General features: G+C 34.4%; 15 protein-coding genes across 22 annotated transcripts in view; 7 read left to right on the forward strand and 8 right to left on the reverse strand.

The window, feature by feature from the left end:
• LOC111706967 (titin) overlaps nucleotides 1–4,507 on the reverse strand; it is a 17,034-nt gene extending 12,527 nt beyond the window's left edge. The window contains exon 1 of the mRNA XM_023479925.1: nucleotides 4,184–4,507. The gene's annotated coding sequence lies outside the window, so the exon portion shown is untranslated. The remainder of the gene's footprint in view (nucleotides 1–4,183) is intronic.
• Nucleotides 4,508–8,760: 4,253 nt separating this feature from the next.
• LOC111706968 (calmodulin) lies at nucleotides 8,761–12,724 on the reverse strand. Its single transcript, XM_023479926.1, has 4 exons — nucleotides 12,550–12,724; nucleotides 10,720–10,854; nucleotides 9,291–9,341; nucleotides 8,761–8,950 (listed from the first exon to the last, which is right to left on the reverse strand). Exons 1-4 carry the CDS (start codon nucleotides 12,613–12,615, stop codon nucleotides 8,801–8,803), a joined length of 402 nt encoding a protein of 133 aa, XP_023335694.1. The 5' UTR covers nucleotides 12,616–12,724; the 3' UTR covers nucleotides 8,761–8,800.
• Nucleotides 12,725–15,677: 2,953 nt separating this feature from the next.
• On the forward strand, nucleotides 15,678–30,518 carry LOC111706970 (integrin beta-PS). 4 transcript variants are annotated; one of them, XM_023479930.1, is made up of 16 exons: nucleotides 15,678–15,756; nucleotides 15,961–16,543; nucleotides 17,155–17,210; nucleotides 17,951–18,100; nucleotides 19,061–19,236; nucleotides 20,283–20,434; nucleotides 20,794–20,862; nucleotides 21,279–21,384; nucleotides 22,615–22,659; nucleotides 23,216–23,253; nucleotides 23,968–24,063; nucleotides 25,858–26,802; nucleotides 26,967–27,008; nucleotides 28,288–28,381; nucleotides 28,741–28,883; nucleotides 29,285–30,518. In XM_023479930.1, exons 2-16 carry the CDS (start codon nucleotides 16,466–16,468, stop codon nucleotides 29,411–29,413), a joined length of 2,319 nt encoding a protein of 772 aa, XP_023335698.1. In that variant the 5' UTR covers nucleotides 15,678–15,756; nucleotides 15,961–16,465; the 3' UTR covers nucleotides 29,414–30,518. The 4 variants fall into 4 exon arrangements, with proteins under 4 accessions (XP_023335698.1, XP_023335699.1, XP_023335701.1 ...); XM_023479931.1 differs by having other exon boundaries at nucleotides 15,718–15,756; nucleotides 15,944–16,543; XM_023479933.1 differs by lacking the exon at nucleotides 15,678–15,756 and having other exon boundaries at nucleotides 15,770–16,543; nucleotides 29,285–29,445; nucleotides 29,673–30,518.
• A 2,682-nt stretch (nucleotides 30,519–33,200) lies between these two features.
• On the reverse strand, nucleotides 33,201–66,135 carry LOC111706969 (vesicular glutamate transporter 1). Of its 4 annotated transcripts, XR_002766349.1 has the most exons (9): nucleotides 41,588–41,655; nucleotides 39,633–40,023; nucleotides 39,077–39,412; nucleotides 38,755–38,894; nucleotides 38,232–38,439; nucleotides 36,809–37,262; nucleotides 35,497–35,645; nucleotides 34,981–35,393; nucleotides 33,201–34,843 (listed from the first exon to the last, which is right to left on the reverse strand). XR_002766349.1 is itself a non-coding variant. In XM_023479929.1 (8 exons), the coding sequence occupies exons 2-8, from the start codon at nucleotides 40,002–40,004 to the stop codon at nucleotides 35,184–35,186; spliced, it is 1,869 nt and encodes a 622-aa protein (XP_023335697.1). In that variant the 5' UTR covers nucleotides 40,005–40,023; nucleotides 66,093–66,135; the 3' UTR covers nucleotides 33,201–35,183. The 4 variants fall into 4 exon arrangements, 3 of the variants coding, with proteins under 3 accessions (XP_023335697.1, XP_023335696.1, XP_023335695.1); XM_023479929.1 differs by lacking the exon at nucleotides 41,588–41,655 and adding an exon at nucleotides 66,093–66,135 and having other exon boundaries at nucleotides 33,201–35,393; XM_023479928.1 differs by lacking the exon at nucleotides 41,588–41,655 and adding an exon at nucleotides 50,736–50,889 and having other exon boundaries at nucleotides 33,201–35,393.
• Nucleotides 45,428–50,501, reverse strand: LOC111706964 (uncharacterized). Its single transcript, XM_023479920.1, has 2 exons — nucleotides 50,365–50,501; nucleotides 45,428–46,289 (listed from the first exon to the last, which is right to left on the reverse strand). The coding sequence occupies exons 1-2, from the start codon at nucleotides 50,499–50,501 to the stop codon at nucleotides 45,428–45,430; spliced, it is 999 nt and encodes a 332-aa protein (XP_023335688.1).
• A 1,596-nt stretch (nucleotides 66,136–67,731) lies between the features above and the next one.
• LOC111706972 (platelet binding protein GspB) lies at nucleotides 67,732–73,503 on the reverse strand. Its single transcript, XM_023479936.1, has 4 exons — nucleotides 73,302–73,503; nucleotides 71,035–71,460; nucleotides 70,376–70,472; nucleotides 67,732–68,237 (listed from the first exon to the last, which is right to left on the reverse strand). The coding sequence occupies exons 1-4, from the start codon at nucleotides 73,442–73,444 to the stop codon at nucleotides 67,971–67,973; spliced, it is 933 nt and encodes a 310-aa protein (XP_023335704.1). The 5' UTR covers nucleotides 73,445–73,503; the 3' UTR covers nucleotides 67,732–67,970.
• A 2,074-nt stretch (nucleotides 73,504–75,577) lies between these two features.
• Nucleotides 75,578–85,431, reverse strand: LOC111706973 (uncharacterized). Its single transcript, XM_023479937.1, has 9 exons — nucleotides 85,138–85,431; nucleotides 82,787–82,947; nucleotides 80,094–80,192; nucleotides 79,844–79,897; nucleotides 78,024–78,140; nucleotides 77,400–77,488; nucleotides 76,515–76,781; nucleotides 76,220–76,285; nucleotides 75,578–76,016 (listed from the first exon to the last, which is right to left on the reverse strand). The coding sequence occupies exons 2-9, from the start codon at nucleotides 82,871–82,873 to the stop codon at nucleotides 75,695–75,697; spliced, it is 1,101 nt and encodes a 366-aa protein (XP_023335705.1). The 5' UTR covers nucleotides 82,874–82,947; nucleotides 85,138–85,431; the 3' UTR covers nucleotides 75,578–75,694.
• An 8,250-nt stretch (nucleotides 85,432–93,681) lies between these two features.
• On the forward strand, nucleotides 93,682–102,792 carry LOC111706955 (NADH-ubiquinone oxidoreductase 75 kDa subunit, mitochondrial). 2 transcript variants are annotated; one of them, XM_023479910.1, is made up of 13 exons: nucleotides 93,682–93,879; nucleotides 94,815–94,955; nucleotides 95,114–95,239; nucleotides 95,718–95,851; nucleotides 96,063–96,444; nucleotides 96,871–97,068; nucleotides 97,779–97,879; nucleotides 98,629–98,734; nucleotides 98,971–99,144; nucleotides 99,405–99,608; nucleotides 100,396–100,467; nucleotides 101,896–102,060; nucleotides 102,440–102,792. In XM_023479910.1, the coding sequence occupies exons 1-13, from the start codon at nucleotides 93,712–93,714 to the stop codon at nucleotides 102,671–102,673; spliced, it is 2,205 nt and encodes a 734-aa protein (XP_023335678.1). In that variant the 5' UTR covers nucleotides 93,682–93,711; the 3' UTR covers nucleotides 102,674–102,792. The 2 variants fall into 2 exon arrangements, with proteins under 2 accessions (XP_023335678.1, XP_023335679.1); XM_023479911.1 differs by lacking the exons at nucleotides 93,682–93,879; nucleotides 94,815–94,955; nucleotides 95,114–95,239 and adding an exon at nucleotides 95,324–95,329.
• Nucleotides 102,793–105,251: 2,459 nt separating this feature from the next.
• On the forward strand, nucleotides 105,252–107,850 carry LOC111706956 (separin-like). The gene is made up of 5 exons (XM_023479913.1): nucleotides 105,252–105,424; nucleotides 105,559–105,966; nucleotides 106,212–106,302; nucleotides 106,594–107,135; nucleotides 107,297–107,850. Exons 1-5 carry the CDS (start codon nucleotides 105,419–105,421, stop codon nucleotides 107,777–107,779), a joined length of 1,530 nt encoding a protein of 509 aa, XP_023335681.1. The 5' UTR covers nucleotides 105,252–105,418; the 3' UTR covers nucleotides 107,780–107,850.
• LOC111706957 (dolichol-phosphate mannosyltransferase subunit 1) lies at nucleotides 107,833–111,462 on the forward strand. Its single transcript, XM_023479914.1, has 5 exons — nucleotides 107,833–108,088; nucleotides 108,729–108,860; nucleotides 110,157–110,292; nucleotides 110,868–110,977; nucleotides 111,167–111,462. Exons 1-5 carry the CDS (start codon nucleotides 107,857–107,859, stop codon nucleotides 111,274–111,276), a joined length of 720 nt encoding a protein of 239 aa, XP_023335682.1. The 5' UTR covers nucleotides 107,833–107,856; the 3' UTR covers nucleotides 111,277–111,462.
• Nucleotides 111,463–112,394: 932 nt separating this feature from the next.
• LOC111706959 (ubiquitin carboxyl-terminal hydrolase 5) lies at nucleotides 112,395–120,181 on the forward strand. Its single transcript, XM_023479916.1, has 6 exons — nucleotides 112,395–112,518; nucleotides 113,652–113,762; nucleotides 113,818–115,332; nucleotides 115,516–115,792; nucleotides 117,876–118,104; nucleotides 119,955–120,181. The coding sequence occupies exons 1-6, from the start codon at nucleotides 112,423–112,425 to the stop codon at nucleotides 120,133–120,135; spliced, it is 2,409 nt and encodes an 802-aa protein (XP_023335684.1). The 5' UTR covers nucleotides 112,395–112,422; the 3' UTR covers nucleotides 120,136–120,181.
• On the reverse strand, nucleotides 120,168–124,433 carry LOC111706962 (sepiapterin reductase-like). The gene is made up of 4 exons (XM_023479919.1): nucleotides 124,069–124,433; nucleotides 123,817–124,001; nucleotides 120,955–121,076; nucleotides 120,168–120,464 (listed from the first exon to the last, which is right to left on the reverse strand). Exons 1-4 carry the CDS (start codon nucleotides 124,411–124,413, stop codon nucleotides 120,298–120,300), a joined length of 819 nt encoding a protein of 272 aa, XP_023335687.1. The 5' UTR covers nucleotides 124,414–124,433; the 3' UTR covers nucleotides 120,168–120,297.
• A 33-nt stretch (nucleotides 124,434–124,466) lies between these two features.
• Nucleotides 124,467–124,907, reverse strand: LOC111706965 (uncharacterized). Its single transcript, XM_023479921.1, has one exon. It carries the CDS (start codon nucleotides 124,905–124,907, stop codon nucleotides 124,467–124,469), a length of 441 nt encoding a protein of 146 aa, XP_023335689.1.
• A 502-nt stretch (nucleotides 124,908–125,409) lies between these two features.
• LOC111706960 (signal recognition particle subunit SRP68) lies at nucleotides 125,410–129,801 on the forward strand. Its single transcript, XM_023479917.1, has 5 exons — nucleotides 125,410–125,610; nucleotides 126,941–128,141; nucleotides 128,404–128,532; nucleotides 129,237–129,299; nucleotides 129,541–129,801. Exons 1-5 carry the CDS (start codon nucleotides 125,441–125,443, stop codon nucleotides 129,736–129,738), a joined length of 1,761 nt encoding a protein of 586 aa, XP_023335685.1. The 5' UTR covers nucleotides 125,410–125,440; the 3' UTR covers nucleotides 129,739–129,801.
• LOC111706958 (ATP-dependent RNA helicase DHX36) overlaps nucleotides 129,793–142,295 on the forward strand; it is a 17,046-nt gene continuing 4,543 nt past the window's right edge. The window contains exons 1-16 of the mRNA XM_023479915.1: nucleotides 129,793–129,842; nucleotides 131,683–132,013; nucleotides 132,479–132,533; nucleotides 132,944–133,029; nucleotides 133,776–133,905; nucleotides 134,120–134,184; nucleotides 135,138–135,206; nucleotides 135,698–135,839; nucleotides 136,351–136,418; nucleotides 136,760–136,977; nucleotides 137,405–137,449; nucleotides 138,868–138,920; nucleotides 140,036–140,139; nucleotides 140,322–141,120; nucleotides 141,823–141,937; nucleotides 142,031–142,190. Of these exons, the coding sequence (XP_023335683.1) occupies nucleotides 129,808–129,842; nucleotides 131,683–132,013; nucleotides 132,479–132,533; nucleotides 132,944–133,029; nucleotides 133,776–133,905; nucleotides 134,120–134,184; nucleotides 135,138–135,206; nucleotides 135,698–135,839; nucleotides 136,351–136,418; nucleotides 136,760–136,977; nucleotides 137,405–137,449; nucleotides 138,868–138,920; nucleotides 140,036–140,139; nucleotides 140,322–141,120; nucleotides 141,823–141,937; nucleotides 142,031–142,190 (2,475 nt within the window). The 5' untranslated portion in view covers nucleotides 129,793–129,807. The remainder of the gene's footprint in view (nucleotides 129,843–131,682; nucleotides 132,014–132,478; nucleotides 132,534–132,943; nucleotides 133,030–133,775; nucleotides 133,906–134,119; nucleotides 134,185–135,137; nucleotides 135,207–135,697; nucleotides 135,840–136,350; nucleotides 136,419–136,759; nucleotides 136,978–137,404; nucleotides 137,450–138,867; nucleotides 138,921–140,035; nucleotides 140,140–140,321; nucleotides 141,121–141,822; nucleotides 141,938–142,030; nucleotides 142,191–142,295) is intronic.

The following is a 142,295-nucleotide window of genomic DNA, read 5'->3' on the forward strand; positions in this document are numbered from 1 at the left end:
GACAACACATAATACAGTTTGGTGGTAATTATAAACCATAAACTAATACACTAAATACCATTTGTATATGTTCCCCGCCATTTCTTGGTTAAAAACTTATAAATTAATAATAACTAGTTTCACATGTTTAAAATGGACTTTTCTTGTAATTTTAATTGAACTCCCATTTAAAAATTTATAACGTTACCCTGTATTTTTCTTTTAATCAGTAATTTGAAAGATATCGTTATTTTTCTAAAGCCAGGCTGGGCAGAATTTAACCAAATACGGGGGATAAAGCCAGGCCGGGTAGAATTTAACCAAATACGGAGGATAAAGCCAGGCCGGGCAGAAATTAACCAAATACGGGGGATACAGCCAGGCCAGGTAGAATTTAACCAAATACGGGGGATACAGCCAGGCCGGGTAGAATTTAACCAAATACGGGGGATACAGCCAGGCCAGGCAGAATTTAACCAAATATGGGGGATACAGCCAGGCCGGGTAGAATTTAACCAAATACAGGGGATACAGCCAGGCCGGGTAGAATTTAACCAAATACGGGGGATACAGCCAGGCTGGGCAGAATTTAACCAAATACGGGGGATACAGCCAGGCCGGGCAGAATTTAACCAAATACAGGGGATACAGCCAGGCCGGGTAGAATTTAACCAAATACAGGGGATACAGCCAGGCCGGGTAGAATTTAACCAAATACGGCCGGGATACAACCAGGCCGGGTAGAATTTAACCAAATACAGGGGATACAGCCAGGCCGGGTAGATTTGGGATAATACCATAAATCTATAATTAGCTATGGTCGTCAGTAGTTTTGCAAACCAACTGTGAAATTAATTTTATAAACATGCCATGCGAAGTAAATTAAACTTCTTGTATAACATATATCATAAATAAATACTTACATACCATACATACACATTCATAATTCATATGTAAATACTCATACCGGTGTGAAATATTTCAGAAACCTTATCTTTTGCTTTGGTAAATTCACACCTTTCATACAACTGTATGTATATTGTATAAACCTACACTTCACAAAACTGAGATTCAATTTACAAAATATAAACTTTTTGCCTAATTGCTTTCAATTTAATAAGATGGTAATTTATATATAGAGAGAATTGGTTGAACTGTGCACAGCAGTTAAACTTCTTCTGCTGGCCTCTCTGTGAAACCTCATTTAACACCCCGCCCCCCCCAAAAAAAAAGAAAAAATGAACAAAAAAAGGGACTGTTTTTGGTCCAAATTTTTTCACAAAACATCTTTCTACATGAGTAACACGATCTTAACAGAACTAGAGATCGTTTTTAAACAAATCCAAGAACAGAACTATAGTTCAGTCTCTAAGTTTAGGGTCTTTCTTTTACTATCTTCAGATCACTGAATCCAAACACGAGCAGTATTTTGGCAATTACCCCTTTTAAACTTAGCTGGAAACAAGTGCGTTGCAATTTGTAAATGAATGTATATGTCTAGAGCTACAATAAAGTATGTGAGTTGGTGAGGTAAAACCAAAGGCCAGGCAATGCGACACTTTAAAACCGACGCTGTCTGAAAATGTGATGACTTACTGTCAGAGCTGTCTACTGTCTAGATCTCAGTCAGATGGGGAAATTATTGGAACTGAGTTCTCGTCACAAACTTTGATTTCTTAATCCATATTTATTTCTATTCCGATATCTCAAACTATTTTTATATTTCGAACCATGAATAATGTAAATAAGTTTAAAATATCAAAGGTTTACACCCTCAGGATGTAAAAATATAAGGATTGTAAAATTTGAGTTTCTGGCATGTTCCTGAAATGTCGGTTTCTCTGTTTAGCCTTTCAAAATTAAAGTTATCAAATAAAACATGAGATTTAATACTGACGCGCTTGTAAAATAACAAAAGGAAATGAGACTTCAGAAAGAAAAGGAAATGACAAACAGAATCTTGGTTCGCTTTTCCGACAAAATCTCGAAGCAAGATTTTACAACAATTTTTTTCTTCCAAATTTTCTAATTCCTATTTTTTCGCAACCTGATATCGTGGACCTTTTATATTTTTAACTATGAATTCTGCCAGATCAAACAGTCTACGTTTAAAATGTCAAAGGTGTACACCTCCAGGTTGTAAAGATATAGGGATTACAAAATTAGAGTGAAGCTCTTTGATAATTACAATTATTTTACATAATTCCGTTAACTTACTGTAAGAAGAGTCCGGAAACCACAGAGTGCTAAAAGAGCGCAAAAACAAACTGTATATTTTCCTGAAGAAATAGCAGAACTAAACTGATGAAGATCTATATATGCAGGGATTCATCGAAAGAAACACCAGAGGTTCCTAGTCTGTCTGATCTGTCCTGAAGAAGGATCAGAAAAAAATTTTTTTTAAAGATTCTATGGAGATGAATAATTAGTGTTGTCTGACGAATTCTCATGAGTTTATCCCAAGTTTCCGGGTACTAACAACCAACCTCTAACCCGGACTCTCTCCCTGCTTCTCTCTACACGTAGAGAAACCATCTCTCAAGAGTTAAAAAGTAGGACGGAGAAACTGAAAATATCTCATAAACTCTGACACAACCTTCTTACTAAGCCAAGGATCGGATTTACAATGTAGAGAGCTGTGATATACTGATAGATAGATAGTTGAACTAAATATGATATATGATGGTAGATGAATAGATAATTGATCGATAGGTATGTTAATACATATGATTGAATCATGAAAACATAGATAGATAAATAGATATATTGATCTATACCAAAGATAGATAGAAATGCATCTATAATTCTATAAAAAATAATACATATTATGTGTAAGTGCGTTTTCATACAGATACAGATACAGATACAGATACAGATACAGATACAGATACAGATACAGATACAAATAATACATATTATGTGTAAGTGCGTTTTCATACAGATAAAGATACAGACACAGATACAGATACAGATACAGATACAGATACAGATACAGATACAGATACAGATACAGATACAGATACAGATACAGAAACATATACAGATACAGACACAGACACAGATACAGATACAGATACAGATACAGATAAAGATACAGACACAGATACAGATACAGATACAGATACAGATACAGATACAGATACAGATACAGATACAGATACAGATACAGATACAGATATAGATACAGATACAGATACAGAACAGATACTGAATTCTTGTATTTCTTGTATTGGTATTCAATAGATTTAGAATTGTCATTTTCTATTTTGATCTTAAAATAAAACAAATGTGATTGATTTATAAAACAGTATTTGAAATGTGATTAAATAAACTTGTGTTCCTTGACTTTGCTTTAGCATAATCTATTAGCTATAAAGATAGCTTAAATTAACACTATAAAATATATATTATATTATATTATTATATACTTTTGTTTGTACGTTACGAACAAAGGACATTAGGATTTAAGTCTTTGCTACAAACACAAACTTTTAAATCCCTATATCTCTCCAACCTGATTTGTTTAAACCTTTGATATTTCAAAATTAGACTATTTGATCTAGATTTCATAGTTTAAAATATCTAAGGCCTGTATTGGGTTGCAAAGCTATAGGGATTAGATCAATTTAGAGTTTAAATCAATTTATTGTTATGGTTTGTTTATTAGAAATTCAACAGATCTTCAGAAAGAGACGTTCTGAATAAAAACATTTTAAGCTAAATTACAATTCATTTTTATTTGAAGTGATTCTTTAACTAAACTTTACTTTGATTTCTACTACGGTTGAAAAAGTGGATAAAGAGTAACAAACCTATAAATATATTCACAAACACAAAATTTTATGTAAATTACCCTTTTCCACAATTTATGCACCCTCACGTTTATTTACATTATTCACTTTTATTGTTTATTCTGAAATACATACTTAATTTAAAGTTTGATTTAGTTCTGTATCTAGTGAGAAATCATAATTCTGAACAAAAGAATTGAGATTTTGCCAGAAACTCTAATTTTCTCATCGCTGGATCTTTGCAACCTGATGGTATAAACTGTTGATATTTCAAACTTAGATTATTCAATCTGACAGAATACATATTTTGAGATTTATGAACTTACTTTCTAATTTTTCTAATCATGAAATTGAGACACGCTACTAAACATTTTATCAATATTTATAATTCTAATAATTAGCGAAATATTCACCTGGAGGGTTGAGGGGGAGGATTATATTCTTAACTCTTGGTTTCTCCGGGTCCTTGTGAACCTGGAGAGACGTTTGACACAACTAAGGTTTCCTTGTCACGAGGAGTCATTAGTTTCCTAGGACGGATAGACTCAAGTAAACTTAGTTCATGGATCCAGGAGTTCTAGGTTGACAGGGTTGGACAATCTGATATTTCTCCGGATGAGATTATGTCGGTGTTAAATTGTGGAGCGCTGGATGGAAGAATTTGAACTGTTGAATACTCAGGATCGATGGAACCCTGTCCGGCAGGTGTTGACTGTAGAGGTTTAGGATTATACTGCAGTTCATGGATCACACAGGTAGATACAGACACAGATATATTATACAATCCGTCCCGTATACAGGATATTTTATACAATCCGTCCCGTTTACAGGATACATTTTACAATCCGTCCCGTATACAAGATACATTATACAATCCGTCCCGTATACAGGATATTTTATACAATCCGTCCCGTTTACAGGATACATTTTACAATCCGTCCCGTACACAGGATACATTATACAATCCGTCCCGTATACAGGATACATTATACAATCCGTCCCGTATACAGGATACATTATACAATCCGTCCCGTATACAGGATACATTTTACAATCCGTCCCGTATACATGATACATTTTACAATCCGTCCCGTATACAGGATACATTATACAATCCGTCCCGTATACATGATACATTTTACAACCCGTATACATGATACATTTTACAATCCGTCCCGTATACAGGATACATTATACAATCCGTCCCGTATACATGATACATTTTACAATCCGTCCCGTATACAGGATACATTATAAAATCCGTCCCGTACACAGGATACATTATACAATCCGTCCCGCATACAGGCTACATTTTGTAATCCGTCCTGTATACATGATACATTTTGTAATCCGTCCCGTATACAGGATACATTATACAATCCGTCCCGTACACAGGATACATTATAAAATCCGTCCCGTATACAGGATACATTATACAATCCGTCCTGTATACATGATACATTTTGCAATCCGTCCCGTATACAAGATACATTATACAATCCGTCCCGTATACAGGATACATTATACAATCCGTCCCGTACACAGGATACATTATACAATCCGTCCTGTATAAAGGATACATTATACAATCCGTCCCGTATACAGGGTACGTTATACAATCCGTCCTGTATACATGATGTATTTTACAAACCGTATTAATCATGTTATGATATGAAGCATCCATTTCCTTTAAATTATATAATGTACAAAATATGAATAAAATGTTAATTTATACATATTTACATTACATATAAATGAACCGTTAACTGAATAAGTTAATTTTTAATCTTTTTTTCTAAAATTTTATTGAGCTTGGTGTATAATCCAAGTTTTGTAAGATGATCCAACACTTGTTTTGAACATTATCTTAACAGTTCTTCAAATAGCAGTACTCCCTCCCAACCTTCAAGCTTTAATCACCACCTAGAGAATAATATTTGATCTTAAATCTCGGATAGTTTACTCTCTAGGTCAAGAATTGTTTAAACAATTAAAATCCTCATCTCTGAAAATAGTTTGTGTGTTTATGTCTGGAACCGGAGCAGGATGGAAGGAAGAACCTAGATTTCTAAACTCAGCGAACCAAACAATTAAAACTCGGTCATCAGAAAATAATGTCGATCAACTTTTTGCGACAGATTTAAACATAAAAACGGATTTAAAAAAGTTTATCTTGATAATTTTAAAAAATACAAAGAGTTATTTTCATTTAAATAAAGGGATCAAATAAAAAACCGGTTCACGACGTGGACAGCTTCTATCGTATTCGCTTTTCAGAAACATCTGATAGAAATAAATAAAAGTAATATGAAAATGACAGCAAAACTATTATTGATATTTTTTCGCGAACACTTCCTTTAATGTCTGAAGAATTGTCAACAATAAAGATACTTACCAAGCGTAAAATCTTATTAAATGTGAACATTAACCAGAGATATCCCCCCCCCCTTCCTCAGAACCTCACCGTGAAAATAAAACAATTAATTCAATTACAATTAATAGTTTGTGTGACATTCTATTCAATTTACAAGGCAACAAAGCTCATAAACACCTACCCTATAACTTTGCAACCTGATGGTGTTAACCTTTAATATTTCAAACTTTGATTTTTTTGTCTAGCAGTATTTACACAGTTTAGTGTTTTGGAGTTAAACTCCTTATTATACTCATCTTTACTTTCTCTTTTGAGTAAACAGACGTGCCATGTAAATCACGATGGGTCTTCCGCAGTTTTCAGATACAATGCTGATGTTTTTTAGACATAACATAACAAAAATCTTATAAAAGTTTGTTCTTAACCATCTTTTGATATTCATTTTCACAAGATTATTTTAAAACCTTTTATAGAGCACTAATCTGTATGTTTTGTAGTCTAACGGATTTAGTTAATTCAGGAATAAATGAAGTTAAGCGCTTTAAATTAGAAATATCTACTGAGTTCAGACCTTCTAGTTTAACGCCAAAATCTGTGAATCTAAAATTTTTACAATAAACGCAATAATTACGCATTGACGACACGATCTTCACTAAATCATGAACATTTCAATTTAATACTCTCTAATCAACATTTTTTATTTGGGCCTAGATTTAATGAACTGCGAGAGTTAGTTGAACTTGACATTTCATGTTTATTCAGAAAACTAATATTCGGGACTTTGACAAGCGTCAAACCATTGACGTCTCACTTACAAATATTGTTAATATTTCTCAAGGAACAAAAAGAAAATATATACAATATAAAACAATAAACAGAACCATTGTCTTGGAAAGAACGGAGAAGGTTAACCTAATCATATTTCGCAGTTTCAAAAAACTAACTTTTTCGGGTGCTGGATTAAGTTTAAAGGGAGTGACCAACTTTGTAAGGTAGTTGTATTTAATAATTTCAAAAAACTAATTCTGAAAACGTATCCACCCCCAAAGTAGAAGTTTTGAACGTCGAACTTGCGCTCAAACTCATGATTTACAGATCTTTAAAAATTTTAATATGTCTCAAATGAATCCGAAAGAAGTTTTCCACAACACTGCATACTCAGTTTAACTACCTTACATAGCCGGTCACTCCCTTTAAGGATATACGTATTTTAAAATATACAAGGACAATTTAGAAGATAACTTTTTAAAATTAAAACTTCGGGACTATTTCAGTTTTTTTGCAAGGGTTGAATTTCATATAAAATATACTGGAGAGTAGAAATAAAGTGTGATTCTTATTCCGCTTGTTGCAATTATACATTTTTTGTAACTCCTTTTATTTCTACTGTAAAAACGAGCAAAATAATATTTTTTTTTAACTTTCGACTAACTGATAAAAATGATTTAGATAATCTTGTTCCTTGTTCCTCCAAAAAAACGTTGTTAATCGTTTATGGCACAACTGAAAGGTATCCTTTATGCCAGAGAGATAGAAAGTATATAATTTATAACTTAAAAGAGTTAAGCAGTAAGCACAAATAAACTACAGTTGTTTTACCTAAGCCTGGAACACTTGCTATAGTTCCTAGTTGCTCCTTCCTGATCCTCCTTGTGTTGTGTATAACCTTGCTTACAAAACACTAATGCGTAACATTAATCCTGCTTTAGTACATTGTCTAGCCTGGCCATTTTCTAAATTCATTAAATTCTCTAAAATCAATTCACTCAAAACAAGGAAAACATCACAGTTAAGCTTTATTTATAATTTGAACATGGAAAATTTAGTTTTTTTTCAGACAAGAAAAGGCTTAATATCCTGGCTGGAGAAGGATTAATATTCTGGCTGGAGAAGGATTAATATTCTGGCTGGAGAAGGATTAATATTCTGGCTGGAGAAGGATTAATATCCTGGTTAGAGAAGGTTTAATATTTACATAATTTTTACATTTCAGTGGGAGAGAATAATCTTTACAGTTCAGTAGGAGAACATAATCTTTACAGTTCAGTAGGAGAACATAATCTTTACAGTTCAGTAGGAGAACATAATCTTTACAGTTCAGTAGGAGAGCATAATCTTTACAGTTCAGTAGGAGAACATAATCTTTACAGTTCAGTAGGNTTTGTGACAAAAACTCAATTTCTTTAGAAGGAAACCATGATTGTAAGAAAAAATGATGAAATTTCGTAATATCGTCTCTGAAGTCTCATCTGTTGTGGGTAACCCTGTAGATACAGAAGTAACCAATATAAAGATTAATGTTGTCGTCATTTTTTTCAAAAAAGAAATGCCATCAGGGATTTTGTAAAAGTTACAGCTGATAAATCTCTTTGAAAATTTCCATGATATATCCATGAAAGAATACATAATTGAGTTCTAAAGGAGTTGAGTCTTTGCCACAAAGGCTGATTTTCTAATCCCTATATATTTGAAACCCAATGTCGTAGACCTTAGATATTACAAACTATAAATTCTGTTAGATCAAGTAATCTAAGTTTGAAATGTCAAAGGTTTATATCATGTGGTTTTAGGAAACTTGACTCAATTCCTTTGGAAAGCCGTCTTATAAACCAGATTCAGCGGAGTTACACTTGATGAAATACACGCTTCTCTGTTCTTACAAAAGATCTGGATAAAACCTGTTTTCCTCTACTTCCAAATTGTCCAGCTGTACCTGTCCTAGGGTTGTTGTGATCCTTCGGAGTTCAACCAATGAAATGAATCCGTCCTTGTCTCTGTCGAAGATCTGGAATGCATGTCGGAGATCCTAAAAATAAAATATAGTGGCATTATATCAATACAATTTTCGAATTCAAATTTTACAAATAATCAAAGAAAAGTTTTTTTTAATTAACAGCCTTACTTGACTATAATGATGTGTATGCAGTTAAACAGCTTGATATAAATCAAAATTGAAATCGAAAGTCGTCTAAATCGTATTGTTATAATCGCCTACCACTGTAAACAATCATTTTGATGATACTTATAATATATCTTCAATATTCTAAATGAGAATGTCAAAAAAAAATGATTTTCTCCTAAACAAAATACAAAACCCAACTTTTCATAAAATGGTAAAAAAAAGTTAGAATTGTTATATTTGATACCTCTAGCTGATCAGTTTCTGAACTCTGTTTTTTCATCATTTCAAGGAATTCCTGAATTCAAATATTTAGTTTTTAATTCTTCACTTTGTTCTCATCTTCTCCTCACCTTGTCGTCTTTTTTCCCGAGATTGTTTATTAAGGTTACTTACGCTCGATGTGATCCAATATACGGAAAATGTCGTCTCATTATGTAATGGACATTGAAATCCATAAATGACGTTATAATCCCTAGACTCGCCTCTGTAATCAGTGACGTAATTTACGGAGTTCACTGTCCATTACTGAGGAGACGACATTTTCCGATTACGCTTACAGTCCCGTTAAACCCACCCTGAATGTCTTTGTGCATTTTGTTGTTGACTTTTGCGTTCTTTCACATTATACCGAAGTTATTAAAAATTTCGTTTAGATTTGAATGGATTAAATAAAACCAAAATTGTCTGAATCTGAAAAACATGAACAACATGAACAGCATGAACAGCATGAACAACATGAACAAAATGAACAGCATGAACAACATAAACAGCATGAACAACATAAACAGCATGAACAATATGAAGAGCATGAACAACATGAACAACATGAACAACATGAACAACATAAACAGCATGAACAACATGAACAACATGAACAGTATGAACAACATGAACAACATGAATAGCATAAACAACATGAACAACATGAACAACATGAACAACATGAACAACATGAACAACATGAACAACATGAACAACATAAACAGCATGAACAACATGAACAACATGAACAGCATGAACAACATGAACAACATGAACAACATGAACAACATGAACAACATGAACAACATGAACAACATGAACAACATGAACAACATGAACAAAATTATCAATATCTCAGGTAATTTTGAAAGCACAAGAAAGCAGACCAAATTTTTGAAATGTTAGAACTATGGTGATGTTTCATTTTTAATTTAAGAATTTTATTTCTAAAATTTGGTTGTGAAGAACGAATTATTAGATCAAAGACTTTCTTTAAATCGTCTTTCCATTGTAATGTCATTGGACACCCAGTATAACATTAATAAAGACTATTTCATTTCTTTTTTTTTTCTTCTTTTATAATTAGACCCTTTCATATATTTTTTCATCTTGATACAAACGAGTTTTTCTATACCAATTTATAGTGTCCTGCATATTTCAGAGCTATTAATATACTTTGAATTAAAAATAAAAAGCAGTTTCTTTAGAATTATTAAAAAACTTATGACTCTACAATGATATTTGGATATATTTTTATAAATCGTATTTAACCCTTTCAAGCTGCGAACATCTCAGCAGCTTTCTTTCTGTGTAGACCAATGATGAAACATAACCGCTGTCATACATTTTTATATAAATTTCAGACGACATTTCATGCGCTCTTGCTATGTATTCTTATATGTGAGATATACCTCGAAATCTATAGTTCCGTCTCCGTTCGTATCTGCCTCTAAAACCAAAGCAAGAATTTCATCCTCTGTAGGATTCTGTCCTATACTTCTCATTACTCCAACCAATTCTTTAGTAGATATACTTCCACTTCCATCCTCAACAAACATCATTTTATCATTTTAATAGTATTTTTGTTGTTTTTCTTTTTATCACTAATCACATTTCTGGAAAATTTCCCATGTAAGACGACATTTTAAATCTTTATCTAATAAAAAACGAAAAAGATGCGACATTATGCGGCAAACCTCGATGTTTACGATACACCATAAAATAAGTGGATCTTGATATATGATTTCTTTGATATTTTTTATATCTATATATAAATTTGGCTTGTCTGTCTGTTTGTCTGTTTGGGTGTTTTGATGTTTGTTTGTTTGATTGTATCCAATAAACGTCAAAACGGCTGAACCGAGCAGGCCCAAATTTTTTGTGGGACCTCACGGAGCCCCAGGGAAGGTTTATGAATGATCAAAATTTCATATATTTGTCTCCATCCAAATTCGATCTTCATTAAATTTTTTAAAATTTTGAAAATCCACGAATTTTTTTGTGAAAATCCGCGAATTATTTTTGTTTTGTTTTACGATGTACACAAAGAAAACATGTTCACAATTAATTTAGAAGATAGGCGCGAAGCGCCCTCTAAGGCTAGTAGACATAAAAAGCATTGTTTTGATTCTTATAAGGCTATAATAATTAGATGACTTATCTATCAAATTACCATATTCTGTCTACGATTACCCTGTTTATGTTTGCCCTGTCTATGATTACTAAGTGTGTGATTATCCTGTCTATGTTTACCCTGTCTATGTTTACCCTGTCTATGATTACGCTGTATATGTTTCTGTTTATGTTTACCCTGTCAATGTTTACCCTGTTAATGTTTACCCTGTCAATGTTTACCCTGTCAATGTTTACCCTGTCTATGTTTACACTGTCAATGTTTACCCTGTCAATGTTTACCCTGTCAATGCTTACCCTGTCAATGTTTATCATGTCAATGTTTACCCTGTCAATGTTTACCCTGTCTATTTTTACCCTGTCTATTTTTACCCTGCCAATGTTTATCCTGTCAATGTTTACCCTGTCAATGCTTATCCTGTCTATGTTTACCCTGTCTATGTTTACCCTGTATATATTCATACTGTCTACGTTTCTCCTGTCAAATTTCCCCTGTCTATGTTTACCATGTCTATGTTTACCCTGTCTATGTTTAGCTTGTCTATGATTACCCTGTATATGTTTATCCTGTCTATTTTTACTCTTTCAAATTTACCCTGTCTATGTTTACCCCTTTCAAATTTACCGTGTCTATGTTTATTCTGTCTATGTTTACCCTGTCATTGTTTACCCTGTCAAAATTACCCTGTCTCTGTTTATCCTGTCTATGTTTACCCTGTCTATGTTTACCCTGTTAATGTTTACCCTGTTAATGTTTACCCTGTCTATGTTTACCCTGTCTATGTTTACCCTGCCAATGTTTACCCTGCCAATGTTTGCCCTGTCTGTGTTTACCCTGTCTATTTTTACCCTGTCTATGTTTACCCTGTCTATGTTTACCCTGCCAATGTTTACCCTGTCAATGTTTATACTGTCTAAGTTTACCCTGTCAATGTTTAACCTGTCAATGTTTACCCTGTCAATGTCAATGCTTACCCTGTTAATGTTTATCCTGTCAATGTTTATCCTGTCTAAGTTTACCCTGTCAATGTTTACTGTATCTCTCTTTACCCTGTCTATGTTTACCCTGTCAATGTCAATGCTTACCCTTCCTAACTCCTCTCTATTACCTTATCGAATTCATTGAATGCTTCTCTGAATTCCGCAGTTTGGATTTCGTTCAATATATCTGTCATCTCTCTTTTTAAATATATATATATATATATATTTATCACTGTATCACACTGTAATATCCTTTATATAGAGTTTTTTTATAAAGTAAAATGAACTCTTTTCATTTTTTAATCTGAAAGTTAATACAAGTTTAGCAATTTCCGTTTCAAAAAAAGTCTCTTTTTTATTTAAAACAGTAACAAACTGAAATTTCATAATATATATTTAGTAAAGTTTTATCTAATGTCTGAATATTAGTCAGTAAATGTCAGCATAATGTTAAGTTCACTTTGACTTTGTTTTCTGATCGCGACAGAACAAAGCCCGCGAAAGGAATTGAGTCTTTGTAACAAATCAAATATTTAAACCCCAATATCTTTAGAACCCGATGTTGTAAACCTTTGATATTTCAAACTCTGATTATTTGATTTAACAGAATTCATAGTTTGAAATATCTAAGGTCTGTAACATTTGGTTCCAAAGATATAGTGATTATAAAATCAGAGTTTGTGGCAAAGACTCAATTTCTTTAAGGCAGATCGTCAAAAACCCGGCATCAGAACCAAGGTTTCGTAAATGCATTAAGACAATTCTGAAGATATAAGTTTTATGTTTCGAAATGTCACTTCTTGTGATTGGTCGACTATCTTTTTAATTATTCCATTGATGACACAATTGGCAAGACCTAAAAAATGAAACTCGGGAGTTTCATTCAACAATACTCTCGTAAATATCTGCTTCAGAGATATATTGAAAAACTGGTAGATTTAACGAGTGGGCATTACTTTTGTAGAAGATAGCGCTCAAATCGGTATATAATCGGTATATACTTCACGGTGCATACACTAATCAAGGGTTTACATCTTTACTCCATAATTCAGAGCCCTAGATTATAAATATTCGATTATATTAGGCTCAAGAGTAAACCAACAATGAGACTTATGCTTTAGGATGTGTAGGACAAAATTTCCACATTACAGACTTGGTTTTAATATTGTACATGATGGGGTTTCACTGGTTTGATTGGCAGATTTTGGGATTTGAACTGCAATAAAACTCAACATTGAGACTAATTCTCCACTAAAACCAACCAAGGTCGGTTTTATTTTCATCGGGCCGAACTGTTGAGTCGAGTTTAAGGAATGGCAGCTGTCGAGTTTAAGGAATGGTAGCTGTCGGTCTAAGGAATTGGCAGCTGTCGAGTCTAAGGAATGGCAGCTGTCGAGTCTAAGGAATGGCAGCTGTCGAGTCTAAGGAATGGCAGCTGTCGAGTCTAAGGAATGGCAGCTGTCGAGTCTAAGGAATGGTAGCTGTCGAGTCTAAGATGAAGCCTTATTGAACCCAGGTTTTGGAATTAAACTCCGGGTCGAACCTTTTAAATGGTGGGTTCAGGGAAAGTTGTACATCACTGGCACCAATGAGGAATCAACTATCCAACGTCTAGGTTGAACCGACGAGGAGGAAAGTGCTAAAGTTACAGGTTTAAATGAAAGGATAGATGAGCTATATATGCAGAATAATAGAATCAAATTTTAGGATTCATTTTTTAAAAGTAATATTTTTCTACTTTTTATAATTGCTGATTTAGAGCGCAAAAACGTTTAATAATATTGGTGAAAAGTTTCGAAACGTAGTTGCTCCCAAATACAAAATATAGTGGCATAAGATTAATCAAAATATTTTACTCCATGATACAATGCTCTCAGCTCGCCTACCCTTCTTGCCAATCATGCAGTCACTCCGGTCCCCGCAAAATACATAAATTGTGCCCGATTTTTCAGATAAAAAACCACTGACGCAGATTTTTAATTTTCAGAAAGAAAAACGAAGATATCACCATCATTGTCTCGTCGAGAAAGGATTTCAGTGAGTTTTTCACAGTCTTTTAACATTTTTTTCTCAATTTTTTTTTTAATTTTAAAAGTGTCAGACTTGAAACTGCATGAGTTGCGGGATTAAATATATCTATGAATATAATTGAAGTCAAGAATGCTGATTACTCACAAACTAACCTCAATCTCACAGAAACTATTGTTAAATGCTAGAATTTCTCCGTCCTTCGAGACGGAGTTCCCATCCCAACCCAACTCCTGATATACGATACAATCAAATAAACATTCAAGGATCAATTTTTCTCTAATTCTAAGATTTAAAATTATAATAAATAAAAAGTAAGTAAACCTAAATTTTAAATTTTTTGGTCAATCTTCCAAAGTTAAAATTTGTTCTTCCTGATAAATATAATGATTATGATGAAGTATTAGAGGAAAAAGTTTCAGGAGGTATATTCACCCCTGGTTAAGCCCTCTCCCCCCCCCCGGGATTCATTGCAATCCAGAGATACTTGAACCTAACTCAGTTCAGCGCAATTCCCTAGGGTTCAACCGAAACAAACAATTACAGTAGATATTATCTTAGTTTCGAAATAAAATACATTCATCTTTCCTTTAAATTTTCAGTTAAATTTAATTTCTACAATAGGATAATTTGATACAAGGATAATTTGATTTAAGGATAATATAATACAAGGATGATACAAGGATAATATGATACAAGGATAATATGATACATAGATAAATAGATCGATGATAGATCGATAGATAGATCGATAGATAGCTCGATAGATAGATCGATAGATAGATCGATAGATAGATCGATAGATANTAGTGTAGTGTAGTGTAGTGTAGTGTAGTGTAGTGTAGTGTAGTGTAGTGTAGTGTAGTGTAGTGTAGTGTAGTGTAGTGTAGTGTAGTGTAGTGTAGTGTAGTGTAGTGTAGTGTAGTGTAGTGTAGTGTAGTGTAGTGTAGTGTAGTGTAGTGTAGTGTAGTGTAGTGTAGTGTAGTGTAGTGTAGTGTAGTGTAGTGTAGTGTAGTGTAGTGTAGTTTAGTGTAGTGGGTAGTGTATATGATTAGACATAAAGTAAAAATGAAGCTTGATAACAATGTTTGTCTTCACTATCTTTATATATTCACCTATCTATGTATCTATCTATCTATCTATCTATCTATCTATCTATCTACCTATCTATCTATCTATCTATCTATCTATCTATCTATCATCCAAACTTTATTTCTAAACATACAAGTTCCTATCAGTGTTTTAGTTCAGTACCTAGTTTTCTTCAATACCTGTTCCTGCCTTTTATAATATTCTATTCCGAAAGTGTAAAGGAACTGAGTTTATGTCATAAACTCAAATTTTCTATTCCCTATATCTCTGCAACCCGTTGTTGAAAACCTTTCAAAATTAGACTATTTGATTTGACAGAATTCATAGCTTAAGATATCAAAATTCTACGATATGGGGTTTTAAAGATATAGAGATAAATCTGATTTAATGGCAAAAACTCAGTTACAATCCTTTCTAAGAGGAAAGATTTGGTGATCCATCTTTTACTATACGTGTATAGTGAACACTCACTCTGGTCTGTTCGAACCAAGTCGTTAAGAACTGAATTGTTAGATTAAATTCAGATATTTGTGTATCTGCAAAAAGTTAATAACTTGAGTTTCTACGAAAAGTTTGAACTGAGAGTCTGAAGATGGAAACATTGATAATCCTGGGTTAGACGGAAGGGAAAACACAGCAAAACCCCCGAAACTGTGCAAAGCTAGATAGAATCCTGGAGTTAGGACACTGAACCCTACTCTAGTTACTCAACCCTACTCCTGATACTCAACCCTACTCAAAATACTGAACCCTACTCAAGATACTCAACCCTACTCCTGATAATGAACCCTACTCTTGAGAGTCAACCCAACTCTAAATACTCAACCTTTCTCTAGATACTCAATCCTATCTATGTAAACTATATTCTTAATGCAGAATTATACTGAGAATATTTAATAAAAACTAGCGAATGTTTTGAAGACAATGCTTCTCCTACTCCTAATCCTACCCGGAGTACTAGGGTTGTGCTCCGACAGAAGAACCTGTGGAGATTGTATGGAGGAAGGATGTTCAAATGATTTTTTTAATTAAAAAAATAACTTACCAGAGAAATTCCAAACCACAAATTAAGTATATTCAATGGCAAACAACTTTTTTGCGAGATGATAATTCACTTTTATAATTACATAATTAATCATTTCATAGTCAAGGGTTGAGTTATGATATTTTTAGGTTTAGGCAGGATTTTTAATTATCGATGTCTAGATCTTATTCAGGTTTATTTTGTTCCAAGGGACCAAGACTTCGACATAGAAGGAGTCAAAAAATTCCAACTTAAATTTTCATAACTTAATCCTTGACCATGTACTATGTATAGGCAGTTTTATATCACACGTGGTCACATCATTTTGTTTTTTGATCTAACAGAAATTCAGAGTTTGTGGCAAAGAATCAATTCCTTTTCTAATCCCAATATCTTTTCAACCTAATGGTTTAAACTTTTGATATTTCAAACTTAACTAATTTCATTAAACTTATTTCATAGTTTGAAATATCTTAGGTCTGCAACAATGGGTGGTATAGATATAAGGATTAAAAAAGTTTGTGGAAAATTCAATTTCTTTGTTTATCTTTATAACCCTGATGGATAAAGCATATCCTATGAAAAGTAGGACCCTGAGTGTGTCTGGTGTTCCGATCCTTCTCTATTCGCCTCAACAATACCAAGGAATCATCATTATATAATCATCTATATATATCAAATATGTATAATTTCCTTGTGTTTTTTTTTGTCTGTATAAATGGCTGAAACGATCGGGCCAAATTTTTGTATGGCTCATGACCCAAGGGAAGGTTTATGTTTCAGAATAAAAATTTTTTATTAAGAGAAAATGCTTACTGAAAGAGCAAAAAATAAAAGTTAATATAAAAGATTGCCACGAAGCTCCCTGAAAGCTTAGTAGTTAAATTAATGTTAACTTTTTATGTGTTTACAATGCACTGATCCATCTGTGGCATGAGGGGGAAGGCTCTCTTCATCATTTACCGATCCAAGTCTAATAATAAACAAACAAGCTTAAAAATTTATATATGAAAATAGTTTGCGGAATTTGAAATCTTAGAATGGGAGTTTAATAAGCTAAAAGAAATAAAAAGATTTAGAGGTGGTTGGGATGAAAACACGAGAAGATTAAAGCTTTTTATGCCGAAATGACGTGTTAGCCTTCCCGTCCGTTGTAATTATCTAGCTCTATTGGAGAGCTGATGCTACAAGAGATGAATTCTGAATCAGGAACGTATTTATGTGAGATATTGTGTAATTTCTTGAACTCTTGTTCATGTTTTATAATACAAATTTTACAGTTGATAACAATCATGAAGCTTTGGAGAACTAGGGCAGTTTTGTAACGGAAAAAATCTTATCAACAGTCTCGTTTATTTGTAAAATATACTGATTATGGTTTAAAGATGCTCCGAGAGGAGCGCTGGGTTGAGTTGTGATTCTCTGGTAGATGTTGAGAGCAGTATAGAGATAACTGAGGATCTTTCTCTATCCATGGATTCGGATGAAGCCCAGTTTGTCAAGATCCAACCTCAGGCAGTATCAGCTTCCCTTAGGTGTGAATTAATAATAAAAACTACTATATTGACCTTCAAAGTAACTAAAATCAGACCTCCCAAACTATTTCATTTTTTAAACTGTTATATTGACCTTCATGATTAAAAATATATGATTAAAATTATGCGTATAAAAATACTACTTATTTTCTCTAAAACTAATGAATTGACAACAAAATACTATATAAAACTCCTAAACTACTATATTGACCTCTAGAACTATACTATATTGACATTAACCTCAACTTCTATATATACACTGTTAGAAAAACTTCTTCTGTCCCGTGCAATATATACAATTTGTCACGTTACACTGCAATATATTGCATGGTTCAACAATTATATTAGTTGCGACGTTTATCTCGGAAATATATTCTATATATATTGACCTCCTCAACTGCTATATATTGACCTCTTCAACTGCTATATATTGACCTCCTCAACTGCTATAATTTGACCTACTTTACTGTTATATATTGATCTCCTCAACTGCTATAAATTGACCCCCTCAACTGCTCTATATTGATTTCCTCAATCGCTATATTGAACTTCTCAACTTTTATATATTGACCTTCTCAACTTTTATATATTGACCTTCTAAACTGCTTAATATTGATCTCCTAAACTGCTATTTATTGACCTCCTAAACTGTCATACATTGACCTACTTGACTGCTATACATTGACCTACTTGACTTCTATAAATTGACCTCTTAAACTGGTATATATATATATTGACCTCCTAAAGTCTTTTATATTGATCTCCTAAACTACTATTTATTGTCTCCTAATCTGCTATATATTGACCTCCTCAACTGTTATATATTGAACTCCTAAACTACTATATATTGGCCTCCTAATCTGCTATATATTGACCTCCTCAACTGCTATATATTGAACTCCTAAACTACTATATATTGACCTACTCAACTGCTATATATTGACCTCCTTCCCTGATTAGACCTGGTAAACCTGTGAATATCTCCTTCTCTATTGGCAACGCTAAGAACTATCCTGTAGATCTCTACTTCTTGATGGATCTCTCCTGGTCCATGAGAAGCTCCCGGGATAAACTAATCTCTGCTGGTGGAGATATCATCGCTACAATCAAGAACAAGACCAGTGATGTCAATATAGGTGAGGAATTATTTTGGTAACTTAAAGGGACTGTAGACTTAATTGCAAGTGACCCTACATTTAAACCTTCATCTGAATTACAACAAGGAAGCTATCGGTTTCATTCGCTTAAAGTGTTAAATTATGATGATTCCCTTCTTCTTCTCTGATGCAGAAACAACAATTAACAAATAAACAATTTTTAGTTAGAAATTTTAAGATATCTTATCATCCTTGATCAAACACAGATTTAAAGGGTATTTTTGTGAATCGAACCCGCCGCTCTAAAAACAGTCCCTTTAACGAAACTTTATAACTTAATTTCGAGGGTATTTTCATTTAAAATACGATGCACAATAGTTCTCTACAGCTTGACAATATTCAAGGAGAAAACATTGTTTTGTTTTTTAAAAGGGTTATTGACAATTTGACAATATTGACAATATAAACAATGTAGATCGTTAATGGCATATCATGAAAAAAAACTGTAGTTAAATGTTGGGTCACAAATAAAATGTATTAGTTTGAATAAAATAAGATTTTTCTTGTTTTATCAATTGTAGTTGAGTGAGTTGTCTTAAAATTTGTCAAATTTTTTATCAAAATAAAGATTTTTATCTGTGACATTATACAGCTATTTGACATAAACTTTAAAGGCTGGCTTGAATTTGAAGTGTCGTATAAAACCTTTTAGGTTTACCTTATTAACTCACTTGTACATTTCTGTAGCCCTGGACATGTTTATTTTAGAACTTTAATGAGCTTTTTTATATGCTTCAGTTGAAATTAAATGATTGACATAATGATGATAGATTTTTGCGCGAATGCGTACATTTAGGAGTTTTGTTTCATTGGAAAACATTAACATGAGTTTAAATTCAAAACATGAATCATTGAAATACCCAGGAAAAGGTTGATATTTACAATCATGACTAATAGAATATTATGAATAGCAAGAGATACTTAATCTATGAACGGCTAGTTAAACTACTCTTGACATCACTAGAGAAATAGTTTAACTTTCATGTCAAGTTCAACTACTTTTTGTTATTAATTTTTTATTGAAGGATTTGGAAGTTTTGTTGAGAAGAATCTACCCCCGTTTACAAGCTCTATCCCGGAGTTTAACTGCGAAGTAGGAAGCCCTGATTGTGCTCCGCCCTACAGTTTCTACCATCGGCAAAACCTAGCAAATATAACGGCCCAACAGTTTAGTAAGGTACAAGATGGTTCCAAAAAACATGAGGACATTAAAAAAGTTGCCAACCTTTGATAATTATTTTAACAATTACAGAGTGAAAAGAAAGGAATTGAGTCTTTGCCCCAAACTATGATTTACTAATACCTATATCTTTGCAACCCAATTGGATAGACCTTAGATATTTGAAACTAAAAAACCAAATCATTGAAGTTTGAAATGCAGAAATTTAGATTTTGGAAAATTTGAATTTGAAGCAAAGATTCCATTCCTTTTTAGATATTTTTAAGTAAAATTGTGATAAAATTAAAATAGCTAAATGTATTTTGAAAAAAAAACATAAGAGAGGCAGTAGAGGTGGGGGGAGGGGTGGGGGGNAGGCTGTAATGGAAGCTCCACTAGCTGGAAATGTTGATGAACCCGAGGGTTCCCTGGACGCTCTCATGCAGGTCAATGTTAGATAATCCCAAACTTTTGGTATCCGGTAATTCGAGAATCCGGGTATCCCAGTACACCAGAATCCGGATACAATTCTTTTAAAATTCAGACCGTTACTTTTTTAGAAATATTGCACGATAGAAAATAGAAATTACTTAATTAACGTTTGTGCAGAAACTAAGATGCCGTTCATGGCATTTTCTAAAGAATTGAGTCTTTGCCACAAACTCGAATTTTCTCATCCTTATTGAGTGAAATTCTTTGTATTTAAAACTTAGATTATTTGATCTAATAAAATTCATAGTTAGAAATATCTAAGGTCTGCGACATTGGGTTGCAAAGATATAGGGATTAGAAAATCAGAGTTTGTGGCAAAGACTCAACTTTTTTACAATAATAATCCCTTTTAATCTAAATGTAACTCCAGGTGATGGCATGTACTGATAGGATAGGATGGAGAAATACATCAAGAAAACTCATTATTCTGTTCACGGATAGAGATTTCCATTTTGCTTTGGATGGAAAACTGGCAGGTTTGCATTAATAAAGCTAGCTTTAATTATATTAATTTATAATTTATTAATTATAAACTTACGGAGTTGTTTATTATAAAATATTAAATATAAACTTAAATATTATAATCCCTATATCTTTGCAACCTGCGTGGTGGTGTAAACCTTGGATATTTCAAACTTAGAATATTTGATCTAAATTCATAGTTTTAAATATCTAAGGTCTACGGCATTGGGTTGCAAAGGTATAGGGATTAAAAGATCAGAGTTTGTGGCAAAGACTCAAATCCTTTCTTTAATTTAATTCCTCAACTCGATATCCCATCCAGAGATAACTTTGATTGAGAGATCAATCATTTATCCTCAAATTTAAAAGTGCACACATTGGATATCGAGATTCGACCTGAAGTTACAAATATGTTGAAGGGACTAATTTCAAGGGACTCGCAGTTTTTAGAGTGGTGGTATGTTCGATTCACAACGGTACCCGTAAAAGCTTTGTCTGATCTATAATGAATGAGATATCCATGATTTATCTTTAAAAAATGGGTATTTTTATTTTTAAAATATGAAACCCGACAATATCTTCCACATTGTTGATCAGATCACATAAAGGTTTAAAGGGTATCGTGTAAATCGGGCATATTCCTCTTTAAATTGAGACTCACTTGAAATTTTAACCACAGTCTCTTGAAGTTAAAAAAAAACAACAACAAAATATATATTCGTTTTTATAAAGAAACAGAAAACCTTCTGAAAACATTCAGGAAAAATCACTTGCTTTGCCATTTATGAAACCATGAGCTGAAAACTTTAGAATGGTGGATATTGAGATTAATGCTTGATCCTCTCTTTTTATTGAAATCGAGACAAACCTAATTTTGTACTTGTATCCTGAAAAGTGCATAAAATCCAACCAATCAGAGTCGCGTATATGAAGCCGATAAATTTGAAATTTTGCGCGCCATTTAAGATTAATATACAGAAACGGGAGGGAATCTCTTATTTAAGAAAAACGGTTTTTAATTTTTCAATACTATATGATATCCAAGAAAGAACGGTTTAAGATGAAAATCAAAAGTGTGTACATTGGAAACTCAGATTAAGTAATCGGGATCAAATAGGTTGACAATCTATTTAATCGGGATTAAGGATATTTTATTCTAAAGTTTTCAGCTCTGAAAAGGGTAAAATATGAATCCTCTGGTCTAAAATTGACACCTCTCACACTATACAATAACTTTACTCCAGGAGTTCTGGAACCTAATGATGGAAAGTGTCATCTCAACAACACAGGTTGATGTTTAATTAGTCATTAGTTGCGTCAAGGATAGGATAGGATATAGAATATAGTTCATTTTGAGACCTCAGCCGGAAAGGAATTGAGTCTTAAAAAATCCCAAATTCAAATCTCTTTGAAAATAAAGGAATTAAGTCTTTGCCGCAAACTTTCTATTCCTATCCTGCAATTTAAGGTTTGTAAAACTTTGATATTTCAAACTTAGAATATTTTATCTAACAGAATTCTTAGTAAGAAATATTTCAGGTTTATGATATTGAGTTCCATATATATAGGGATTTGAAAATTTGAGCTTGTGGCAAAGACTCAATTCCTTTAAAAGAGTATCGTAGAACGACAGCGCAGAGTTTTCTTTTTGGTGTCTAGAATTCTGTAGATTTTAATCTAAAGAATAGAAAGAGAAAAGAGAATATGAAATTTAAAATGTTTAAGTCTACAAGATTGCCTGAAAAATTTGTTGAAATAAACTTCTTTTTTTTGAAAGAATCATTTGTTTAAGTAACCCCGAGGAAACTTTAGAATTCTTTGTGTTTTTAAATTGAATACTTGTAGAGAATGGATCTGGCTACTACACAATGGGAGAATTTCAGGAATATTTTCTTAGAATTGACAACCAGAAGTAATAAATACAAAATCAACAAAGACATTAATAACAACAATATATTTTTAGGAAATTGTTAATTTTAATGAATTTTCAATGTTTTGTTATTAAACGCAATCCATACTTTGCTTGTCTGTTGTTTGTTTGTATCCAATAAACGTAAAAACGGCTGAACCGATCGAGGCACCTCACATGACCAAGAGAAGGTTTATGGCAGTTGCCCGGAAAATTCACCAATTTAAACAATGAAATTCATGATTATGTTCCACAGATGGAGAAGGTCAAATTTTTGTGACAATACCAGGGGCGTAGTCAGGAATTTGTCCAGGGGGGCTTACATTTAGTTTTCTTTCCAGGGGGGGGGGGGCTCAGCCCCCGTTGTGGTCCGAAAACTCCATGAATTCTATAGATTTCACTGATCCAGGGGGGCTTAGCACCCATAGCTCCCCTGACTACGCCTCTGGACAATAATGGTACGACTTTGTGAACTCGTAGCTCCTCTATATTAAATCTTACGCAATGTATCCACATGGTTATATTAGAAATTCAAAACAGTTTTCTTATTTTCCATAGCTGGTCAATCAAAGGAGTTATGAATGAAAACCTGAAAACATCTGACGTGAAATTCACTTCAATTTGACGTGGTTTTAAAAACTTAGTTTTTTTTTGGAGTGTTATAAAATGAAAAAGAAAATTTGATTAGGACTATCCTAGTATATCTCATATCAACAGTGTAGCATACGCAAACTCTTTCATCCTACTTTTCGCGGTGGATGAAAGATACAAGGGTATTTACCAGGTAAACATCTAGATATTAAAGGGAAGATACAAGGGTATTTACCAGGTAAACATCTAGATATTAAAGGGAAGATACAAGGGTATTTACCAGGTAAACATCTAGATATTAAAGGGACTGTAACCGTAATTTCAACTGACTCTTCAAGAAAAGATTGCAACGCCCGATTCACAACATCAAGCCTTTAAATGCGTTGTCTGATAAAGTATGAATTTGATATCAATGTTTTTAATTTTCAAAAACTAATTGTTTTTCAATTTTTCTACAAATGTGACTTGCGCATTTCTACTGCATGACAATATTTAAAAATAAGAATTAAAGCTAAATAATTTTGATTTTAAGAAAAATAACAATATCTTCCATATTATTAACCAGATAGAGGTTTCCAGGGTACCGTTGTGAATCGAACATTACCATCTTTGCATGCAGATTCACTTGAAATTCCGCTTACAGTCCCTTTAATCATTAATTTATCAACTAGAGCGAGACATATAAAGCTGTGGAATAAGAAGACGATATTTAAGCAATCTTATGTGTATTAGAAGTTAATGAAAAGCAAATAGTTTCACCAGTAGTTGAAAATCAACTAATTAAGTGAAATGGATCTGTGTACACTGCACAATTGCGATGTTTAATGTTTATTTAAAATCACAATTTGAATCTGAAATTCGTCCGTCTATTCTAGAGTTTTATGGGGTTCACAACTATAATCATCGATCATTTTTCGACGCATTTGATTATAGTTGATATTTCATAATATTTATATTTTTTATGATCTAATAGCTACTTTTATAAACATTTATTCCTGTTTCGAGGATTTTTGGTAATAAAGACGACATTTTCATATTTTCCAGGATTGTTCGAAAATCCAGAGCCAGTGAAATATTAACTATATACGAATGCATCGAAAAATTATCGATGACTATTGTTTGTAATATCTGAATGATTTGTTTGGAATTAAATTGATTGTTTTACGATCCGAGTTGAATGTTGTAACTTTCTGAATTTGTATGGACGCTACGTTCTTCAACATGAGTCGTTTTTAACAATTTTCTCCTTATAGACGGAACAGATAGAAGTAAGATTAGTAGCGATCAAAGGCGCTTATTTTTCGCTGTAAACCTATCACCCCGGACTAACCAGAGCTAGATTCATTTTGGTTTCTTCTATTTTAAATCAAACGCGTTTTGGTCTATAATTAAAAAATCTTTAAACTTCCGGATTTGTTTGTTTAATATTTTTCATTCAAAACGTATATGCCGGCAAAAAGTATTTGAGAAAAAAGTTTAAAATATTATGTTTAATAGAACAAATTGCAATCAAAAGTCATAGCTCTCTGGAATATTGACAGAACCGTTAAATCCAAGTGCCCCCCTTTCATTTTTCGCGAATACACTCTCTTTCAGTACCTGGTCAAGGGTTGAGGCGGAATATTTTGAAGTAGAATTTGAGAGACGCAGAAATCTTTTTAAAAACTTTATAAAAATGAACTTATCTCTACAGTCTACATATATAAAACTTTAATTGGTGGATATAAATGCATTCTAATAAAAATATATATATCTTAAAATTGGAAAGAACAAACTTATCAGCTTGTATTTCAAGTATTCATTAATTTGGCTCTAGATCATAATGTTTTTTGAAAATTGTATATTTCTACGCTAAACTCGTCTCAAATTTGCAATCATCATGTATTTGTAACCTTATATTTTACACCTCTTAAATAACAAAGGTCACAAAAAAAGTATTAAAAAATTAGAGTTTGAGGCGAGTTATCAGTTCATTTATTGGTTTCAGGCTCTAGTGGATCGTATACCAGGGTCCTCTGTGGATGTCCTGAGTAAGGACGGATCCAATATAGTTCATATTGTTGAAACCAAGTATGAAGAGATCTCTACCTCTATCAGATTGAGAGCTGAAACCTCAGGATCAGGTTCAACCTTCAAGTTCTTCTCCTCATGTGGTTCCACAGGAGATGTTTATCAAACTAATGTCTGTACTAATGTACAACTCGGAGACATTGTACACTTTACAGTAGAGGTTAATATAGAGGACTGTGATGTAGAACCTCAATCCGTCCCGATACATTCCATAGGGCTGAATGAACACCGTTTGGTTATTTCTTTATATCCCATCTGTACTTGTCCTTGTATGACAAATTCAACCCTTGAACCTTCCGCTCAGTGCTCTGGAGAGGGAGCGTTGGTTTGCGGAGAATGCTTTTGTAACCCTGGTCACTACGGACGGATATGTGAGTGCGATGGTAAGAGTGAGAATGAAGGAGAAGGTCAATGTAAAGCCGAACCTTCAGCTCCAGTCTGTAGTGGGAGAGGAGATTGTAACTGTGGAGTGTGTAGTTGCTCACCCAGCAGGTTCGGACTTGTCTCCGGGATCCACTGTGAGTGTGACAACTGGACCTGTCCTAAGGATAAGGATGGAAACCTATGCAGTGGAAACGGAAACTGTATTTGCGGATCCTGTTCATGTAACTCCGGTTGGAGCGGAGAAGCCTGTGGTTGCAACGAAATGAAAGAATCCTGTATATCTCCGTATGACGGAGAAGTATGCTCCGGGAACGGAGAATGCCTGTGTGGAAAATGTAATTGTAAACCTATAGAGTCTGGTGCTCTGTATACTGGAAAATATTGCGAGAAGAACCCAACTGCTTCAGCAGGAGTAGAAGTATGTGGAGAAGTGAGGAACTGTGTAGAATGTCAACATTTTCCAGATTCAAACAACCAGGGACCGAATCTAATGAATTTGAACTGCCTACCGCCGCCGGCTCACATTTGAACCACCGATTCAAATTCATCCTTCATCTTTTACTTTGAATCAGTGGTTTAAATGTGAACCGGAAGTAAGTATACGTTCAGCGACGTAGCTCAAACTCATTAAATTCGGTCCAGGAGAACTGTTCTAACTGTTTTTTCCAGTCAACCACAGTTGAGGTAAACTTCAACTCACATCCACCTCTCACCTTCATAGTCTGATTTTAATAAATCCACCTCTCACCTTCATAGTCTGATTTTAATAAATCCACCTCTCACCTTCATAGTCTGATTTTAATAAATCCACTTCTCCCCTTGATTTTTCGCGGATAAGATTTCTTAATGAAATGTCAACAAAACAAGACGTCTAAACCAATTTATTCTGATATCAAACTGCGCCCAGATATCTGGCCTGAGTTGATTTTGTACTTTTCTAGATATCTGGTCTGATTAGATCTGATACTATACTAGATGTCTGGTCTGGATTGATCTGATATTATACTAGATATCTGGTCTGATTAAATTTGATACTATACTAGATATCTGGTCTGATTAGATCTGATACTATACTAGATATCTGGTCTTGGTGGATCTGATATTATACTAGATATCTGGTCTGATTAGATCTGATACTATACTAGATATCTGGTCTGGTTTGATCTGATACTATACTAGATGTCTGGTCTGGTTGGATCTGATACTATACTAGATATCTGGTCTTGTTTGATCTGATACTATACTAGATATCTGTTCTGGGTGGATCTGATATTATACTAGATATCTGGTCTGGTTTTATCTGATACTATTCTAGATGTCTGGTCTGATTAGATCTGATACTATACTAGATATCTGGTCTAGGTGGATCAGATATTATACTAGATATCTGGTCTCTTAGATCTGATACTATACTAAATATCTGGTCTGGGTGGATCTGATATTATACTAGATATCTGGTCTGATTAGATCTGATACTATACTAGATATCCGGTCTGATTAGATCTGATATTATACTAGATATCTGGTCCGATTAGATCTGATACTATACTAGATATCTGGTCTGGGTTGATCTGATATTATACTAGATATCTGGTCTGATTTGATCTGATATTATACTAGATATCTGGTCTGGTTTGATCTGATATTACACTAGATATCTGGTCTGATTAGATCTGATATTATACTAGATATCTGGTCTGGTTGGATGTGATATTATACTAGATATCTGGTCTAGGTGGATCTGATATTATACTAGATATCTGGTCTCTTAGATCTGATACTATACTAAATATCTGGTCTGGGTGGATCTGATATTATACTAGATATCTGGTCTGATTAGATCTGATACTATACGAGATATCTGGTCTGGTTGGATTTGATATTATACTAGATATCTGGTCTGGTTGGATTTGATACTATACTAGATATCTGGTCTGGTTTGATCTGATATTATGCTGTTTAGATATCTGGTCTGGTTGGATCCTATGAGAAGGTATGCTCCTATGAAAACCAGAACGGTTGTTCCTACTCTTTCATCATAGACCTGGATGATAGAGGAAAAAACTAATATTTGAGATATCACGAAACCTCGACAGTTCTGCTTTTTCCAATCTTGTTTATAATTGAACATTTTATTTCTAAATCTCTTATTAAATATTTACTACGGCAATGCAGAGCAAAATTAATCAATTTAAAAAGAATAGAAAGTTTTTTCAACTTTATTTTGGTCCAAAAGCTTAATTTCAAAAACAAAATTTTAAAGAAAATAATTTTTTGTTATAACACGTTTTAGATGTCAAAGTAAAAATAGTGTAGTCTAGTCTGATCTACTATCTAGTATTTCTATTAGATATTTTTTTTTGTTTTTTTTAACAAGTTCTAAAAAATTGATGAAAAATATAGTTTCTGGTTAAAGGAGAAGCAATAGTGAACCTTGTAACCAAGGACGGAAAGAAGGAGGAATGTGCACCCTTAGGTTTACACCTCGGGATCGGAGCTGGAGTCTTAGTTTTTATCCTTGGTATTCTCACATTAATCCTTTATAAATGTTGTATTGAGGTAAAACAGGTTTTTTTATTATCATACTATCATCATCATTTCAGAAATCATTAAAACCAATATCATGATCATCATCATTATCATCATCATTATCAATATTGTTATCAGTGTTATTGTAAGCATCATTATCAATATTAATATCATCACTATCGTCATCATCATCGTTTTCATTATTATTATCATTTTCATTATCATTATCATTATCATTATCATTATCGTTATTACTATCATTATCATTATGATTATCATTATCATTATCATTATGATTATCATTATCATTATCATTATCATTATCATTATCATTATCATTATCATTATCATTATCATTATCATTATCATTATCATTATCATTATCATTATCACTATCATTATCATTTTTATATTTTCGTATATTTTATTAGATAAATGACCGGCGTGAGTATGCCAGGTTTGAATCCAACCGAGCTAAGAATGCTGGGAATTTGATGCCGAATGAAATCTATAAAAGTCCAATCACAACCTTCTCCAACCCGACCTTCGGTAGAGGTTAGATAAACCTTCTCCAACCCGACCTTCGGTAGAGGTTAGATAAACTTTCTCCAACCCAACCTTCGGTTATAGAAGTTAGATAAACCTTCTCCAACCCAACCTTCGGTAGAGGTTAGATAAACCTTCTTCAACCCGACCTTCGGTAGAGGTTAGATAAACCTTCTTCAACCCGACCTTCGGTAGGGGTTAGATATAAACCTTCTCCAACCCAAATTTCGGTCGGGGTTAGATAAACCTTCTCCAACCCGACCTTCGATAGAGGTTAGATAAACCTTCTCCAAACCAACCTTCGGTAGGGGTTAGATATAAACCTTCTCCAACCCGACCTTCGGTAGGGGTTAGATATAAACCTTCTCCAACCGGACCTTTAGAAAGGGTTAGATAAACCTTCTCCAACCCAACCTTCGGTAGAGGTTAGATAAACCTTCTCCAACCCAAATTTCGGTCGGGGTTAGATATTCAACTATGAATTTAGGGAGTGGTTAGATTAACCTTCTCCAACCTGGACTTCTATAGGGGTTAAACAAATATTCTCCATATGACCTTTGGATAGAAATAATTCAATCTTCTCCAACCCAACCTTCAGTAAGTAATCAGCCAACCTTCTCCTACCCCACATACGGGAAGGGTTTATCTAACCCTCTACGCGCGGGAATAATCCAACCTTCTATTACCTGCAACCTTCGGGAGAAGAGCCAAGCAAATCCTCTCCTGCTTCTATTGAACTGAAACGTGAGCTTGTTCCTTTAAACTTTAAGAAAATATCGTTGTAATGTCTGATGAGTTTCTTTCCAGACAAGGGAGCAAAAAATACTAATTATACAGTTATGTATTTGAACATATTTGCACAATTAGAAATTCAGGTATATTAAAAATTAATGGTTATAGAACACAATACTGGTATTAAAACTAAAATGCATTTAACTTTGTATAAAGTATGCAGGGTTATCCACATAACATGAGACTTTTCAAAAGACAGATTGCATAGTTATGCATTTTTTTTGCGACATAGTTTATTTAGGTTGAGATATTGAATTATAATATTTTGCGGGTAACCCTGTTTTATCTATTGTGATTATTTAATGATTTTTTAATGTCAAATTTAGATTAAATATTAAATTTAACTGTGTTTGAATATTATATTTTATACAGTGAAACCCTTAATAACGAATACATCGAAAGAATTCATCAAATGCCGTATTCTTCACTTTCTGACAATAGAATCTTGCAGATATTTAGTTTTTTAATTAAATGATTACATGGCACTCTTTAAAACTGTTCCCGCATATTCATGGCTATTTATTTATTTTCGCAAATACTGAAATTTACGAAATATAGTATAAAACTCATTGAAAAATTGTCAAGACGACATTTGATAAATTCTTCTGATGTATTCGTTATTAAGGGTTTCACTGTTCTTATCTGTCATGTATCTTATCTTGTAGATACATCATAATTTCCTGTTTTACAATAGTGCACTTTCACTTTACCATTAAACAGTGAACCCACTTTCTTAGCTTGCACTCTACCATTGCACAGTAAACACCCCTTTCTTAGCTTTCACTTTACCATTGAACAGTAAACACCCCTTTCTTAGCTTTCACTTTACCATTGATTAGTAAACACCCCTTTCTTGGCTTTCAATTTACCATTGAACAGTGAACACCCCTTTCTTGGCTTTTACTTTACCATTGAACAGTGAACACTCCTTTCTTAGCTTTTACGTTACAATTGAACAGTGAACACCCCTTTCTTGGCTTTCACTTTACCATTGAACAGTGAACACCCCATTCTTAGCTTTCACTTTACCATTGCACAGTAAACACCCCTTTCTTAGCTTTTACTTTACCATAGAACAGTGAACACCCCTTTCTTGGCTTTCACTCTACCATCGAACAGTGAATACCCCTTTCTTAGCTTTCACTTTGCCATTGAACAGTGAACACCCCTTTCTAAGCTTTCACTTTACCATTGAACAATGAACACCTCTTTCTTGGCTTTCACTTTACCATTGAATAGTGAACACCCCTTTCTTAGCTTTCACTTTACCATTGAGTAGTGAACACACCTTTCTTAGCTTTCGCTTGTTGATGACCGAGCGGGTAAAGTTTTTTAAAATCGTAAATGTAAGAGAGACCTCACATTTTTAAATTATATTTAGATCTTGTGAGGGCATATGATTGAGATCTAGTGAGGGTATATGATTGAGATATAGTGAGGGTATATGATTGAGATCTTGTGAGGGTATATGGTTGAAATCTTGTGAGGATATATGGTTGAGATCTTGTGAGGATATATGGTAAGAACTTGTGAGGGTATATGGTTAAGATTTAGTGAGGATATATGGTTAAGATCTTGTGAGGATGAATGATTGAGATCTTGTGAGGGTATATGGTAAGATCTAGTGAGGATATATGGTTGAGATCTTGTGAGGATATATGGTTAAGATCTTGTGAGGATATATGGTTAAGATCTTGTGAGGATGAATGATTGAGATCTAGTGAGGGTGTATGGTTGAGATCTTGTGAGGATAAATGATTGAGATCTAGTGAGGATATATGGTTGAGATCTAGTGAGGATATATGATTGAGATCTAGTGAGGATATATGGTTGAGATCTAGTGAGGATATATGATTGAGATCTAGTGAGGATATATGGTTAAGATCTAGTGAGGATATATAGTTGAGATCTAGTGAGGATATATGATTGAGATCTTGTGAGGATATATGATTGTCTCCCTGGAGCCAAATAAAAAAATATTCCCACGGGGTGGGGGAAACAGAAGTAGATAAGGGGGGGTACAGAAGAAGATAAGGGGGGGGGTTACCAGAAGTAGATAAGGGGGGGGATATAGGAATTTCTTTATTAATTTTCTGAGTCCTCTTGATCCTATCCTGCAGGGGTTGTTTAATAATGAATCGTCCTTTATTATTCATTAAATTTGTCCAACCGTTAAATCCGAGAAAATTATTAAAAATGTTCTCCCCTCTACTCTACTCTATCCTCCCCCCCCCCTCCCCACATTTACTGAGAAATATCTTTTATTAAAGTGTGGAAGGGGGGGTGGTGGATACGTGAAAAGTGAGAAGAGGAAAATAACTGGTAAAGTAATTTTAAATGGGCTCGCAAGACATAGATAGATAACATCAGTATTCTTTTTAAAAGATCCGAGAAACGACTGCGTAATAAACCTTGGCGAAATGGCGTCAGAATCATTAATATTAATATATCAATAATTATAGAATAAACCATGTTGCTTACACATAAAACTTTCTCTAGGTTAAATGAACGTTATTCTGATAGAAAACTAGCCGTTGTCTTCGCAAAAATGGTGAAAATATCCATATTTTTTGATAAGAAATTGAAAGCTTTCAATGGAATTGTTTCTATAAAACTAAAAGCAATTTGTATGTAACTCTTTAGAAAGAATGGTTCCATTAAAAGCTGGTTTATCCTATGTTTATTTTTTTATGATAATACAAATATTAATCAAGGTTCGGTAAAGATATTTCTCCGGGTTTAGGAGATGATTGTATCTCCAGGGAGAAATGACAGGTTTAGTGTTTGATGAGATCTCTTGGGAATAAAGATAGAGGAGGGATACACAGAGAAAAGGGGGATAATAGAGATAACATGGAGTAAAGGAAGAATAAGGAGAATAGAGAGAACACGGAGTAAAGGAAGAATAAGGAGAATAGAGAGAACAGGGAGTAAAGGAAGAATAAGATTCTCTGATGAGTAAACTTTATATCGGATTCTAAACTTTCAAAAATTTAATTTTAGAAAAACACAACTTTAAAATTTATTTTAATCATCGAGATTTGGAAAAAAAACAAGATTTCTTATAATAATTCCATTGATGTTGGGGCAAGTACATAATAAAGGAAACCTCAAGACTAATCCAGGGTTCCTCTGTACATGTACTATCTATGAAAGCCTTGACAAGGTTCGTTTTCGAACTAACATTTAAATACAACGGGTTTTACAATCGCTCAACAAGTTAATAAATTGCCTCGGACATGTTTAAGAAAACAGGGTCTCCGATACCTGATATGATATATAATTAAACTATAAACAATTAAATAATAAAGTATAGAAGACCCTGGACCAGTACTAGGCAAGCAGTTCAATATAAATGACAGGAATTGAACAGAATGCTAAATACTGGTTACAAGGAGATCAGTTCTCCTTTCTAAACCTCGGAGAAGGTTCGGTTCAGATCCTTCTTCTCAGTTCAACCCTTAAGCCTATGAAAACCTTGAGGACATCTATATAGTTTATCCATCACAACAAATATACTCAGCTCCTAGTGTTAACTTAACCCAGAGGAATGTGGTCCCGCCAACCCATAAAAAAATGGATCCGGAAACTAGGTCCGGGTTCCGTTAACTCGGGAAGAAATATTTATCCATTGATGTCAATTCTATGCGCTGCTAACATATTTACAAATTCAAATGTGAACAAAGATAAAACTTGAAGATGAAGAAAATTATTCCAATCACAACCATCTTACATATAATTTTAACACTGCTATTACCGGGTAAATAAAGAGAAGCCAATGAACCTAGAACTTTACAACCTGACCAATTTCAAGATATTCTTTTAAGAAGATATTGATGTTCGGCTCAATTGAAGTCCTGACTCACTTTCAACCATATTACCATTGAGGTTGTCATTTTTTTTGTATTAGTTTTTATTTAATTTGTTCCATTGGCATTGGTTTTATTTACAGAATCATTTTATCATTTCCATTGATTATTATTTTCAGAATTATTCCTGTTTCCATTGATGATTATTTTCAGAATTATTCCTGTTTCCATTGATGATTATTTTCAGAATTATTCCTGTTTCCATTGATGATTATTTCAGAATTATTCCTGTTTCCATTGATGATTATTTTCAGAATTATTCCTGTTTTCATTGATAATTATTTTCAGAATTATTCCTGTTTCAATTGATGGTTATTTCAAATAAGAATCGAATATTTTTCTGATGTACAAAGAACTATAAATTTTTAAGCAAAATTTTCGATATTTTGGGTCAGGTTATAAATTTTGTAAATTTTGTTTAAGATTTTCTTTAAGTTTTTAACAAGATGTAGATTTTGTATCTTTAGATACGTAATATCTAAAGAGTAAAAGTACATATAACGGTTTGGGAACTAAATTCCATTGATAGGTTTCTTTTAGAAGAGATCCATTGAGTTTCTAATTTGAGATCAGAGCTTGTAATAAGATCAATTAGGTCCCGGAGTGGGATCCTAATAGGATTAAGACGACGGGGAGTATTTTCAAATTCCTCTGTCGCGGGACTAGGTCTAGGTTCTCCGGGTTTCTCATTGGTTTGATAGCTCCGGGAACCGGGTTGGTTTGATTCGCTCCGGATTCTTTTGTTAGTTAGCTCCGATTTTTGGTCTGGTAAGCTCCGGATACCTGGTTGGTTTGATTAGCTCCGTATACCTGGTTGGTTTGATTAGCTCCGGCTACCTTTGATTGGTTTGATTAGCTCCGGATACCTGGTTGGTTTGATTAGCTCCGGATACCTGGTTGGTTTGATTAGCTCCGGATACCTGGTTGGTTTGATTAGCTCCGTATACCTGGTTGGTTTGATTAGCTCCGGCTACCTTTGATTGGTTTGATTAGCTCCGGATACCTGGTTGGTTTGATTAGCTCCGGATACCTGGTTGGTTTGATTAGCTCCGGATACCTGGTTGGTTTGATTAGCTTCGGATACCTGGTTGGTCTGATTAGCTCCGGTTTAAACAGATCCAATTCACTGTCTGAATGGATTACTAGTCTGGGGTTGAGTGAAAGGATTAGCAGATGAAGCAGCAGGTGTTGGTTCGTGAAGCTCACTCTCCATCTCCCCCTGCTGCTGGAAGCTGGTATCCACGTTGATATTGGCTCCGTGTCCAGTATTAGGCTTCTCCAAATCCATCTCAAAGTTTTCATCCATAGGTTTCGCTTTTGCCCAATCCTGAACCTAAAATCAAAATAATATATCAGATTTCCAAACCAACTAACTTGTTAATATGGAAAAGAAACAAAGAAAAACTTTTTATTAAAAAAATGCTAATTTTCGTTACCTCTCCGCTCGCGAATATAGCGTAGAAAATGACGCCAAAGATATGAATGGCGCTAGCAATGAGGAAAACTGTTTGCCATTCTGCTTCGATTTCTTCCAGGGTTCCTCCTTTCTTTGTCAATTGCTCAACTGTGATGGGGCAAATCATACCTAGACAGTAATAATGTTTAAAAGATGAAATATTTTGATTTAGCTAAATTTTGAATCCTTGTCTTTACGTTTTTAATCGTTTGTTAATATTTAGATTTAGAAAAGAAAGAAATTTTTTTTTTCTATTCAATTGATCATTAGAGAAATATTACTCTTCTCATGTTCAATGAAAAACATCACTTATAAAACGCTGTGAAAAAAGGTATTTAAATTTTTTAAACAAAAACTGTTAAACTTTGCAGCATTCATCTCATAATTCTTTCATCTTTTCTTTCATCCTTTCATCCTATTCTTCCCCTAGTATTCTCTGATAAAGTTTTTGACCAAGTTTTCGAATAAAAAGTAAATTCTGAGTATTTCCTGAGATATATGGAACACACCATAGTTCTTTATTAAATAAATCCTAGAACTATTTTCAGACTCGCAAAGAATTCACCAAATATATGTATTCCCAACCCCCAACCCCTTCATATCAGTTGTATATAAAATGAAAGTATAATGCTGCACTGTAGTTTGATTGTCAAAAAATAATGACAAATTATAATTTATTACACGCATCAAACCTTTATTGTCTAATTCCTATATCTTCAAAACCTGATGGTGTAAACCTCTTACATTTCAAACTTTGACTATCTAAATATCAAAGGTCCATGCTTCATCAGTTTGCAAAGATATAATGATAACAAAAATGAGGAAAGTAAATAAATTCCATTTACAATTTACAATCATGTGAAAACAATCTCTGAATAGTTATTTTAAAAATCATTGCAAAGTTAATTAAAATCTTTAGAAGAACACAGAGATTAATTTCAAACTCCATTATGTTTCTTAGAACTATTAAGACTAATAAAGGACCCTAAGCCCTATTTGAATAAACTGTATAAACTAGAATATATAAGATTAGTTTCTAATTACTGTAATCAGCTGAACCTCGCTAACTCAGCATAAGTTTCACTATTGTCTTAATGAGAAAATGAGTGGCTGAAAGTAACTGAGAAACCAAGTTAATCCCACCCTAATCTCCCCTCCTTCCTCTAAAACCCCCCGTATCCCCCCCCTTTTATCTCTAGAACCCTTCAGTACCCCCCCCTCCCCCCCCTCCTCCTTCCTACTCTCCCCTTCAAACTTGATTCAATATAAACCCTCTGAGAAAAGTTAATTACCTGAAAATGTCCCGACTCCGTTGCTGATACCCATGAGGATTGAAGCGTATCTGGGAGCTATATCCAGATGGTTCACGTTGAACCCGGAGATAGCGAACCCGCTGCAGCCTACAGCTATAATCAGAGCAATAACTGCAACCAGTTTATCCCTGGTACAGGCGACCACGATGAGAAACAGAGCCTCTCCTCCGAACCCTCCGCAGTTGAAGAGCTTTCTAACGTTGGTGGTGCTCAGGATCTCACTTCGCCTCAGGTAGTCCGCCAGTTGACCCCCCAGGGGAACTATGATCGTCATGATCAGATGGGGTAGAGCGGCCAGGGTTGCTCCTTCAGCAACCTCCATCCCAAATACTTCTTTAAAATACTTGGGTTGGGTGATTAGAAGAAGATAGAAGGTCCAGGATCGAGCGAAGTTAGCGACAATGATCGCCCATACCGGCATACACGTGAAAACCTAGAGAGATATAATTAGAACAATGGAATGGATTACTCGCCTGATGTTCTAATTTATTAATCCTTCTATATCTTTACGACCTAATGTTGTAGATCTTTAATATTTAAAACTACAAATTATGCTCAATAAGGAAGTCATATCTTGAAATAATAAAGGTACATTTACACCATCAGGTTATAAAGATATAAGAAATCGAAAATTAGAGTTTGAAGCAAGTAATCGATTCCTTTTTATTTTTCAGTTGATAATTAGCTTGATGATAAACTACATTGTTCTAGAATGGCGTTGAAGTTTCAAGATTAATTTTTACATCAAACTTTCTTCTGCGGAGTTATTTAATGAGCTTGGAACAGAAGAAGTATTAGAATAGTTCACAAGAGTTACAAGGGAGTGTTTTCGGCTTACTTAGGGACATATTTAAAGGGAGTGTTTTCTAAGTATAAAGCTTGAATAAGGGAGTATTTTTTAATCATTTAGCTTGAATTAGAGAGTGTTCTTAATTATTAAGTTTAAATAAGCGAGAGTTTTCTATTTATTAACCTTGCATAAGGGAGTATTTTATAATTATTAAACTTGAATAATGGAGTATTTTCTAATTATTTAGCTGGAATAAGGGAGTGTTTTCTAATTATTAAACTTGAATTAGGGAGTGTTTGCTACTTATTGAGCTGGAATTAGGGAGGAGTGCTTTCTAATTAAGAAGCTTAAATTAGGGAGTGTTTTATAATTATTAAGGTTGGATTAGGGAGTATTTTATAATTATTAAGGTTGGATTAGGGAGTGCTTTCTAATTATCAAGGTTGGATTAGGGAGTGTTTTCTAATTATTAAGGTTGGATTAGGGAGTGTTTTCTAATTATTAAGGTTGGATTAGGGAGTGTTTTCTAATTATTAAGGTTGGATTAGGGAGTGTTTTCTAATTATTAAGGTTGGATTAGGGAGTATTTTCTAATTACATAAATCTATTAACCTTTGCCCAAGGAGTATCCCTGATAGTTGGTTGTTTCGCCTTCGAGTCTCCTAGAGATTTCTCTATATAGAGTTGTTCTCTAGGAGAGATTGAAGGATGGGTTGCAGGCTTCTCAAAGGACAACCAGAGCCAGAACATATACCAGATGATACCAGCAGCTCCGTAGAAGTAGAAGGGAGCCCACCAGGCTATCCACTGAACCAGATACCTGAACCAGAGTAAAAATTAGAGCTAATAGAGGGCCCAGAGAAGAGTTTAGAAAATCTAGGGGAAAATTTAAAACCATGGATTTGAGGAAGCATACGCCGCTGTCAAAAAAAGGATTTTAGTAAATAATACAATTTTAAATCAACAGAAACTTTGTTATTAAAATATATCAAGATGAAACCTACTGAAATATATCAAGATGAAACCTACTGAAATATATCAAGATGAAACCTACTGAAATGTATCACGATGAAACATGCTCAAATATATAACGATGAATGGATGAAATAGATAAATAGATGCAGATAAAACCTACCCACTGATTGGCATCCCGAGCACAGCTCCTCCATAGGATCCACAGAAGGCCAGGGTTGCCAGCCTTGATCTCTCAAGAGGAGGAGCCCACCATCTCCAGATACCATGACAAGCTGGATAAGTTACTCCCTCAACCAGACCCTAGATACAGAATACAGTTTGTAAGGAGTTGGTTACGTGTTTTCTAAGACAATTTTGTTGAGTTTAAAACAAAGTGCAGAAAAAATAAAACATAAGAATGTTTTAGTCGCAGTTCTAAAACTAAATAAACTTTCCTTCAGTGAAGGATAAAACCAGGATAAGGTTGGAGAGAAAGAACTAACCTGGAGAACTCGCACCAAGATTAGAGCTTTAGGATCCAACATGGTTGCAGCCGGAATGAGAAGGTTGAGACAAGATGAGAGGAAAATGGCAGTTCCAAAAAGTCTGTTTGCCGGAAACCTTGAGGCCAGGAACCCCCCGGGAAGCTGGGTGATGATGTATCCCCAGAAGAAGGACGCGTCCACGTATCCAATAGTCTCAGGGCTCCAGTGGAACTCACTGATCTCCGTAACCTCTCCCTTCTCGTTGGTCGTGTTGGACATCATCCTGACCTGCGCCACACCAACGTTGCAACGGATTCCAAATGAAATAATGAACCCAACCATAACAAGGATAGCCTAAAATAAGATATGTTTACATTTATCCTATTTATAAAAAAAGGATTAGACCAAATTTTAATTGATCCTCAGTTTGAAGTTTTATTTGTCTTATTCACAACTTGGTAAAGCCCTTTATTGGACTAACAATGCACTTTTACCATGTATCCCCCCNCCCCAGCAAACACCTTGTAAACTCGGAGCACTTTTAATTTGTTATTTTTAAAAGAGAACAAATTACCTGTGTATAACGTTTGGACACATTACAACATGGACACTCTGGTTGACAGTATTTGTCGATCTTACGGAGCGGAGGACGTTCCAGCTCCGGGTACTCCTCCGGCATAGACAGATCCGTTTCACAGTAATCCCCGCCGTTCACCGTTTTATCGATCCCCTCGTTAGCATCCTTGAAATCGTACCGATTGTACGCTCCTTCCCGTCGAAAAACACGATTTGCGTTTCCGCTCACTGCCGATACTCCGGACTTTAGCTTGAATAGGAACGCCCCTTTTACATCCTCTGGGCAATCTTCGTGGGCGGTTTGTTCGTCCAGGTGGGCGCTCTGGAACGCCGCCTCGGCCCCGGCCCGGACCCCCGACATCCCTGACATCCCTTCGCACCCTCCTTTCCTAAAACAAAACAAATAGTTAGAATAAAAATAGAATATTTTTCATATATTTTCAAGTATTTACAAAGATACAAATATTCAAATATTTCCACAAACTATAAAATATGCTAAAAATACAGAAATGTAAAAAATACAAATATAGCTAGAGAAAATACAATATTTTGATAAATATGTTTATTGTTATAAACCAGATCCAAGTTTATCCAATCAGGAAGAAAACTAGAGATTATTGGGTTTAAGCTTAATCAAGACTCCGGAGAGATGAAGAACCAGTGGACTAGAGAGGACCCAGAGAAAGCTGGAGATAAACAACTGTTTGTAAACAGAGAAAGGGTTTGAAAACTCTCAACACAAAACATGCGTCATATACAGCTAAATAAAAATGCGTACTGAAAGAAAGAATTTTATTACATATTTTGCGATCAATGGTAATATTTAGCAAATACAGGGTCCTTTCGTTGTCATGTCAATAAATAGGCCAATAAAAGCGATATTAAAGGCATAAGACTTAATTTAACCTTATAATCGTCATATTTAAAGAGTTTCAAGTCGCCTCCCAGAATATGCTTGAATCTAACCACCGTATTTACGCAGTTAGATGTCGGACGCATTTACATACTAAGAGTTAACCCTATCATCAAAATTGTTGATTATTTTATTTTAAAATAAATCATTTACATAGATATTAAACATTTTGCTTCCTAAATATTTCTTTTTTCATCTTTTATTGCGCATTAATATTTTCTTGTAAATTCTGAAAATTTATGAAAATGAAGCAAAAATATAGGACATAAGATTTACCTAATTTTATCGCCATGCACCTTTTTTGTTAGTAGCTAAAAGAACTGCTAAGTGAATAAATGGTTTTACATTTCAATAATCTTATTAATGATCAAGATTTAAGATGTTGTGAAAGTAATTCTTATTGGTTATCTAAAAAGTATGCCCTTGACCACCCAATTTGACGTGTTAATTAATGCATGGAAATCACAAAACAAGGAATTGAACACTCATCACAAACTCTAGTATTGTAATCTTCACATCAGTAGAGTCAGATAATGTAAACCTTTGATATTTCAACTCTGATACTTTGATCTAACAGATGTCATAGTTGGAAATAGAACAGGTGGTAACATCAGGTTGCAAAGGTAAAATGAATAAAAAAATTTAGTTTGTGGAAAGAATTTATGGTTTTTTGAAAAATAAACATTTTTAGAAAATAAAATTGAAACCTTTCATGGGAAAACTAATTTTTAAAACAAATATTTACTTTTTTCTCAAATAATTTTGTAATTATTATTTTTATCATAAATAACATAAATATATGTTCTAATACTATTCTGTTCCCTTGACACGTATTATGTCGTGTTAAGATAAAATGAAAATAAAAGTTAGAATTAAAATAAAGAATATTTCTCTGATGTCAGGTTGACAGAAAGAGAAAAGGGAATATTGGAGCAATGAGAAAATATTAAATAATTCTTATTTTCAGGACCCCCCCCCCCCTCCCCCCTCACTCTCTTCTCCCTGTATAGCGCGTTACAGAGATTTTTAACTTATCTCACCGTTTGAACCTAGAATATGTGAGGAACATGATGGATGGTTCTATTATCTCCTACTGACACTGTTCTGTTTACACCGGGATATTCTAGACTTAGGTCGGTCAACCTCTTGGATTTACACATGGTTCTATCTGGAACTGACTGGTTTTCATCAGCCTAGGCTGGTTGGATAGCAACCCCCCCCCCCCCTNCAGAGAAGATTCGGGTTTTCAGGATTATGAGTTAAGGGCGGAGTTGGCGGTTATTGAAGAGTAGTAGGGAGGTCAGAACCGAACAGAACTGAACAGACCTGAACAGAACTGAACAGAACAAAACAGAACTAAACGGAACTGAACAAAACTGAACAGAACTGAACAGAAAATATTGTTATGAAGAAAATGTGAGAGGAGATGGTGTCATAAGACGGGATGAAGGGAGAAGGAGAACTATAAATCTGATGTGTGCATCCGTGTGGAAACTGATAAGAACGGATCTAGGAGGGAGAACACTGTGAATAGAACCTGGAGCCAAACTTCTCAACATTCTTTATATAAACACACACAGATATTATTGTTATCTATAAAGTAGATTCAGTTTTGGAACCTAGGATAAGCTTTTTGAATCTCTGGACAGGGGTTTAATAAATATATATCAAGACAGGGTTTTTGAATCTCTGGACAGGGGTTTAATAAATATATATTAGGACAGGGTTTTTGAATCTCTGGACAGGGGTTTAATAAATATATATTAGGACAGGGTTTTGAATCTCTGGACAGGGGTTTAATAAATATATATTAGGACAGGATACCCGGTAATTGGGACAAAATTTCTATCCATTCATTAGAACAGGTTTTTTTTTATTAGGAAAGATTGATTTTTTTATTTGAACAGGATTCTTTTGCATTATAAAGAATTTTTTTTGAGGAAATTTTTTTTACTAATTTAACATATTCGTGCAGGATTTCCGTGAATTATTCCTTGTTAGGACAAAATAGAATTTAGATTGGTTATACTTTAGGTAAAGAGAAAGGTAGATAGTTTGGATCTGCTATGAGCAGGTAGTTTTTTACATACTCTGGGTAAGGAGAGAACTAGGTATTTTGAACCAGGGTGGGCAGTTTGTGTATACTTTTGAAGAGAACAGAGTAGGTAGTTTGGGTCTTATATAAGTGGTTAGTTGTAAATACTCTTTGTAGGGAACAGAGTAGGTAGTTTGGATATACTTTAGGTAGGGAACAGAGTAGGTAGTTTGAATATACTCTAGGTAGGGAACAGAGTAGGTAGTTTGAATATACTCTAGGTAAGAAACAGAGTAGATAGCTAGGATATACTCTAGGTAGGGAACAGAGTAGATATCTTGGATATACTCTAGGTAGGGAACAGAGTAGATAGCTTGGATATACTCTAGGTAGGGAACAGAGTAGGTAGTTTGAATATACTCTAGGTAGGGAACAGAATAGTTAGTTTGAATATACTCTAGGTAGGGAACAGAGTAGATAGCTTGGATATACTATAGGTCAGGAACAGAGTAAGTAGTTTGAATATACTCTTGGTAGGGAACAGAGTAGATGGTTTGTATATACTGTAGGTAGGGAACAGAGTAGGTAGTTTGGATGTACTCTAGGTAGAGAACAGAGTAGGTAGTTTGGATGTACTCTAGGTAGGGAACAGAGTAGGTAGTTTGGATGTACTCTATGTAGGGAACAGAGTAGGTAGTTTGGATTTGGATGTACTCAAGGTAGGGAACAGAGTAGGTAGTTTGGATTTGGATGTACTCTAGGTAGGGAACAGAGTAGGTAGTTTGGATGTACTCTAGGTAGGGAACAGAGTAGTTAGTTTGAATAATACTCTAGGTAGGGAACAGAGTAGGTAGTTGTGATATTGTGCATAAGGAATATTCAAAATGTAATACTGGATATACATCTATAGAGTAGCTGATACTGCAAATACTCAGAATATTAATACTAATCATATAAAAGAGGGAAGAGAACAACTAGACTGGAGAGAACTACTAGACAGAAGAGGGGGGTGTTAAAAGTGTTAAAATGATTAGCAAGGGCTAAAATCGAACATTTTTCGCACAGAGAAGTGTTTTAACACCTTAGGGAATATACAGAATTCAATGATAAAGTTGAGCCTGATGGAGAATGAATGATATCAATTTCGTTGGAGAAAATCCTTTGAAACTCCATCAGATCGTAATACCCGGAGTAATTGAATTTGTCCCCTATCAATCTAATCATATACTGGGAGTTAACAAGTCCAAACCCAGGAACTAAACAGTTTTAACCCTGAGGATAAACATTCCTAACCCTGAGCTAATCATTCCTAACCCTGAGGATAAACATTCCTAACACAAAGGACAAACATTTTTAACCCTGAGGACAAACATTCCTTACCCTGAGGACAAACGTTCCTAACCCTGAGGACAAACATCCCTAACCCGTAGGATAAACATTCCTAACCCTGAGGACAAACATTCTTAACCCTGTGGACAAACATTCCTAACGCTGAGGAAAAACATTCCTAACGACGAGGAAAAAAATTCCTAACACTGAGGACAAACATTTCTAAGTCTAAGGACAAACATTAGTAACCCTAAGGAAAACCATTTCTAACCCTGAGGAGAGGACAAAAACATTCCTAACCCTGTGGACAAAATTCCTAACCTGAGGACGAGCGTTCCTAGCCTTGAGGATAAACATACCTAAACATTCCTAACCCTGTGGACAAACATTCTTAACGCTGAGAAAAAAACATTCCTAACCCGAAGCTAATCATTCCTAACACCGAGGACAAACTTTCCTAACACTGAGATTAAACATTCCTAACCCTGAGAAAAAAATCTTTCTAATACTGAGGACAAGCATTCCCAACCCTGAGGACAAACATTCCTAACACAAAAGCTTAACGCTTCTTAACAATTAATAAACATTAAATAAATTCTACAACACTGAAATCTAGTATATTGTTTCCAACTGAATTTACCTTTTATCCTCTAAACACATATAAAAGTGTGTTTGTATCCGTTCATAAACTAAATCATTGAATTTAATATCAGATTTATTGAAATGAAGTTTAGTTTTGAATTTCTCTCAACTCCCTTTGTAAATAGAGCTAACTGTTAATTAAATCTTTCCAAGCTAATTCCATTCTACTCCTCCCCCTCCCCCACTCATCCTAAAGAGCACTTCCCCCCTGATTTGGAATTCAATGTTTTAGAAACATGGAGATTGAAGAAAAGCTTTCTTGATAAAAATGTCTAAAAGCATGGAAAGCTAACGCAGTGAAAATCTGAAAAGTCTCATTTTGAGGTTTCCATTAACTCACAATAAAATGTGATTCTAACAGTAGTTTTATTACGCCGATCCGATATCTTTTGGCAATTCAAATCTGATATTTTTTTAGATAATCGAAGTTGCATAAACATAATATCTCTTTTTTTACTTCATTTCAAATTTAGTTTCATTTGGTTTATCGAATCTAAAGCTTGTTGTAAACAGATTTACTATGGTATCAAGTTTATTGTAATCTCTACTGTAAAGTAAAGGCACTAATGGGATGATGAGATGTCTAATGGATAAACTTGAAAGTATAGGTTTAGATAATGGATCTAATATTAATGGTTTCAACAACTCAATACTGAGTCAATATTTGATTGAGGTTTCAAGGATTAGCGGAGAATTTCAAGGGTTTAAGCTGTTCCAACCTAATCTATGTATAGTTTCTCTCCTAGTAACTAGAAAACAATACAATCCTTCCCTATCTTCATTCTTCAGCACACACTTGGATAAGTTTCTCTTTAATCCTCTCCGGGTAAGCTGTTCTACAGTGAAGTAGACAGGAGAAAACTACTAGAGAGGATCAGATAACTACTAGAAAGGAGAGAACTACTAGATAGGAGAGAACAACTAGACTGGAATGAACTGCTAGACAGGAGAGAACTACAAGAAAGGAGAGAACAACTTGACTGGAATGAACTACTAGATAGGAGAGAACAACTAGAGAGGAGAGAACTACTAGACTGGAGAGAACAACTAGACAGTAGAGAACTACTAGATAGGAGAGAACTACTAGACAGAAGAGAACTAGTAGATAGGAGAGAACAACTAGACAGGAGAAAACTACAAGATAGGAGAGTACTACTAGACAGGAGAGAACTACTAGACAGGAGAGAACTACTAGACAGGAGAGAACAACTAGACAGGAGAGAACTACTAGACAGGAGAGAACTACTAGACAGGAGAGAACTACTAGACAGGAGATAACTACTAGAAAGGAGAGAACTACTAGACTTGAGATAACTACTAGATAGGAGAGTAAAACTAGACTGGAGAGTACAACTAGACAGGAGAGAACTACTAGACAGGAGAGAACTACTAGACTGGAGAGAACTACTAGACAGGAGAGTACAACTAGACAGGAGAGAACTACTATAGAGGAGAGTACAACTAGATAGGAGAGAACAACTAGACTGGAGAGAACTACTAGACATGAGACAACAAATAGAAAGGAGAGAACTACTAGAATGGAGAGAAATACTAGACAGGAGAGAACTACTAGATTGGAGAGAACTACTAGATTGGAGAGAACAACTACTGTGGACCAGATAACTACTAGAAGGAGAGAACTACTAGACAGGAGAGAACTACCAGATAGGAGAGAACAACTAGAGCGGACCAGATAACTACTAGACAGGAGAGAAGTACTAGACAGGAGAGAACAACTAGACAGGAGAGAACAACTAGACAGGAGAGAACAACTAGACAGGAGAGAACAACTAGATAGGAGAGAACAATGAGAGCATTATGTCCTAGAAACTGTAGAGGTTGTAGGATTTGAAGACGGTGTGAATTTGACGTTTAGAAAGAATATATTGGAGAATATATGGAACCATGAAGATGAGATGGAACGGTAGAATATAAGGAATATATTGGAGAATAGGGGAACCTTGAGGTTTGAGGAATAATATAAATGAATTTGAGATTATTAATCCTCTAGATAGAAAACTCGAATTATTTGGTTTGGGAACTGTCTCTAAATCCAGCAAAAATTGGAATAAAAATGAAAAATTATACCAGTTTGTTGTAGTGAACCGTAAAGTGTAATAAATAGAGAGGGGTGGGAACCGTGGGGTATTTTTAGTTCTGGTAAAACTGCAGTAAATAATTCAAATTAAGTCACTGCTTCATTCTTTAAGCCCAAACTGGTGAAGTTACCTATCTATAGAAGTTTAATAATCTGAGATTCATCTAAGAATGTATTAACTATTGAAAATAAGATGAAACCGGGTAAATAGGAGGATTTATCATATATGGAACCTTTTAAAGGAGATAAGACATGAAATTATTAGGAATTCATTTATGGTGAAGAATATATGGATCTTAAAAGATGTATGGAATGGTGGAATTTAAGGAATATATTGGAGAATATATGGAACCATGAAGATGATATGGAACGGTATAATATAAGGAATATATTGAAGAATATATGGAACCATGAAGATGAGATGGAACGATATAATAGAAGGAATACAACGGAGAATATATGGAACCATGAAGATGAGATGGAACGGTATAATAGAAGGAATACAATGGAGAATATATGGAACCATGAAGATGAGATGGAACGGTATAATAGAAGGAATACAATGGAGAATATATGGAACCATAAAGATGAGATGGAACGGTAGAATATAAGGAATATATTGTAGAGTATATTGAACCATGAAGATGAGATGGAATGGTAGAATTTAATATATTATTATATATATTATTATATTGGAGAATATATTGAACCATGAAGATAGTATGGAACGGTAGAATATAAGGAATATATTGGAGAATATATGGAACCATGAAGATTATATGGAACGATAGAATATAAGGAATATATTGGAGAATATATTGAACCATGAAGATAGTATGGAACGGTAGAATATAAGGAATATATTGGAGAATATATGGAACCATGAAGATGAGCTGGAACGGTATAATATAAGGAATACAATGGAGAATATATGAAATCATTAAGATGAGATGGAACGGTAGAATATAAGGAATATATTGGAGAATATATGGAACCCTGAAGATGAGATGGAACGGTAGAATATAAGGAATATATTGGAGAATATATGGAACCATGAAGATGAGATGGAACGGTATAATATAAGGAATACAATGGAGAATATATGAAATCATTAAGATGAGATGGAACGGTAGAATATAAGGAATATATTGTAGAATATATGGCACCCTGAAGATGAGATGGAACGGTATAATATAAGGAATACAATGGAGAATATATGGAACCATGAAGATGAGATGGAACGGTAGAATATAAGGAATATATTGTAGAATATATGGAACCATGAAGATGATATGGAACGGTAGAATATAAAGAATATATTGTAGAATATATGGCACCATGAAGATGAGATGGAACGGTAGAATATAAGGAATATATTGGAGAATATATGGCACCCTGAAGATGAGATGGAACGGTAGAATATAAGGAATATATTGTAGAATATATGGCACCCTGAAGATGAGATGGAACGGTAGAATATAAGGAATATATTGTAGAATATATGGAACCATGACGATGAGATGGAACAACAGAATATTTTACAATTTAAGCAAATATAGCTTCGGAGTTCTCTATTATTATTAATTGATAAATGTATATTTAGATAGTACATGGAGACAGACTAAACAAGAGAGGGAGAGAGGTTTCTAATCTGATTTAATCTGATAATGTTACTAAACACGTGAGCTCCGGAGTAAAATCATCTTGCTTATTGGACCATTGGATTTAGGATATTATATTTGATATTTATAGATTTTTATAAATAAAAAATATAGGCTTTAATTTTAAAAAGAAATATGAATTTTTTTTTACAGTCTTCTCTTTACATTCCATTCTTCCCTTTGTTTTCCATTCTATTGCCTTGTCTCATGGTTCGACTGATCTATTGAGTATCTCTATCTACTATGTCGAGCCCTGAAGAGGGTTTAGAGTGTTTACATAAACCTATCTTGTCAGGGATATTATCAACCCTTAGACTAAACCTTTTCAGGGTTCAGATTCTAACTGGGAGAGACTTTCTATCTATATATATACCTATAGCAAAATAACGAAAAAACTTTTATCTCAAAATTAAACGATTTACTTCATTCCAGAGAAAATAAAACATCATTCCTTCCCAGGGTTAATAAACATTTTTCTATCCTGTCATTTTTCTATTCCGTAGAAATCATAAATTCTCCGATTTTCTCCCCTCCACGAGTAAACATTCCTTTCTCCCTCCCAGAGTAAACATAAAATTTACCCGCCCTGAGTAAACCATGGATTCTTTGATCACAGAATACATCTCCACGCATACATTCTTCAATTCTGGAGTAAACAACTCACTTGAAGGATCTACCGGGAGTAGGGACGGAAACAAACATCGTAAATATTCCCGGATATGATGTTTGTTTACTAGGAAGATTACCCCATCCCTCTCCCTCAGCAACAATAACAACCCGGAGAAAAATAAAAACATGGTACCTGCAGGTAACAAGCTGTAATAATCTGTAATCCAGATTATGGCGCCCTTTTCAAAAATCTCTGTTAGAAACGAGAAAAAGATTTCGTATTCTTGTTGCTGGTTCTTGACTTCAATCTTCAAAGTGATTTTACATTTGAGAATTTGAATGTAGTTCTGGTGTAAAGTTAGAGTAAGGCGGAGCTAGGATTAGTCCCAAGGGATCTCAACTCAACCATCCTTTAACTTCTTTACACCTTGACTAAACGTAGAGAGAAATGGGTTTACAAAACCAGGGAACTTTAATGTGATTGAAATTTGTCTCTTTAACTGTAAAATATTTTTTATTTAAATATAAAAAATTGTAGAATTTACAATTTTTTATAAGAAAACTTTATGATTGTCTAAACAATATTCTGGATTTAAGATTTCAGTTTGGAAAATAATATTAATTGCTAGAACTAAAAAAGTAATTTTTTTAAAAATTCGAACTGCGCAAATATAAAGAAGCTAATTCATCGAACGCGGACCTGTTGAGCTAGGTAAGCAAAATTGAAATCCATTATTTACTCCAGGTTAATAAGCAGTGGTTGACCTCGTAAACTGGTTTAAGTTAGGTTTGATATAGTTTGTCAATTTATACAAACTTAATTTTATAGCTTTATACGCTTGATTCTATATATAAAAGGAATTAAGTCAAATTTTTAAACCCCTATTACTTTGCAACCTGGTGTAAACCTTTAATATTTCAAACTGAGATTAATTTATCTCACAGAACTTCTTGTTTAAAATATTTAAGGTCTACGACATTGGTTTGTAAAGATGCAGGGATTAGAAAATCAGAGTTTAGGGCAAATACTCAATTCCTTTACAGGAATATAAGTTCGGGCCACCATAATCCTGATTTCAAATCTTAATATTCAGATTTTTTTACTTGTGGTAAGAAAGTATTTTTCGATTACAGACGAATGGAATAATTTTTTTTATTTTTAAAATTATATTACAAAAAAAGAGATCAATAACTTCCTTTTTGTTTTAAGCTTTGCTTTAAAAAAGTCGAAACAAATTTCAACATTTTTTAAAATGAAATTTCGAGTGAAAACCCCATTTCTTTTACAACTCCAATTCTCCAAAGACAAAAAAAATATCGTCGAGAAAAATAGCTTTCTATGTGAATTATTTTATGCGCTACCCCCAAAAAAGCCAAATAAAACTAAGTTTAAAATGCTTGTTTTTCAAAGCTAAAATAATTGTTGTGAGTTCGCTTGTTTACCTTGAGACTAGGAATACAGGAAGAAATCTACGAATAATCGACGAGAATACTTTAGGTTTCGAAGGATTATACTTAGAACAAAGTTTGGGTTGTGTAATACAGAGGTCAGCTGATCTAGTCACAAGACTTCCCCCCATCCTCCGCAGAATGGGTGCCCATCCACACAAGATGGCGGCCGATCACGTGATCAGCACATGCTAAATTTTGATATCTTGATTTTTTTCAATCTGACAACCATTTTTAATTATACACTAATACCCCTAAATCTAACCTGAACCATGTTATTTACTTTAGCTCTATTTTAAATCTTAAAATCACAGTCTGATGCTTTGGAATGGGTGACGATGATGAATTGGACGATCTTCTCTTACCTTCCCTCTCTTTAACCTATATACATCTCCAGGTTCTCATTGAACCTGATCCTCAGCTCCGGTTCAATCCTTTACTAGACCCTGAGATCAGGTGTAAATAGTTCGGGGATTGGAGGGACGGAAGACTGGGGATTCTCCGTTGGTTAGTCCGAGACGAGTGTGGATTCTCTTCGGAGGCTGAGAGATCGGGAGCCCGGGGAGACCAGAGCATGGGGAACCCGAGCTATTGATCCTCTACCCATAAACCAGAATTTTGGAGTGGGCACAGGCCTGACGTCACAGGCCTGGTAGTCAGAGAAGGTCACGGGATAAAGAGAGGAGGAGGAGGAGAAGGGGGGAGCGGAGCTTCTGTAATGTAGAGAAGCCCCTAGAGTCATATGATTAGTATATAAATCAATGAACCCAAGTTTATGATGCATTTTCCCATTAATCACCTCTCTTATTATTTTATTTTCACCCACATTTGTGCATTTTAGGTAACAGTAGTTTGACAGAAAAAAAGGTTCTACAAAATAGTACTCTTTCTTAGATCAATACCTGTAGATTGTAGATTGGTTTTACCTTGTTGACACAAGTGGAAAATAGGTTAAAAAAAGAAATGAGATCAAAAGGGAAAAAAATCAAATCCCCCATCTTAAGTGCATTTACAATTCATAGACACACCAGTCTAAGATAACATTTATCTTCAAAAACAATGCTGGTCATTAGATATTCAATTACAACTCATTTATAGAATGAACATGATAATAAACTCCTTTAAACAGTAATGTTTGGCAACGGTGCGTTTGGACTTGAGAAATGCGTTTGACAGATTGCATTTTTGTTTTTATCAATCATCTAATATCATATCATGCAACATGTTTTTTCTCCTCTCCGGAAACTCTATATCTTCGGAAACCTTTCTTTTCGGAACTCTTTATCTCCGGAAAAAAAGTAATCCCAGATCCCTATTTTCCGGAACACTATACTTTGAAAGCCTTACTTTGAAACCCTGTACTCCGGGGCCCTGTATCTCCGGAACCCTGTACTCCGGAACCCTGTATCTCCGGAACCATTTACTCCGGAATCCTGTATCTCCTAAACTCTGTACTTCGTAACCCTTTACTTCGGAACCCTGAATCTCCGGAATCCTTTACTCTGGAATCTTGCACTCCGGAACTCTGAATCTCCTGGACCCTGTACTCCAAAACCTGTGCTTCGATACTCTGAATTTCAGGAACCCTGTATTTCGCAACCATGTAGTCCAGAACCCTGTACTCCGGAACTCTTAATCTATGGAACCCTGTACTCCAGAACCGGAACCCTGTACTCTGGAACCGGAACCCTGTACTCCGGAACCGGAACCCTGTACTCCGGAACCCTGTACTCTGGAACTCTGGTTATTGTCAACTTTTAGTAATTTCCCTAAGCCCTCATCAGAGTATGAATATTCTAAGAGAATATGAGAGTAGGGAGAGAAGGGAGATAAGGGAGAAAAGGGAAAGAAGGGAGAGAAGGTAGAGAAAGAGAAGGGAGAGAAGGGAGAAAAGGGAAAAAAGGGAGAGAAGGAAGATAAGAGAGGGAATATGAGAGTAGGGAGAGAAGGGAGATAAGGGAGGGAATAGAAGAGAAGGGAGGGAATAGAAGAGAAGGGAGAGAAAGGAGAGAAGGGAGAGAAGGGAGAAAAGGGAGATAAGGTAGAGAAGGGAGAAAAGGGAAAGAAGGGAGAGAAGGAAGAGAAGGAAGAGAAGTGAGAGAAGAGAGAAAAGGGAGAGAAGGAAGAGAAGGGAGAGAAAGGAGAGAAGGGAGAGAAAGGAGAGAAAGGAGAGAAGGGAGAGAAGGGAGAGAAGGGAGAGATGGGAGAGAAGGGAGAGAAATCAGAATGAGAAGAGAACTATAAATAAAAAGATGTGAGTTGAGAAAATCTAATAAAATTTCTGAAAAGAAAAGATAAGAAAATTATTGATAGATGTTTAATGAAGTCTAACTACTCTGGGTTATCTTGTTGCTCTAATCCTACTGATCCTACCACTCAGAGAAATATATTCTAAAACTAAACCCTGGATTCAGATTCACTCAAACCATTTATCTACTCCATCTATCTACTGTTTACTTTACTCCAACAATTCTTCAAGAAATCTTCAACCATCAACTATTAAATAAAACTATTTTTGAATCTTTTTTTCAATATGAAATATTTTCTCATATCTTCAGGGGATGGTGGAGTTTGAAATATAGTTTTGCCACAGTTAAAATAAATTATTTTTCTTTTTGATTTAAAATAATTTCAAATTTAAAAGTGTAAATAATTAGACATACGATAGGAATTTGACATGTTTTCAATAATAACTCCTGTTATTAAAGAGCTTTGATTAAGAACAAATTGTTGTGAATTTCTAATATGTAACGGATAGATTTGCTTGTACGTAAAACCAAGTAAAGATACGATATCACATAAATTTGACTTTTTCCTTTTGTCTAGTTCACAGTGCGTTTATTCTATGCATAGATTTAAGGAAATAATACAGAATATACTGATATCTTCAGAGAATATTAATATAATACAGACTTATATTAATAGCATGTATTGCTTTCTGTAAATACAATTCTGAATTATAATAATAGCATGTATTGCTTTCTGTAAATACAATTCTGAATTATAATAATAGCATGTATTGCTTTCTGTAAATACAATTCTGAATTATATTAATAGCATGTATTGCTTATCCTAAATCTCTGTTGCAGACACAAGTTTAGATATACAATACAAAACCACCGGGATTTCAGCCAAATTCTTAATATTATCAAACATGTACTAATGCATGTACTAATGCATCATCTTCGATACCCTCCACACGCTCCATACCTCTTCTTTAATATTACTTTTATTCTATTTGATCAAATAGAATTTTTCTATTTTTTAATAAATCTTTTAATTTGAAAAATCATTCCGTTTATTAGATGAAGATGAAAAGAGAAAATGTAATATAAAACTTTGGAGAATAAAAAAAAAAATATCTGTTCTAAAATGAAAATTCTACCAAACTAGTGGATTTACTATTTATTCTTTAAGACTAAGCCAAACCAAACTAGTGGATTTACTATTTATTCTTTAAGACTAAGCCAAACCAAACTCATAAATTTACTCTTTATCCTTTTAGATTAAACCGAACTAAACTCACGGAGTTACTCTCCATTTCCCGAACCAACCAAAACTCCTGGATTTACAATTTATTTCTATGCAAAACCAAACCAACAATCCCAGATTCTTGGATTTTCTCTCTTTATTTCAGACAAAACCAAAATAAAACTTTCGGATTCTATCTCCATTTTCCAGGAAGAAGAAGTAAAAACCGAAAAGATTGAATCTTTTTTTTCAGATTAACCAAATTTCATCTCTGTGTTCAACAATATATATTTAGTCCCAGATTTACTCTCAACTTTCAAGATTATATTAAACCAAACTCCTGAATTTCCTTTCAATCCTTTTTTTTCTAGAAATCAACCAAAACTAACTCACTCCGTGTTAAAGTAAAACAATAAACCCTCTGGTACAAACCAAAACCAACCACCCAGCCTGTAATTCGGACCAAATCAAACTAATTCACATAAACTTTTAGTTTTGTTCTCAAAATATTTCTGAAACTGAAATCTCCAATACCTGGCCTTTCCAGCCCTTTATTACATAAATCAAACTAAATCTTTTTAAATCCCTAGGTATTTTAAAAAAAGAAATTACTTCATTATATTTTCCGAAACCTTACTTCTAAATAATTTGAGATCTTGGCTCAGCTCATGTTTATTCGAAGCTGTATCCCCCCTAATTCCTTTGGAGGGATTCTATCCACTTTAATTTTATATCGTTCTATTCCTCCTTTTCTCTTCCTTACATCAGCTTTTTTAAAATTATTTCTTGGTTCTTTCTCTTAAACTTTCTTTATCATCCAAACGTATTTTTTTCAAATTCATCTTTTACTTTTCTTATTATATTTTGTCATCCTTTCTTTTAGTAAGCTCAATTTCGTTTATGCAGGAGAGTTAGGCCGACTCAGAAAAGGCAACCCGATTTAAAAACCGTGGCCTAGTCTTGTAATTTTTTTTATATTTTATCTCTGTAGAAATCCTTGCCATATCCTTTCTTGATTCTAAGCTCCATCTTTGGTGTTTCTATCTCCATGAAGAAAATGCTGAATCTAACTCTCTCTGTATTTTATTTCTCCTGCCTTTCTCGGAGAAGTCTCCGCACTAACTTTTACATTTATTTTCTTTCTTTTCCTGAATATTTCCAGGATTGTTTGCTGATTCAACACTAAATAATACAAGGGGGGGATTCAAATATAAAACCATTAAAAGAATTTCCCTCAAACCATTAGGTATCAATCTCTTTAATGATCCTCGATTCCGAACCCGGGGTAGAGGTTTAGAANGGGGGGGCAGTTTAATGAAATGACTAAGCTTTTAACTTTTGACTGAAAATAGTAAAATAAATAACCGAAACACAAACTAGAAAAGTTTAATTCAGTTGCCAGGGCAACCTTGAGCTAGGGACTAAAACTAAAAAATGTGCATGGATAGGTTCGATACTAGTGAAAACCAGGAGAACTGCAGAGTTAAGATGGAAATCCAGAGAATTGATGCAGACAAAGGATGAATTATCTGTAGTATTAAAAATTTAAGTACGGACGGATACTGGTTGAGCTCCGGCAGTAGGACGGATACTAGTTGAACTGCAGAATTATGGACGGATACTGGTTTAACTCCAGTATTAAGACGGATACTGGTTTAACTCCAGTATTAGGACTGATACTGGTTGAACTCCAATATTGAAACGAATACTTGTTGAACTCAAGTCTTGGGACGAATACTAGTGACGGATATTGAATAAACTCCAGTTTTGGGACAGATGCTGGTTAAACTCCAATATTTGGACGAATTCTCATTGAACTCTAATATTTGGACGGATACTAATTGAACTCCAATATTGGGACGGATACATTGGTGAACTCCAATATTTGGACGGAAACTGGGTGAACTCCAATATTGGGACAGAAACTGGTTGAACTCCAATATTTGGACGGATAATGATTGAACTCCAATATTGGGACGGATTCTGATTCAACTCCAATATTGGGACGGATTCTTATTCAACTCCTATATTGGGACGGATTCTGGTTCAACTCCAATATTGGGACGGATTCTTAATCAACTCCAATATTGGGACGGATTCTGATTCAACTCCAATATTGGGACGGATTCTTATTCAACTCCAATATTGGGACGGAAACTGGTTGAACTTTAATATTGGGACGGAAACTGGTTGAACTCCAATATTAGGACGGAAACTGGTTGAACTCCAATATTGGGACGGAAACTGGGTGAAGTCCAATATTGGGACGGAAACTGGTTGAACTCCAATATTGGGACGGAAACTGGTTGAACTCCAATATTGGGACGGATACTGGTTGAACTCCAATATTGAGACGGAAACTGGTTGAACTCCAATATTGAGACAAAAACTGGATGAACTCCAATATTGGGACGGAAACTGGTTGAACTCCAATATTGGGACGGATACTGGTTGAACTCCAATATTGGGACGGATACTGGTTAAAGTCTAGAACTGGTTGAACTCCAGGTATATCTAGTATCCCCCGGGAAGGTAATAAAACGATGAATATTTGTATTCTGTGTTGTAGAAACATCCAGGGGAAACAATATAAATACATCCTCCCTTCTACTCTCTTTAATCCCACCACTCTTGTCTGTATGTTTGTATGCCTGTATGTTTGTATGTTTTTGTGTTTGTATGTTTGTGTGCTTGTATGTTTGTATGCACTCATAACGAAGTTTTTTTTCAACATAAGCATATTTTTGCAGCAAAATTTGTTGGTTTTTTTTGTTTGTTTCTAATTGAGTATTTATAGTTGGGGACTTGGGAGTGTATATGAGAGGAAAGTTCAATCTAAGGAGAGATGAAAAGTTTAACCTGAATAGTGGGTTAAGTAGAAGAGCTTAAACTTGATCAAGGATAGTTATATAATAGCATAGAAGGTCGAGATCAGTTTGCTAACAATAGGCGACATTTTTGTTTCAAGGGTACGGTTGGGAATCGGGATTTGCCTTCTTCATGCATACTGTGCTTTTCATAACTGAACATTTTTATTTCAACCTAGTTTAATCTTGTTGGAGAAATGCGTCGGATTTTTATTTTGAGATTTATTCGGTTTGGGATCAGAAAGGTTTTAAAAAGGGTAATTGGGAAATTCTATAGATTGCAAAATCATTGATATGAAATTTTATAGATCGAATATTTCATAAATAAAACATTTCATAGCGAAGACAGTTCGAAATGGAAAAGTCTTCTTTATCCATGACATTTTTTTTCTTTGGAATGTCTTGTCTTCTAAATGTACTGTCCATGAAACGTCCTGTTTATAAAATGTCTATCTAGAAAATGTCTTTCTATAAAATGTCCCAACACCGTATAAAGTAGTTTTTCTATAAAATTAAGACTTTTTAGATATTATAACCCTTCCCTTTCCACCCCCCACCCTTCTCACTCCCCCCTTTCCCCTCCGTATCAAGATTCCGGCCAGGTTTGCTGCTGCTGGAGGGAATGCGAATGATTGATGGCAGGAGTTACATTAGGGAAATAGAACCAGTTTCAAGAAAAGAGAAATTATCCTACAATCATTGGGAAAATTATATAAAGTAATGGTTAGGAAGCCGGAGCTGAGAACTTTTGTATTAGAATAATTTTGGGAAGTCTAACTCCAATCCTTTATTAAACCGGTCTCTCATTGGTGAAATGTTAGGAGAGTTCAATAAATCCTCAGGTTTCAATGCGGACAAATCTCATCAGTTAAACTCTTAATTCTGAAAGTTTCAGTTAAGGTTACGAAAGAGTCAATATTGTGAAGCTTAACTTCAAATCTTTTTAAAGTTTCTACCTCTGGCTGAACTAATAAACGTTATTAAAACACAGTGACATGGCATTTTTCTGAAAAGATATTAAATGGCGGTTTTATTTTTAGTTCTGGGTTTCTCCATGGTTAGGGTTGAATACTGAAGATTTATATCTAGCTCCGGGGTTTAATATCACTATTTGGATAAAGTTGTTCTCAACTCCGGAGTTTATTCTTACATTTAGAAAATAGTAAAATGGAGGTCCAGAAAGTAGTAGAAATGGCGGTTTAGAAAATAGTAGAAATGGAGATCTAGAAAATAGTAGAAATGGAGATCTAGAAAATAGTAGAAATGGAGATTTAGAAAAAAGTAGAAATTTTAGGTTTAGAAATTAGTAGAAATGGAGATTGAGAAAATAGTCGAAATGGAGGTTTGGAAATAGTAAAAATGGAGGTTTAGAAATAGTAGAAAAAGCGGTTTAAAAATATTGGAAAATGAGGTTTAGAAAATAGGAGAAAAGAAGGTTTAGAACAAAGTAGAAAAGAAGGTTTAGAAAATAGTAGATATAGAGGTTTGGACAATAGTAGAAATAGAGGTTTAGATATAGTAGAAAAGGAGGTTTAGAAAAAAGTTGAAATGGATGTTGATAAAAAAGTAGAAAAAGAGGCTTAGAAATAGTAGAAAATGAGGTTTAGAAAATAGTAGAAAAGGAAGTTTAGAAAACAGTAGAAAAGGAGGTTTAGAAAATAGTAGAAAATGAGATTTAGAAAATAGTAGAAAAGGAGGTTTAGGAAATAGTTAAAATGGATGTTAACAAATAGTAGAAAAAGAGGCTTAGAAATAGTAGAAAATGAGGTTTAGAAAATAGTAGAAAAGGAAGTTTAAAAAATAGTAGAAATGGAGGTTAATAAAAAGTAGAAAAGGAGGTTTAGAAAAAGTAGAGAATGAGGTTTAGAAAATAGTAGAAAAAGAAGGTTTAGGAAATAGTTGAAATGGATGTTAATAAATAATAGAAAAAGAGGCTTAGAAATAGTAGAAAATGAGGTTTAGAAAATAGTAAAAAGGAAGTTTAGAAAATAGAAGAAATGGAGGTTAATAAAAAGTAGAAAAGGAAGTTTAGAAATAGTAGAGAATGAGGTTTGGAAAATAGTAGAAAAGGTATTTAGAAAACAGTAGAAATTTAGAAAAGTAGAAAAGGAGGTTTAGAAATAGTAGAAAATGAGTTTAGAAAATAGTAGAAAAGTATTTTTTTTAAATATTAGAAAAAGTTTAGAAATAGTAAAAATAGAGGTTTAGAAAAGATTATAAGTGGAAGTTTTGAATATAGTTCAAATCGAGGTTTTGAATATAGTTCAAATCGAGGTTTTGAATATAGTTCAAATCGAGGTTTTGAATATAGTTCAAATCGAGGTTTTGAATATAGTTCAAATCGAGGTTTTGAATATAGTTCAAATCGAGGTTTTGAATATAGTTCAAATCGAGGTTTTGAATATAGTTCAAATCGAGGTTTTGAATATAGTTCAAATCGAGGTTTTGAATATAGTTCAAATCGAGGTTTTGAATATAGTTCAAATCGAGGTTTGGAAAATAGTAGAAATTGAGGTTCAGAAAGTAGTAAAAAATGAAGTTATAAAATAGTAAAAAAAGGAGGTTATGAAATAGTAGAAAAAAAGGGTTATGAAATGGTAGAAAAAGAGGTTATAAATGTTAGAAAAAGAGGTTATGAAATAGTAGAAAAAGAGGTTATGAAATAGTAAAAAAAGAGGTTATAAATAGTAGAAAAAGAGGTTATGAAATAGTAAAAAAAGAGGTTATAAATAGTAGAAAAAGAGGTAATGAAATAGTAGAAAAGAGGTTATGAAATTGTAGAAATGGAGGCTTAGAAACACTACAAATAAACATTAAAAAAAGGATTTAGAAATAAAAAATGATACTTAATTAATAAAAAGATAACCCCACAGAAAATAATAATATATTCAAGGACTGCAGGATGCAGAAACTAACTTTTCAGGATAATACTCAAAAACGGGAAAGTGGGTTTTGTCTCGAAAACGCGACAATGATTCAAATTCAGGACATTTTCGAAAATGGAAAACCTGATATTGTTTTGAAAATGGTCGTGGGTTTTAATATAAAAAGAACTCCTTTTATCATTTTGATTCCGGAAAATAGTTTTAAATCGAGAATTGTTGTCCTCGTCGTGCTTGATTAATTATCGACATTTACTCTCGATATGGGCTGGGATCCTAAAACCCAGTCTTTCAATTTGTGCCCATTTCTAACACTGAGTGTTAGATTTGAAACTAATGTACCCTGTAATATATAGAAAAACGATTAATTCCTTTTCTATATTGAGATTGTTTCTCCTGCAAAAAGTGTAAGTTTGAGCAACTGATTAAGACATAGAAAAAATTGACCCTGAAAAGTTAGTGTCTGCATCCTATCCTGCAGTCCTTGAATATATTATCAAGAGAATATATCTTTTAGAGAGAGAGAAAGACATTCTTCAAGAATAAGTTTAAAATGAAGTAGAAGTATAGAGACCAGGATAAGCTCTATGGTTATATGCTTCCTGTCATATACAAAACATACTACATTATTTTGTTCTCTAGATCATATGCTATATTAGTAATGCTCTTTATTTAAATTTCATCATATTATTTATCAACAACAATTAAAGAAAATACGCAAAGGAATTGAGTTTTTCCCACAATTTCTGAGTTTCTAATGTTTACACCATCAGGTTGCATAGACATAGGGATTAGAAAGTTTGACTTTGTGTCAAAGACTGAATTCCTTTACTTTCGGAGAAAGCAAGGATCAAATGTCGTTCTCTGATTTGGGACACAAAGCAAATAACGAATAGAGTGTTGCATGTCAAATTTTGATTGGGGAACTCGGGAGACCCACGGGAATGTTCTAAGCTTGGTTTTAAGATTCTAAGTTGAGTGGGCCGACTTTAATAGCAAAAATTTAGCAGCACTGGGTTCTACATCTAATAGTGCATAAGACTATATGACATGATCAAGAAGGATAGAGAACTACAGTCACATTCACAAAGAAACAGAATTTCTTGATAATTGAAAGATAACTACTTTAAAATCGTCTTTGAAATATAAAATGATTTGCAGCATTTATTTGTCAACCTAATTTTACAAGTTTGATTATTTTTTGTGTTGTCAAAATAGTTGCAAAGAATTTTGTTTAAAATTTCAATTTATCAATTCAAACCGAAATTGTCCAATTCTAATGAATTGACTTATAACTCCGGTAAATTGATTGACAAATAAGTCAAATATGAAAGATGAATTTTAAGTCGTCTCTCGATCAACTGTCAAGAAATTCCACTTCTTTATGAATATCACTGTATATCCTTGACAAGGTTCTGTGAGAGGAAGAATTCTGAAGACAATGCTCCGGATTTTGGGAATTAGTTTAAGAGCGCTCAGGAATTTTAACAGGAATATGAGGATACAGTCCACAAGCTTCCCGCTTATATATCGACAAAGGACTTTCAGGTTTTTATAGAACATTTCAGATTATATTCTTTAATTAATAATATAAAATAAAGGCCCGAAAGTGTACGGTATCCTGTAAGACATGGAGTAAGGTTTGAATGTGTACGGTGTCCTGTAAGCTTTGGAGTAAGATTTGAATGTGTACGGTGTCCAGTAAGACCTGAAGTAATGTTTAAATGTGTACGGTAACCTGTAAAGCCTGGAGTAAGGTTTGAATGTTTACGGTATCCTGTAAGACCTATATACTCTATAGAGTAAGGTTTATTGTGAACGGTAACCTGTAAGACCTGGAGTAAGGTTTGAGTGTGTACGGTATCCTGTAAGACCTAGAGTCAGGTTTTATTGTGTACGGTAACCTGTAAGACCTGGTGTAAGGTTTGAGAATGCTGGGAGAAACATGACTAGAAAACCGAAGCCTACAAGGATACTGACCAAAGAAAATCAGTATACTCATAAAGAAAATCATATACTGATAAAAATTCAAACACTGATCTAGGAAGTATACCAGGATACTGACTAAAAAAAAACAGAACGCTGACCGAAGACTACAAGGATACTGCTTAAAGAAAACCAGGATACTCATAAAGAAAATCAGGATACTGATAAAAATTCTGACACTGATCTAGGAAGACCACCAGGAAACTGATCTATGGGAAACCAGGATACTGAAAAACAATCTGGAAATTATACGTGTAAACCCTTTCCTTAAACTGTCTCTTATTGGTCAAGGTTCTGATATTCAACCAATGATAAGTCGGGAAATCTTCACATTTTAATATTTACGTCTCTAAATCTAAAGTTTCAGTTTAAGGCTTATGTTTATAATGCTTCAAAAGTTCTCTGTTCTGAAGATATTTAATTAAAATAATGAAACTGTTCTCTAAAGTCACAGTAAAAATTGCAAATTCTACAAGAAAGTTTTTTAATCGGATTTTAGATTCTTTTCAAGTTTCTCTGGCTCCGTGAAATATAGTTTATGAACCAGCTGTCAAGGTTTAATCTGAGGTTTATCAACTGTGATATTAGATATTAACCGAGTTCCCTTGGGATCACAATCTTCAGATGTAAACCTTTAAATTCAAATAAGACTCTTATGAAAGAAAAAGATTTGAGAAATAATCTTCTTCTTTCTTTCAACTTTTTTTTATCCCTTTTTCATCTTTTTGAGTTTTACTTCAATGTCTCAATTTACTCTTCTTTTAGTTTTCCGCATTCTTCTTATAATTTTCTATTCTTCTGCTTCTCTCTGGCTTCTTCTTAACTTCCGTTTATTAACGTTATCTTCGTCTCTTCTCAGTTTCATTTTCTACTCGTCAATAGAATTCTGAGCAATATTCTAAATCTATTTATATCTACTAGTTGAATATTTAAGATATATATACAATAGAGAAAATCAAATAATTTTCAAGAAAACTTTTCTATAAAATCATGTTCCAGGGCCCAAAAGGCCACAAATGTGTGAAGTACACCTGCAGTATGGAAACAGTACAACAAAATGGCCGTTTTACAGTTTTTTCACTAAATTCCACTCTAATATAGTCTATTCTCTTTGAATATATACATACACTCCGAGCAACACTAGTAGCTGTTATTTTTCTTCTATCTGAACTCTGTCTCTTTAACCCTGGTTTGAATTAAATGGCTTAAATACAGGGTTATCCACAAAAGATGAGACTTTAGAGAAGACTTACAGAATTTAGAGACGACTGTACAGAATTTATTCTGTCTGTTCACTTATTTTCATGATTCCCTGCAACTGTAAACTTGTTATTTTCTTTGCAAAATCTTTAAATAAGCAACTAAGAGACTATATTCAAGACAGCTGACTTAGTTTAACCTTGGAATCGTCATATTTTAAGGGTTTTATGTCGCTGTTGAAGTCTCGTTCTTTGTGGATAACCCTGTATGTAAAAGTCTAACTGTTGTGACAAATAAAACAGTTCAACTTTGAAACCAATAATTGTTCTTTTCTTAAACCACATTGATGATTGTTAACGATATCTCTAGTATCCCTCTGTACCCTTGGGAGGTGGGAGGGTGTCAATTTATCCCCCACCCCACCCCCTTCTTTCCATCCCTTCTTTTCCACTCTAGCCCTCCCCTCCCTTATACATGATTGTAATTGGATAATTATATTTATATTGTTTACTAGTCTGGTTCATAACATGAGCATCTCAGATCTTAGATATTGGCATCTCAGTATCTCAGTATCTCAGTATCTCATTATCTCAGTATTTCAGTATCTCAGTATCTCAGTATCTCAGTATCTCAGTATCTCAGTATCTCAGTATTTCAGTCTCTCAGTATTTCGGTATATCAGTAGCTCAATATCTTGTATCTCATTATCTCTGTATTTCAGTATCTCAGTATCTCAGTATCTAAGTATCTCAGTATCTCAGTATCTTAGTATCTCAGTATCTCAGTATCTTAGTATCTCAGTATCTCAGTATCTTAGTATCTCAGTATCTCAGTATCTCAGTATCTCAGTTTCCTAATATCTCAGTATCTCAGCATAAAAGTGTCTCATTATCACAACGTTTTAGTATCCAAGTATCTCAGTATCTTATGATCTCTTCATAGCATCTTTCAGTATCTTATTGTCTCAGGCTCCAAATATCTCAGCATCTCAGTATCTCAGTATCTCAGTATCGTATTCCTAGTTTTCAGTCTGCCCTCGAACCCTTGCTGCAGTAGCTTAAAAGATATCCAGGGAAAAGGCGGAAGAACCCGGAAACAAATATCATGTTATTCTGAACACGTCGTGAGAGGATTGAGATGACGTAACATATTTATCTCCTGGAACTAGAGAACTGTTTAATCACTAATGTATGGAGATTTTATAAATACTATTTTGCGTTTTAATTACGAGGGTTATTTTTAAACTGTAAATATTTGTTTTTTAAAACTTTTTAGCGTAAAAATTCAGATGTCTCTGGCATTTTATTTTATGCAGAATTGCTGGTACGAATTTTCAACCTCCTAACTCCTTTCGTTTCCATGCTTCACCCAAAAAAGGAAAAAGGAATTAAGGATTTTATTCTTATTCTTAGCTCTTAGAGTATGGAGGAAATATGTTATGCCAAAATAAAATGAATTTAAGTTTAATACGCTATGCATGTTTTATTATTTTCTGTATCTATCCTTTATCTATTTACTCCTTTCCCTTTCAACCTTACTCCTTTATCTACATAATTCTTTCCCTTTAAACCTTGCTCCCCATTTATCTATATACTCCTTTCCCTTTCAACCTTACTCCCTTTAACTAAATACTCCTTTCTTCATCCTTTATCTTCATTCTCCTTTCCCTTTCAACCTTTCTTCATCCTTTATCTATATACTCCTTTTTCCTTTCAACCTTTCTTCATCCTTTATCTTCATTCTCCTTTCCCTGTCATCCTTTCTTCATCCTTTATCTATATACTCCTTTTACTTTCAACCTTTCTTCATCCTTTATCTTTATACTCCTTTTCCTTTCAACCTTTCTTCATCCTTTATCTATATACTCCTTTTCAATCTACATCCCCCTTTATTTGTATACTCATTTCCCTGTCATCCTTTCTCCATTCTTTATCTATATACTTCTTACCCTGTAGTAAACCTTCCTTTATCCTTTATCTAAATATTCCTTTTCCTTTCAACCTTTCTCCATCCTTTATCTATATACTCCTTTCCCTGTCAACCTTTTTCCCTCCTTTACCTATATACTCCCTTTCCCGTTCAACCTTTATCCCCCCTTTGTGTATATTCTAATTTTCTTCTCATCCTTTCTCCCTCCTTTCTTTCTTACAATCTCCTTTCACTCCACTCTCCTTTCTTCCCTTCAACGGATTATCCCAAATATATACTTATTGAACCATTTAAACTCCTTCTTTTCATATTAGGATTAGAGGCTTCCAATATTCTTCAAACCAGAACCAGGATACTCAGGACACTGACCATAGAAACCAAATTATTCTTCACGAGAAATCCAGGATACAACTAGGGAAACTAACCGAGGAGATAACCAACCCAGGATACTGATCAGAGTAAACCAGGATACTGATCAGAGAATACCAGGATACTGATCAGAGACTACCAGGATACTAAATAAAGAAATCAGAATACTGATCGAAGACTACAAGGATACTGACCAAAGAAAACCAAGGACTGAGATTCAACCAATGATAAGTCGGGAAATCTTCACATTTTAATATTTACGTCTCTAAATCTAAATTTCTAAAGTTTCAGTTTAAGCCTTACAATTATAATACTTAACTTTTTCTCATCCAAAAGTTCTCTGTTCTGAAGATATTTAATTGAAATAATAAAATTGTTCCCTAAACTCCATATTAGTAAAAAAGTATAATATAGGAAACAATCACTTAAAAATATAATTTTGATATATATTATGTAAATATAAATTATTATATTAAAGAATAAAATTACGTTAAATTATCACGGAGATGAATATATTATTATTTAGTAATGATGATTATGATGATTAATGATTATGAAAGTAATGATGATAATGGAAGTAACGATGATATTGAAATAAAGGATGGTTACAACATTAATGATGATTGATGATAATGAAAGGGATGATGCATATGAAAGCAGTGATGATAATGAAATTAATGATAATTATGGTAGTAATGATGATTATAACAGTAATGATGATCATGACAGTAAAATCATGGACACTGATTGTGAAAGTTATTATGAATCAATTATGGAAGTAATGATGATTCTGCATAATTAATGATGATCATGACACTAACGATGGTTATATACGTAATTATAGTATGGCAGTAATGAAATAAATGATGATCATTAAATAAAGGATGATCATTAAATAAACGATGATCATGAAATAAATTATGATCATAAAATAAATTATGATCACGAAATAAATGATGATCATGAAATAATGATAATCATGAAATTGATAATGATGATAATTAATAAGATTACTTACTGTGTGAGCCTGTATCCTCTCCGGAGGTAGAGAGAGGGACTGAGAGAATCTGAACCTGTGAGGCCGCTAGGGCCTCTATACCTCTCCTATTGGAAAGGTTCTCCTGGAGCTTGAATATTATTGGTTCTAGTTGACGGAGCGGAGAGAACTCCAATCTTGAAGAGATACCTGTCTAATATCCGTCTACCCGGAGCAGAGCAACTCATCCAACCTTGTCGGAGAGGAATTTCTTTGACAGGTTTTATTAAATTGTTTACAAAGGTTTAATTGTCCTATTGTTTATCCTGCTCGGAGAAGGTTGGTTCTAATCTTCTTTTTATTAGATTAGGATGGAATTATATTGATGAGAAACAGATCTCTCCCAGAGATAAACAGGTTGCTTTCACCTTGTCATCTAACCTACACTAAATAAAGATAAAAATCCATACACGTTTCTGTTTTTTCTCTGCTCTTTTTTTGATGCAACATAATCTTTTTTTTTATAGATATGTGCATGTAATAATAGAATTGTGAATAAAAATTTTTTAAGTATTTAAGTCTTTAAGTATTAAGTAATATATTAAGATTTTTTGCCTAAATTTTCTGGTGCTTTTTCTTTGCAACCTGATGGTGTAAAGCTTCGATATTTCAAACTATTTCATCTAACAGAATTCATAATCTGAACTGTCTAAGGTCTATTCGATATCAGGTTGCAAAGATATCAGGATTAAGTTTAGAGTGTGTGGCAAAAACTCAGTTCCTTTGGTCACAAGAATTAAAGAACGTATTGTCCAATACTCCAATTTTAAATCCTACCCGGAGCTAGCATTGCCATGAGTCTGGATATGAAATACCCAGAGCTAGGATTGCCATGAGTCTGGATATGAAATACCCAGAGCTAGGATTGCCATGAGTCTGGATATGAAATACCCCTACTCGAAGCTAGGTTAGCCACAAGGCTGTATCTGAAATACCCCTACCCGGAGCTAGGATTGCCATGAGGCTGGATCTGAAATACCCCTACACCCGGAGCTAGGATTGCCATATGAGTCTGGTTCTGAAATACCCTACCCGGAGCTAGGATTGCCATGAGACTGTATCTGAAATACCCCTACTCGAAGTTAGGATAGCCATAAGGCTGTATCTGAAATACCCCTACCCGGAGCTAGGATTGCCATGAGGCTGTATCTGAAATACCCATACCCAGAGCTAGGATTGCCATGAGGCTGTATCTGAAATACCCCTACACGGAGCTAGGATTGCCATGAGGCTGGATCTGACCTCGGTCCAACCAGGGGGACGGATTACCATGAGTTCAGGTTTAATTCTCCAATAAGGGAAGGTTTCAAGCTCCGGCGGAGGTTGAAGGGGAGGTTTTCATGGTACTGAGCACACCTGGTTCCGTGAAATTCAAAATAGTTTTCCGCTCCAAAATATTCCAAACCTGAACCAACAAAAACTTTGCCACTAACTAATCCCTTTATCTTTGCAACACAAAGCTATTTTAAGCTATGAATTCTGTTAGACCAAATAATCTAAGTTTAAAATATCTAACGTTTAAAACATCAGGTTGCAAAGATTTAGGGATTATGAAATTTGAATTTGTGGCAAAGACGCAACTCCTTTATTTTTCCAACCCTGTTCATTCGAAAAAGAAAAATATGTTTATAAATTTTATTTCAATATAATATCTCGGTATAAATATTCTTTAGTCGTTCATAATTCATTGATTCGTGTACAGCATGATACGCATTGGAAAAGATTTATCACACAAAACCAAGAAAGTTTTTTGTTGACTCCTTTCGAGACGGCAGGAGGGGGGGGGGGATTGTTCCCTAGTGTTAGTGTGGAGTAAAGCAGGTTAAAATAATCATTCTCTCATATTCTTCGTTTCATTGTCTAGGCAACCTGTCTTCTGCTTGATTCCTCGACAATAGTTCTCTTGATCTTCTTGGTCGCCATAGCTTCCGATTCAGCCTCCGAGATTGCCTGCTTGGCCATCTGGGCGGCGGACTTGGTGTAGGAGGATCTATACTTCATGGCGGAGGCAGTAATCGCCTCTAGCTCTCGTTCTAGTCTGTCAATCTTTACACGGCCCTGAGCCATGGCGGATCTTGCTTCTCCGATCTCCTTCCCTTCAAAAGGGGCCATATGGATATCTGCAAGCTGAAAATAAATTACACTTTAACAAATTCATGAAGATTTTAAGGATTTTCCTTTCGACGCCATTATTTCTACATAAGTCAGAACTTTTTTAAAGGGACTCAAGCATTAATCTCCTTTTTATGAAGACTTACGTATTAATTTAATTCCTCTTCAATATCCAGTGGTAATCGTATCCTGCATGGTTAACTTTATTTGAGAGACTATGCATTGATTCTCAAATTTAAAGGTGCCCACATTGGATATCTAGATCAAGCGATTAGGATTAACAACGACCTCAGGCAACCTATTTTTTAAAAATAAAAAAGAGGCTTTTCAATCTGATCAATAATGAAGAAGATATTGTTTAGTATTTCGATGTTTGAAAGTGTTTATTTCTGATAATTTCTTTATGTTTTCCAGCAGTAGAATTGCGCAAGTCATTTTGTATAGAGAGTCGACAATTAAAAAAAATCAGTTTTCAAAATGATACTCATAGATATCTTATTCATACTTGATCCGTCAAAGCTTTTAATTGCACTGTTGTGAATCGGGCAATCTTTTTACATGGAGGTTCACTTAGAATTATGCTCACAGTCCCTTTTAGTGGGATCAATGCTCTGAAGCAGATGCACTATGGGGTACGTACAAAAGGGCTAAAAACATACAGAGAAAAGTAAAATAAACACTAATTGTTTTCATTTTAAAAATGATAATAATGCATCCATCAATCTACTTTGATAAAATAAAATTTTTCACATATTTCTGATATATAAGGACAGCAAAAAAGTTTAAAAAATAATGAGAGACATATTGGCTTGATTTAATATAAAAAAATTAAGTAAAGTAAGGTGGCATATATTTACAGTACAAACGTCGGACCCACAAATATCGGACGTTAGGTCGGACAGTACAAACGTCGGAGACAAACGTCGGACCAGTACAAACGTCGGAAACAAACTTCGTACTAGTACAAACGTCGGACTAGTACAAACGTCGGACTAGTACAAACGTCGGACCAGTACAAACGTCAGACAGGTACACTTATAAGGGAACACGTCGTACTTTGGTTGAGTTTAAAAAAAGACCATTGCTATAAGAAATAAATTAAAAATCACTTACTTATTCTGAGCAGGGAACTTTAGAATGGTGGATATCAGGACTAATGCTTAATCCTCTCTTTTTGCTAATCTCGAGACTAACATAATCTCGAGATCATGTTAGTCTCCAGATTAATTATTTAGCTCAACAAATTTGATTCAATAGAACGCCAGATTTGTTCGTTTTCTTGACTGGAAGGGCCTTCACTTAATTTCTCACACATTTATTAAACATTATACATTAGTTAAAATTATATTATACATTAGTTAAAATTAGTTAAAAAAAGAATCTCAAACGTAAATTAAACATTTTTCTTCATCGATTAATTTACAAAATGGCTGACAACAAATTCTTTATTAATTGTCAGAAATTGCGGAGGTCTCTCATTGGATAGAATTTGTTTTTCCAGCTCTGATAAAAAATCAAAGTCTCATCCTTTGAAGGTAGCACTGTATAAAACAACCAGAAAGGAGTTGAGTTCAATTGTCACAAACTCTGATGTTTCAATATATCTTTGCAACCCGATATCGTATAAACTTTAATATTTCAACCTATGAAATCTATAAGATCAAACAGTTTAAGTTTGAAAGTATCAAAGGTTAATATCATTACCAGGTTTCAAAGATTTAGGGATGAGAATATTTGATTTAGTGACAAGAACTCAGTAACTTTTGATAGATTTTTGTTAACCAGTGGGTAAAAGAAAATAACCTTAAAAAAAATCTTAAAATTCAAATAATTTTTTTCCTTAGTCCGACATTTGTACTGGTCTGACGCTTGTACCGTCCGACGTTTGCACTATTCCGACGTTTGTCCTGGTCCGACGTTTGTACCAGTCCGACGTTTGTACTAGTCCGAGATTTGTAAGTCTTAGGTTTTTACCGTCCGACGTTTGATACTGGTACCAGTTAATAACATCCCGATTGTTTTTAAGTTTTGACATTTCATTTAAAATGCATTTTAAGAATAAGATTTGAGGGTTTGTAAGTTTTCATGTTTTTATGTTTTCATGTTTTCATGTTTTTTTATGTTTTCATGTTTTTTTATGTTTTCATGTTTACCTTTTTCAAGATATCGTCGGAAGTATCCCTGGGAACATATGTGTGTCTAGGATCCCTTCCACTGGTCTCAGCATGAGCTTCAGCTCGACGCACTGCCCTAAAATTCAAAGACTTGAACTTTTTATATTTTCAAAAAGACAAAACTTATTGCTTTATAACTACAAAAACTCCGTTATCCAGATTAATCAAAAGCAACAATTTTTTTTTAGGATTTGAGTCTTTGCCACAAATGCTGGATGTCTAATCTCTATATCTTTGCAACCCAATGTCGTAGCACTTAGATATTTCAAGCTATGAATTCTGTCAGATCAAATAATCTTAGTTTAAAATATAAAAGGTTTACACCATCAGGTTGCAAAGATGAAAGGCTTATAAAATTTCAGTTTGTGGCAAAGACTCATTTCCTTTTCCGTCACAAACAAAATTGCCTCAAACTCAATTTTCGAGACCTAAAATCTTTGCAACCTGATGTCGCAGAGCTTTGATATCGATATATTTCAAACTACTGACTCTACTAACAGATCAGATTTTCTGCTAGTTTTAATTATCGAAGGTTTACACTTTCAGGTTGGAAAGATAAACGGGTGGACAAACTATGGAAGAATTCAGAACCTTTTAAAAATTATATCAAAAAAAAGATAAATAATTAAAACATTAACCTGCTCATGCTCTGCCTTCCTTCGGCGATACTCTGATCCATCTGAGATCTGAAGGAAACCTTCCTCTCCTCCACCTGCCTCCTCTGCATACTCGTCTTTTCCGTCGTCTCCTGTGTTGTAGTGGACCTTGAGACTGCTGACACTGATCTAGAAGCTGCAGCGGAGGAGCTTGAAGCTGCTGCTTCGCGACTGGAAGCAGCATAGGAAGCAGCGGCAGCACTTCTAGATGCTGAAGCGGCAGCAGAAGCAGCTCTTGCCTCGGATCTTCGAGCTTCCTCGGTCTCTCTATGAAGAGAGAGTTGTCTACCATAGAACCCTGTGTATCCTGTGAGTCCTGTTCCTGGAGCTGGAGCTAGACTAGTTGCTCTAGATCCTCTGTATCCCTCACTCCGATCTACAACAGCTTCAGATCTAGCTCTCAAAGACCTGAAAACAGTTTAGATTAGAATCCAGTTTTTAGTTCTAGAGTTTATGCAAACATTGATGTAGCAGATATTCACTTTTCCCCATCAATCTACATATTACAACTTGTTTTTAAACCCATACTTTCTTACGGTCACAATGACTGAGGAAATTTGAAATGCTATGTTTGTAGAACAAGATATAGGAAACATACAAATCTAATTTCTGGGATATTCAAGGTTTGATGAAGTTTCTGAAGGCCTTAAAAATAAAAGCTAATGAATTAGATCTATGAACATGAAACAAAGACTGAAACGTTTCTTGTTGAGTAGTGTATTTCTTGAGTTTGCTAAAATAAACAAACATGTCGGAAAGCTGGATCAAATTGTAATGAAATCTACTATAATGTAATATTCTTGTAATTTGTATAACTCAAATTCTGTATTATGAAAACAGAGCTGCTGAATGACCTTGTATATGTGTATACATTGAGCAGGCATGTTGTTGTATAATAGAACTCGGAATAGTTTCTCCCAGCTAAATGTCAACCCTGGAGATAGATTAGGATAGATAGGACGGATATCCTGGGACACCACAGAGTAACTACCCAAATTAACTCTTCTCCAGACATACTTTAAAATGTATTTTTTTCTCTCCGGTCTGTCTAGTTAGCACGAGGTTAAATAGGTAAAAAATAGGTCAACGTTAGAATATTTTTAGAGATCACTCTTTTTTTAGACTGTATACACAATACACATAGACAGGTTAAAGGAATTGACAACGTAACTTTAAAAGACCCTAACATTTTGGAGGACCGTAAATCAATTAGAATAAACCGTTAGAAAAAATAATCATTATTGAGAAATTGATGGGATATTAATAATAAGATTTACGTTTCCCTTAAGCTTGCTGATTTAGAATATTTTAGAAATATGAATGTCCAAATCTGAAATTTAAAACAATAAATAAATCTAGGATAAAATCAATGATAATAAGAGACTTTAAAACAAATGAGCTGCAGGAATTATTGAAAAGGGAGATGTTGTCAATTTGAGATGGGAGGTCAGCATGCAGTAGAAGTTTAACTATTCGTATCTGGTTCAACTAATGATCACAGTACTAACACTAATAACTGTGATCACAGTTAATTTCTTCACATGCCTCGGTTTAGTTATGCTGAATTATGTCGAAATGACCCATAAAAGTATCTTACGCTAGAAAAATTGCAAAATCCAAAAATTGGGGCGTAGAGCACCACAGATTCGTAGTTTTTGGCCTATTCAGTTTTTAGAGTATATGTTTTCACGTTGATAATAGACTGTAGATTAGGAAGGTGACATTAAGGCAATACCGAAGTGCATTTGATGTTGTCACGAAGTAAATAGCTTTGCTACGTAGTAAGTTATTAAATCACTATCTAAGTTAAGTGTGTCTGCTTACATTGCAGAATTGTTGTGCTCATGCTCATTGTAACTATTCAACAATTTAAAGTTATAACTTGAGTCTAAAAGTTGACTTCCTATTCCAGAGTTATCTGGTTATCACTGAAACAAGTACAATTATAGAAGACAAACAGACAAACAGACAGACAAGCCAAATTTATATATAGATGTACTTTTAATAGATAGATAGATAAATAGATCTGTAACTGTCCTTGGTGTAGATAGATAGATATGTAAATGGTGCTTATGTTTAGAAGATAAATATATATCTGTACCTGTACCTGTAGATAGATAAATCTGTACTTGGTACGGTTAGATTTTATGAAAAGATCTGTATTTGTACTTGCTATAGATATATAGATAAGTAGAAAGATAGATAAAAAAACCTTTACTTGTATTTGGTGTAGATAGATAGATATTTACCTGGATGTTTCTGATGAGGCTGAAGCGGAAGCTGAAGCACATGATGAGGATGAAGCTGAAGAAGTGTTAAAGGATGACAGCTCCCTGTTATAAGCATATATATGAGGAGTAGGACGAACCCACATCCAGCGTCTTGAAGGCATCTTGATACTGTGAGAGACTGAGGCTGGTCAGCAGGGCGGGGAGGGTCAGGTAGTACTGGTCAACTTTCTCAACATATTCAAACTCTTTCAACTATAAGCTGTTTGTACAGCTGTAAGTGTTACACACTTCTCAGTATTCAGCTGAGAATATGAGTCATTTAAATCAGATTTTATATCCTAGATTCCATCTCTTCCACTTTTTACCTTGAAACTTGCTCCACTTCTTATTCTATTTTTAATCTAAATTCTTAACACAAATTCCACGCTGACCCGTCTTTGCTAGTGCACTGACCTTAGTGCCAGACTGCAAGGTTAAATATTTCAGGGTTTAATGGGGTCATTAATTAGTGTATTGCAAGAGAAATCACTTGGCCTGATTTGTGACAACTTTATAACAACAAGAGATTTTTTCAAATGGACCGCGCTTTCAGTCAAATATCTTCGAAATCTATAAAAATTTAGCCTCACACCCTTATACGTTACAAACATCATATTATAAAATAACCAAAGTCAAATTTTGAATCGAGGGTCGTTCTTTTTTATGTTTCTTTAAAGAGAATTCTAAATAAACCATCCTTATAAACTCCCAAAACCGGTTTTGAACAGCTGGAACTGGCCGACATTCCCTGTTGAGGTGGTAAGTGACTGAATGGACGAAAAACATTTACCTATTCTGACGTTAGAACTATTCCTTTAAATCTACAGTTAACAACAGTTGCTGTACAGTTAAAAACAGTTGCTGTACAGTTAAAAACAGTTGCTGTACAAGTAAAAACAATTGCTGTACAGTTAAAATCAGTTGCTGTACAGTTAAGAACAGCTGCTGTACAGTTAAAAACAGTTGCTGTACAGTTAAAAACAGTTGCTCTACAGTTAAAAACAGTTGCTGAACAGTTTAAAAACAGTTGATGTACAGTTTTAAAAAATCATATCCAAGTCACTGATGATACCTCCCTCTTGTTATCTGCTTTACAGGAATTTACTTTAATGAGCTAAAAATGTGAGACTGAGACTTAGCTGGATGGAAGGAGGGGGGGGGGGGGAGCTGACTCATCAATGGATCGATTTCAGAACAAGAAATTATTTTATAAAATCTTATTTTTCGACATATTTTTCAAATATATTTCATTATTCATATGTATAAAAAGTAAAAAAAGTATAAAGTATACAAGAATAAAATCAATAACTAAAGATTACTAAATAACGTATGGATAAATATATATTTAACATTTGTAGAAAATTATTCAAAGTTTGGAAAAAAAAACAATAAAAATCTTGCATCTATATTTTGATAATAATAATATTAAGTTAAAGCTATGTAAACAGCTGATAGCTTAACAATATTTAAAAAAAATATAATGAAATGAAATTAATTAATTTTCTGGGCTTTATTAAAAGTGGTTTGTACTCAATGTGTATTCAAGAAGAAAGAAAATCCTTCGACCATTTTGATTACGCCATAAAAATATAGATAGATAAAAACAGATAATTCCAATTAATGGTATTTTTTGGTATTTAGGAAATATGTAATAAAGCAAATATTCAAAAAAAAATATTGTACCAAGGAGGTATACTGGAACCACCATCTCAGTATGAACAAGAGTTGCATTGTCGTTTCTGGAAAGAACACACTGAGCACAGATCTTTCCATCTGTACATTTTTTTACTAACATATGATGTGTTCGACTGTGTCCGACTCCGTCCTAAGTACAATGAAACACAACCCCTGTCGATAAAATAAAATAGAAATTATTGTAAAATTATATTATTTGCTGACACCTATACTAAGAGAGACTCAGACATCTAGCCAAACACTATAGAGTACGGACACATACAACGTACATCTTATATACACCCGTTAATTGGGTCAATCCGGGCTCTGGGTATGTTAAAATTTCTCCCAGAAGTTGCAGTACACTTTTTATGCAAATAAGGTTCCTGAGCCCAAAACCTAAGACAGGGTATCGTTCTGAAAACCAGTTTTGTAACCCGGGTTTCACAAATGGGTTTAACCAGTTTTGTGGATATCGATATTTTTGTTTTGAAATATTGTTTTATTTAGTTTCATCATATTTTACCACTTTTTCGAATCTCTTAAATAAAAATCTACACAAATAATAAGACCCCAAAAAGGAAACCCGGGAGTTTCGTTCAACGATACTCTTTTAAATTTCGGGCTTTGGTGTCTCTTCCTCAATGTGTACTGTACAGGTTTATAGCTGTGGAAGATTGAAAGGATTATCTTCTGGATTAATAATCTGTATCCGTCATGTTCTTATTCTTCTCATGCCGTCCTTCCACTGCTCCCTCCAATCCCTTGAAGAAATCCTCTGTAAAGGCTTTAAATACCTCCAGCCCTATCTTAGAGTACTCTTCCTGTAATCCGTCAATTTTAGCTTTCAGCTGATCATTCTCCTCCAGCAGACCTTCAAGTGTATCCGCTTGACCCAACCCGGCAACAGAGTCTGGACTGGAGGTGGTTGTCGGAGCTGGAGTGGTCAGCACACAGCTGGGTGGAGTCCATTCTGTTGTTGTCTCTGCTCCGGTCAACCCGTAAACTCGCAAAATATGCCTGAATAATGCCACATTAGTAAATTCTAGCCAAGCACAAACAAGTATGGAAAAAACATTAATTTTATATTATCTTAATGACACTATTTGTCATAATGAATGACACGTCGTCGAGCACTTTCTGCACTGTAATAATTACTGTAACTAAATGTACTGTACTGTAGCCTCTCATGTACTGTACTGCACTGTTTTCTTGATACGTACCTGAATTCTTGATCACACGGTACTGTGTCACTATGAATATCAACTTGAATAACTGAAGTGAACGGTCTAACAGGAGCAGAATTAACATTGATGATAAAAATTTCAAGTTAAATTAAAATTTGACTTAATTCTTAAAAACTCGAATTGGCAAATATTTTAAAAGATATCTTTCAACTTTGCACTTAGGTTATTTTCGGTGAGAATGTAGAAAATGTTGCAAAAAAACGTTGAGGAATTTAGGACTGAAATTCTAACAAGTCAGATTATAAAAGCTGAGATAACACACTGCTCCTTCCTGTTAATCGTTTTAGAGAAGGTGCTCTCGTTGTAGGTGATATCATAGTAGTCCAGGATAAAGTAGTCCAAACAGGTCGGATAATCAATCTGCTGTATCCTCCAGCTAACCCGGAGCATAACAGGTTCCTTGACCTCCTCCTCCTCTCCGTCCTCCTCTTGGTCGTTTTGTCGACCTCGTTGAGGATACGGAGATCTTTGTCCTCTTCGTCCTCCTCGTTTGTCAGATCTGATCTTCAACTCCTTCACTGAAGGAAGTGATGTAAACCTAAAAACGTTTTAATCAAAAAAATCTTTGACTTATGATTTATGATCTATGACTTATGATCTTTGATCTATGATCAATGATCCATGATCCATGATCCATGATCCATGATCCATGATCCAAGATCCATGATCCATGATCCATGATCCAGGATCAATGATCTATGATCCATGATCTATGATCTATGATCTATGATCTATGAATGATCTATGATCTGTGATCTTTGATCTATGATCTATGATCTATGATCTATGATCTATGATCTATGATCCATGATCCATGCTCCATGATCCATGATCCATGATCCATGATCCATGATCAATGATCCATGATCTATGATCTATGATCTATGATCTATGATCTATGATCTATGATCTATGAGCTATGATCTATTATCTATGATCTATGATCTATAATCTATGATCTATGATCTATGATCTATGATCTATGATCTATGATCTATGATCTATGATCTATGATCTATGATCTATGATCTATGATCTATGATCTATGATCCATGATCTATGATCCATGATCTATGATTTATTTATGAACTATGATCCATGATCTTTAATCTATGATATTGATCCATGATCTTCTATGATGTATGATCTGTATTACCTAGGTGTATAATCTAACTTGTAAGAAACAAGACCGGAGAAAGCCTTGAAATCATCCCGTCTACCTTGATAATCCTCTGAAGCTGCAATCTGGAAAATATTCAACATTTATCACTTTAAGTCCCTTACATCATTATTTCAGACTCTTTTGACAATGTTCGACTTAAAAAAATCTTTAAAAAATTTAATATCGAACAGGATGAAAAAATAGCAGAGTTGGTGCAGGTTATTTGCCATTACTTGAGAGTTGTTCATTAAAGTATTTGTATATGAGCTGTAACGAAACATTTGGACCAAGAGTTATGTCACTTTTTACTGTTACTTTTTACAGGAAAATTTAGAAATTTTATTTAAGACCTATTTGACTTCGAAAACATTCTGAGTTTTCGAGAAAAAAATTAGTTTAATCTTATCAACTTTAGCACAACACAATTCATTAATGAGTGCGGGTCAAATAAATTAAACATTTTACCCCAGAATATTGGGGAAATATGTATAATACAATTTTGGTAGAATCATTATTTGTTTGTGTTCAAAAAAACCATAATTCAAGCATCCTAGATCTATATATTTGTCTTGTCTGATGTTTATAAAAAATTTCAGCAAGAAGTACACAGTAGATTACCTTAAAAGTGTATTCAGTGCAGGGTTCAACATCAATATCAAATGATCTTCTAAACCTATCTATTCTAGCTGTATGAAGAACTGTAGTGGCAGGGTTTAATTTCTGGAAGTATTCAACCTACAATCCATATTACTTGACATAATTATTAATTATTAATATTTAAAAATGCGCTCCTAATTTATGCGCTAATTTAACTATTCGGTTCTTGTCCATCTTAGCTATAACTTTCAATTTCACCCAATTAAACAAACAGAAAATTAGCATTTCTCTTTTTTACTTCTATGTTGGTGGATGCGTTTTAAGAACAAAGTTTTCATTTTAAAGTTTTAAGATTGTTGAATTATATTTATAGACCACTAGCTGTAGGGTCCGTCGGCGTTGCAAGTGGAAAAAATAATTTAAATTTTTTTTTAGCCGATGTTACCACTAGGCTACCCATGGGTTCCTTCCTTCAAACAAAATTTCAGCCCATTCGGTCCAGCCGTTTTGGCGGCTATAGGGAACATATATATATGAATGTCTTGTTTTATCATATAGATAACGGGATTGAATTCTAATTAAAGAGACTGAATGAACCGATCGCCATGTCTTGGTCAATAGTCAGTTGTTTTTGATTTTGTTTATAAAATTTTGTAGAAAATTTGTACTTTGTAAATGTCAAATTCATATAATTCTGATGATGTCAAGGGAATAATTTTAGAAATAAATCATTTAAAAACTACAAATTCCTCACCGACATTTCATAATTAAAAGAACTGATAAAGACTATAATCTTTCCTTTGTTTTTTTTTATTACAAAGGAACAGTCCTTTTTATTAATAATAGTGAATAGTTCAATTGATTTCTGAAGAAAAGTCCATTTTATTCCTAGAAAATAGTCCATTTTATTCCTAGAAAATAGTCCATTTTATTCCTAGACAAGATATTCCATATTATTCCTAGAAAATAGTCCATTTTATTCCTAGACAAGATATTCCATATTATTTCTATAGAAAATATTCCATTTTTCTTTATGGATAATAGCAAGTTTAATTTATGGATAATAGCACGTTTTACTTATGGATAATACCAAGTTTAATTTATGGATAATAGCACGTTTTAATTATGAATAATAGCACGTTTTATTTATGGATAATAGCACGTTTTATTTATGGATAATACCGAGTTTAATTTATGGATAATAGCACGTTTTAATTATGGATAATACCAAGTTTTATTTATGTTAACTGCACGTTTATTTATAGATAACAGCACGTTTTATTTATGGATAATAGCAAGTTTTATTTATGGATAATACAAGTTTTATTTATGGTAACAGCACGTTTTATTCATGGATAATAGCAAGTTTTATTTATGGATAATAGCACGTTTTATTTATGGATATAGCACGTTTTATTTATGGATTATACCAAGTTTTATTTATGGTAACAGCACGTTTTATTTATGGATAACAGCACGTTTTATTTATGGATCATACCAAGTTTAATTTATGGATAATAGCACTTTTTATTTATGGATAATAGCAAGCTTAATTTATGGATAATAGCACGTTTTATTTATGGATAATACCAAGTTTAATCTATGTTTAAAAGCACGGTTTACTTATGGAGAATAGACCATTTTATTCAGAGTGAACTGCCCAATATATTTATACAGAATTGCCATATTTCTCAGACAACAATATTTTTTTTAACTTTATTGAATTTTTCATGATACATTTATGATAAACATATATTCACAAAGATTCATAAATCAATCATATTTCCTTTATGATAACAAAATCCCTGATTTTTAAATATTGAATGATGTCAACTGTATTCCTGAAAGTAGTCTACACACTTGAAATTATGCAGTTGACCCCAGTGAACCCTAACCTAGAAAAATATGTAAAAAAATGTTAAGCGAATTTGACCTTATATTCAATTATTTTAGCAAGTTTCAAATTATTATTTTAATCATCAAAATAGTCATTTTCAATAACTTTCATAATAATTGTTATTATTATTATTATCAATATAATACACACTATTATCATTAATAAATTGATATCTACTTCTGTCCAATCCTGACCTTATTTGAGAGCATGTTCCCCATATCATCGTAGAGGGACTCCACGCTTGGCAGGGACAAGAAGTAGAACGGACTTTGGTCATAGCAGACACCAGACACCTGGATACAGATAGTATTAGACACCATACACCAGACACCTGGATATAGAACAGATAGTATTAAACACCAGACACCTGGATACAGATAGTATTAGACACCAGACACCAGACACCTGGATACAGATAGTATTAGACACCAGACACCAAACACCTGGATACAGATAGTATTAGACACCAGACACCAGACACCTGTATACAGATAGTATTAGACACCAGACACCAAACACCTGGATACAGATAGTATTAGAGAAAATACACAAGACACCTGGATACAGATAGTATTATACACCAGACACCTGGATACAAATAGTATTAGACACCAGACACCTGGATACAGATAGTAAAAAACACCAGACACCAGACACCTGGATACAGATAGTATTAGACACCAGACATCTGGACAACGATAGTATTAGAGACCAGACACCTGGATAGAGATAGTATTAGACACCAGTCACCTGGATACAGATAGTATTATACACCAGACACCAGATACCTGGATATAGATAGTATTAGACACCAGACACCAGGATACAGATATTATTAGTCACCAGACACCAGACACCTTGATAAAGGTAGTATTAGACACCAGACACCTGGATACAGAGAGTATTAGTCACCAGCCACCTGAGTAGAGATAGTATTAGACACCAGACACCTGTATACAGATAGTATTAGACACCAGACACCATGATACAGATATTATTAGACACCAGACACCCTGATAAAGGTAGTATTAGACACCAGACACCTGGATACAGATAGTATTAGACACCAGACACATGGTTACAGATAGTATTAGACACCAGACACATGGTTATAGATAGTATTAGACACCAGACACCTGGATACAGATAGTATTAGAAACCAGACAAATGGATACAGATAGTATTAGACACCAGACACGTGTATACAGATAGTATTAGACACCAGACACCTGTATACAGATAGTATTAGACACCAGACACGTGGTTATAGATAGTATTAGACACCAGACACCTGTATATAGATAGTATTAGACACCATACACCAGACACCTGGATATAGATAGTATTAGAAACCAGACACCTGGATACAGATAGTATTAGACACCAGACACCTGGATACAGATAGTATTAGAAACCAGACACCTGTATACAGATAGTATTAGAAACCAGACACCTGGATATAGATAGTATTAGACACCAGACACCTGTATACAGATAGTATTAGACACCAGACACGTGGATATAGATAGTATTAAACAGACACCAAACACCTGGATACAGATAGTATTAGACACCAGACACCTGGATACAGATAGTATTAGAAACCAGACACCTGTATACAGATAGTATTAGAAACCAGACACCTGGATATAGATAGTATTAGACACCAGACACCTGTATACAGATAGTATTAGACACCAGACACGTGGATATAGATAGTATTAGACACCAGACACGTGTATACAGATAGTATTAGACACCAGACACCTGTATACAGATAGTATAAGACACCAGCCACGTGTATACAGATAGTATTAGAAACCAGACACCTGGATACAGATAGTATTAGACACCAGACACGTGTATACAGATAGTATTAGACACCAGACACCTGTATACAGATAGTATAAGACACCAGCCACGTGTATACAGATAGTATTAGAAACCAGACACCTGTATACAGATAGTATTAGACACCAGACACGTGCATACAGATAGCATTAGACACCAGACACCTGGATACAGATAGTATTAGACACCAGACACGTGGTTATAGATAGTATTAGACACCAGACACCTGTATACAGATAGTATTAGACACCAGACACCTGTATACAGATAGTATTAGACACCAGACACCTGTATAAAGATAGTATTAGACACCAGACACGTGGATATAGATAGTATTAAACACCAGACACCTGGATATAGATAGTATTAGACAAAGACACCAGACATTCGGAGACAGATATTAACCTTGCAATTTGCTTATAATTGTCTCTGGTATAATCTAAAACCTAGATCCATAAAACCTAAAAAGTTAAACTGTCTTCGACAGCAACCTATAGACCCATAAAACCTAAAAAGTTTAATTGTCTTCGACAGCAACCTATAGACCCATGGAACCTAAAAAGTTTAACTGTCTTCGACAGCCACCTATACACCCATGAAACCTAAAAAAATTGTATTCGACAGCAACCTATAGACCCATGAAACCTAAAAAGTTTAACTGTCTTCGACAGCAACCTATACACCCATGAAACCTAAAATAAATTGTCTTCGACAGCAACCTATAGACCAATTAAACCTAAAAAGTTTAACTGTCTTCGACAGCAACCTATACACCCATGAAACCTAAAAGTTTAATTGTCTCTGGTAATATCTGTAATCTTGATATATACATTAACCCAATATTTAAAAGCATAAAGCTAGTAGAATCATACACATACAAATCTCAAACCTAATGAGACTAATTGCCTATGATAGAATTTGACACCTGGATCATTTAAATCCAACAAAAAGGAAATTATAAACTTTTTACTTTGAGCTTTTCTCAACAATTATTTAGTAAAAATATAATGTAAAGGAATGAGAAATGGTACAAAACCTTAGAAACTAGATGAAGTAATATTATTCCCAAAACTGATTTTATCCCAGTATCCATGCTAGTCCTGGAACTGATCCTTGTATCCATACTGGGGCTGGAACTGGAAGGTCAAGGTTGGGTTTAGTTCTCTCTCAGCTCTTCGTTAGCTCTGCTCAGCTTTCCTAAATATGCAGAGTTCAAGTTTTGATTTGTTTAAGAGCTAGGAAAATTACTTGTAGGCCTGCTGTGTGGAGGGGGGGGGGGGTCTTGAAACTTGTGAAGTAAAAATTAATAACAAATTTAAAGAATTAAATCTTTTTAAACTTTCTGAACTTTTCTAGAGTCACATGCGAATTTATGTAGTAAAGACGAGCAAGAAAATGACGGGGATGATTAGAAACTGACTTTGCCATTCATTGATTTCAATTTTGAAATGGAAAGTAAGTCTCTAATAGCCCCTTCAAGTCAGGAAAAAGAGGGAAGGGAGGTTAAGGCCAAAGTTTAATAACTCGGAAGGATAACTGTAGAAGGAAAATAAGGGATATATTACGATACAAAAACAATACACAAACATAAACATAAAACACGAGATTTATGGAGTTTGAGAACAAAACATCAGATTCATACAGAGCAAGCAATAGGCTCAGAAATTACATTACGTAGTTAGGTGTAGTACGAAAAATAAAAATTCAGAGATATCTGTTAATCTCCATGTAAAAAGAGAATGAGATTAACTAATCCAGTTTATTCAAAAGCTCCAAGCTTTGGCACAACTAATTAAAATCAGAATATATTTTAGTGATAACATAACAGAAAATGCCTAATATAATTTTATTAACTGAATTGAAACCATTTGGAGCTGACGCATCTGAAAAATTGGAACCAATAAAACGCAATTGATTTGGGTTGTATTGTAAACAATTGGAAAATGAGAACAATTCGCACTTGTAAAAAAAACTAAAATTGAATGATTGCAAGATTTATGAACTAATGGAACACTAATTTATATATATATATATATTTGGCTTGTTTGCGTGTTTGTTTGTATCCAATAAACGTGATCTTCATGACAGAAACAATCTCAAAAACTGACGAGGGTCAACCCAGACCGAAGTACATTTTGAATAAATGTGGAAATAACATCTACTTTTTATTACTCTACAGAGGTTTGGTCCATTACCATCACCGAATTTTAAAAAAGTTAATGAACTGATCGGGGCCAATTTTTGTGTGGCAACTCACATGACCCCAGGCAGGGGCGTTCGAGAGCATTTGAGAAGGGGGGGGGCACTTTTTGTGCCCCCTTGGAAACATTGTGCCCCCACTTAAAACACCTTTTTTGAAAAAATATTAATACCTTTTTAACTATTCTATTATGTACACACTTCCATATTACAAGTGTTAATAAACTATTTATGAAATTTTCTTAAATGGACTCATCAGACACTCCCTCTTAATACTGTAGTGTAAGCTTCAAGGGATGAAAAATAGAGATGGAAACGTTTCGTAAAAAATAACTATATTTTAATAGGATTTAAATTACATCAATAATGATATCAAATATATATTTACACTGAGGGCAGTATTGATTAAAGCTTTTTTAATGAAACTTTTTTAGTTAAGGGCAAAAGTGAGATTTCAAAGTTTTTTTTTCATATGATGTAATTATACAAATGAAAATAATCAGTTTTTAAAATAGGAAACATGGATATTTAATGCAATACTTGATCAGAAAAAGCTTTGAAGGGTATTGTTGTGAAATTATGTCTGCAATCACTTTAAACCTCTCAATTGATTCTATATTAATTAAACTGCTATGTTGGTTTGTGAACTTTGAAGAGATGAAAAAAGAAATTTACAAAATGATTTTAAAAAAAGATAATGAAAAGCTTTAAAATTACTGCCTCCAAAATCAAGAATCCGAGGTTTTTTCTCAAAAGATCTCCAGATGTAATATTAAATGAGCCCCCCCCCCCAGGGGGCACGCGTAGGGGGGCCGTGTATCCAGCCCCCCACCCCTCGTACGCCCCTGACTCCAGGGAAAGTGTATGGACGGTCAAAATGAAAAAATGTCGACTTTTACAATTTTTGAAAATTCCCGAACTTAAACCGAAAAATACGGAGTTTAAAGAAAAATAGGAACTTGTAAGTTAAAACAGTTAGAAGCTAAAACTGTTACTAGAAAAGGCGCGCCCTAATAGTCTAGTATTAATAGAAATACACTGTGTTGTGAGCATAGAATAAATTCAATAAACTGTTGAAGGAGAACATGCATGAGAAGCACTTCGTTTCCCAAAAAAATAAATGTTAAAAAATGGATACTATAGAAAAGAAAAAAATTCAAAAATTTTTTGAAACCAAAAAGAATTCACCTTAAAATCCATGACACGCTTAGATGTAAAATAAAGAAAATAACACTTTTTTGTGCACCCATAGGAGGGTAACTGATTATTTAAAGAAAGGGGTTTTAAGCAATATGAAGGAAAAGATATTAAATAAATAAGAACGGATTTGATGGTTAAAAAGAGTATGACGATTAGGATAATTAAGGATGAGAACAGAAATGACTAGGATATAAATATAAATGAGTAGGATATAAATATAAATGAGTAGGATATGAATTTAAATGAGTAGGATGAGCTGGATGAGATAAGGACGCACTGAAACTAAATGTATCTCCGGCTGGGCCCCAGGATACAGGAAATATCAATTGCTCTCGTCAGTTTAACATTTAACATATATATATATGATTACAAGAACTTAGCAAATGGAAAACAAATAAAAATGAATTGAAATAGAGTTTTAGAAAACTTGATCAGATTTTTAACTGTAAGGCGCATGCACGCAAGAAAATGAATTAAGTATTTGCCTCAAACTCAAATGTTCTTATCCCTATATCTTTGCAATTTGATATTTCAAACTTAACTTGTTTGATTTAACAGAATACATAGTTTGAAATATCTAAGGTCTACTACATTGGGTTGCAAAGACAGGGATTAAATATCTAAGGTCTACTACATTGGGTTGCAAAGACAGGGATTAGAAAACCAGAGTATGTGCCAATAACTCGAGCTCGTCTCGATTAGATTAAAATCCTTATATGTTTTACAGTCATAAGAACTGAAGTGAAGAGCTGTAAAGAAGAACAAAAATGTTTTGAATTTACAGTTTCTAATTCTGCGTAAATTTACTTTTTTCATGCTGCTATCAATACTAGAGGAATTATATACGAGCTCACACAAATAAATAGGACTAAGAACTGATCAATTGTATTAACAGTAACTATCTTATCCCTATATCTTTGCATCCATATATTGTAAACTTTTGATTTGTAAAGATTCGACGTTTTGATCTAGCAGAATTTATAGATTTAGATGTCAAATGTCTAAAAGTTACAGCATAGGGCTGCAAAGTTATAAAGATTACAAAACTAGAGATTGAAGCGAATAATTAGTTACTCTAACTTGACTTTTAATTACTGTAACTTGACTTTTAATTACTGTAACTTGACTTTATCAGTTATAGTCGAGGTTTCAGTAATGACTGATAATTATGATGAGTGCTTTTTTAAAAATAAAATAAATCAAGAATTGTGAACTAAACATCTAAATATTCAAAGAAACTAAAGTCAGTAATTCCTAAAACCACGAAACATCTATCAACGTGAATTTATCTGTCCATACTGTCATATTGAATTTTGTATCATCAAGTTATATTAACAGTAATTCATCGAGTAGAAAGTGTTTCAAAGCATTTAGATCGTGTGGATAGTGTTTCTTAAAATTATCATCGAGTAGAGTGTTTCTAAACATTATATTTTCGATTAGATATGGGTTTCTAAACATTAATATTATGGAGTATGATAGTGTTTCTAAACATTATACTATCAAGTAGATAGTGTTTCTAAACATTATATTATCAAGTAGATATAGTGTTTCTTAAAATTATCATCTCAAGTAGTTTGTGTTTCCAAACATTATATTTTCGAGTAGATAGTGTTATTAAACATTAAATTATTGAGTAGATAGTAGAGATGTCAACGTTTTTATTTTTCTAGATTTTAGCTTTCGTTACGATAGTGTTCATCAAAAGTATTAACGTTTCAAACGTTACGTTGCACATTATGAAATTTTATGGCATAGAGTAACGTTACGTAATGAATTTTCTGCACTTGAATACCTTATACAACGTTAAGCTTTAGTAAATGTTAGTGAAAAACAGTAAGCTCCGTTACGCTTTTGCATTTCCTGTTTTAAAAAAAACTTTCCTAACGTTGCGTTAAAGCTTATGTAATATAACCACAACTTTTTAACGTTCCACTTTCATGCAAGGTAAATATTTTCAGAGACTTTACGTTACACTTTCACTTGATTTAAGATCTAAAAGATGACAAACGTTTTGCTTTAATAAAACGCCATTGGGGCATAGTTCTGTACGTTACAATTCGTTTCAGGGCAAAGAATATTTTTTGATAACGTTACGTTTTATCTTAACTTTTCCAATATAAACTCTTTTAATTATGTTTAGAAATTTTACTAAAATGCACCTTTTCTTACGTTACGATTTATCGAAGCGTTATTGAGCAAACTTATTTGTTACACTTTTTTACAACTGACCATCAAAACTGTTTATTCGTTTCGTTTCTAAGAAAGATTTGAAGAAATGTTCTTTACGTTGCGTTGTATTAAAATGTTCAAGCCTTAATGTTTCTTACGTTACACTTTATTAAAATAATAATGCTTCTAAATGAAAGCATTGCAAGATTTTTTTCCGTGATAATTACATTTTTTTTACTCACCCTATATGTTGCTGTTGTATTGTTAACCTTTTTAGTGAATGTGTAGAAGAATATGCATTATTCAATATAAAGATGTTATAATATTATTATTTTTTACGGTTTTCAAAATTTGTGAAGGAAAGTTTTTAGCATTAGATTTCAACTCAAAGTGTGTCTTAAAGGGACTAGAGACCTTCCATTTATGGAGTGACATGTACAATAGGGGTGATCTATATTGGAATAAAGCCAACCGCCCACCGGAAGTCGCCGCGTTTTCACTTAAGAAATATTGCAATAAAAAATGTTGTTTTTTATTTTCTAATTTTACATCATTTTCTTGCTAAATTCAAATCTGAAAAGCGTTTAAAAAAATGAAAATCAAGTGAGTCAGAGCTAAAAAAAAACTCATCAAAAACATTAAAAAGTTTAAAAACTGGAATTAAGTACCGTTATTTGGCCATAACTTCTTTAGATTTTAATATATTTAAAAATGGTTTTCGAATCTGAATTCAGCACGAAATTTCCGAGAAAATAATGTATCATATTTATTTTTTAAAATATTTTTTTTGGCCTTGCGGCGATTTCTCCAATAATAAATTGTCAATTCGCAACCCTATGGACAATTTTGAAATTTTTTTTATTACAATATTTTTATTAATTTAAAACGTAGCGACCTCAGGTGGGTGGCTGGCTGAGTTCTAAAAAAAGTCACAAATCAATCACCCTTAATGTCCAGCATACATTTACAATATAGGAAAACACTTCTAATTTTCAAATCATCAATCAGATAAAGGTATACACGTTATCATTGGGAATCAAGCATGGCCCTCTTTAAATGGAGGATCACTTGAAATTATCATCGTGTATTTGATGAGCTTAAAAAATAGACATGTTTTGGGACACTTCATAAAATGAGTTAAAATTCGGCAGGGCAAACCACTTTTACATGTGGAACAGTAGTTCTAAATTATTTTAGATTAGTTTAGGGTTAATTTTTTCTTTTTTTACGCAATGCTCACTGACCCTTTTCTTCTATCTAGCAGAATTCATATTTAAAATATCTAAGGTCTACAACATTGGGTAGCAAAGATTAGAAATATAAGTTTGTGAACAATTTAATTCCTTTAGACATTCTTATCTAACAGAAATCATAGCTTGAAAGTCCACAACACCAGCTTGCAAAGATGTAGAGATTTGACAATTGTAAGGAATTGAGTCTTTGCCACAAACTCTGATTTTCTAATCACTATATCTTTGGAACCAAATGTTGCATACCTTAGATATTCTAAACTATGAATTCTGTTAGATCAAGTAATCTGAGTTTGAAATATCAAAGGTTTACAACATCGAGTTCTAAAGATATTGTGGTTTAAATATTTGATTTCGTTCCAAAGACTCAATTCCTTTGTTGCGAATTTTTAGTTCTTTTTGAGTTTTTTTTATGTTACTTACAAAGTGAGTAAAAAAGCGGCATTAGCTTTAGTTCAAAAACCACAATGAAAATTTTTCAGGATTCATGTTTGGGTTAAACAATATCAAATATAGTAAGACAAGTGCTAAAGTTTTTTTAACACAAACAACGCGAAATAAAATTATTTAACATTTTTTTCTTTAAAAAAAAATCGATTAAAAAATCGTTTTTTTTCTATTCTAAAGTTTCATAAAAATCTATTGATGAATAAAACATAACACGCATTTTCCATTTGATAAAATATTGTTGCATTTTAGTAAGTATCTACATATCTAAATTTTTCAATCTAAAACATGAACCATGCCAACTGAAGTTATGATTTCAAGTAGTCAAATAAATATGAAACCCAGCAATTGTGTTTGTTCACAGACCCGTTCCACTTAATAAGTTGATTTTTTTGCAATTAGTAAATCATTTGCTTTATAACAGAAAATGCATATGTAAAATTTATTAATGTCGTCTTCCTTTTCCAGAGTTTTAGTTGGTTTCATAAAACAGTGGCAAATCAAAAACCTAGAGCACAAGAGCTTTCTAATGATGTATCATTTGTCATATTTGGACATAAAACATGGGATTTTGAGAGGGGGGGGTAAAATTGACCCCCCCCCCCAGCATATCCCGGTTTTCAAGTACCCCAGCAGGGATAGAGTTAATGGTCTACCGCATCGGGTTGCAAAGATATATTAAATGAAAATTAGAGTTTTTGGCAGAAAACTCATTTTCTTTAAACTTTAAATGAAAAACCATGTTTCCTGTCATAATCATCAGTCGAATCTCTTATATTGATATATTAGAGACGTTTGAAATGTTTTGATTGGCAGAATTATTGTTACACTTTTGAAATTAAAACTCAGCCCTCTTAGTCTAACGTTTTATGAACAACATTTTCATCAGACATATATCTAACGTTAGACTAATCAATTTAGTATTCAGAGAAAAGTTATGAAACGTTTTGATTTACAGAATTACATTTTTTTAAATGTTATACGTTACATTATTGAAATTTTACTCTGTAAAAGAAACTTACGTTTTCTGATTATTAAAATAATAACCCATTTCTGCAACGTTGAATTTTTCATTATACTATAAGGGAAAACGTTTCAAAACGTTTTCATAAACAGTAATGCATTTTTCAGTTGTACAACGTTACACTTTTTATAAGTTGAACTTTGAAATTGGAATCCTTTCGTTACGATATTCGATCATATCACAATTAATTTTTCAAACGTTAGACTTTCAAACTCCCCTTGGAAACAAAACATTTCTTTACGTTATGATCAAAAAAGTTGTCGATATTAGAAAAATAACGTTACATTTCCACAAAACGCAAACGTTGGGGATATGTTCCTCTAACGTTAACGTTTAACGTTAACGTTAGGGATAAGCCTCCTATAACGTTAACGTTTAACGTTCACGTTAAATAGAATATATCCAAACGTTACACATTATTTTAACGTAACGTTCAAAAAAGTGCATTTTACGTTACGTTACACTATCGTTGACATCTCTAGCTAGATAGCGTCTCTAAACATTATTTTATCGATTAGATATGTGTTTCTAAACATTAATATTATCGAGCAGATAGTGTTTCTAAACATTATACTATCGAGTAGATAGTGTTATTAAACATTATATTATCGAGTACATAGTGTCTCTTAACTCAATAGTATCGAATAGATAGTGTTTTTTAACATTATATTATAAAGTAGATAGTGTTAGTAAACATTATATGACCTAGAAGATAGTGTTATTAAACATTTTATGATCGAGTAGATAGTGTTTCAAAAAATTTTATTTGTACGTTATAGATAGGGGTTCAAAAACTTTCATTGAAAATAAAGTGTTTTACAGCATTTTCATTGAATAGATAGTGTTTCAAAAAATTTACTTTCAATATATAGTGGTTTAAATTATTTTCATTGAATAGAAGTGTTTCAAAACATTTTATTTAAATAGATTGTGTTTCAAAACATTTTATTAAATAGATAGTGTTTCAAAACATTTTCTTTGAATAGATAGTGTTTCGAAACATTTTCTTTGAAAAGACAGTGTTTCAAAACATTTTCTTAAAATAGATAGTGTTTCTAAACATTTTCTTTGAATAGATAGTGTTTCAAAACATTTTCTTAAAATAGATAGTGTTTCTAAACATTTTCTTTTAATAGATAGTGTTTCAAAACATTTTCTGTAAGTAGACAGTGTTTCAAAACATTTTCTCTAAATAGTTAGTGTTTCAAAACATTTTCTCTAATTAGATAGTGTTTCAAAACATTTTATTTGAATTTTCTGTTCAAATAAAATGTTTTAACACGTTTTCGTTGAGTAGACACTGTTTTTAAAAACATTTTCTTTGAAAAGAAAGTGTTTAAAAACATTTTCCTTGAATAGATAGTGTTCCAATTCCAATTTCACTGAACTGTGCAAGGATTTTCCTCTAAAAGTTCTGATATGATTTTTATCAACATCTAATTCTCATAAATACATAAATTTACGTAGATTCAATGGAAACAAAGGATTCAAATAAACCTAGAGATAAATGTATCTAGGAATATTAAATATAAAATACAGAAATGACACAAAAGAACCAGAAGATTTTCCTCGATATATGTTCACAAGATACAGCTTAATACTAAGATTCATCTTTATACAGGGTTACCCGCAAAGGATGAGACTGTAAAGACGACCTAAAACTCACATAAATGACGATCCCAAGATTGTATGTTAAGTCCTCTGTCTTAAATACGTCTTTTAATGTCTTTTTTAATGAGCTGTCAAAGTAACAAACGTGATAATGCAGTTGCAGAGATTCGTGAATATGAGGAAACAGATAGAATAAATTCCATAGAGTCGTCTCTGAATTAGCTTCAATCTCATTCTGTGTGGGTAACCTTGCACATCAATATGCAGAAATATAAAAATAAAGGATACAAAGAGTTAAAAATGTCTATACTCTCTAGATAAGATATATACTGTAATAGAAGGAAAAAAAGAAATTAAAGAATATAATATCTATCTCAGGAACACAAGGGTAAATAAAGATAACAAAGAATATCTATATTATGAAGGAATAGATCAGGATACAAAATAATCAAATAGTTTGTTTGATCTTACAGTATGTGTATAAGTACAATGGGCATAGACTAGATATAATATAGGTACAGAAATTACATGGATACAAAGTAAACAAAAAACACCTCTAAATCGATCTAAGATACATTAAATGGAATGAATGGATACAAAGAATAAATTATATATCTTTTGATATCCAAGAAGATACAGGAATTGAATGGATACAATTGAATGAATTGAATTGAATGAATTGATAAACGTTTCTATATATAATATCCATAATCTAAGATACAGAGATGAAAGGATACAAAGGCAACAATTGATATCTTTATACAGGGTGTCCCACATCAAATTAGACCGCGTCAATAGGTCTAAATTGCGATTTGGGGGAAAACCAGGAAATTTAAGAAGAATGAATCATTTTGAAAAAATTTATAAGTCTTATAGATTTTTTTTTGCAGAAAATGCTAGATTTTTCGAGTACACTGAAACCCTTAATAACGAATGCATCGAAAGAATTCATCAAATGTCGTATTCTTCACTTTCTGATAATGGAATGTTGCAGATATTTATTTTTTAATTAAATGATTATATGGAACTCTCTAAAACTGTTCCCGCATATTCATGGATATTTATTTATTTTCGCAAATACTGAAATTTACGTAATATAGTATAAAACTCATTGAAAATTGTCAAGACGACATTTGATAAATTCTTCCGATATATTCGTTATTAAGGGTTTCACTGTATTATGTGCGTATTTTGGCGTTAAAGATTGGAGATAATCTAATATGATATGTGACGCTTGTAGATAGCAAAAGTACATGAATAAAAGGATACAACGGCATAAGGACATATATATATAAGGTATCGATAGAAAGGAAAGCAAACAAAGAACATATTTAAATATCCAAGATACAATACTTTCAAGGATACATTATTTTAAAAGCTAACAATTATTTCGAAGATACAGGAATAAAGGCAAAAAACACATAAATAAATAGTATCGATATGTCCATGGATACAAAAAAACAAATGATTAATTCATCTTTATTAAGTTATACGTTCAAACTTAAGGATAAGATACATTTTATTTTATGCAATTATTATTCTGTAATATAGAAGATTTTGGTAATGTTACATCGTCTATACGCAATTCATCCCCTTTACTGAACTTCTGACCTACTAACTTTCCGACCTACGCCAGCTGTTTATTTTTGTATTATTTGAGGGTTAGATTACAGTTGCTAGTAGGTCAGATGTGTAGTATTGCGGATTTGGCGTAGGTCATAAGTGGAGTATAGCGGATTTGCGTAGGTCGAAAATTAAACCACCTTTATTTTATTATTAGATTAGATTTTCAGTAACGACGACTTCTAACAAGCTGCCATGTCTTTTAAGCTCAAATGCCGCGTTTCAATTTCAAACTGAAAATGTCTGTCCAAATTTATGCGTTATTTAACTTCCTAATTCTATAATTCTTTTCAACCATGGCAATTATGCATTTTGATTAGATTAAGTGTTTTATCAAGCTACAGCGACTAATTTCCAAAATTTTACTTTTTTTAAATAAAAGTGATTCTTTGAATTGTTAAGACCAAGTTTAAAACGACTTGATATTTAGATATAATGTTGGGGCGGACTTCCCTTGGGTTATGTCGGGGAGGGAGTGGAGTACCTCTACTCCGTGCTGCCGGAGTTCAACCCTCTAGAGCTAACTCAGGGCCTCCACCTAAACTAGAATGTTTTATTGATGGGAAGAAGGTTCTTGTTGATCCTGGTACCACTGTTTTACAGGTCAGTTTTAAGATGGAAAATAGGGGGGGGGTCCAAAAATCGTTCTCTAGGAACATACCATACCTAGTCCTAATCTCCAAATAAACTTATTCTTTAAAACTTTATTCAGTAATATAAATCTATTATACAGAGCGTCCCATATCATATTAGATTATCTCCAATCCTTAACGCGAAAATACGCACATAATACTCGATAAATCTAGCATTTACTTAAATTTTTTTTTTTATTAGCCTTATTAAATTTTTCAAAATGATTAATTCTTCTTAAATTTTCTGATTTGTCCCCCAAATCGTAATTTAGACCCATTGACTCGGTCTAATTTGATGTGGGACACCCTGTAGTTATGAGATGCTTTTCGCAGAGCTCTCCAATAATTAAAATTCAATCGATTTAAGATAAAAATAATTTGCAAACGTAGTTGCAGACTTTTCATCTTGAATCATAGAAGGCAAACATGGACAAAAACTGCCATTAGGAATAACGAATCTATTTGCAAACGTAGTAATTTGTTTATTTAAAAGTTTGAAAAAGAGTCCTAATAGCTGAAGCTTCTTTGTTAGAATTTTTTATTCTGAACAGAAATGCAGTGTTGTTAATGAACATTTTTTTTATAGCCCCTTTTTGCGATGTAAAGGAATTTTATGTGATACGATGAAAACAGAAACTAATTTTAGCTCCTTAAATCAATTTTTCAACTGCATTTTTTGGATTTCTATTGAAAGTTTACATCTGATCCTAACCTAAATCAATTTTTCAACTGCATTTTTGGGATTTCTAATGAAAGTTTACATCTGATTCTCTCTACAAAAACATCTAAAAGATTTAATTCATAATTTCATTAAAGGCCATCATTTCGATTTTTGTTAATTTTTTAAACGCATTGCTCTTGTTTTTGTTTTATTTTCATTTATGCACCTTTAAACTAAATATTTAGGCTGCCGCTATGGTCGGAGTAGAGATTCCCCGCTTCTGTTACCATGATCGTCTCAGTATCGCCGGAAACTGCCGGATGTGCTTAGTGGAAGTAGAAAAATCCGCTAAACCGGTCGCAGCCTGTGCTATGCCAGTCATGAATGTTAGTTAATAGATAGTTTTCCTTAAATAGATACCATATTTTTAAATTTCATTTGTTAAAAAAGATACATATTTCAATTATGTTGGTAATTTAAATATCAGAATTTACCACATCCACATTTATACACTTATTTTGTAAACAATTGAAATCATGTTTAGGGATGGAAGATAAAGACCAACTCCGACTTCACCCGTAAAGCTAGAGAAGGTGTGATGGAGTTCCTTCTGGTTAATCATCCACTAGATTGTCCTATTTGTGATCAGGGAGGGGAATGCGATCTCCAGGTATATATTTAAACCATCTGCGATCTCCAGGTATATATTTGAATCATCTGCGATCTCCAGGTATATATTTGAATCATCTGCGATCTCCAGGTTTATTCGAACCTTTGTCACAATACAGAGATTAGCAACGTAAAAATCAACATCAGTCCTCCCAGTCGTATTATTAGATAAGATAAGAAAAAGATTAATAGATACCGAGGAAAAATTACAACTTATTGCATCGGATTACTTCAAGAGCTAGAAGCAAAAAAATACCTAAGATTTAAATCTTTTCAGACTAAAAATAAAATTCACTCGGTTTATTTAATTAGTTCTTTGTAAAATTTTAAGGAGACTGTGGCAAGTTGTTAATTTCGTTGAGGTTACTCAAAACAACGTTTACACTCAGACAATGGTAGATTTGGGGGGGGGGGGGGGGGGGAGCGGTAAATAATAAAACCTTAAAAAGGGGTTATTTTTATCTTGTTTCTTCATTTAGGATCAATCCATGGCGTTCGGTTCCGATAGGTCCAGGTTTACTGATAATGAGTTCCTTGGTAAGCGAGCAGTTGAAGATAAGAATATCGGTCCTCTCGTCAAAACTGTTATGACACGTTGTATTCATTGCACAAGGTCAGTTGGTTTTATTTTAATCACGAACGAGTTGATCATCCCTTCATTTAATACAAATTGCCACAGAGTCATTTAGACTTTAAAGCTTGCAGTGAACACTATTAAATGAAAGTAAGAGTAATTTTTTAGCAAAAATTAACAGGAAATAAACGCCCCTAAATCCTGATTGAGACTTTAAGATTTTTACGTTTCACCAATTATATTTTACTAGATGTGTGAGATTTTCGTCCGAGGTTGCCGGAGTAGAAGACCTTGGAACCACAGGACGAGGAAACCAGATGCAGATCGGAACCTACGTCGAGAAAATGTTGATGTCTGAACTCTCTGGGAACGTGATCGATCTCTGCCCCGTCGGAGCTCTTACTTCCAAACCCTACGCGTTCATGGCCCGGCCCTGGGAGACCAGGAAGACCGAGTCCATCGACGTCTTGGACAGCGTCGGCAGCAACATCGTGGTGACCCACAGGACCGGGGAGGTTCTGAGGATTATGCCGAGGATGAACGAGGACGTGAACGAAGAATGGATTTCAGACAAGACAAGGTTTGCCTACGATGGTTTGAAAAGACAAAGATTAACTACTCCCATGCTTCAGGTAAAATTATGATAATTAAGAAGTCGAAATATTTGCTGTTGAAAATCTAGTACTGCTAATTTGCATTTGCCTATTAAGTAATCATATTGCGTGCTCAATTGCATTTAATTTCCTTATTCAAGTGAAATTTTAATTTATCTTCTAATTTTCATTTTTCATTTGAATTAGATATCTCATTCCTATGAAACTCTTTATGATCGTATGTTCTTCTGCGGACCCTGAATCTATGTTGAAAGCTCCTTAATATAATTATTTTAAACCTATTCTGATTGTCAACTTTTGCTTTTTCACTTACAATTTTACAATACATGAAATATTTTTGGAAACTCATACTTATTTAATTTTCTTTTTTTGTCCTAAAAAAAACCATGTTGCAGATTATTTTCTTTAATTTCTTGTTCATTTATTGAATAAGATGATATCTAGGACGGATCCGGAAACCTAGCTCCAGTAAGCTGGGAGGATGCTATTGTTGCAGTAGCTAAAGCTCTGGACTCTACCCCCTCTGATCAAGTTGCCGCTGTGGCCGGAGGACTAGCGGACGGAGAGTCTCTGATGGCTCTGAAGGATCTTCTGAACAGACTGGGGAGTGAAACTTTGTGCACTGAAGAAATATTCCCAGATGTAAGCTTAATCTTTTGTTTTGAGAAAACATTACATAAGTTTGAGCAAAAACTTATTTATTTTTTTCCGTCTTAAAGATCTATTTTGATATAAATATCTTAAAAGCCTAAACCCTATTCCGACTGACGTCTGGTTTACCCAAAATAAACTCCCCTCTCTTTTTCCTTCTTAAGATACAAATCCATAAAATTTGATACTTTTTTGGAAAGTCCTTGGGCCCTACTTTAATAATCGGAAGAAAATATTGCAAATTTGCAAAAATCCAACTATTTATTGCGAAATCTTTTAAGCAAAAAGTTGCTAAAAAGCTAAAATTGTACGTTTTATGACAAATTATACATGTATACGAACTGTGTATAGATCTAGGATGGAACAGGAACTGTATAGTATACATCTGGATGGAACAGTAACTGTATAGTATAAATATAGGATGGAATAGGAACTGTATATTGTATAGTATACATATAGGATGGAATAGGAATTGTATAGTATATACATCGAGAATGGAACAGGAACTGTAATGTATATATATCTATATATCTAGGATGGAACAGGAACTGTAATGTATATTTATCTATATATGTAGGATGGAACAGGAACTGTGATGTATATTTATCTATATATCTAGGATGGAACAGGAACTGTGATGTATATTTATCTATATCTAGGATGGAACAGGAACTGTAATGTATATTTATCTATATATCTAGGATGGAACAGGAACTGATCTAAGATCTAATTATCTGATGAATACTGGTATAGCTGGAGTAGAAGATGCAGATCTTGCTCTTCTCATTGGAACCAACCCAAGGTAGAGATAATCAGACTCTAATTTAAGTTTTATTTATTTAGTTTTTGTAGAAATAATTTCATTTATTTAGAACTAGTAATATTTTTTAATACCTGTCGTATCAACTATATTTAATTAGATACAAGAAAAAAAATCAAACTAATACAGGAAACTGGAAGGAACTTGTCTAAAAATACCCCTCTATTTGAAACAATTAATCTTAGCTTAGGCAAAATTCCCTCTTTATGTTTCTTTCTGAAAGAAAAAAAATTCGGCCGTTTTATTGCGCTTCTATGCGTTAGAAATTAACAAGTTGATTGCTCAATTTTCAGATAGAAAACGTTAAACGCAGCTCCATGATTGATTATTAGTTAATCTAAGAATCAATCAATCATTAAAGCTTAAAATTTAATTAATTTTAAATCGGCCGAGTTAGCCAAACTTAACGCCAGATTTAAATTTTGTTGTTCACATCAAGTTTTTAGAATAATGAACCCAAAGCCGGAAACTTTTGTGTTGAAGACTCAAAATCCCAATTGCTTGATGTCGGTATCCACTGTGGGCACTTTAAATTTGAGGATCTACAAAAGACTATACCTTTCCATATCTTCCTTTCAGTTATTCCCCCTTTAACAAAGCTCCCCTCAACCCCTGATTGGGTACGTTTACCATGCGGGATATCGAAAATAGATTAACAGAAGATCGAGATCAAGAAATAATCTCGACAAGAGTTCCCAGATCTGAACTTTTAATTGATTTACTTTGGTCAGGTTCGAGGCTCCAGTGTTTAACGCTAGACTCCGTAAATGCTGGATCCACAACGAGCTGAACCTTGCCATGGTCGGACCCAAGGTCGACCTCACATACGACTACGAGGTAAACTTTACATCTTAGTCATAAAAAGTCAAAGTTTTTAATGTTTTTAAAAATTATGTGTTTTTTTGGGTTAAAAATCTTAAATCATTGATTAAAAGCATTGTTCTACAAAAAATTAGATGGAACACAGAGAAAAACACGGAGAACAGGATATGCAACCTCAAATTCACCTAAAATAGTATATTGAAGAATAAATATATTTGTATTTAGAAAATTACTTAAAACTGATATTTTAGCACCTCGGAGATTCCACTGATATCCTGAAGAAACTGGCGGACGGATCCCACCCCTTCTGTAAGACCTTGAACAGTGCTAAGAACCCCGTCGTTATTGTCGGTAGTGAAGCTTTACAGAGAGAGGACGGAGGAGCTCTTATTAACCTTGTACAACAGATTGCTGATAATGCCAAGGTATGGAAATCAACAGGTTTAAAACTAATTTTCCAACTATCCCTCTTCATATGATTTTCAAAAAATTATAAACCTGAAAATTTACCTGAAAACAAATAAATGCGTGAATTTTAATTTTCCTTAAAAACAAAACGGTTTTTAGAAAAATGTTATTTATTGACATTACAAATAAAAGTGCCAATTTGAAACCAAAACATAACTCTGAAAATAAAAACCCATGAGCTATTCAGAAAACAATTAACAATATGTTTATGGCTTAGACTAAGAGCGGAGCTGATCCTGAATGGAGAGTTCTTAATGTCCTCCACCGTGTAGCAAGTCAGGTTGCTGCCCTGGATCTAGGTTGGAAGGCTGGTGTGAGTGATGTAAGAGCTGCTAAACCTAAAGTTCTCTGGTTGCTGGGAGCTGATGCAGGAACTATCACTAGAGAAGATCTTCCTGCTGACTGCTTTGTTATTTACCAGGTTAGAATCAAATATTGTAAAAGAGTTTCTTTAAAAAAAATGTCGGGTATCAAACTAACTTGGTTCAGAAGATAAATATGGGCCAGGAACCAGGATCCGATCATGGTTTTCTTTTGGACCTGTTCCTGCTCTTGGTTCATGATTGTTTATTTATTTAGTTGTATCTTTTGATCTTTGCTCGTTATTACTTTATTGGTCGTAAAAATCTCGCTCGATCTTTGACTATGTGTGCTTAATCGATCTTCGATCGTAAATTCTTGATATATCTTTAAACGTTAGTTTTTGATTGATCTTAAAATTTTAGTTCCTGATTGATCCATGATAGTTAGTTCAAAATTGATCTTTTACCGTTAGTTCTTCGATCTTCGATGGTTATTTCTTGATTTACCTTTTAACGTTAGTTCTTGATTGATCTTTAAATTTAAGTACTTAGTTGATCCATGATAGTTTTACCGTTAGTTCTTAATTGATCTTTTATCGTAAGTTCTTAATAGGTATTTGATAGTTCTGAAGTTGATCTTTGATCGTGAGTTCTTAATTTATATTTGATAGTTAGTTCTTAATTGATCTTTGATCGTAAGTCCTTTATTGATCCCTGGTAGTTCTTAATTGATTTTTGATCGTGAGTTCTTAATAGATATTTGATAGTTTTTAGTTCTTAATTGATCTTTGATCGTAAGTCCTTTATTGATCCTTGGTAGTTCTTGATTGATTTTTGATCGTGAGTTCTTAATTTTTCTTTGATCCTGAGTTCTGTATTGAATGGTGATTAATGAACTGTGCTAAGGGACACCATGGAGATGCTGGAGCCGCCATAGCTGACTGTATCCTACCTGGAGCAGCTTATACAGAGAAACAGGTTAGTTCAGATATCTTCGACCCAGGGGTGTGTAATTTTAAGAATGATTTTGAAATTTGGATAAAAAAATAATTTAATTGGACATCAATAGGCAAGTTTTAGGAAACTTTGTATCACAAAAATTTAATTTTTCTAAAAATTCGTTGTCTCCCCCAATTTCTATTGGCATTCAGGTCAGCCTTGATGAGCTCCATGTCATCCTTGACTGCCCAGGATCCGGGTATGCAAGGAGGGTAACAGGAACGCCCGTTCTTTGTATATGAGTGAAGGAATGATTTTAAAAGAGTTTTTAAAAGAGATTTTAAAAGGGGGGATGCAGATGGTAAGGGGAAGTTGGTTATTCTCAATACTGGAGAATGGTCGCTAATGGTTTCCGAGCTGTAACAGATAAATAACGGGCACATTTCATAATAGACTGTTGCAGGGTACGCATCGTGACTCTGATCACGCCATTCCTCTAGGTCGTACTCCTCCTAGGAGATAGGTGGCCGGGCTGGTTCAGGATTGATCATATCAGTAGGGATAGGACGCTACCTGCGGCGGTCTGGGTTTCCCAAGCTGGGGTTTCTTGAGACCTCTTCTCTTATAACATATAACGTACTTAACTTCCTTTGGGGAACATTGCTTTAGGCATTCGAGTCAGAGTAGCCGGTAGCAATGTGAGTATAAATAAGGTGGGGGTAAAGGTTTCGTACACATTTCACTTGGTCTTATTAGGAATTCTATAATTTTATTGTAAAAGCATTAACAAAAACAATAATCATAAATCATCCATTTAAACAATAATGGAGTCTATGAAGAATAACCTAGCAGCTGATATTAAATGTAAATTAAAGATGATTTTTATACGAATAAATTATTCGAAGAAACAATCAACAGATTAACATCATGCATCTATGTTTACTAAATAAATCTAGCTCCAAAAGCAGCTCGCAGAGATGTATATTTTTCAGAATTTTTGACGATTTGGGAGTAAAACGAAAAATTTAACATCAAAAGGCCATATGCTTTTTGACCAAAAATTCCTTCAAAAAATCATTCATTTTCCATTATTCGCAAAAAAACCCTAAACAAATTTTGCACCTTGCAAGCATATTTATTTTTGAAAAAAAGATTTGCAAATAGAAGGATGACAAATTTTTGTTGACAAAATATATTTACCTCTGTAAAGCATTCCTAATACGTCACAGTATGATATACGCAAACCCAATACTACGTTCCTTATTTTTCTCTGCGTGTTGTTGGTAAAATGCGGTTATATTCATCAAATTCAGTGCTAAAGGGGAGAACTTGGTATATTCATATTTGGTTGGGAAAATCAAGGATATTGTTAAAGAGAAAGAGAAAATAATTTATAATGTTTAGAAACCCAACCTTGGATTTAAACCTTGCCGACAGTTTTTTTTATCATAATTGTGTGTTGTTTAGGGTACATATGTTAACATGGAGGGACGTGCTCAACAAACTTTTGCTGCTCTAACCCCACCCGGAGAAGCCAGGGAGGACTGGAAAATTATCAGGGTCGTCTCAGAGGTTATCGGAGAGAAACTTCCCTATGATAAAATATTTGAGCTGAGAGCTAGGATGGCTGAGGTAAGATAAATGTTCAGAATTTTATTTCCATTACTCATAATGGTTGGTAGAGTAGTACTTCAAATTAAGTTAGTTCTGAGCTGAAAACTTAGAATGGGATATCCTTAATCCCGATCTGTTAATTAATCTGTAGATTAATAACATGAGGAGAACAAGCAATATTTAATCTGGAGATTAAGAAAAAAAAATGGAGATCAAGCATTCATCTCGATATCCACCATTCTAAAGTTTTTTAGCTCAGATCACATTAAGTCTATTTTATTGGCACGAATAGACTTTTTTAATATCGGGGGAAAGAATTCGCTAACTCTGTATTGTTAAACTGGATGCTTATAGCGTAACGGGCTAAAATCTTGTTTTTAATTATTTTTAATTCTAGGTATCTCCCAGTCTCGTGAGGTACGGAACTACCGAAACCGCAAATTTCTTTGCCCAGTCCGTAGCGATGGCTAAATCCTTGAAATCTCAGATTAGCGCGAACAAGATCGATGTGAGCAAGAAAGTTTTGGAGGATTTCTACCAAACAGACAGCATCAGTCGTGCGTCACCAACCATGGCTAAATGCGTCACAGCTGTGAAGGCACAGAGAGAAAGCAAGTACGCAAAGTCATAATTGATGCGTCTCTGTTAACCGAATTGAAACTTAGATTTAAATTTTTATTCCGAATGTAGAAACCTATGTTAATATTCCGATAATAATATACAAATAAAATAAAAGATATAAAGTTTGAATTTCAAATATTTTGACAGGCGTTACGAATTTGTTTCTGGTCCAAACTAATTCTTAAATAGTAATTTTATAGATCTTGATTTCTGTGATAATTTTTGTCTGTTTACAGATCACAAAGAGGTATTTGTTATCATCTGTTAAAATCTACTACTCAAAGAAAGTGTTACTTAAGTACAAATTGTTTATTTTAATCTTATTACTACTTTTTTGAACACTGTGTCAAGACAGGGGTAACTTATTCCGTTAGTTTTTTTTTGGATTTATTTCCTTATGTTTATATCTTACAATTCCGAGAGTTTTTGGATTTAATTTAAACTTGTAATTGGGAATAATTTATTCTTGTATTTTGGATTAATTTAATCTTGTTTTTGGGATTTATTCAATCTTGTAATTGGGATTAATTTAATCTTGTATTTGGGATTGTTTTAATCTTATGATCGTTATTTTTTCTTGGGTTATTAGCCTTAAGTATATAATTTTCTATGCCTCAGGGGACTCAGGGATACTTGGATATAATGAGAGTTGCAACAGAGCTCGTTCTCTCCATAGAAAGTGGTCGTGTAGTTCACGTACTTTGGGGGACGATATGTTGGCCGCTAGATGTCTCATGCTAAATTCTTATCTGATAGATAGATATTTCTCCGTACGTTTGACGACCAATATAGGAGATGCAAGTTGTCGACCAATGTAGTTTATGGAAGGAACGGCCTCTGAGGTTGGAGGGTTAGAGACTACAGAGTACAGACTTGAGAAGAGACGTTGAGAATTTTGAACTGACAAAATATAAATACTGAATATTCTGAATCTGAATCTAAATATTCTTAAAATGTATCAAACGTTCCGAGAAAAAGTTTTAGTGAGATCAGAGTAACACTTGTACTATCTGTGTACTATACTTGTACTACCTGTGTACTATACTTGTACTATCTGTGTACTATACTTGTACTATCTGTGTACTATACTTATACTATCTGTGTACTATACTTGTACTATCTGTGTACTATACTTGTACTATCTGTATACTACTTGTACTATATATCTGTGTACTATACTTGTACTATCTGTATACTATACTTGTACTATCTGTGTACTATGCTTGTACTATCTGTGTACTATACTCGTACTATCTGTGTACTATACTAATACTATCTGTGTACTATACTTGTACTATCTGTGTACTATACTTGTACTATCTGTGTACTATACTTGTACTATATATCTGTGTCCTATACTTGTACTATATGTGTACTATACTTGTACTATCTGTGTACTATGCTTGTACTATCTGTGTACTATGCTTGTACTATCTGTATACTATGCTTGTACTATCTGTGCCCTACGCTTGCACTATTTGTGCGCTGTGCTTATACTATCTGTGTACTATACTTGTACTATCTGTGTACTATGTCTGTACTATCTGCGCACTATACTTGTACTATCTGTATTCTATGTTTGTACTATCTGTGCACTATACTTGTACTATCTGTGAACTTTGTTTGTACTATCTGTGTACTATGCAGCTATGTTTGCACTATATTTGTACTATGCTTGTACTATGTCTATTACACTTGTACTATGCGAGAGAACCTCCATCAGGGAATAAGACCTCCATGGTGAGATAATTTCGATAAATGTGTTATAATATGCTTGTACTATCTGTGTACTATGCTTGTACTATCTGTGTACTATGCTTGTACTATCTGTATACTATGATTGTACTATCTGTGCCCTACGCTTGTACTATTTGTGCGCTATGCTTATACTATCTGTGTACTATACGTGTACTATCTGTGTACTATGTCTGTACTATCTGTGTACTATACTTGTACTATCGGTATACTCATGTTTGTACTATCCGTGCACTATACTTGTACTATCTGTGAACTTTGTTTGTACTATCTGTGTACTATGCAGCTATGTTTGCACTATCTTTGCACTACATTAGTTGTACTATGTCTACTACACTTGTACTATGCGAGAGAACCTCCATGGTGAGATAATTTCGATAAATGTATTATAATCCTCCGTCCTCCCATAGAGAAAATTTTGATCTCCGTCCTTTTAACCTATCCTGTTATCTCTAGACATATAGAATCCTCCTCCGGCTCCTAACCTTTCCTATTATCTCTAGACATATAGAATCCTCCTCCAGCTCCTAACCTATCCTATTATCTCTAGACATGTAGAATCCTCCTCCAGCTCCTAACCTATCCTATTATCTCTAGACATGTAGAATCGTCTTCCAGCTCCTAACCTATCCTATTATCTCTAGATATGTAGAATTCTTCTCCAGCTCCTAACCTATCCTATTATCTCTAGGTATATAGAATCCTCCTCCAGCTCCTAACCTATCCTATTATTTCTAAACATGTAGAATCCTCCTCCAGCTCCTAACCTATCCTATTATCTCTAGGTATATAGAATCCTCCTCCAGCTCCTAACCTATCCTGTTATCTCTAGACATGTAGAATCCTTCTCCAGCTCCTAACCTATCCTATTATCTCTAGACATGTAGAATCCTGTCTGAATTTCCCTCCGGCTCCGCATGCTCAATATCTTTACCGAACCTGGGCGGAGACAAGTCTCAGGGAGGGAAAAGAAGATGAGGCTATCAAGCATTTTATTCTCATGCAGGTACCAAATTCACACCCTGTTTTCAAAGAAGTAAAAAATAAATAATATTTCAATAAAGGGTTGTTATTTATGTTCTTATTCTGAATAACCATTTACGCGTTCGTAGTTAAGATGTTTAACAATATGTTTTCTAGGCTCTAACCTTTAAACACCAGTTCCTAATCCAGCAGCGGAAACGACAGATTAAAACAACCTCCGATTTCTACAGAGGGAAAACCTCGGAGGAGAAGTCTGCCATCGAAATCATTGAGGACGCGGAGAACCAGATCAGGATGATGATGTTTGCTAAGGATGAGACTATTGAGAATATTCTAAAAACTCTTCCTGAAACCTGGACCATTGTTCAGATCAGTACCATCAACAGTTATGCCTTCTCCAGGTTCAAACAAACACAGAAGGATTCATCTCTGAAGGAGGGGAACCCAAACCTTTGCTTTATCCGACTGAGTAATGATGGAACTCCAGGACAGATTAGAACTGTTGTGAGTAAGGATAAATCCTGTGTTGTGCCTTACCTACAGGAGATACAGAGTATACTTAAGGTAAAAAATTCTCCATTCTGTGAAATAAGTCCCCATGATCAAGCTTCGAGAGTAAATACCTTTATTTTTTTTAAACTGTATTAGGGATATTTATCTTTCGAAATGGGGGGATTCAAATTTCATTTTATTGTATTTATAGCTCCATTTTAGCTTTTGAAAAAAACTTCATATTTACTTGCAAAAAGAAGATCTTCGCTTTTGAATTAGTTGATATTTCTGTCAAATTTTTACGTAATGTTTTCCAGGAGCAAGTTCTGCTATTGAAAGAGCCTGGGACTGATAGGAAAAAATATTGGAATCTTAGGGAAGTACTAAATCAGAGAATGCTTGCACTAGGTGACAAAAATTATTTTTTATATAGCATGACCTGAATTCGTTTCATTTTTTCGTCTGTCAACCTTTTTTAAAAAGTCTTCATTTTGATTTTAGCATTTTTTATTATTGGGTTTGATGATCATTGTATCGTTAGAACTGAAAAGGGTCAATTAAAAAAAGTGGAACTGGAACCTACTTTATTTAATCAAGAAGGTTTGGATCATCCTCAACAAATTTCAAATATGTTTATTTAAATATTTCAATGGAATTGTTCTTTATACTTTTGACAATCTAGACTTTTTGTTTTTTTAGTCAAATCTGTGGAAACAGCTTGGGTTGGATCTTCAAAAGGAACCCTACTTGGAAAACTAAAGAACACATCAGCTCTCAATATTCTCTCCGAGATATCCCAGGAGGTATTGGATCTTCTAAACATCAAGGTTGGGTTTGCGGAGCAGAGTAAACTCAATATTCTCCTCTCCGGGTCTGGGTTTTTAACCTTGGAGCAGGTTTTCACGGAGTTGATGTTAATGTTCCCCAGGGCGGATGAGGATTCATTATACAACGCTGCTACCTTGATCCATGGATACTCTGAGACTAAACTAAACTTGAACTCCGAGCCCAGGGAACCCGTGATACTCATCCTGGATCCAGAGATACAATCCCTGCCCTGGGAGAGCTTACCCTGCATGAGAGATTCTAAACAACCTGTGTCAAGGATTGCGTCTTTACAGTTTCTCTCCTGTCTCTGGCAGGTTCATAAATCCTCTAGATCTAGCGTGGTTCAAACCGGACTAGATGCTGACTCAGTTTTCTATATGATAAATCCGGATAAATCCCTCCCTAAAACACAGGTTTGATATCTATTCTAATTATTTATTAATTAATAAAAAAGAGCCTCATTTGCCATCTAAGTGACTATAGAAAAAGCAATTGGCACGACCAGTCATGAAATCAAAAGTATTTCTGTTCACTGAAATGTTAACTCAAACATTCATGAAGCTTCTTTCTTTAGGAAAGACTGGAGAGCGTGGTTAACAGTTTCCAGGAGTGGGAAGGATTAGCAGGACGAGCTCCTGAACCTGGACAACTAGCCAAGGCTCTTGGACAGAAGGACGCATATGTTTACTCCGGACACGGGGACGGAACTAGATATATTACAAACTCGGAGATAGAAAAATTAAAAATCCGCGGAGTGTCATTGTTGTTAGGCTGTAGTTCTGGGGAACTGAAACGGGCAGGAAGAAACACAGATCCTCATGGAGTGGTTCAATCATACCTGTTTGGAACCTCGCCGGCAGTCGTGGGCTTTCTCTGGCCGGTCACAGACGCAGATGTTGACAAGTGGACAATAGAGTTTCTGGAATACTGGCTGACAGGCAAGGAGGAGAACCTACTGCAAGCTATTGCTGACAAGAGAAATAGCTTCAAATATTTTGTCAATTCAGCAGCACTAGTAGTCTATGGTCTGCCCGTAGCTGTCAAGTCAAAGAAATAAGCTTGATATTTTACTAGTACCTGGTTGCATATCTAATTTAAATGAATCTATATATTTTTATAATTTACAGATAAATAATGGTGAAGAATAAGTATTCCGTTCTTCTTCCAACCTACAACGAGAGAGAAAACCTTCCCATTATCGTGTGGTTACTCGTCAAGTACTTTACCGAGGCTGAGATTGATTATGAGATTATCGTGATTGATGACGGTTCTCCAGACGGAACTCTAGAGGCAGGGAAGCAGCTTGAAAAGATATACGGAGCTGATAAGATCGTTCTTCGTCCCAGGGAGAAAAAATTGGGATTAGGTAGTTAAATTCTCTATTTAATGTTTAATTTATTATTTTCATAATCATTCAGGATCTTCCTATCTACTATAAGTTCGCCCCCCTATGCTCTTAATACGTCTCATTTTCTCTTAATCCGTCTCATCTGATCTTGATCTGTCTCATCTGCTCTTTATCCGTCTAATCTACTCTTAATCTGTCTTATCTGCTCTTAATCTATCTTATCTACTCTTAATCCGACTTCATCTACTCTTATTCTGTCTCATCTGCTTTTAGCCCGTCTCATCTACTCTTAATCCATCTTATCTACTCTTAATCCGTTCTCATCTACTCTTAACCTGTCTCACCTGCTTTTAATCTGTCTCATCTATTCTATCCGTCTCATCTACTCTTAATATATATCATCTGCTCTTAAGTTGTCTCAACTATTCTATCTGTCTAATCTACTCTTAATCTGTCTCATCTATTCTATCCATCTCATCTACTTTTAATCTGTATCATCTGCTCTTAAGTTGTCTCATCTATTCTATATGTCTAATCTACTCTTAATCCGTCTTATCTACTCTTTAACCGTATCATCTACTCTTAATCCGTCTCTTCTACTCTTAATCCGTCTCTTCTACTCTTAATCCGTTTTTTAATTCTGATTTGTATTTGTTAGGGACTGCATATATACACGGGATGAAGCATGCTACGGGCAACTATATCTTTATAATGGATGCTGATCTATCTCATCATCCCAAGTTTATTCCAGAGTTTATCAAGACACAGAAGGAGGGGAACTATGACGTTGGTAAGTGTTGAAGACACAACTAGAACTTAAAATCCTAAGCAAGAGTGTCTGGAGCAATAATATAGCAGCAAAATCAATTTATGAATAAGTTTCAAAGTGTTTTTAGTAGAAATCTAACATTTTAATTGTCTATATTTAGTATATTTATAACATTCAACAATCGACAAACCTGCTGAGATAGCAGATATCAAATTCCAGAAATCTTGCAAGGGATACTTCCTTGCAACAAACCAGAAATATCAGACAGACATTATAAAGAAGCAGAGATAAACAGAATTCTGAACCAATGAATAGATAAGAAGAATGTATTTTAATACCAATTATTTTGAAAATATCAGAGATAAATGTTGAGGTGCTGTTTCCCACTTCGGGTTTTTCGGGGTCCTGCTTATCCCCCTCCTCTCCCACCCAGAGGGGAGGTTCCGGGGCTCAAAGAATTTCAAAAATACTTAGATAGCAGATATCAAATTCCAGAAATCTTGCAAGGGATACTTCCTTGCAACAAACCAGAAATATCAGACAGACATTAAAAAGAAGCAGAGATAAACAGAATTCTGAACCAATGAATAGATAAGAAGAATGTATTTTTAATACCAATTATTTTGAAAATATCAGAGATAAATGTTGAGGTGCTGTTTCCCACTTGGGGTTTTTCGGGGTCCTGCTTATCCCCCTCCTCTCCCACCCAGAGGGGAGGTTCCGGGGCCCAAATAATTCCAAAAATACTTTTCAAATAGTTTTGTAAGTATCGTTTATAAAAACCTTTATAAAATAAAAAAATGGAAATTGTTAACAAAAAAAAGTTTTTTATTTTAATTTTTAAACCCAAAGAGGAAAATCAGACTGTTCTAATCTTAAGAAATTGTTTTTCTTTTAAACCTCAGAAATGTGTGTTTGTTGGTTGCCTGTCTTGTTCAAACTGTCTGATTCCACTTTTAAATATTTTTATTATTATTATTAGATAAAGCAAATAATATATTCGTTCAAAATAATGTTTACTGCAAGAAATGAAGAATTTTCTCCTCCGTCTCCGTCTGAATAATAAACCTACATAGGACTGTTAGTCAGGGGTTATTGTTTCTTGAAAAATAATTCCCCCTCCCGGCCCTCTTTTTGAGAATAATTTTATCCCCAGAACTTGCTTTAGGGTTTTATTCGCTGAATTAGGGAAAATAAATGAATTTTAGGAGGAAAAGTATAATAAAGGTTGAATAAACTTGTCAGCTGATGTTTATTTTCATCAGAACATTGGGAATAATTCTTGAAAATATATAATATATATACCCCTGTTTGTAGTGTCTGGAACCAGATACTCAGGAGATGGCGGAGTCAACGGTTGGGATTTAAAGAGGAAAATTATCTCGAGAGGAGCTAACTACGTTACTCAGATACTTCTCAGGCCTGGAGCTTCAGATCTTACAGGATCATTCAGGTTCAACCTTCTCATCTAGAGATTTACCTTGATTCTGACCAATCAAACCTTCTCATCTAGAGATTTACCATTGATTCTGACCAATCAAACCTTCTCATCTAGAGATTTACCCTGATTATGACCAATCTATCGTTGGCAGTCGCAGTTCCTTGGGATTTATCTATATATATAAAGTAGTAATCTTTGTTTGTTTGTTTGTTTGTTTGTTTTGGTGTTAGGGTGTTTGTTTTTATATCCGAGCATAACTCAGGAACCCCTGGACCGATTTGCCTCAATTTGTATTGGGAAACCCTGTGGAACCACGGAAATGTTCTTAGCTTGGTTTCAAAGATCTTAGTTAAATAGTTTGTTTGTTTATAAAGAAAACGTATTCTTAGTTACAGTCACACGCTCGTGTTACAGACTGTTGTAGCCTATATCTGAAGTTGAGCTTAGTTGAATATAAAAATGGGGTTTTAGTTAAAAAATTAGTAAAATTCAATTCTGTCGGACGACTTATATTAAACCGCCAGGAAAGATGGGGACCGACTAAGTGCATTCTAAACAGATTAAAAATGTAAATGTTTTGATCTCAGGTTGTACAAGAAGGAAGTACTAGAGAAGCTGGTCGCCTCCTGTGTCTCCAAGGGCTACGTATTCCAGATGGAGATGGTTATAAGAGCTCGTCAGCTCGGATACACGATAGGTATTTTTATTATACGATGGTCATATATATTTTATAAGTCACCACCACTACCTACATCACTCTTTTTATTACCTTTTATTGTAACTTTGTATTGCAACTTTGGCAGGACCTTGGAAGAACACATGAGTTTTTAATTATAATAAATTCTACTCCTGGATTATTGTGAAAATAATCTAACTGTTTGTTCAGGTGAGGTTCCTATCTCCTTCGTGGATCGTGTTTACGGAGAGTCTAAACTCGGAGGAAACGAGATTATTGGATTCGTGAAGGGGCTTCTCTACCTCTTCGCTACTACATAGAAAACTCTTCGTTACTACATAGAAAACTCTTCGTTACTACATAGAAAACTCTTCGTTACTACATAGAAAACTCTTCGTCACTACATAGAAAACTCTTCGTTACTACATAGAAAACTCTTCGTTACTACATAGAAAACTCTTCGTTACTACATAGAAAACTCTTCGTCACTACATAGAAAACTCTTCGTTACTACATAGAAAACGTTCTTGGTTACTACAGGGTGTCCACTGTCCGTATAATTCTACCATTTTGAAACAGCTATTTCTCTGTCAATTTTTTGGAATTTTTACAATCTGTAAAAAGATTTGAGCAACTGTAATATGAACGTTTTGCAATATAACAAAATATCCGCAACATGTATTGCAGAAAGTACACAAATTCAGTTTTCCTGAACACCAGTATTTTGATAAAACATTTCACGCGCAGTTGCAGGTTTCTTTGGGTAGGTGGGTTAGATAAAAATAATTTTGCACAAAGATAGCCAAGGTCAAGAGCTACCTCAGAGTTACAGCAATGTGAAAATTGGCAAGATTGAAAGGACACCACCCTGTACATAGAAATCTCATCGCTACTAGATAGAAACCTCTGTACTCCATTTAACATGATCATTTCATAGACATAAAAACTTTATCTCCGACATGAAATGTTTATCTGCGACATGAAAACTTTTCTCTCCGACATGAAACCTTTCTCTTCGACATGAAACCTCTAGACTCCAGACAAAATGATCATCTTTCTGACATGAAACCTCTCTCATCTCTCTCCCCCACATAGCTCCTTAAAAAACACAAATTCTCTAATCAAAATCATCCCCAACCTCTATCCATTTTTTAGCATTAAACTTCTTCAGTCTGCAGTCCTACGTTTTTTTTGTTCATGTGAACTTTAGTTTTTTAATCTGATCTGCATTTCTCATTCTCCTCTTGATACTTTATTTTTTTTCTAAACCTTCTACAGGGGATCCTTTTAAATCCTGTCATAGTTTTGTTTTTATAACCCCTTTGCACCAAAATTTTAAAAAGTTGTTAATTAATGTATTGTTTTATTTTGCAAACTGTGATACAACTTAAATCTATTTATATGTCAAAGATTTTATATTTTTCATATTTCCAAAGTTTGAGTTTTAATATTTTCAGAATTAAAGGATGGATGTAATTAAGGAAGATATCTCCCGTATCAAGGTCCCAGGACCAACGGATAAAGTTTTTAAGGACGAATGTTTGTACAGTTTCGACAACCCGGTAAGAGCAATGATCTGTAGAATTTGAACTTACATCCATTCATACTTAAACTTTTTTTTCACTTCAAACTTTTATTGAGAAACAAAAATGGTACAGAATTGCGTAAAATCCATATATATATATATATGTAGGAATAATAACAATACACAAATATTTATTTACTTAAATTTTCCGATTTTTAAGTCAATTTTGAAATTTTACACAGTCCCGGATGTTTTTTTCTTATGAATATTTTTACGCCATCTTTTTAAATCAAAATTGACATGGATAAAAGAATTAAAAGATCTGTACTTTTAATTAACATTCCATTTAAAGTGCATGGGACATCCAAGATTCACAACGGTACCCTTTAAATCTTTAACTGATACTTGAGGACAGAGATCTCCGTAAATATGTAGTATATGCTGAGTAAAAAGCCGCAATATTGGAGTGTTCGCTAGCGCACTGTGTGAACTAAAATCGGATGACGTCACATTTGTTATTGGAAAATCTAGAATATTTCATATCTATCGCGGTATGTGAATATTTATATTCTGCCACTTCTAAACAGTATATATTGCTTTAAACTAGTAGATATAAATATTCTTTGAATATATAACATCTTGATAACAAAGTTATCAACAATTATAAGCGTTTCTGTAGATAAATAAGACACAGTTTGTTACCCTTGATTAGTCAAAGGGTACTGTTGTGAATCGAGAATGCCCCTCTTGAAAAAGAAAGGTCATTTGAAATTACGCTTACAGTTCCTTTAAAGAAATACTTTTTTACTGTCTGGTTAAAGTTAACGTCAAAAATTAATTCGAAATGAGATTTTTGATTCGCTTTAAATGATGCTTTGACTATTTGGCTCTCGGAAGTATTTTCCACGACGGATCAAATCAAATGACCACAGAACCGGCATTGTAAATAGATATATCTTTCAGCGTTCTACTGACAAACTCTTAATAATCCCTTTCATGGCAGTAATTAGTTGCATGTTAATGCACTGCACCCTGAGGGCGGTCTGGGGGTTCCATGTCGGGTTCCCTTTCAGATCTTATAATTATTCATTCATTTAATTAGTAAAGTAGTTCAAACTATTAATCTATATTTATTTTCAAAACCTGTTCTTAACTAATAATATTGTTCAGGAGTGTAAGACAGATCTCAACAGATTTCTTGGAATAGGAGAAAGGTATCTCGAGAAATACTCCAAGAGAACAGACAACAGAGTTTTTCTTCACATTAAGCGAACAAAAAAGGTAAAATTAGTTATCTAAAACCCAAAATATCACTTTTAATTAAACTAAACTTTAGGAAGTAGAAGATAAAGAAGTCCCTGAGAAGGTATCTCGCCTCGCTATAAATATGGAGGGAGGGTTCAGTACTGAAAACAAAGATTCCTGGGATGAAACTACAAGAATAGTTGTTTGGCCGAGTATGGCCAGTGTAGAGCTAAACAACCCTGATCTCCCTATGCAAGCAAACCTGTCTACTGCCGGGATACTCACCGCTATATCCGCCACTAAACAGGCTCAGGTTGATGCTGCTACTGGAACTTGGGACGGAGAAGCTCTGGTTGTGTCTAAACATGCGGAGACGTTAGTCCAGAACCCCAATCCTCCTGTAATTCCTTCAAGTGGATGGAAATGTGGGAAATGTGATCTAAACTCAAATCTGTGGCTGAATCTGACCGATGGTTCGGTTCTCTGTGGACGTAAAAATTTCGACGGCAGCGGTGGAAATAATCACGCGGTTGAACATTTTAAAAACAAAGATGGCGGAGGACCACTGGCGGTCAAGCTTGGCACAATCACCAGGGACGGGAAGGGTGACGTGTATAGTTACGACGAAGATGACATGGTTCTGGATCCATTCCTGGAGAAACATCTTTCTCACTTCGGTATTCAGATCGGATCTTGTGAGAAGACAGATAAGTCTATGGTTGAGCTTCAGATCGAGATGAATGAGAAGATTGGAGAATGGGCCGTCCTGACCGAGTCTGGGACCAAACTCCAGCCTGTCTGGGGACCCGGAAAAACGGGTTTCCACAACCTTGGAAATACTTGCTATCTTAACTCTCTACTACAAGTTATCTTTAATATCCCGGAGTTTGGAGAATGTTACAAGAACCCAACCTTCTTGGATAGATGTGATCTCCAGAACCCAGATTCTGATCTTAAACTTCAAATGTCGAAACTCTGCCACGGTCTTCTCTCCGGAGATTATTCCAAAGGAACGGAGGAAGTGAGTGAAAGTGTTCTACGCGATGAAGGTTCCCAACCTGGGATCAAACCTTTGATGTTCAAGAACCTGATTGGACGGGGACACGCTGAGTTCAGTAGCACCAGGCAGCAGGATGCTCAAGAGTTCTATCTCCATCTGATGACGCAATTGGAGAGATCTCATCACTCCCATCAAGTTCCATCTCCGAGTAATATCTTCAAGTTCTGTGTTGAAGATAGGACGGAGTGCGCGGGTCAGGTTCAGTACAAAACCAGACACGAATTCTTCCTGCCTTTCAATATCCCTCTTGAAGCTTCAACAAACCTCGCGGAGGTCGAGGCTTTTCAGGCGAGGAAGACTGAGGCTGAGGCCAAGGGAGAGAAGGTCCCACAGGAGGAGGAGGTTCGACATAAGATTAATTTCAGCTCCGTCCTTGAATCTTTCCTCGGAGAGAGTATTATTGACGATGTTTACTCTCCAGCTCTGGGTTGCAAGGCTCAAGGAAAGCAGACTGCAAGGTTGAAAACCTTCCCTGATTATCTTCTCATCTCTCTCTCCAAGTATCAGGTGGACAAGAGCTGGCAGCCTGTTAAACTTAACGTTGAGGTAAAGTCCATCCCCTCTCCTCAAAAGAATCCACCGGTAATAAAAACAATTATCTGTTTAACGTGAAAGGACAGACAGCAACCCTTCATTTAATCAGTGTTAAAAATATATTCATTTACGATGGTAACTTAGACAACCATTTTAAAATGTGGGATGAAAAGAAATCAACATTTAACTGTCTAGGTTGATATGCCTGAAGATTTGGACCTAAACCTACTAACCGGAGCTGGAGTTCAACCTGGAGAAGTTCTAATGCCGGAGCAGGTGAACGAACCGGTAGCTGAGGAGGTGTTTGTGAACGAGGAGGTTGTCAACCAGCTTATGGAAATGGGGTTCTCCCGTGAAGGATGTAAGAGAGCAGTTCATCATACCAAGAATGCCGGGGTGGACGCTGCAATGGCCTGGGTTATGGAGCATATGGCAGATCCAGACTTTAATACTCCGTTCCAGACCGGAGGAGGTAAGATCTTATTCTGTTCCAGAACTATGATAGGATTTTTTTCCGCTCAAGGCTGAAGTGATGATGTTACTTGTTTCAGACTGAATGATAGGATGGTTCAAGGTTATAATGCAAGGAAAGTTATTTTAGAGGTTTGTGCATCTTTTTTACTGCAGCGTACTGTCTCTGGGCGGTAATGTAAACACAAGACGGATGTCGAAGCCTGACTTGGGATCCATTTTTTACATAAAAAATCAATGAAATATTCTGGTCAATTATGTGATTTATCATAATTCTCAAATTAATGGTTTTAACTCCTCGGGTACTAAACGAACACTGATGCATCTATTCTTGTTTACAAATGCCGCCCAAAGAGAACTGGTTTCAATATGTACGCAGAGTATACGCAACTGCAATTAACTTGCATTATAATCTTGGGATGGTTGGGCGGTTTCAGACTGAAAGATAGTATGATCGATAGGTTTCAGGCTGAAAGACAGTTTGATAGATAGGGTTTAGACTAAAAGATAGGATTATCTTTAGACCAAAAGAATCATATTTTTTCTAGTATCACAGTTGACACTGGAAGTTTAGTCGGTTTCAGACTGAAGATAGGATAATTACTAATTATTAGTCGGACTCGGACTGAAAATAGAATTTATAATGGGTATGAAACTGAATAAGAGAATTTTTGATCGGAAGAAGCTATTAAGCGTAATTATGTTCTTAAACAGACCAGTCTCTTATCTACCAAATACCTATGTAATAATCCTGATAGATTAAAAATTGGCAAGAACTCTGCATTGCAGGTCTACTGCAGGAAAAAGTTGGCGTAACTTTATATTTCTGGACAGAAAGCACCCTGTAGAAAGTTGTGAAGATGTTGCATTAAAGGTTGGAGAACTGTTTGAAAACAATTAGTTCTGATTTACTCCAAACCCTGGTTTCTCCCGGCTCCGCCAATGAAGACAGAGAGAAAGGATTAACAAGAATGCAGTTCACTGATGCAGCAACTTCGATGCATGAACCCAGGCCGCACCATGAGATGGAAGTTTGGGAAAAATGACATTAAATTTAAATGATACAGTGGTAACCAGAAAACTGTAAAAGTATGGAAGTATTTCTGTTTCTTTTTGTTAAAAAATATCAATAGTCACATAATTACAAGTAATGATTGATTTTATTATTTCCCAAAAGTAAATGTGGTTCTTTTAATGAAAATGTTAAGTACATACAGTGATAACCAGAAAACTCTGGAATAGAAAGTCGACTTTTGCTCAATTGAAAACTAAGTGCAATGAACATGTGGCACAACATTATAAACAGATCCATTTCACTAAATAAGTGATTTAATAACTTAATAGTTGCTTTGTTACAACATCAAAGCACTTGAGTCTTGCTTTAATGTCATCTTTCTTTTCCACAGTTTTCTGGTAATCACTGTAATACTATGTTTGGTCATTATTTGACTAAAACACTGTTTGGTCAGTTTGAGACTAAAACACTATGTTTGGTCAGTTTGAGACTAAAACACTATGTTTGGTCAGTTTGAGACTAAAACACTATGTTTTGTCGCTATTAGACTAGAACACTATGTTTGGTCGCTATTAGACTAGAACAGATTGTTTGGTCGGGTTTAGACTGAAAAAGGGATATTGGTCTGTTAAAGACTAAAACACGTTGTTTGGTCGGTTTTAGACTAAAATATTAAGTTTGATTGGGTTCAGACAGAAAAAAGGATATTGGTCGGTTTCAGGTTGAAAATGTTTGTTTGTTGGTTTCAGACTGAAAAATATGATGATTGGTTGGGTTCAGTCTATGTCTGGTCGGTTTTAGACTAAAAAATCAAATGTTTGGTTGGTCTTAAAATAAAAAATTGGACGTTTGGTCTGTCTCAAACTATAAAATTGGATGTTTTTGGTTGGTTAGAGTAAAAATATAGAACACTTTTTTAGTTGTTATTTGGTTTCACACTAAACATCGTTAAGTTAGCCGTTCAATATTGAACAATTTAAATAAAATTTCCAAAGCAATCGTAGAACTTGTTGGGAATATTGGAATCTATCAATATTGCATACAGCCCCTTTACATGATGAATGTTCAGGGGTAAAGAGCAAGGATGTGATCGTATCTGACGAGAATATAATGATGGTGAGCTCCATGGGGTTTTCCACCGACATGGCCAGGACTGCGCTCAAGAAAACGGACAATAACGTGGAGCGCGCAATCGAGTGGATTTTCAGTCATCCTGACGGAGACACTGAACCCACCGCGGTAGAACCTTCTCCACGTGGAGATGAGAGGAATCAAGGACTCACAGACGGAGCGCCAAGGTTGGTTATTATTTCAAGGACAAGTGGAGAGATGGACTTTATATTATTCACGGGGANAGTTTGATAATAAATTAAAACACGATAAAAACATGTGTGCTGCTAGTCGAGATACAGGGGGAGGGAGTTGTGTTTTCAAATCCGTTGATCCTAATTCTGAATTCTTGAAAATCAAGTTTATTTCCAAGAATACACATTTGTTTATCCTACATCAACATTTAGATTTTTTAAGAGTTATTTTCAGCCAAATTTTTGTTTTGAGAGCGCTTGGATCTCTGTTTGTTATCTGATAATTGCGCAATTTGTTGAAAATATTTGTGTAAAACAATCCTTACATAACCCTGATGTTTGGGTAACCTTGAGCGAGCTCTAACCTTCTCATTGATTCTAATCTGACAGGATTTACTCCGAGTACACAAAATAACACTTTATACATGTGTTTTCACGACTATTAAGTACAAACTTCGGGCCAGGGTCGTTCAACTGTAGTCAGGATTCAAGCGGGGTAGGGGGGGGACTAGGATTGGCATTGTATATGCCCTCGTCTGTATGAGGACTAGTTTCAAAAACTAATATATTAATTTTGAAAAATCGGAAAATAACTTGATAAATTCAAGATCTTCTCTCTTTCTCTCCCAAGTTAAGATATTTCTGTTGTAAAATGTTTCATGAAATCACGTATTTATAACGTTAGTTCGTCAGTACAAGAAAATAGCCATTGTCATACAGACAACCATACAAATCTTACTCTTCGATTTTTGCAACCGCCATACTGGGAAAATGAAAATTAGAATTCCTTGGGTATGATTTTTATATTCCATTTATGTTGTGACACAAAACAGCTCATAATATTGTTTTTTTAATACATGATTTAAGGAGCTAGGGAAGGCAGGCGGCCATGAGCCACCACTATTTCCCCTTCCGTACCACCACATTTGACTCTTTCGGACAAAACTACTTTTTTAAATGGTATATTTATGGCCTTTAAAGTGCGATTTTTAAAAATCCAGCCGCGCCACGCAAAAAGCACAACTCAACCCATTTCAATTCTACTTAAGATTAATATTTTGTGTGTTTTTTTTTTGACAAATTTGACTGAGTATTGCATCTTGAAATATCACAAAGTCTAATGATTATTCAATTACTGACTCATTGTACTAAATCCATCTTAAAATCACTCATTAACCAACTTTAGATCGTAAATGCATTTTTATCCATCAGAGTGTATTTTTGTCTGAACGCACATTAGCATAATGCCTGTAATTTGACACTTTTCATGCAGTTAAAAATATCAAAATTGATATTTAAGCTGTTGCGGTTTTTATTTTTTATGTGCTGATGAAATTTAGTATTTACATCTAAAGTAAGCGCTCTAAAGTAAGTAAGCGCATTTTAAGGTTTTAAATGCTATTTCAAGATTTTTATGATACTTTAAAATTGCTTAAGTATAGATAATCTTATAAATTATTATAGAAATAAAGTCTAAGTGCGAGTAAGAAAGGGGATGGTGGAGTTGGCACATTTGATGTAGGGGGGGGGGGGCCCTGCCTTCATTTTTGGTTCAAATCTTCCAATTTTTTGGGTGCACGCCAATAACATTAAATTTAAATTATACAGTGGTAACCAGAAAACTGTAAAAGTATGGAAGTATTTCTGTTTCTTTTTGTTAAAAAATATCAATAGTCACTCCACCATGCTGAAATTAATTTTTGGACGTTGACGCACATTTAAAATTTAAATAACTCGATTTAGTCTAAACTCTTAACAAATTACAGGATGTTAACCCGTAAACAACTACAGGATGAGTGGTTTTATCCTCTTAAAATAGTTTACTCAATCTTTTATTTTGTTAGGTATTCTTTGCTGGGTTTTATCTCTCATATGGGCACCTCCCCTCACTCCGGGCACTATGTGTGCCACGTGAAAGACGAGAAGATGGGACGCTGGATCATCTTTAACGACAACAAGGTCGCTATCAGCGAGAAACCACCCAAAGAATTTGGATATCTGTACTTTTATAAACGAGTCAAATAAATCCCGTGTTATAATTGTGATTAAATAAATTATTTAACATGTTAAATTTATTTTAAGAGCCAGACATTATTTTTAAAGGTAAATAACTAAATGCAGTACGCTGATCTCATTCACTATTATGGTTACAGGAGAAGCTAAAGCAAATTTGTGGAATGATTACGTTTACTGGGTGCTTCCTCCGGCATCTTTAGCGATGTTGTCGTAATAATCAACATGATCGCCGGATTTGAAATTTTGTTTTCTAAGCAGAGCTATGAGAACTGCAGCGGAGTCGGCAGGTCGAAGCAATGATCCGTTCCTCTTCAGATCTTCAAACATCGTTCTCACAACTAAGTATAAAAAAATATTGTTTTATAATTTTACCAGCAAAATTAGGTCACAATAGGCCAAATTAATATTGTGGTGATTCATGCAGTAAATATTTAAACGTCGAACAAGTGTCCATAAATATAATAGATATTTATTAGAAGGACTATACACAACCCACCCTAAGGAATGAAATAAATTACTTAATATATCACTATTTTCTGCGTTCTAATAATCTACTAGACATTTAGAACGTTAGTGAATTGTCAAGGAGAAAAATGAGCAAGTTTTATTTTCTAGAAAATTTATTCTTTTTAGATTAAAACTAATTTAGTTAGGCTTAATAATAATATCAACTGTATCTAAATTTCTCATATAGCATAAATTCTGTGATTAGTGAGTCACTCTTGTGTTTGAATGTTAACAAACTTATTTTTAAAAAATTTGGCAAATGCCAGAAGCAAAGATATGTTTATCTTATTTTTAATATTTTTAAAGACTCGAATGCCCAACCTGGATCCGTCTTCTCATCCGCTAGTAGTTCCTCTATCATTGGTGTATCCAGGGGACCTGGAGCATAGTTGAGAACCTGGGAGTCAGGTTCCTCAACTGCCAGCACCCGGAATACTGCATCCCTGACAACAGAATATCCATCATTCAACACAAATATAAATATAATTCAAGTTTAATGACAACACTAGAAATAGTTCTGACAAGTTTGATCAATTCTTGGTAAAATAAAAAGGTCACTGAGAGGATAATAAATAAATATTCGGCCGGAAACTTGTAAACATTGTATTTTCAATAACAAGTTTCATAAACTTTGATTTTGAAGATGAAACGTGTGATTTGGGGTTATCTTTTAAAATGTTTGTTAGAACTCTCTGTATATAATTTATAAATCTCAGGACAAGGTCACTGATAACTATATTTTAACACATGCAGAGTGCAGAGTTCATGATATACTGTACTAGCTTGAAAATCCAGCTTAGCATTGAGTTTAGTCAATACCTCAAATTTTCATTTTAAACCAGGCTTAAACCATTCCCGTGCTTCTACGGAGTTCCTATTCCCTATTCAAAATTTGAGGCAAATCGTTTCAGGGTTCATGAGTAGTGCTAGGACATTCATACAAACAGAGATTTCTACCTTGAGATTCGTTCAGCCATTAATCTAGGTGTTTTTTTCTGATTATAAAGGGAATGTTGGCTAAAATCTAGATGGCGTAAATGGTACGCTGTAATAAAATTTAAAGAGGATTTTATATTATTTTCATTTATATCCGAGTGGTTTCAAATGAGAATGATATAAACCTGGTTATGCAGATGAGAAACTGCGTTTTTATTTCCTTCCAAGAAGATTCAGCCACTTGTCAAAAACATTGGAAAGGGAAAAAAATCGGCATGAATCGATCAATTATTATTAGTCAACACTCCAATTCATTTTCCAAGAACAATCCCTTAGAAAATAATTGCTCGTATTAACTTTTTTAGGCAACTAGCCTTATAGGGCGCTGCGCGCCCATCTTCTAAATTAATTGTGAACATGTTCTCTTTGTGTACATCGTAAAACAAAACAAAAATAATTCGCGGATTTTCACAAAAATTTCGTGGATTTTCAAAATTTTCAAAATTTAATGAAGATCGAATTTTGATCGAGACAAATATTTAAAATTTTGATGATTCATAAACCTTCCCTGGGGTCCCTAGATGTCCCACAAAAAATTTGGGCCCGATCGGTTCAGCCGTTTTGAGTTTATTGGATACAAACAAACAGACAAACAAACAAACAGATAGACAAGCCAAATTTATATGCAGAAGCTATTAAGCGTAATTATGTTCTTAAACAGACCAGTCTCTTATCTACCAAATACCTATGTAATAATCCTGATAGATTAAAAATTGATTTAGGATAAGGATACTGCTCCAGGTTAGTCTAGAATACAGAGGATACTGCTCCAGGTTAGTCTAGGATACAGAGGATACTGCTCCAGGTTAGTCTAGGATACAGAGGATACTGCTCCAGATATATTTATATATATATATTTATAAACAATTCTGTAATGATAATTATTTTTACCAAACAAAGTTTAGTTTGTAAAAAAGTTTACAGCCAACAAAAAGTATCGGTAAAGGCTTTATTAGAACCTACAATACAACTTTCCAATATTAGGAATTAAAGGAGTTAAGCCCGTTCAAGATAGAAGTGCACGAGAAGTAAAAATAAACAGATGGCTGAATTCTTTCACTAAATATATTCCGGTCTGTGATATACGTGGCACAGTCTGATATACAGTTTTAGATTTTATACAGTCAAGTTTAGGAGTCACAAAATTACAGGAATTTATCCGATATAAAATTTAAAACAAGTACTTTAGACCATTTCAATGATTTTCTTTAACTCCCAAAAAATGTTGATTTTTTTAACATTCAAGCAAACCCCCAAAAAGTTTGCTGGGCAAAAACAAACTACTTATTTTGGTATTTGAATTAAAGTAATAAGGTTGTTAAAACTAGGGTCAATGAACTATTGTTAACAAATTAAAGAATGAGAGTGATTATTATTTGTATATGAAATTATAATATCAAGAGGCGTAACTAACTCTCCCCCTCCCCTCCTTCAGATTGAAAAAGGGGAATTTTAACGTGAAAACACGGTTAATCAAAAGTATAGCTTTAACATTTAGTTAAAAGAAATAGCTTAAAAACAACCAATTAGAAAAAATCTTACACAAACTTAATATTGCGTAGATAAAATTTCTGCGACAGAATTCAAGCATATTCTATCTAGTAAATTTTAGACTTTCAAAATACACCACAATTTACAAGATTTTGAATAGAGCTCTTTCTTTGAAGTAAATAAAATTATGCCAATCCTATTTATAAGGTAGTAATCTCTTTTTCTGATCATAACTCGTGAACCTTGACCGATCAAGTTTTGATTGAGGAAACTTAGAAGAGTTTAGCGTAAGTTGAGTGGGTTGACTTTTTACGGAAAGTAAAATTTCCAGACAAAGGTTGGGTTCCAAGATGGTATTTAAAAGAACCATTTTCTCATTATCTCATGGGTAAACCAAAACTATCTTTTAAGGAGGAGCAAGGGGGGGGGAAGGGTGGTTGTACAGATAGTCTTGTCAACTGTTTCGGATCGTTTTTATAAAAATATAATTTAGCTTCTAAGATTTCAAAACTATTATGTTAAAGTTTGCTGTTATTACATATTACAATTTGCAATAACTTTATACTAAAAATAAAACTAGAAAATTAATCCAAGAACGCGTTACAACACGTTAGCTTTTTCATAGTTTCTTGGGTCTTTTATTGCATATATCTCATCAGGTTCAAAATTTGACAATTGTAAGAAAAGCAAATTTACCTTGCTGCCTTGCCCCCGCAGTAGTTCCCCCAGGTGGTGAGGGGCTGGAGGGCGAGTATACTCGAGATATTGATGTAAACCATCTTGGAGCGTGTGAAGCAGGATTTAAACACAGAGTTTAGACAGATTACATGGAAGAGATTCAGCTGGTAATATACAGACATCTCAGATATATCTGTTAGATCCTACAAATACAGATGATATATTATTTCTAAATATCATTTATTGAATTGATGTAATTTGATTTATTACCGTTATCTTTCTACCATCTTGACCCAGAGTTCCAGCGTTGTGGATAACGATAGCGACTTCGTGATCCGCGCTCCCATAGTTGGCTCGAACCACATTGGTGAACGTGGTCTTGTCGGCGGTCGCCAGATCAATCGACTCCAGTTCAACCGCCAATCCTGGACGGGCGTCTCGGACTATCTCCTTGGTTGTCTCCAGGTCTGCCCTATTCCTGGAGACCAGGAGAAGAGTAGAACCTGCTCCGACTACCTTTCCAAGCTCCAGAGCTACAGCTCGACCAAACCCACGGCTAGCACCTGTTATCATGACAAAAGATCTGACTCCGATAATGTCCTTAACGGTAGACATGTTTATATACTATAGTAATATCACACGAAGGTTAACTTATAAAATGTTCGGGACTAATTTAACAACTCATCTTCTTCTATACTCTCGGAGAAGGTTTTATCTAGCACGTCGGAGTCAACCAGAGGAATTGTTTCTCCGACAGTGAGAGGTTGCTGAGGAACTAGTTGACGGAGAACTTGGTTTGTATCAACCGCCTGGTCGAGATTGATGTCGGATTCGCTGAGTATTCCTAGTAATTGTTTACTCTCAGATCTGAGTAGGTTTCCTAGAATATCTTCCTTCTTCTCTTCAAATCCTTTCTGACCTTTCCTCTTCTCCAAGTTTTTCAATTTATTTTCTAAAATCTTTAGATATTCATCAGAATCTGGGAGCTTGGCAAATCCTTGATCATTTTCATTCAGGATATTGCTGTCAATAAATGAGTCAGTAAAATGGTTGATTAATGTATTGGTTTGGCTGAGTTCAGTTGAACTAGAGTTATTCCAAGGATCCATTGAACTTGTATATTCCTCTAACAATCATAATCTCCTGATTGGAACGTCAGGAAGCAACTATGGCCTGTAATTCTGCCTAGGAAACTTTAAAGATCTTGATGAACTGGGCGTAGCTTTAACTGGTCTCAGTCAATCTAAGGGAAACTAGGCGGAAGACCGTGCCGGTAGATTCAGTCAGCCGGGTCGGTACTGACACTAGGTCGGACCGGTACAATTGGTCGACCCGGTCCGGATTAAAATCAATAAAACCGGTTTATAATATCCGCCGTGTTGGATCAACATTTCCAAGCAGACAGTTTATAGAGTGTATACTTTTCTCTACCTGCTGACAAATATACATCTAACTTTTACATTTAAACATTTGTAACGTATATTTTACGATGAAGTTTCTTTAAAAATCCAAAATTTGCAAAATTTTAGATATTAAAAGAAGAATCTAACATTTAAATTGTTCCAAACCACTTAACATTGGTTAAATTATGAAATTGCGAACAATTCAAATTCTATTCTATCCTTTTTTTCTTTCATAAAGAATGCCTGAGGAGGAAGTGATGCAAGACGTTGAAGGAGTTGTAGGGGAGGAGGAGGAGAAGGAAGAAAGCAAGATATTGAACCTGAAGGTCCTCGCTGTTATCAGAGAAGCTCAGCAGAAACATGGACTCCGTCACGCAGATTATCAGAGATACAGAGGATACTGCTCCAGGTTAGTAAAGGATAAAGAGGGTACTGCTCCAGGTTAGTCCAGGATACAGAGGATACTGCTCCAGGTTAGTCCAGGATACAGAGGATACTGCTCCAGGTTATTACAGGATACATTGGATACTGCTCCAGGTTAGTCCAGGATACAGAGGATAGTGCTCCAGGTTAATCCAGGATACAGAGGATACTGCTCCAGGTTATTCCAGGATAAAGAGGATACTGTTCCAGGTTAGTCCAGGAAGCAGAGGATACTTGTCCAGGTTAGTCCAGGAAATAGAGGATACTGCTCCAGGTTAATCCAGGATACAGAGGATACTGCTTCAGGTTAGTCCAGGATACAGAGGATACTACTCCAGGTTAGTCCAGGATAAAGAGGATAGTGCTCCAGGTTAGTCCAGGATACAGAGGATACTACTTCAGGTTAGTCAAGATATAATGGATACTGCTCCAGGTTAGTTCAGGATACAGAGGATACTGCGCCAGGTTAGTCCAGGATACAGAGAATACTGCTCCAGGTTAGTCCAGGATATAGAAGATGCTGCTTCAAGTTGGTCCAGAATACAGAGGATACTGCTTCAGATTAGTCAAGATACAGAGGATACTGCTCCAGGTAAGTCGAGATACAGTGGATACTGCTCTATGTTAGTCCAGGATTATTCCCCTGCTCAGTAATGGATACAGGTTAGTCCAGGATATAGAGTATGCTGCTTCAAGTTGGTCCAGAATACAGAGGATACTGCTTCAGATTAGTCAAGATACAGAGGATACTGCTTCAGATTAGTCAAGATACAGAGAATATTGCTCCAGGTAAGTCGAGATACAGTGGATACTGCTCTATGTTATTCCAGGATTATTCCCCTGCTCAGTCATGGATACAGTGAATTCTGCGGCAGGTAAGTCCAAGTTACAGAGGATACATCTCTACAGGTTAGTCCAATGCTCAGAGGATACTTAGTCTATGTATTCTGCTCCAGGTAAGTCCAGGATACATAGATTACTGCTCCTAAACAGTTTAGGATAAAGAGGATACTGCTCCAGGTTAGTCTAGAATACAGAGGATACTGCTCCAGGTTAGTCTAGGATACAGAGGATACTGCTCCAGGTTAGTCAATACAGAGAATACAGCTCCAGGTTATTCCAAGATAGAGAGGATATTACTCCAGGTCAGTACAGGATATAGAGGACACTGATTTTTGCTTAGTTTAGGTAATTGATACTGCTTCAGACTAGTTTAAAATACTAAATGTATTAAAAATATCCTGTAAGTATGCTGAAATACATCAATATTCAATAATATTATGTAGGAGTGCACGTCTAACATTAGTTTTATTAAGGAGAATTAGACGACTCAGAAAGGCAATGGGGTTGATTCAAGGAGAAAAGAAAAAGTTCAACAAGAAGGATGTTACTGAATCTCTTCTCAAGGACGCCAAGCATCTCCATATTCCCCTCGTGACGGCGGAGCGAGCCTGGGCGTATTATATGCAACTTAAGTTCGAGGCGAATGCCGAGCCGAGGAAGAAATTCCACATGATAAATCGTTTGCGCAAAGCAAGAAAATACGCCGAGCAACTTGACGCAATTTGTGCAGATTCCTCTCTGGTTGACGCTAGAACTAAACTGGAAACAAAGGCGTATCACTGCTGGTTGACCGGAACTCTATACTTTGAGACCTCCAGGTGGGCTGAAGCTCAAGGGATGCTGACTCAGGCTAAAACCATTTATGATTCGTTGAGCCAGGCGGTGGGAGAGGAGGAGGGAAGTCTCTTCAAGCAGAAGATGGATGAAATTACTCCAAGTCTTAGATATTGCGCTTACAACATTGGAGATACTAGTGCCAAGGAGGATTTGATATCCATGAGAGGAGGAACGGTTGGAATGGAGTTGGATACTCTAATATCTCAAACCCGAGAGCAGCAGGCTGCAACCCTGCAGGATGTTGAGTGGCGAGGACGGAAGATGGCGGTGAAACAGGAGAAGGTTCGGATCTTCCTTCTCTCCTACCAGGAGAGCGATGAGGAGCTGACGAAGGCTCGGGATTCAGGAGCAAAGCTTGCAGTTTATGAGGATCTTCTTCTGCAGTGTAAGGATGCGCTTCAAGCTCTCCGTGAAGATCTAGTTGAAGATCCCGAGTTTAGAACCAGACAGCAGCAGAGCTCTGGCAAGGTTGGGTCTCAGCATTTTCTCTATACATATCTCCAGTATACAAGGCACAGTATAACCTTAAGTAGGAACTCAGTTCTCCTGGAGTCTATGAGGGCTCAGCTGGAAGGACGGGAGAAACCAACTGACGGAAAGAAGATTGTAAAGCCCCAGGATGTTGTGAGGATGTACGAGAATATTATCCAGAGTTTGAACGAGATCACTACCCTGGCTGGGTTGGAGGAGGATGAGACGATGAAGCAGAGCAACCAGCTCAAGATCACCTACTATCGTGCCTTTAGATCGTTTTACATGGCTAAAGCTTTCATTTTTGCTCAAAAATGGGCGGAAGCTATGGCGATCTTTCAGAAAACTCAAGAATACATTTCCAAGGTAAAGAAATTTAACACTTGCCTTAAACTATTGTCAGCTCCTATATACCTTAGCAAACTTACGTCGTATATCCTTGATAATTGAATTTTAAATTCTACACTATCAAATTCTCAAATATCAAAGGTTTACACAATCAGGTTACAAAGATACAAGAATTAGAAAATTAAAGTTTCCTATAACAGACGTAATAATATGCATTATGCACTCATGTGATGGGTAAGAACTCCATTTCAAAGAAATCTATATTTTTTTATTTATCTAGACTAAGACGGACAAGAGTTTGGAGAAAGATCAGGTTCAGCTCCTGGCCGTCCTGGAGAAACTAGTTGAAGAAAACCAGTTTGTAGCTCATGCAAACTCAATCCTTGAAACTGAAGAGATTACAGATAAGGTTGGAATTAAAAATTACCCTTCTGGATTTTATAATTCTAGGCTTTTAAGGCGCCTCACTTCGCGCCATCTACTATTTCAACTTTTAACTTTGTGAGCATCTTCTCTTTGTATAATATAAAAAACAATAACATTAAAAGCTCGCGGATTTAATATTTTTTCGTGGATTTTTTAAATTTTACAAAAATCTAACATTTTTCGAGACAAATTTTTGTAATTTTGAGCACACAAGTTGTCGGTTTGCCGTTTTTGCGTTTATTGAATACAAAAAAACAGAAACAGACAGACAAGCAAAATATATATATATATATATATATATATTTAGATTTCAAAAGTATATTTTTTTCTCTCAACCTTATCTTGTTACTTTCATCCTGCCATCATGATATTCTATATTTTCATATTTTCTGATTCCTGTCATTTTTATATCCCGGGGTCAGATTATAGATAATACCACTTTCATTCCATCTTCCTTCATCAAAGTAAAGAATAAAGGGGTGACTTTTTCCTTTAAAAACATATAGGTGTCGTTTTCGATAGTTTATTTGAGAAATTTAAATTTTCCTTGTCATGTTTTTGTTACTTGAATAAACTCAATTAGGTTTGTTGTGGGATATTAGATTACTTTTCTAACAGACATTTTTGATGAAAACTGAAGAAATGCTGAATGTGGGTTCTGAAATTTTCCTTGTCTTGTTTCTCTAGGTTGCAGAGTTGGACGTGAACACGAAGGTTCCTCTCATAGATCGATTGGATCAGTACTATGAGGTATACCCGGAGAACTTCTGGATTTTCATCCTCGATCCTTTTATTTTTATAATGTACAATCTTTGTCATGTTTTCATTCATTATTATGATTGACAATCTTTGTCATGTTTTCATTCATTATTATGATTGACAATCTTTATCATGTTTTTGTTCATTATTCTGATTGACAATCTTGATATATATTTCTGTATATATTGATTTATGTTTCAAATCTGTTTTTTATTCGAAATCTTGTTTTCAGGATCCTGATGTCGCAAAGGGAAAATCCGCGTTGGTGCATTTCCCACCCGAGTTCGAATCCATCCCTTGTAAACCCTTGTTCTTCGATCTTGCGATCAACCACCTCGAGATGCCGGCCTTGGAGTCCAAGATTGGAGGACAAGAAGACGGCCAGAAGGCCGGGCTCGGAGGCTGGCTCTTTGGTTGGGGAAATAAATAATTGTTTTGTTATAATAAAATTTGATTAATCCATGGTTCAGGCTTTTATTATTGTTTTTCAGAAGTGAAAATGTCGACAGACGGAGGTCAATATTTGGATTATAGGTATAGACAGAGCTGGGTATTATACTAAGGCGCAACTTGGATATTTTGTAAAGGAAGGGTTGATTTAAATTAAGAATTTTTTAATAAAATCGTAGAATTTCGATTTTTAAGTAAAGGTCACGTCATTGGCAATTTGGTGGTATTGCGCCTCTTCATCGTATAATTATTTAAATCGTCTTTCCCAAATCCCTTTTCTGTTAAATCTTCAAGTTGTAGACTCGTATAAAAAGTACTTCAAATGTTGGGGGGGAGATAATTTGTAAAATTATTAATTGGATTTTTTTTTGGGAATATACTATTTGGTTTCTTTACTACCCAAACATAAATAATTACTTTGAAAGAAATGTAATAATAATGGTGACTCAATTCTCCCAATAAACATGGGAATTGAAAGACGACTTGAAAGTCATCTTTGGTTCCTGATACTTAAAGCAAGGCAAAGACAGTACAAAAACGAGGCTTTTCGTCTTACGAGCTTTTCATTAAGTGTTCTACCTTTATTGTTTCTTAAAAACTGTTTAATATTAAGATAATATTTAATTATTTAATAAATTGAAATTTTACAATATTTACGTCAATTTTGAAAAAAGAAAAAGTAGACAACAATTTGAAAATAGAAGACGATATACTGCTCCAGGTTAGTCCAGGNCCCCCTCCTTTAAAGTCTAATAATCGTTGAGATGACGTCTTGTTAACTAGATATTGAATACTTAGATAAGAAGAAAAGATAAAACAATTTTGAACAAAATAAATAAGATTTTAAATTATAGTACTAGGTTTGTATTTATACAGATATATTTTAAATCATAGTACTAGGCTTGTATTTATACAGATATATTTTAAATTTAAACAAACTAAAAATAGAAATTGAAGAAACAAGTAAGAGTTAAAAGCTTGAAGACAAAAATAGATAAAAAGTAAAAGGTAGTAATAAAGAGATTAAGATAAATGGTTGAATTTTAGTGGTTGATGAAATTAAATAATAAAACAATTAGGATTCATTAACTGTTATTTATGAGTACTGCAGTTTCTTTGAGGAATATTAACAGTTTAATTTTTGTATGAATGTAGTTCAGTGTACGGTGTATGTTTGTATACAAAAATTTGTATTTGTTTGAAAAATAAGAAGTACAAATACAGACGCGAAGCGTCCCTGAGACCAATTTACTTTTTATACAATATTTGCCCCTGAGGTCCCTGAGGGCTTCTTAAAGTTTTACCTCCACACTAAACAGTGCACACTGTAAATGTTTAAATGCAAATTGTTGAATAGTTTTGTGAGACCAGGCTTTTGTAAAATAATGGAATTCTCATGTTATTTTAATATTATATAAGATTTATAAAAAAAATTAAGTTTAGGAGAATGAGAAAGATTGAAAAAGAAAAAAAGATACATAAAAAGATAAAAATCGAAAAGTCAAAGAATTTAGAAGAACTTACGAATTATAAAAAATAAATAAAAATACATTAAAAAATCAAATGATAACAATAGAAGAATACGAAAAAGAAAGCGAGCAATATTTTAAGAAAAGAATTTAGATCAAAGGAGTATAAGAATAGAAAAATATTATGATGTTTAATACTATATAGATTCACTGTTTTAATAATTTATTTTTCCTATTAATCTTAAAAATGTTGAAATATAGATTATTTAAAATAAGATCGGTAAATCTTTCACCAAACTCTACTAACGGAATTACCACTTTTCCCAAGTTGCTCCAAAAACAGTTGGTCCATGATCTGGATCCGGATCCAATTTTTTTCAGGGCGGATCCAGAATCAAAATGAAATGGACCCTGAGCACTGGTTGAAACTTTAAATATAAAACCTCTTGTATTAGGGATGGAGGATGGAGGGGTAGAGGAGGAGATGGAAGTGGTAGAGGTCGGGGTGGAGGAGGTAGAGGACGAGGAGGTGGAGGACGTGGTGGTGGAGGACGTGGTGGTGGAGGACGTGGTGGTGGAGGACGAGGAGGTGGAGGACGAGGAGGAGATGGGCGAGGAGGTGATGGACGAGGAGGTATTCCTCCCGGATTACGAGGACGTGAAATAGGAATGTACTTTGCAAAGAAATCCCGGGAGAAGCAGAAGAGAGAGAGAACAGAAGCTCATCTACCCAAGGATAAACTCCACTACCTCGAGAGGGAGCTGGAGAAGGCACTTTCTGCTCAGGTAAATATTTTTTTTAATAAATGAATCGATTAGTTCTAACACTTTCGGATTACTTTTATGCTAATCAGTTCTTTTGAGGAAAATACGAGTTTTTAGATTTAAAACAAAAAATTGAAGAATCTGGGACCAAACTTAATGAAGGAAGAGAAGACGTTAAACTACATGTTAAACCATCTTCTCTTCTCTTGAACTTAAACCGGCGAATAGAAGAAGTGGTTCAACATAGTTTACGTAGTTCAACTAATTCTGGCTCTTGAATAAATTTGTTCCTTGGTTTACTAGCAAACAAACAGTAAAATCTTCATTACAAAAACAAATCTCAAGGATTTAGAATGTGGAATTAACGCCTGTTTTATTTACTCTTGGCAGTTTGGATCATCATTAAAGCCAAATTTTAAACACTGAAAGATTGGCAAAAATATTTTTAAAAGAAACTGGATAACTAACTTAAGTCTTTTCTTCTAGAGTGCGATTACGGGAAAATCTGATCATCTTCAAAAATTGAAAAATAATATCAGAGGTACAAGTTTTATTTCTTATACATTATTGATTTTTTTTAAATTATTGGTGATCAATAAGTTGTAATTGGTGATCAGTTTAAATATTGAGAATGATTTTTTAAATTTGGTAGCTTTACATTTGTACTAATACTGCAGTTTTATACATGGGCCATTCTGTTTATTGAGAATGATTTTTTAAATTTGGTAGCTTTACATTTGTACTAATACTGCAGTTTTATACATGGGCCATTCTGTTTCATACATGGGCCATTCTGTTTTATACATGGTCCATTCTGTTTTATAGACTAATTGGAAAACTTTTTTATGGCAAATTGAGTATAACTGGAAATCCAAAAGAAAAAAGAATGAAAAATATAAATTAATTTAAGAAATTGTTTAAAATATCAATTTGTTTATTTTTGAATTGTAGGGAATGCTATGATGGATGAATTGAACAGTTTAGAGAAGAAACCTCGGTTGGATCTCAAGGATAATATGGAAATCATGTCGAGCAAGGTTTTGAATTCAATTATTTGTTTATGTATGAGATCATTATTTTTAAATGCGTTGAACTGTTTTTGGGTTTATAATTTAGTCTGTTCTGTAAAAAAACAAAATTGTCAAATAGCTAATTTATTTTGCTTCTCTTTAAAACTTTCCTGCAATTTAAAATATTTTAGCAGAGGACTTTTTTGCTATGAAGTCTTAGTTCATATCCGAAGCGTTTTGATTTGATTTTACTGTTATCGATAAAACATTTAAGATTTGATTTGATTTACTTACTTGCTTGTTTACTTGATGTATTATTCCCAGAGCTCCAGGTAGGAACATGAGGGGAATTTCTGTAGTATCATCTGGAGTTGTGATCCGGTCATCTTATAGAGGTCACGTTGTAGGGTCTTAGCTCACTCCTCCTGGCACAAGCATAAAGTTTAAAAGTCTGTCAAATCGAGCAATTTTTTAAATGATTTCAGTGTCCTAGCTTCCTTTACTTCTGTTGGGAGTCCATTCCATGAATTAACAACTTTATTGGAGAAAAAATTATGTCTCATATCAGTCCTAGATCTGATTTGATATTTGATTTGATTTGATTTGATTTGATTTGATTTGATTTGATTTGATTTGATTTGATTTGATTTGATTTGATTTGATTTGATTTGACAAGACAAAAAAGGAGATATGAATTTGAAAATAAATTTTTTGATTGCCATATAGGTCATTTCTCCCTAATATTTAGAAAACTAAGAAAATCCTGTTTATAGGACGATTATCTACTCCGTGACCTGCTGGATGCTGAATCCAACGAGATCATGGAAATCAAAAAACGTCCAAAGAATCTGGATCAGTTTAGGAAAACCCTTCCGGCCGCCGAGAAGAGAGATTATATTATTGGTAACTTACAGGGAGTATTCGTGATAAAAGACAATGTGTATCTGGTATTTTTCGGATTTTGAGCATACTGTTCAGATTAACTTTAAAAAATTGTTCAAAACATCGAGACAACCCTTTTTAAAAGATCCCAATATCGATATTTTTCATGGACTATTTTTTAATACCTCTAATTTTCTTCTATGCATATTTTTTCTAACGTTTTTTTTTCTTCTAGATTTAGTTAGAAAGCATCAAGTTACAGTTATAACTGGAGAAACGGGATGTGGGAAAACTACCCAGGAGAGAAACATAAACTTGTAAATATTTAAACTTTGTTTTTTTTTTACTGTTGAAACAATTTTTAAGATCCACTCAAGTAACTCTTATTTTAAGAGTGCCATAAACGATTAACCTCTGTATCCTGTAAAAAAAAGGGTAGAAATCATTCTCACCTGTCTGGACAAATTTACGCAATTTTCTTGCATGTCTTTGCTTTCAAATCAAATCAAATAAAGTGTAAATCTGAAAAGGGACCCAACGTGGAAACCCCCGGACTGCTTTCATGGAACAGCGCCACACCGTGCAGCTGCGGCCTGGAGTTCAATATAGAGTGAAATTAATCACTAATTCATGGGTCGCGTTATAGAATATCTGAGTCTTTAGGTTTTTTACTCTCAGAGTAAGCAAAGATTTAAAGTGTATCCGTGGCTATAGATACCTTTTCACTCTTTAAATATAGTTTTACTAATGTTACGGTGATGTTCCCTTTAAGATTAATTACGCTGTAGTAAACAGCATTCTATTCACTATGTTATCTTTTCCATCCGCAGTAGCAGTTAATCCCGGGTTGGAAATAGTTAAAGGGACAGTAAGCGTAATTTCAAGGGACTCTCCTTTTAATGATAGCAATGCCCGATTTACAACCGTACCCACGAAACCTAATTTTTTTATAACAAATGTAGAAGATAACGTCGTTTTTCTGACACGAAAAGTGTTGATTTCTGTGCATTTTGTCATTGTTTCTTATAAGCAAGAATTGCGCAGGTCACTTATGCAGAGAATTTAAAGGTTCCGTTGTAAATCGGGCATTGGCATCCTTGCATGGAGGGTCACTTGAAGTTACGCTTACAGTCTCTTTAAACTTATTGTCGAAAGATTAACTAATTCATCAATGGTTCCAAAAGGTTTTATTGTCGCATTATAAAATTTAATAGTTTTATTTTCTCTGATTATTATTCTCTCTGTACGATCAGGTTCCTCAGTTTCTTCTAGAGGATTGGATAGAGAGAGAAGGAGACAAATGTAGAATAGTTATTACTCAGGTTACTACAGAAAACATTTCACCACAAAAAACCTTTTTCCTTGAAAGAAAACCGCGATATTAAGCGACCCCTCCATTCATTATTTCTTGATATAAAATACAGCAACAAAAACTGCAAAAAATCGCTGTGATTTGTTCTATTTCAGAAAACACAACGCAATCAGCATCAAAATTTCTCGCAAATAACTGCTTAGCACTGAGTACTGAACTTGCGTATCCAAGCTATCCCTGCTTAAACCCAATCCTTATCTGTTGTATTCTGATGGATTAATTTCAAAACTGTTGGATATATCTGAAGATCCGACCAATCAGAAACCCTGAAATTCTGCTCTCGACCAAGAAGAGATCGCAAAAATTTACGAGTTAGCCGTTTTTTCACAGATTATAAACTTAATCACTTAAGATGGTCAATCATTTAGAAGTTGTAAGTTCTCATACACAAGTTCCGACCCGCAACGGAGAACTAGTTATAATATAATTAAATCTGTTTAGCCCCGACGGATCTCCGCTATATCAGTAGCAGAACGGATAAGTCAGGAGCGCGGAGAGATTCTGGGCGGGAGTGTAGGATATCAGATCCGACTTGAATCCGTCCTACCCAGGAGAAATGGATCAATTCTTCTCTGCACAACAGGTCAAAAAAGCTGTGGTATATATTATTGTCTAAAATGCATCGCTTAAAGGGGAAAGTTGATTAAATGAGAGAGACAACTTGCTACCTGATGTTCAATTTTTTAATCTTTAAATAATTTAAAATACTTACATCTTGTAGTTTTATGTATTTGTTTAAATAAAGTCATATTTGTTTCGAGCATTTTAAGGAACAAGTGAAAATAATGCTTAAAGAAAAAATTAAAAGTAATCAAACCAAAAATTTATTTTATGAAGATTATATAGAAGGACTGAACAATAAAGTATTACTTCATGGTCAGGTTTTCAACAAAAAATCCCTTCCTTGTAGGTTTGAGAAAACAAATGAATTTTTGGGTAAAAAGGGGATAAACTAACTTCCTAGTTAAACTTGCGTTTTTTATTTCTTTTTTTCTACAAAGCTTTAAAAAAACACTTTGAAATTGGGGAAAATATTTATGTAAAATGTTCAGTGTTCATCTTAATAAAGTTCTAAGTTTTGCTCTATTCTCCAGGTATAGTTCTGCAGTGGTTACAGAGCTGCCCAACCCTGGATAATATTACTCATCTAGTCCTAGACGAGGTAAGACGAAGTTAATTGTAAAAGGGACTGTTCACGTTTTTTGAAATATAAGAAGGCTGTCAGCGGTTCAGAACAATACTCTTAAAATCTTGTCTGAGTAACGACGACGGAGAAATCTTGGAAAATCTATATAGAAAGGAAAAAAATTCCAAGTTTGATTTAAAACCAAAATTAATCTATTGTCGATTCTTTCAGAAAACTGGTCCCTGGTTTAGAATTTAATTCAGAATTATTTGCCTTTAAAAATGAAAAGTTATTTTATATTTTTTTTTCGAAATTAGAGATTTAAAACCAGATTAAGTCGATCTTAGCCTAGCGAAAACTTATAAACTTATATTAAGATTCATGAACGTGATATTCATTCTGATTTCCTGATGACCATCTGCCAAAACATCCTGCCCGTGAGGCCGGACCTCCGCCTTATCCTGATGTCGGCGACGATGGACTCGAACAAGTTCTCTAGATATTTCAATGGTTGTCCTAGCGTTCATATCCCCGGGTTCACTTACCCAGTACAGGAGTTCTATCTAGAGGATGTTCTGCAAATGACAAATTTTAGGTAAACATTTTAAAATCTTAATCGATTTATACCATGAATGTGACAGGATTCAATGAGAAGATTTTTGAATTTTTTAAAATCTTTAAATCGAAATTTCATTTGATTTGCTTTAAGGAGAGGGGGATGGGGAGAATGATCTTTCAAGAAAATATATTCCCCTGCAAAGGAATTCGTAGATGTTATCAATCGTTGAATCAATGAAAAATATAATTAGGAATTTAATCAAAAAGTTGTAATCTCTGTTTGGATAGCTGATCATACGTTATCAACCCCTTGACTGATTGGCCTCAAAAGTTGTTTGGGGAATTCGGTAGAACCTTGGCAATACGTTTTTTAGCATGGCTTAAAGATCTTCAAATATCTTCTCTAAACTGATACGGATGAAATCCAAGGAATCCAAGACATGTTCTAACTTTGTCATTTTCAGACCAAAGACAGGAGAGAAAACGTACTCAAGAAACCATAAATCAAGGTAAGCATATTTTTTTCTTTCTAATAATCTTTTTTTTTAAACATTACTGATCTACTACGATGCGGGATGTTGTTTAACTTAACTGACCCTTGGGATAATAAAGTAAATAAAACATACCTTTCTTAAACTTTAACTTTGTGAAACCACAGAGCACTCGCAGGCACAATAGAGCAGTTTAAATATCCCTTCCTACAGGAGCGGATCCAGCTTTTTGAAAAGGGGGGTCAAACTCACCATAAAACTGTGATGTGGGGCAAAAACTTGTGAGCAAGGAGGGCTGCCCCCGGAAATTTTTTTAAAGGATTAAGATTCGAGTATTTCAAGTGCTTAAAATAGCAACAAAAAATTAACAATTTATTATTTTAAATTTTTAATTTTTAATTTTATAAATTGGATACAGGTGAGAAAAATCCTGATTTGCTTCTTTTTTTTGTCATCGTTTCTATCTTCTTCCTTTTTTCTTTTCCTTCTGTTGACTGTCCTTGATTCTGATAATTTTAAAAAAAATGAAAAATTTCAAAACCAGTACTTTTTGGGACACTCGGCTTATAGTAATTATTTGAGTGTATTCTGTTTTCCAGTATTGCTGTATTTTCAGTTTTCTTGTTGCGCAATTGGGAATGTCTTACCTTGCAGTTGATTAGGCTGTTCAAGGTCAAGAGGAGGGCAAAGGGCAGGGTGGAATAGAAAGAGTTTTTGCAATTGTTGCTTTGAATTTCATTCTGTACTTTTTTGTGTCCAAATTCTAGTTCCGCCTAGTGGTCTTAAAGATGGATCCAACAACATTCGTCCACTAAGAAATCAATTCCAAATGTTGTTAGTGACAAATAGGAGTTGGAAATTTGGAGTAGTAGGAAGGGAAAGTATCGAGGGACTCTCCTACAGGAAGGAACCCTATTTTCTCCCAGATTTATACTCTTTCCGAGTACTGCGGCATTTTAGGATTACCCATTGGAGTTGCACCGCAATACAAAATATTACTAAAAATTATAATGTGGTTTAATGCAATTCTTAAATCATAATAATCTTAATTTTTAAGATATAAAAGAATCATATTCAGCATTGTTTACAACTTAAAATCTATCGGATTCATGAAAAGTTAAACTATCATGATTGACCATCTGAGGGAAAGCAACGCAAAAATAATATTTACACATTTTAAAAATTTAAAGATCCTTTTTTTCCCCGGAGAACAGGCTGATTTGATCAAATTTTAGTTTTGTCAAAGCACCTTAAAGTACCTGATGGAAAACAGATACAGTAAACTTTTAAGTTAGTTTCTAGAAAAGGGGGGGGGTCAAAAGATACTCTTAACTCTCTCTTTTTTCAAAAGGGGGTGGTCTTCGACACTTGACCCCCCTCCCCTGTATATGCATGCGCCTTCAGGCTACCTAGGTAATCTACTTCTTGTTATTCAGGTCCAAGTATATGGAGGAGATGGGACCGTTCCTTAGGCACATTGAGAGCTCAGGTAATAAAACTTGTACTCTCCAAAATTACTCCCCCACTGTCCTGGAATATATATGTTGTTCAGGAAAATAATCCCCAGTGTTCTGGAGTATATTTATATTGTTCAGGAAAATACTCCCCCAATATCCTAAGTAAGTATATATTTTTCTCATGAAAGAACTCTTTCGATGTCCTGGAGTATACATATTTTTCAGGAAAACACTCCCCAGTTTCCTTGAGTATATATATTATTCTTGAAAGTACTCCCCCAGTGTCCTGGATATAAATTTTTTATGAAAGTACTCCCCCAGTGTCCTGGATATAAATTGTCTATGAAAGTACTCCCCCAGTGTCCTGGATTATCTATACTGTACATGAAAGTACTCCCCGAGTGTCCTCGAGTATATATAATGTTCATTATAGTACTCCCACATTGTCCTTGAGTATATTAATTTTAAATGGAAGTACTCCCCGAGTGTCCTGGAGTATATTTATTGTTTGTGAAAGTACTCCCCAAGTGTCCTGGGATATATATATTGTTCATGAAAGTACTCCCCCTGTGTCATGGGGTACATATATTGTTCAGGAAAGTACTCCCCCAATGTCTTGGAATATATATATTGTTCATGATAGTACTCCCCCAGTGTCCTGGAGTATATATATTTGTGAAAGTACTCCCCCAGTGTCCTGCAGTATGTGTATTGTTCATGATAGTACTTCCCCAGTGTCCTGGAGTAAATATATTCTTCAGGAAAGTACTCCTCAGTGTTCTATAGTATGTATTTTGTTCATGATAGTACTCCTCCAGTGTCTTGGAGTATATATAGTGTTCAGGAAATTACTCCTCCTGTGTCCTTGAGTATATATATTATGATAGTACTTCTCCAGTGTCCTGGAGAATATATATTGTTCATGAAAGTACTCCCCCAGTGTTCTGGATAATGGATATTGTTTACTGTTCAGGAAAGTCCTATCCCGGTGTCCAGGAGTATATATATTGTTCATGAAAGTACTCCCCCAGTGTTCTGGAGAATGTATATTGTTCACTGTTCAGGCAAGTCCTCCCCAGTGTCCAGGACTATATATATTGTTCAGGAAAGTACTCTGTTAGTGTCCTGGAGTATATATATTGTTCAGGAAAGTACTCTGTTAGTGTCCTGGAGTACCTGAACAACCCTGAGTGTGAGGAGTTGAACATGGATCTCACTGCTAGCATAGTATCGCATATACACAATACAGAGGTGGAGTACTTTGTCAAACCAACCCCCTGGCCTTGTTTTCATTTCAAATTATTTAGTTTCATTGTTTTGGAAAATTATTTGATAGTAATTGGTTGAAGTAAGAAATAAAAATTGAGCAGCCGAATAAAAGGATTCGACATTTATCCCACAACGTTTTGTTTTGATTATGGTTTATGGTTTAGGATGAGGGGGCTATCCTTGTATTTGTTCCTGGTTTGGAGCAAATCTCTAAACTATACCGACTCCTGGAGCCAGGAGGGTTGCTAGCTCTCTCGGGTTCAAGTGTTATCTTTCCTCTCCACAGTCTGATGCCGACCGCCAGCCAGCGGGAGATATTTAAACCCCCAAGTCCAGGGACCAGGAAGGTGATTATAGCGACCAACATTGCTGAAACTTCAATCACAATCGAGGACGTGGTTTACGTCGTGGACTGCGGCAAGATCAAGATCAAGAATTTTGACGTGGACTCTAATACCTCAACCCTGCAGCCGGAGTGGATTAGTTTAGCGAACCTGAAGCAGAGAAGAGGTAGAGCTGGAAGGGTTCAGCCCGGTAAATGTTATCATCTATTTACTAAAGCTAGAGAAGGATTACTTGAATCGTATCTGCCCCCGGAGATCTGCAGAACCAGTCTGGAGGAGGTTATCCTGCAGATTAAACTCCTGGAGCTCGGAACCTGCTCCCAGTTCCTCCAGAAGGTTCTAGATCCTCCAAGTATCGAAGCAGTTCGTCTCTCCTTGAATACTTTGAGAACCATTAACGCTTTGGAGCTGAGGGGTGGGGGTGAGGAGTTGACTCCACTAGGGTTCCATCTAGCTCAGCTCCCCTTGGATCCTCAAACTGGGAAGATGATCCTGATGGGAGCAATATTCTCCTGTCTTGATCCCGTCCTATCCGTGGCAGCAAGCTTGAGCTTCAAGGATGCGTTCATGGTCCCCCTGGGGAAGGAGAAGGATGTCGATGGTATAAAACAACTCTTTGGTGAGAACATTTCAAATATTTTTCAACGCAGAAAAATACAACTTAGTTTGGTTTTACTAGTTTCACATTGTGTCATCATGCATTAGACTTTATATTTCTATGCATTCTGTATTTAGTAAAGGACTATCGTTGTTATTTCACATGATCCTCCATTTAAGGAGGTTAAGGAGGGGCATCTCCGATTCACAACGATACTCTCTTTGTCAGATTTATAATTTGAAAGATATCGTCGGTTTTTTAGCTTCCTTCATTTTTTCTCTGCAACAGATGTTCTCTTGTCACTTTATCAGAGAAATCTTAATTGAAAATTCCTAAGCCCCAAGTTTCCAGAGGAAATTCTTTGCCTATGCATTTTTCGGGATGTATAATATAAACGAATGAAATTGATGGATATCTCATTCATTTTTAATCAAACATACCTTTCATTTGTACCGCTGTGAATCTGGCATATCCTCTATAAATAACAACTGCAGCCCCTTTCAAAAAATTAACCAAATTAAAATTATGTAGCTTAGTCTACATTGTCTTGCCTGCAATACTGCATATCTTTACAGATACATTAAATAGAACTGAAGTTGTATCGATCTATTTATATAATAAGGATTTATTCTATACCTACAAACTATCGCTTTAAAAATAGTTTAAAACGTACCTAATTTATTAGAATTTTAAAAAGTGTGATAAAATTTTAATTATATGAAGCTGGTAGAACGATATCTGATCATATGATGCTGGCCAACGTGATCACGGAGTACACGCAGTCCAGGAGCAAGAGCAGCTTCTGCTGGGACAACTACATCTCGGAGTCCGTCATCAAGTAGGGTTTCTCAAGTATTTTTGTTATTTGTCTAATTTAAATTTTTCATGAAAAATAATCTTTCTCTTTTCTTTTACTTTTCCATATTTGTAGAATGCTGGTAGAGATGAAAGGTCAGCTGGCTAGACACCTGTTCAATAAGAAGTTCCTGAGCTCAGAGAATTACAAGTCCGAGGCTGCAAACCTCAACTCTAACAACGAGGCGCTGGTCAGAGCCATCATATGCTCAGGGCTCTATCCTAACGTGGCCAAGGTATTGAATCTAACAATTAAGTGATATTTTTATACTGAAGCACTCACATTATCAAAACTTTTCGTTAACGTATTTAGCTAAACGCAGTGTCCAAAATACATACTG

This window comes from Eurytemora carolleeae, unplaced genomic scaffold, assembly GCF_000591075.1.
Source record: "Eurytemora carolleeae unplaced genomic scaffold, Eaff_2.0 scaffold704, whole genome shotgun sequence".
Lineage (NCBI taxonomy): Eukaryota > Metazoa > Arthropoda > Copepoda > Calanoida > Temoridae > Eurytemora > Eurytemora carolleeae.

Bases quoted from the DNA above. Each gene is read 5' to 3' on its own strand.
- LOC111706957 (XM_023479914.1), top strand. From the start codon at position 107,857: ATGGTGAAGAATAAGTATTCCGTTCTTCTTCCAACCTACAACGAGAGA. The intron at 108,089-108,728 runs GTAGTTAAATTC...TGTATTTGTTAG, and splicing joins GGAGAAAAAATTGGGATTAG to GGACTGCATATATACACGGG. The intron at 110,978-111,166 runs GTATTTTTATTA...CTGTTTGTTCAG, and splicing joins TCAGCTCGGATACACGATAG to GTGAGGTTCCTATCTCCTTC.
- LOC111706970 (XM_023479930.1), top strand. From the start codon at position 16,466: ATGCTTCTCCTACTCCTAATCCTACCCGGAGTACTAGGGTTGTGCTCC. The intron at 17,211-17,950 runs GAATCATCATTA...TATGGTTTAAAG, and splicing joins TTCGCCTCAACAATACCAAG to ATGCTCCGAGAGGAGCGCTG. The intron at 23,254-23,967 runs GAATATTTTCTT...AAATTTGATTAG, and splicing joins ACACAATGGGAGAATTTCAG to GACTATCCTAGTATATCTCA.
- LOC111706964 (XM_023479920.1), bottom strand. From the start codon at position 50,501: ATGGGGGGAAGTCTTGTGACTAGATCAGCTGACCTCTGTATTACACAA. The intron at 46,290-50,364 runs GTAAACAAGCGA...TCTCCTGTCTAG, and splicing joins CCTGTATTCCTAGTCTCAAG to TTGTTCTCTCCTGTCTAGTA.
- LOC111706962 (XM_023479919.1), bottom strand. From the start codon at position 124,413: ATGTCTACCGTTAAGGACATTATCGGAGTCAGATCTTTTGTCATGATA. The intron at 124,002-124,068 runs GTAATAAATCAA...CTGTATTTGTAG, and splicing joins AAGATGGTAGAAAGATAACG to GATCTAACAGATATATCTGA. The intron at 121,077-123,816 runs GTAAATTTGCTT...TTCTGTTGTCAG, and splicing joins TGCGGGGGCAAGGCAGCAAG to GGATGCAGTATTCCGGGTGC.
- LOC111706965 (XM_023479921.1), bottom strand. From the start codon at position 124,907: ATGGATCCTTGGAATAACTCTAGTTCAACTGAACTCAGCCAAACCAAT.
- LOC111706955 (XM_023479910.1), top strand. From the start codon at position 93,712: ATGTTGGGGCGGACTTCCCTTGGGTTATGTCGGGGAGGGAGTGGAGTA. The intron at 95,852-96,062 runs GTCAGTTGGTTT...ATATTTTACTAG, and splicing joins CGTTGTATTCATTGCACAAG to ATGTGTGAGATTTTCGTCCG. The intron at 102,061-102,439 runs GTAAGATAAATG...TTTTAATTCTAG, and splicing joins TGAGAGCTAGGATGGCTGAG to GTATCTCCCAGTCTCGTGAG.
- LOC111706972 (XM_023479936.1), bottom strand. From the start codon at position 73,444: ATGCCTTCAAGACGCTGGATGTGGGTTCGTCCTACTCCTCATATATAT. The intron at 71,461-73,301 runs GTAAATATCTAT...AACTGTTTTCAG, and splicing joins GCCTCATCAGAAACATCCAG to GTCTTTGAGAGCTAGATCTG. The intron at 70,473-71,034 runs GTTAATGTTTTA...TTTGAATTTTAG, and splicing joins GGAAGGCAGAGCATGAGCAG to GGCAGTGCGTCGAGCTGAAG.
- LOC111706956 (XM_023479913.1), top strand. The intron at 105,967-106,211 runs GTAAAAAATTCT...AATGTTTTCCAG, and splicing joins AGATACAGAGTATACTTAAG to GAGCAAGTTCTGCTATTGAA. The intron at 107,136-107,296 runs GTTTGATATCTA...TTCTTTCTTTAG, and splicing joins AATCCCTCCCTAAAACACAG to GAAAGACTGGAGAGCGTGGT.
- LOC111706960 (XM_023479917.1), top strand. From the start codon at position 125,441: ATGCCTGAGGAGGAAGTGATGCAAGACGTTGAAGGAGTTGTAGGGGAG. The intron at 125,611-126,940 runs GTTAGTAAAGGA...AGTTTTATTAAG, and splicing joins TACAGAGGATACTGCTCCAG to GAGAATTAGACGACTCAGAA. The intron at 128,533-129,236 runs GTTGGAATTAAA...TTGTTTCTCTAG, and splicing joins CTGAAGAGATTACAGATAAG to GTTGCAGAGTTGGACGTGAA.
- LOC111706969 (XM_023479927.1), bottom strand. From the start codon at position 41,616: ATGTTCCTCACATATTCTAGGTTCAAACG. The intron at 39,413-39,632 runs GTAATTTGTTCT...ATCTTATTTTAG, and splicing joins TGTCCAAACGTTATACACAG to GCTATCCTTGTTATGGTTGG. The intron at 37,263-38,231 runs GTTAATAGATTT...ATATCTCTCTAG, and splicing joins GGGATACTCCTTGGGCAAAG to GTTTTCACGTGTATGCCGGT.
- LOC111706959 (XM_023479916.1), top strand. From the start codon at position 112,423: ATGGATGTAATTAAGGAAGATATCTCCCGTATCAAGGTCCCAGGACCA. The intron at 113,763-113,817 runs GTAAAATTAGTT...ACTAAACTTTAG, and splicing joins ACATTAAGCGAACAAAAAAG to GAAGTAGAAGATAAAGAAGT. The intron at 115,793-117,875 runs GTAAGATCTTAT...ATGAATGTTCAG, and splicing joins TCCGTTCCAGACCGGAGGAG to GGGTAAAGAGCAAGGATGTG.
- LOC111706968 (XM_023479926.1), bottom strand. From the start codon at position 12,615: ATGACAGATATATTGAACGAAATCCAAACTGCGGAATTCAGAGAAGCA. The intron at 9,342-10,719 runs GTATATCTCACA...ATTTGAATTCAG, and splicing joins ACGGAACTATAGATTTCGAG to GAATTCCTTGAAATGATGAA. The intron at 8,951-9,290 runs GTATCAAATATA...TTTTATTTTTAG, and splicing joins CAGAAACTGATCAGCTAGAG to GATCTCCGACATGCATTCCA.
- LOC111706973 (XM_023479937.1), bottom strand. From the start codon at position 82,873: ATGGATACAAGGATCAGTTCCAGGACTAGCATGGATACTGGGATAAAA. The intron at 80,193-82,786 runs GTTTTGTACCAT...ATCTGTATCCAG, and splicing joins TACTTCATCTAGTTTCTAAG to GTGTCTGGTGTCTGCTATGA. The intron at 78,141-79,843 runs GAATACAGTTGA...TATGGATTGTAG, and splicing joins AGTGTGTAGACTACTTTCAG to GTTGAATACTTCCAGAAATT.